General features: G+C 47.0%; 3 protein-coding genes and 1 long non-coding RNA gene across 14 annotated transcripts; 1 reads left to right on the top strand and 3 right to left on the bottom strand.

Moving 5' to 3' along the window:
• Positions 1 to 3959: 3959 nt before the first annotated feature.
• Positions 3960 to 47040, bottom strand: CHFR (checkpoint with forkhead and ring finger domains). 8 transcript variants are annotated; one of them, XM_070065701.2, is made up of 19 exons: positions 46918 to 47007; positions 46569 to 46712; positions 44594 to 44646; positions 42852 to 42951; positions 39495 to 39604; positions 38572 to 38631; positions 38212 to 38421; positions 32964 to 33131; positions 27496 to 27655; positions 19434 to 19588; positions 19140 to 19302; positions 15748 to 15890; positions 14196 to 14312; positions 11684 to 11767; positions 10847 to 10917; positions 9980 to 10067; positions 6887 to 6994; positions 6453 to 6525; positions 3960 to 5150 (listed from the first exon to the last, which is right to left on the bottom strand). In XM_070065701.2, the coding sequence occupies exons 6-19, from the start codon at positions 38588 to 38590 to the stop codon at positions 5108 to 5110; spliced, it is 1602 nt and encodes a 533-aa protein (XP_069921802.2). In that variant the 5' UTR covers positions 38591 to 38631; positions 39495 to 39604; positions 42852 to 42951; positions 44594 to 44646; positions 46569 to 46712; positions 46918 to 47007; the 3' UTR covers positions 3960 to 5107. The 8 variants fall into 8 exon arrangements, with proteins under 8 accessions (XP_069921802.2, XP_002722530.3, XP_002722531.3 ...); XM_002722484.6 differs by lacking the exon at positions 44594 to 44646 and having other exon boundaries at positions 46918 to 47040; XM_002722485.6 differs by lacking the exon at positions 44594 to 44646 and having other exon boundaries at positions 38212 to 38385; positions 46918 to 47040.
• A 22577-nt stretch (positions 47041 to 69617) lies between these two features.
• Positions 69618 to 90941, bottom strand: ZNF605 (zinc finger protein 605). The gene is made up of 5 exons (XM_070065698.2): positions 90839 to 90941; positions 81124 to 81285; positions 78124 to 78244; positions 77803 to 77895; positions 69618 to 75698 (listed from the first exon to the last, which is right to left on the bottom strand). Exons 2-5 carry the CDS (start codon positions 81136 to 81138, stop codon positions 73900 to 73902), a joined length of 2028 nt encoding a protein of 675 aa, XP_069921799.1. The 5' UTR covers positions 81139 to 81285; positions 90839 to 90941; the 3' UTR covers positions 69618 to 73899.
• An 11136-nt stretch (positions 90942 to 102077) lies between these two features.
• On the bottom strand, positions 102078 to 103309 carry LOC138847358 (uncharacterized). The gene is made up of 2 exons (XR_011385106.2): positions 103108 to 103309; positions 102078 to 102466 (listed from the first exon to the last, which is right to left on the bottom strand). It is a non-coding gene; the product is annotated as an uncharacterized LOC138847358 (long non-coding RNA).
• Positions 103310 to 103922: 613 nt separating this feature from the next.
• Positions 103923 to 122426, top strand: ZNF26 (zinc finger protein 26). Of its 4 annotated transcripts, XM_017338436.4 has the most exons (5): positions 103932 to 104338; positions 112914 to 113051; positions 113566 to 113692; positions 114656 to 114748; positions 119894 to 122426. In XM_017338436.4, the coding sequence occupies exons 2-5, from the start codon at positions 113025 to 113027 to the stop codon at positions 121243 to 121245; spliced, it is 1599 nt and encodes a 532-aa protein (XP_017193925.3). In that variant the 5' UTR covers positions 103932 to 104338; positions 112914 to 113024; the 3' UTR covers positions 121246 to 122426. The 4 variants fall into 4 exon arrangements, with proteins under 4 accessions (XP_002722529.3, XP_089179660.1, XP_017193925.3 ...); XM_002722483.6 differs by lacking the exon at positions 112914 to 113051 and having other exon boundaries at positions 103923 to 104338; XM_089323534.1 differs by lacking the exon at positions 112914 to 113051 and having other exon boundaries at positions 103927 to 104338; positions 119573 to 119921.
• Positions 122427 to 124249: the final 1823 nt, after the last annotated feature.

The raw sequence follows: 124249 nt of genomic DNA, 5'->3' as shown, positions 1-124249 counted from the left end.
GCACCGAGCTCACTTGTTTGTTCTAGTGTTTGTTTTTTTGATGCTGTATAAACTCCTTGGAATTTCCCTTTTACAAATGAGAAATTTTACACAAAATTATGAGACCGGGGCCGGCGTTGTGGCACAGCAGGTTAGGCTGCCACCTGAGACACCTGCGACCCAGCTCCTCCACTTTTGGTCCCCTTCCTGCTGGCGTGCAGCCAAGGAGGCCGATGATGGTTCCAGTGGCCCCTGCCACTCTGTGGGAGACCCAGATCGAGCTCCTGGCTGCCGGCTCCCGCCTGGCCCAGCCCTGGCCATTGCAGACATTTGGGGAGTGAACCCGATGGTGTACAGGCGGGGTTGGGGAAGGGATATCACAGGGTCTAAACTGTATGATCTAAATTCACTTACACAACTCTCAAGAAATGAAATTAAAGATAGCAGATGTCAGCCACGGATTAGAAATGACGGGAAAAGCACGAGGGAGAGCCTTATGGAGAAGGAATGCACCGTATCTGGATTGGGATGGTGGTCACCTGCGGTAAAGTGCCAGAATACAGCCTCAGTTTGTGCTACAATGTCAGCGCCATACACACGCTGACTACACATGTGATACAATGATGGAGCTATACACACTGACTACACATGTGATACAATGACGGAGCTATACACACGCTGACTACACATGTGATACAATGACGGAGTTATACACACGCTGACTACACATGTGATACAATGATGGAGCTGTATACACGCTGACTACACATGTGATACAATGACGGAGCTATACACAGACTACACATGTGATACAATGACGGAGCTATACACATGCTGACTACACACGTGATACATTGACAGCACCATACACACGCTGACTACATATAAAGACAGCACTGTACACACGCTGCCTACACATGTGATACAATGACGGAGCTATACACAGACTACACATGTGATACAATGATGGAGCTATACACATGCTGACTACACACGTGATACATTGACAGCACCATCCATACACATGCTGACTACATATAAAGACAGCACTGTACACACGCTGCCTACACATGTGATACAATGATGGAGTTATACACACACTGACTACACATGTGATACATTGACAGCACCATACACACGCTGACTACATATAAAGACAGCACTGTACACACGCTGACTACACATGTGATACAATGACAGCACCATACACACGCTGACTACACATGCGATACAATGATGGAGCTATACACAGACTACACATGTGACACAATGATGGAGCTATACACACACTGACTACACATGTGATACACTGACAGCACCATACACACGCTGACTACATATAAAGACAGCACTGTACACATGCTGCCTACACATGTGATACAATGACAGAGCTATACACATGCTGACTCTGGGTATATGCTACAATGACAGTGCCATACACACGCTGACTACATATGTGATACAATGACAGAACTAATCATGCTGACTACATGTGTGATACAGTAACAGAGCCATACACATGCCAACTACACATGTGATACAATGATGGAGCTATATACATGCTGACTAAACATAAATGACAAAACTGTACACACCCTTTGGCCCAATGTTAGTTCCTGGTTTTTTTTTTTTTTTTTTTTTTTTTTTTTTTTTTTTTGACAGGCAGAGTGGACAGTGAGAGAGAGAGACAGAGAGAGAAAGGTCTTCCTTTTGCCGTTGGTTCACCCTCCAATGGCCGCCGCTGCAGCCGGCGCACCGCGCTGATCCTGGCAGGAGCCAGGAGCCAGGTGCTTTTCCTGGTCTCCCATGGGGTGCAGGGCCCAAGCACCTGGGCCATCCTCCACTGCACTCCCTGGCCATAGCAGAGAGCTGGCCTGGAAGAGGGGCAACCGGGACAGAATCCGGCGCCCCAACCGGGACTAGAACCCGGTGTGCCGGCGCCGCAAGGTGGAGGATTAGCCTATTGAGCCACGGCGCCGGCCAGTTCCTGGTTTTGATGTGGCAGCATAGTTATATAACTTATAACCAACAGAGGAAATTGGGACAGCAATTTCTGAGCCTCTTTGCTAAGTACACTGCAGGCTGCTCCAACAGTCCTCTCGGCTGAGCTGTTGGCCCAGAGAGGGTGTGCCGTCACCAGGGTCCCCAGCAGGCAGAAGCCCATTCCAGATCTCATTTGGTTGCATCCCCTGGAAAAAAGTTCTAGAACACTGGGAGTGACTGGCTGGGTACCTGCTACTCTCAGATATGGGGCTGATCATCCCAATTCTGCTAGCATAGGGTAATTACAATGCTTTAAAACTTATTTCAGGGATGGGCACCTGGTGCAGCAGTTTGGATACAACTTGGGATGTCTGCATCCAAGCTAGAGTGCCTGGGTTCAGGTCTCAGCTGCAACTGCCAGTCCCAGCTTCCTGCTCATGTGCACTCTGGGAGACAGCAGGTGACGGCGAAAGTGCTTGGTCCCTGCCACCAGTGTGGGAGATCTGGACTGAGTTTCAGGCTCCTGATTTTGACCTGGTCCAGCCCCAGCTATTGTGGGCATTTAGGGAGTGAACCAGCAGAAAGATATCACTCTTATCTCTCTGCCAAATAAGTAAAAATAAATATTTTAAAGCTGTATTTCAAGTTGCCCTTTTCTCTGGTCTCAGAGGAAAACAAAAACAAAAACAAAACCTAATAGGCTTGGTTGCAATCAGGAGGCCTCCCTAGGCCTCACCAGGCTCCCTCAGAATCCCCATGGCCCTTTTCCCCTGGCTTGGAACTCACGACCCTTCAGGCTAGCTCATTCTGACACAACAGGGAAGGTGGCACAACTGATGGAGAGAGGGGAGGTGGGCAGGACTGAGCCTATTATGAGGGGGGTCATTAAGAGGACAGGGTGCCACGAAAGGAGACACAGGTAAGGAGACATGGGGAGAAGGAAGTGGGCACCTGCAGGCCGAGCTCTGGTCTGTTCTGGCTGGGCTTAGACAGTCAGACTTAAGCAAGGAGGAGTTTCCTTGGCTGCCAGCTGTTCTTCACAGCAAGCCTATGAGTGAGCACTCACCCCTCCCGACAGGACACAGGGCTCCAAGACAACTGGAGGTTGTTGGTTTTGTGGGGTGGGGTGGAAGGGTCCTGAGGAACAGGAAGTACAGCAAACTGGAAAAGCACCGCAAGTTCACATCCGCCCGCCAGTGTAAAGCAGCTATGATGTCCAGGGAATAAGCACCCTGGTCCCAGGCCTCCTCCTGAGATCAGAGGAAGTACAGAAAATCATAAAACACTGCCCAAGTTCACATCCCTGCCTCTATAAAACAGCTCATTTTCACATCCAGGGACTAACCACCCCGGCCCTAAGGCCTCCGGCCCTGGCCAGAGTCATGCTCTGTCCTGAAGAATGTGTGCTCACTGGAAGAGAAAAGCGGGAACTGGAGCTCACCATCCAGCAGAGTCCCTCAGCATCCCCACTGTGGGCCAGGCACCAACTTCTCCTCACTCCCGAGAAAGTCGAGTGCCCCAAGAGCTCTGAGCTGCCCTTCCCTCCCTATATAGATCCTCCTTCCTGTACAGCAAGACCTGAGGAGAGCTGCAGGTTCTGTTTGAACCCAGGCAGAAAAAGGCTGCTGTGTCCTCTACAGGGTCTGCGGTTTTTTTACTTTCTGAGGAGGAAGAGGCAGGTGGAAATGAATGGTTAGCCGAGCTCTCTAAGACAGACACCAGGAAGCCCCAGCCTGCCTAACTCTTGGGCAGCGTACCCTGGGCCCACTGGGAAAAGAGGCTGTGGCTTCCCAGGGTTGGTGGAAGGAAGACCCCTGTGCCGCTGTCACCAGGTGGGCCAGGTCACTCGTTACTGAGTGTGCTCACCTCACGAGGTTCATGTGCTGAAGGAGTCCCCAGACTGACTGGCAGTAGTAACACACCAGTAAATCTACACGGAGTCTTCCCCCAGAACATGAGAACATGTGGCAGCCTCATACACGAGCCCAACACAGAGAGGGGAGAAACAAACGCAGCTTGTTTATTAGAATCCAAAACGAGGACATTCTCCCACAAATACAGAGTGCTGCTTCTCAGTCTGTATCAAGAGCAAGACAATCGCTGAAAATCGTTATTCCTGAGAAGAAGCAAAAACGCTACCAGTTTGCAAACAAACAGAACAGGTGATTTCAATGACAGATAAAAAGATTTTCCTAACAAAACCCAAAGTTTCAAGTATTATTCCAGATGACATGGCAAACCTAATGTGGCAGCAAAGGCCCCAGCTCCCTCTCATGCTCTGTGGGGTCCCCGTGACAAGGGCATGCCCCACAGGGACAAGTGGGCACGTGGCTGTGGCCATCAGGAAGAAGGCAGCCGTGCATCCTGGCCCTCACCTCTGCTCCACAGCCGGGACCCGTGGCCAGCCCTACATGAGAGACAGCAGTGCCTCAACTCACACACTTTAGCAAGGGGCTGCTAACTCAACGTCCACAACTCATGTTAGCAGTTTTGGACATTTGAAGACTTTTTTTTTTTTTAATAAACAGTAACATATGCTTATTCTTTCAAATACCATCCACTCCTCAGCTTAGTCAATTTGTAAATTATAAATTATATTATTTGTGCTACAGTTTGTGATATTTAAATCTTATTAAAGATAAGCACCAAACCTATTAAAATAAAAAATATATAAATTGCTGTGGTCTCCCCGACAGCAGAATGATCTGTACATCCTGCAGGCTGTAAACGTAGGCTCCCTTTTCCTTTAACAGAACGGTTTCGATCAACTTTCCCCTTCCTCCCATGAAACTTTTCCTGAACAGAGATTTTGGACAAGGTACGAGGGCAAACCTGTACTACTGCACTACCACCGTCTTGAGTGAAAGAGGATGACTGTGCCCAGCACGAAGCGCCTCCATCTCTGCTGCTCGCGGCCCTGCCTGGAGCTCCCCAGAAGGACGGCTGTGGCACCAGGGCCTCTCAGTCGCTTGCAGGAGATACAGCTCAGCGAGGGAAGTGTCACACCAGAGTACCTGCCCAGAGACCCCGGCGTCGCTTCAGGGGAACTGTAAAAATGCCCTTCAAGTGTTTGTATTCAGTATTTTTTAGGACGAGCTGTCACTGCAGCTCCAATTCTGCAGCTATCTCAGCGCCTCTCCTGATGCTAGTTCTTGAACCTCGTCTGTTCACAGATATGATTGAATTTCCTGCAAGGAGAAAATGATCGAATTACACAAGGAAGCATCAGAGACGTCCAAACAAGCAAATTTTGAAACCACATTCTGGAAGAACTACGTGTTAAACAAAATGGCAAATTTGTAACAATATCAAAGAAATTAAGTCCCTTAGATAGTCATCTTTGTCTTGTCTTAAATTCTGAAACACAAATGGACGCATCTCAGGTGATTTTCTCAGAGGAGGAGAGTAAAAGCTAAGGCTCCTCTGCCCACACTGCGGGCACGGCCGTCGCCCTGACAGCTGAGACAGAGTCTGGCCCAGGGCACACCTTTGCTCCCTTCTCCACACTGCCAGAGAGAAAGCTGAACCCAGGACCCAGTTGAATCTCTGTTTTCCTAATAAAGTGGTCTCTCAGGGCAGGCATCTGGAGCACCCCCATTATCAGGATGCCTGGCTCCTGTTCCGGCTCCTCTGTTTCTGATTCCAGCTTCCTGCTCATGTGCTCCCTGGGAGGTAGCAGGTGATGACTCAAGTACTTGGGTCATTGCTATCACATGGGAACCCCAGACTGAATTCCAGGATCCTGGATTCAAGCTGGCCCAGTCCTGGCTATTGTAGGCCTAAGTCTCTCTTTGTTTCTGCCTTTCAAATAGATAAAAAGAAATATATATATATATATGTATTTTCTTTTTTTAGAAAATGGTGTCTTCCACAAGTTGTTTACGATCAAGTACAAAGTCAGGTTTCTATTCCACAAACACTCCTTAGAGGGAGGCACCTTTATCTGGGTGGTCCTGGTGTTTCTCGGACTGAGGGCACTGTCTCAATTACATGGGGCTTGAGTTACTGCTTAACAGGGTGAAGGGTTGCGCCTCATCTGTGACCCCAGGGTGACCTGGATGTTGCCATGCACATCCATTAGAGACACACAGTGGGGGTGACTGTTATCACAACCACAAACACCCAGCTGTCACAGTGCTAGGCAGACGGGGCCTGTGTCTCGGGGTGAAGTTCTTAGCAACCATAGCCACCAGCTCAGAAACTGCTAACCCTCAAATGGCAGGTATGCTCCAAAAGCTGTCAGAGAGGTAGAAACTCCAGTCACAAATACAAGGAGATGGAAGAAAACGGTGAACTCTGGCATACAAACATTTCATGAAACGAGGGAGTAGAAGAGCAGAAGTCCTAAGTCACACACCGCATGACTCTATGGAAGTACAATGACTAGACTGGTGTGTTTATGAGTAGACAGTTGGCTATTTCCATTGCCTTCCCCATTCTGGGGCCTTGAAGACCTGTGGCTGGCAAGGGTGTTCCCCAGCCTCACTCACATGGCGTGGTGAGCCTTCACCTGTGTACGGCAGTTACGGCCCCAATAGCAATCAGGACGGGATGTTACGGCCACTAGAAAAAAAAATTACAGGTATGTATGAGATACATCACACAAACCAACTCAGCTGACTGCATCAAGTGGAGACACAGTGAGGAAACACAGCTGAATTGCAGAACATCTTGTCGGCAAACTAATTTCCTGGATTGTTCTGGGATCTCAGAAAAGAAAAAAAACACATATAATTAAATACCAAATTTAGGAAATGAAATCTGATGTCTTTAATTTTCTATGTTCTAGAAATTCACATTGCCTTGATCAGTCTCTGACAGCTGTCTACCCTTTCTGTTAGACAAGACCAGCGAAGGCATCTGTTAAACAGGGAGTACAAAAGCCGATCCACACATAAGCAGAGTTGGGGAAGGGGTTCCTCACCTGGCAATTCGGAAGCAGGAATGTTCTGCCGATACTGATAGGTGAGCTCTCTGAAGCTGCGCAGGCCACAGCAGTAACACAGCACAGTGTCCCCAGTGACTCTGTCATCTGGAAAAACAGGGCCTCCTGCAGACACTTTCCAGACAGAACAGCAGGAAACCAACCCACTGACCCATAAATGACATAGAGACAATGGGCCAGACATGTGGAAAACATCAATTAATCCAGCAGGAGTACTAAGAAGAAAACTGACATGCATATTATTTTCTCTTGAATTCTTTTTAAGCAAAGGTTGACTACCTCATATCAGAGGTGTTTCAGATTTCAGATTTTTTTTTCCGATTTTAGAATGCATATATAATAATGAGTTATCTTGGGGAATAGGACCAAAGTCTGCACACTAAATTTATTTATGTTTCACATACACATCATATACAACGCTTGAAAGTAATCTGATATGATATTTTTAGTGTGCCTGAATTTTGACTGCAGCCTATCACTTGAGGTCAGGTGTAGAATTTTCTATTTGTGGCGTCAGGTCGGCAACTCAAAACTTTTGGATTTCAGAGCATTTTGGACTTTAGATTTTTGAATCAGAGATGCTTAACCTGTATGTTGTGAAAACCAAGTGGCCCCTGGGAAGAGACCTGTAAATGTGACTGCCTACAATTTAAATAACAACATGGAAATACAAACAACAATCAAAGGTGAAAAACTAATGATACAGTGAGATCATACTTGGAAGAAAAATGACGATGTATTATACACTTTTAACAAAGAAATCATACAAGTCCACACCAAAACATAATTCCCTAATAGTATCATATAAATACGGGCCAACAGGGAGTGCAGTGGAGGATGGCCCAGGTGCTTGGGCCCTGCACCCCATGGGAGACCAGGAAAAGCACCTGGCTCCTGGCTCCTGCCATCGGATCAGCGCGGTGCGCTGGCCGCAGCGCGCTGGCCGCGACGGCCATTGGAGGGTGAACCAACGGCAAAAGGAAGACCTTTCTCTCTGTCTCTCTCTCTCACTGTCCACTCTGCCTGTCAAAAAAAAAAAAAAAGTAAAAAAAAAAATAAAAAAATAAAAAAATAAATACGGGCCAAGATCAGAAACAAGCAGATGAACCATAATCACAAAAAGAGCATCAATCTTGTCAATAATCTAGTATAGACAAATAAAACAATGACCTATCATGGTCAGTGTCTCTCAAATTTAGAAGATAGAGCATGAAGCCTGGGGTATCTCCTTTTCAGGCACTGAGGTACAGCAGGAACCGGGGCAAGCTGGGAACTACACATGTGCCTGAGAAAAAGGCTCACCTGTGTGAACCACTGGGTTGAAAAATCCCATTTTTCTTACTCTGTAACAACTTTTTGAATCCAACATATTGCCTTGTAGATATTATTATTATTACAATATTGAAATAGTATTGCAATATTGAAATAGTAGGAAACTTAAAACAACTTATGCTTTATTAGTGAACTGGTTAAAAAAAACTATTAGAATATTATGTGGGCCGGCACCGCGGCTCACTAGGCTAATCCTCCACCTAGCGGTGCTGGCACACCGGGTTCTAGTCCCGGTCGGGGCGCCGGATTCTGTCCCGGTTGCCCCTCTTCTAGGCCAGCTCTCTGCTGTGGCTCGGGAAGGCAGTGGAGGATGGCCCAAATGCTTGGGCCTTGCACCCCATGGGAGACCAGGAGAAGCACCTGGCTCCTGCCATCGGATCAGCGCGGTACGCCGGCCGCAGCGCGCCAGCCGTGGCGGCCATTGGAGGGTGAACCAACGGCAAAAAGGAAGACCTTTCTCTCTGTCTCTCTCTCACTATCCACTCTGCCTGTCAAAAAAAAAAAAAAAAAAAAAAAAAAAAGAATATTATGTAATAAAAAAACCAAGGTACAGACCCTTAGTGACAGAAAGGAGTCCATAGGACATACAAGATTGTAAGCAGCACACTCAGTCGGATTTCACTGGTGAAAGGTATGCTTGTATACACACCTACACACCCAGCTGTGTGTACAGGTACCTGCAGGCACCCGCTGTGTGTGTGTGTGTGTGTGTATAGGTGCTGAGAACGCCAACGCAGCATGGGATTTCAGAGTGAGCTCTCCAGTGACTTTTACTCTACCCTCTGTACTTCCCTGGACCACTGGCATTTTCTCAGCAAACTACATCATTAGAGAAATAGGAAGCTAAAAAAACCAAAGGGAGTTCAGACCCAGAAGGCAGATCTGGGCATCCTCACAGCCGCTGTTTCAGCACCAAACACCCAACACCCAAAGGCAAGACACTCACTAGAAACTGTCCACGATACAGAAACAGTTTAAAAGAATTTTAAGTAAACCTCTCAAGTCTTTATTTCATATTAATTTCTTAGGGAAAAATCACTTGCTAGTATTTTTTTCTTTTTTTAAATTTATTTGAAAGTTAAGAGTTACAGAGAGGCAGAGGCAGAGGGAGAAAGAGAAAGATAGAAAAATCTTCCTTTCGCTGGTTCACTTCCCAGAAGGCCACAATGGTCGGAGCTGAGCAGATCTGAAGCTTCTTCCTGGTCTCCCAGGAAGGTGCTGGGGCCCAAGGACTTGGGCCACCTTCCACTGTCTTCCCAGGCCATAGCAGAAAGCTGGACTGGAAATGGAGCAGCCGGGAACTTGAACCGGCGCCCATATGGGATGCCTGCACTGCAGGCAGTGGCTTTACCCACTACGCCACAGCGCCGGCCCCTGCTTGCTAGTATTTCTATAACATCCTTCCATGACAAAAATCACACTTTACAAAGCACCATGTGCGCCCCGAGGAGAAGTAACCCCCTCCAGTGAGTGACTGACCACCCCAACAGCAGACAAATGGCGGGGGACAACCAGCTCCAGGACCCTGATGCAGGTAACTGGTGGGGTCTCTTCAAGCTGCACCCGCTCTTCCTTATGGAGAGAGGTGCTGGAACACATCACACAGGCTCAAACCCGACTTCTGAAACCAGTGCAGCAGCATCAGACTCTCTGTCTCTCTGTCAGGGTGGGTGGAGTGGTCCGCACTCCAGGAAGCAAAGGCAGCCTCGAGATGCAGGGAGACAACTAGGCAAAGCTTACCAGACAGCAGAAAGACCCCGCGCTGCAGAGCCAGGAGACTTTCTGACAACACATCTTTCCAGGTCAGACCCCTTGCTGCCAGATAATTCTGTGACAGGGAAAAAGAGCAATTAGAAGAAATCCTAGTTCAGAGGAGGAAACATTGAACTGACAAGAGAGGAAACATTTCATGAAAGGCCCCTCGCATGGTGGAAGCCAAAGCCAGCCCCACAGGTGACACTCACTCACTGCCACACAAGTTCTCTCCAGAATCTTAAAAAGGAAGGCAGACCTTTGAACCCTGAGTGTTCTCAGTTCCCACATATTCTCAAAAATTCTACAAAGACACTCAGCACAGGTACAGTCCTGTGACAAGAAGCCCTCAGGAGCATGGAACTGTTTAGCCCTTTTTGTGTAGACTTATGAAAAAGGGCCACTGTGGACTTCAAAGCAGAGTGTGGGGCTGCTGTTGCTCTTCTCGTGTCAGACAGGAAAACCCCACCATTGTGTGTGTGCTGTCAGCAGCACTGGGCGTACACAGGAGGGTGGTAAGGGTCTCAGCAAGAGGACACAGGTGTATGCCAACAACATTAAAATACTAAGAACCAAGCCAGCCACCACAAACGTGGGGACAAAGATGGTCAGAGAAGGAGGGCACCAGAGAGAAGAGCCAGCACTTCCAGGAAGCCTCTCTGGGAGCTGTGGGAGCCAAGGCACAACAGGCAAAAAGGAAACACCCATTTTGGGAAAATGAGAAAAAATATATATCCCAATGAAATGCAGACAACTAGATGTACCCATCAGAAAATGTAAAAACATCCCTGAAATAAAATTTTAAGGAAGCCCCTCCTTGGTTTCGTGCAACCCCAGAACTGTGAAAGGCTGTACCTTCAGGATGTCTGACTCATAGTTGTTGTTGCTCAGCACCCCATCCAGACACTTGTCCCCCAGGTTCAGTTCTGCCAAGATGAAGGAAGCAACGTTATCTGGCTTTTCAAAACTGTATTTATTTATTCATTTATTTAGAGAGGCAGGTAGAGAGACAGTGAGCAAGCGAGCATGTGCTCCCCGATCCACTGGTTCATTCCCCAAAGGCCCACAACAGGCAGGGCTGGACCCCAGGCAGGCCAAAGCCTAGAGCTGGGAACTCAGTTCAGGCCACGCAGGTGGCAGGGATCCAAGTATTCGGCCATCACTGCTGAATTCTGTGATTCAAATAAACAGGAAGCTGGAGTCAGACACCAGAGCTGAGTATCAAACCAAAGCACTCCAATATGGGTCCCAGACGCCTACCCCAACCACAATTTTAAATAGAGGAAAGGAAAAGTGATTTCCATTCAAATCCCTCCTTAAAGCTCTTTGTGTCTTCTCAGCACCTGATCTGTATCACAGAATCTTAAACTAGAAATAACTCTGTTTAGTGGTGGGTTTCTTTTTTTCCTCTTTTTCAGTGGTGGTGCTTTATGGGTACAAATGAACCCTCCTCTACTGGAAGTTAGTATTCCCCTTAATTTTTCTGGCAATTCTTGTTTCTGAGCCAACACAAACCTGACACTTCTAACCTGGCCAATTTCTGCAGCTCAGCAGGAAAAGTCAGTTAGTTACTCGGTAACTAACAGTGGCCTCCCCACTTTCTTTGCACACAGCAGATCATCTCCTGCCCTCAAGTTCACCAAGAGAACACACAAAAATCAAAGCAACTCAAGGCTGAAGAGCCAATATTACCACAGAATGGGGCCAAGCAGCCGAAGCAGCCAGTCCGAGCGCAGCCCCAGTACAGGTGGCAAAAGGGCTGCAGGCAGATGGCACCTACGACAGAGAACAGCTGTCAGTTGGGCTTCAGCTCTCCTGAAAAACACCACTGATTTAGTTTCTAGGGAACGTGTGATCAGGGGTCACATCTCAGCTCACATCAAACGCGACTGAGAGTTGTGACCCTAACTAAAGGCCAGACCCATACTGCCTCTTATACTCTATAAATGTTCATCCCAGGAAGACAGCAAGATCTACAGAAGAACAGAATCACACCTGTTCCACCATTTAAACATGGTATCATAATTTTCCTTCTAGCTCTGACATCTAATACACTCACAACAACCACATATCACACTCTACTTCAACCTGAGTATTTTCTCAGACTGTTACCTTCCCTGTGTGGACATTATTTCTTACCATTTAATATTCTATGTAATGGAAGTCCATGGAATAAAGCAGTAGGTGAGTCCTAACCAAAATTCTCATAGGGTTGCACATTTAAGTATTTTTAAATTTGTAATCAATTCACAACTCTGTGTATAAAGCATTCTACATGAAATGACAATCAAAAGCAAAGATCACTAGTGAAAAGCTGGCCTCCTATTTTTTTTTTAGTATTTATTATTAAGGGTTATAAAAACATCCAGAAAGATTTAAAAAATGATGTAATGATATGTGTGAAGAGCTTCCCTTCACAGTAGCTTTCCTTCACGATTCCGTGCCATTTCCCTCTTTCATTACACACTGCAAACTTCTGAATCAGTACCCCACCCTTAGTCTTCTCATTTATTTTTTATTATTATTATTTTTTTTTATTTTTGACAGACAGAGTGGACAGTGAGAGAGACAGAGAGAAAGGTCTTCCTTTTTGCCATTGGTTCACCCTCCAATGGCCGCTGCGGCCGGTGCACTGCGGCGGTGCACCACGTTGATCCGAAGCCGGGAGTCAGGTGCTTCTCCTGGTCTCCCATGCGGGTGCAGGGCCATCCTCCACTGCACTCCCGGGCGACAGCAGAGAGCTGGCCTGAAAGAGGGGCAACCGGGACAGAATCCGGTGCCACGACCAGGACTAGAACCTGGTGTGCCGGCGCCGCAGGCGGAGGATTAGCCTATTGAGCCGCAGCGCCGGCCTTAGTCTTCTCATTTATAAATCAAATTCCTTTTCAGTCCACTATTCAGAATGAGCATATTTTTTTTCTGTTCCATAAAGAGGACTTTTTTGTTCACAATTGAATCATAATGCAAAAGAGTCAGTTTCTACTGCAGTCGGCTTCTCTCGGTGTTGAAGAAGAAATCTGTCCCCACTTGGCTTATCATCCCCACCAGAATGGTTTCTGACTTGCTCTTGGCAAGAGACCTCTGAGAGGAACACGGCGACTGCCCTGCAGTCTTTAAGTGGCCTCAGTCCCTCTAGCTCTCGCCAGTGTCTTAGAGCCCTTCCCTCAGTTGCCCCATCTGCTGATTGCCTTGTGCACACTCGATCACTTCTCACTTGCCGCTTCTCAATCTGTGGCATCAGAGGGCAAAGACCACCATGCAGATGGGACAAATGACCACAGAAGCCAGTGACTATCCAGTGGCACCAGGGTATATGTCCTAGGGCTAGGATAGCTGAATGCTGCCTGAGCCAGAATCCACACCCTGGCTCTACCAGCGACCATCTCACACTTGTCTCAGGAACACAGTCTTCCTAAGACTTACTCTGTGGTTTCCTCTGAGTGCCAAGAACAACTTTATTTATTTATTTTTTAAGATTTACTTTTTTTTTTTTTTTTTTTTTGACAGGCAGAGTGGACAGTGAGAGAGAGAGAGAGAGAAAGGTCTTCCTTTCTTTGCCGTTGGATCACCCTCCAGTGGCCACCACGGCCGGCGGGCTGCGGCCGGCACACTGCGCTGATCCGATGGCAGGAGCCAGGTGCTTCTCCTGGTCTCCCATGGGGTGCAGGGCCCAAGGACCTGGGCCATCCTCCACTGCACTCCCTGGCCACAGCAGAGAGCTGGCCTGGAAGAGGGGCAACCAGGACAGAATCCGGAGCCCCGACCGGGACTAGAACCCGGTGTGCCGGTGCCGCAAGGCGGAGGATTAGCCTAGTGAGCCGCGGCGCCGGCCAAGCTGTTTTAAAAGTAAGAAGTATAAATTAAAGCAAGGTAATATATTTCACCTACTAGATTTAAGAGCAACACATCATAAATTAATTGTAGTACTGATGCAGGGGCAGAAGTAGGTACAATTCCTAGAAGAAAACCATCCATGAGTGGATACTTGGCAAGTTGAACAGGATCATGTCAGCAACTGGTGGGAAGAGATGGATTACTCATTGTGTTGAAGTGCAAGCAACTGATTATGCAGATGAAATAAAGAAAACAGGAATTGTATCCTTACTTCGCACCCTACACAAAAGTCAACAGCCTTGGCCTTGAAGGACGTCCATGTCTTTGCAGAAGGAAGGGCATCTTGGACAGACCTGGCACAGGTACTCACACTGCTGAGGGGCAACGCGGGGGTCCTGCTCACGCTCTGCTCTGCGGTCGGGCATGGGCTGGAAGCAGCAGGTACATATGGCGTGGCTTCCTTGCAGAGGGCACACATAATCTTGGGCTGTTGAAGTATATACATTTACATTCAGGTCATAGCATGTCAGGACACCAAGCAGAGACAATGGATTAAAGACTTCTTGAAGTGCAGTGAGAAAGTATTTGTGAACAGAGACAGACCCTAAGAGAAAACCACAGACAGTTCAGACCTATCCTGATAGCCACAAGATATTCTACCATTTAAACTAAGGAAGAGGGCCGGCGCTGTGGTGTAGCGGGTAAAGGCACTGCCTGCAGCGCCGGCATCCCATATGGGTGCTGGTTCAAGTCCGGGCTGTTCCACTTTTGATCCAGCTCTCTGCTATGGCCTGGGAAAGCAGTAGAAGATGGCCCAGACACTTGGGACCCTGTACCCACGTGGGAGACCCAGAAGAAAGCTCCTGGCTCCTGGCTTCAGATTGGCACAGCTCCAGCTGTTGTGGCCAACTAAGGAGTAAACCAGCAGATTAAGACCTCTCTCTCTCTCTCTCTCTCTCTTTGCCTCTCCTCTCTCTGTGTAACTCTTTTTTTAAAAAATTTTTATTTATTTATTTGAGAGGTAGAGTTACAGACAGTGAGAGGGAGAGACAGAGAGAAGGTCTTCCGTCCTTTGGTTCACTCCCCAGATGACTGCAATGGCCGGAGCTGCGCTGTGTTGTGACTGTTGTGACCCAGACAAACCTGGCGAGGGACAGGCAAACCCAGGACCAGGGCTGAGCATCTACACTGACTAAACACTGCCTTGCCTCTTCCACCCACAAGCTCTACAAAAGCCACAGAGATGCTTAGGAGTGTGGCTCTGACAGACTTTTCAGTCAGGACGCTGGGATGTGCTCAGGCTAAGCAGTGGCTAAGAGGCCAGGGCCCTTAAGGGCCATCTTTCCCTTCTGCAGGAACCATCACGTGAACAGGCTTGAGAACTACAGAGTCCACTGCCCTGCCCATCTCTCCTTTGCCTTTTTTTGCTGGCATCAGAGGCCTGTTGGAAACTGGCCACTGAAGAGAGAACATTTAGGGCAGCTCTTGAGATATGAGGTAGCTCATGGTAACATCACCACTCACTACTGCAGAGAAGTCAGTCTTTTATTTGGTGGTCAGATGTATGATCATCACATCGGGTCTAACAAACCCCACTGAGGGACCTCAGCTACCCTGAAGTCGCAGGCTAGAGAGACAGCAATGCTTAGAAATGGAACTGTTAATTCCCAGGAGTGTCCAGGAAAGGAGACCCACAAATAGTTATTTAACTTCTTGGTCCAAATTTGATTATGAAAAGAAAGCCAAGAGAGATGTGGGTGGAAACAGTGAAGCAAGAGAGAGGACAGCAAGAAGCACCAGAGAACATGTAGCCTGTTGGCTAAGCTGCTTGTGTGAGTGTAGCGAACCACAAGGACCGCGAGTAAGGGTAATAAGGAGACACCGTGGAGGAAAATGCCCGCAGGAAGGCAGAGCTGTCTCACCTGTGGTGAAGCTGGCGGACGTGGATGGTGAGTCTCCAATGGCCTGTGGGGCCCCCAGTTCAGTGCCAGGTGCTGGGCAGGGAAGGGGCTGCACCGCCTGCCTTCTGTACTCAGGACACTGTCGGCACACGATGTATGGCTGACTGCAACAAAAGCACGTGCAGAACTGGAGCTATGGAGGCACAGGGCTGAGCAGTACTCACATGCCATAAAAACAGTGATTCTCCCTGTACTGGCCTCATCCCCCTTCCGGCCTCAGCTCTGTCCTTGCTCAGTTTTATCCCTACCAGTACAGGAAGGGGTAAGGTCAGACCCAGAGGAAGCTCCTGGCTCCTGGCTTCAGATCAGCACAGCTCCAGCTGTAGCAGCCATCAGGGCAGTGAACTAGTGGATGGAAGACCTCTCTCTCTCTCTCTGCCTCTCCATATCTCTTTGTAACTCTTTAAAAAAAATAAATCTTTAAAGAAAAAAAAAGAAGCACCCACAGAAAAAATACATATAAGACTTTTGTCTCAATTAGAGAATGCCTTTCTAAGCCTGACACCAATGGCAGGAATCAATGAGGGATGAGCCAGAAACATCTCATTAGAGAATCAAAACATAGTGAAAAATTTACTCAGTCTCTCTCATGAGAAAAAAGCCAATGAAAATGACACTCCCCTTTCCTCCTACTAACTGGCAAAGCCCCTGTATGCATTTCATACAGGCAGCTCTGGTGGCCTTTCCGACAGGCAGCAGAGTGACATACCTATCAGTAGACTAGCAAGCTGTAATTCCTGGTCATACTCTTAACTTGACCCTGTGGGGCCAGTGTTGTGGCGTAGCAGGTTAAGCCTCTGCCTGTGATGCTGGCATCCCATATGGCACCAATTCAAGTGCTGGTTTCTCCACTTTCAATCTAGCTCCCTGCTAATGTGCCTGGAAAAACAGCAGAGGATAACCCAAGTGCTTGGGTTCCTGCACCCACATGGGAGAAACTCCTGGTTTCAACCTGGTGCAGCCTCAACTATTGTGGCCATCTGGGGAGTGAACCAGAAGGTGGAAGACCTCTCTAACCCTCCCTCTCTATCTGTAACTCCACCTTTCAAATAAATAAAATAAATATTAAAAAAAAAAAAAAAAAGGCCGGAGCTGTGGCATGGTGGGTATGGCCACTGCCTGCGCACGGTGCCAGTGTCCTCCTGGTTTGGGTCCCGGCTGCTCCACTTCTGATTCAGCTCTCTGCTGTGGCCTGGGAAAGCAGAACAGGATGGCTCAGGTCCTTTGGGACTCTGCGCCTGTGTGGCAGACTCAGAGGAGGCTCCTGGCTTTGGATCAGCTTGGCGTCAGCCATTGCAGCCATTTGGGGAGTGAAAGATGGAGGATCTCTCTCTTTCTCTGCCTTTCTCTAACTCTGCCTTTCAAAAAAATAATTAAAAAAAAAAAAAAAAAAAAACTTGACTACTTCACTTTGGATATGTGTACAAATATAAACTGTTAACATTATTTCCAAATTCAAAATGTTGGGAATGTCACAGAATCCTACGTGCATTATTATCCCATCTTTATAAAAGTATTGATTTATTAGTAAATGTTGTTCATTATTTAAAAATACATGTATGGGGCTGGCACTGTGGCACAGCAGGTTAATTCTCCACCTGCTGTGCCAGCATCCCATATGGGTGCTGGTTCTAGTCCCAGCTGCCCCTCTCCCAATTCAGCTCTCTGCTGTAGCCTGGGAAAGCAGTAAAAGATGGCCCAAGTGCTTGGACCCCTGCACCCATGTGGGAGACCCAGAAGAAGCTCCTGGCTCCTGGCTTCAGATCGGCACAGCTCCAGCCCTTGAGGCCATTTGGGGAGTGAACCAAAGGACAGAAGACCTTCCTCTCTGTTTTTCCCTTTCACTGTCTGTAACTCTACCTCTCAAATAAATAAATAAAATCTTTTTAAAAAAATAAAAATAAATACATGTATGAATACACATATGTATGGTGAGATGGATAGAATAAAATTTTGACATTGAAGTGATTTTTCGTTTCCTTCTTTTGGATTGTTGCTTGTTAAATTTTGTAAAATCAGTGATAATAGGCCAGCATTGGCTTAATAGGCTATTCCTCTGTCTGCGGTGCCGGCACACCGGGTTCTAGGCCTGGTCAGGGCTCTGGATTCGGTCCCGATCACTTCTCTTCCTATCCAGCTCTGGATTCGGTCCCAATCACTTCTCTTCCTATCCAGCTCTCTGCTGTGGCCCAGAAGGGCAGTGGAGGATGGCCCAAGTGCTCGGGCCCCCGCACCTGCATGGGAGACCAGGAGAAACACCTGGCTCCTGGCTTCGGATCAGCGTGGTGCGCCGGCCGAAGTGCACCAGCCGTAGCGGCCATTGGGGGGGGGGGGGTGAACCAACGGAAAAGGAAGACCTTTCTCTCTCTCTCTCTCTCTCTCACTCTCTCTCTCACTGTCCACTCCGCCTGTCAAAAAATAAAAAAACAATGATAATAAGTTTCCTTTCTTTGGGGGTCGGCGCCGTGGCTCACTTGGTTAATCCTCTGCCTGCAGCATCGGTATCCCATACGGGAGCCGGGTTCTAGTCCCGGTTGCTCCTCTTCCAGTCCAGCTCTCTGCTGTGGCCTGGGAATGCAGTGGAGGCTGGTCCAGGTCCTTGGGCCCTGTACCTGCATGGGAGACCAGGAAGAAGCACCTGGCTCCTGATCGGAGCAATGTCAGCCGTAGCGGCCATTTGGGACTGCACTGTCTCTCTCTCTCACTGTCTATAACTACCTGTCAAAAAAAAAAAAGAAAAAAAAAAAGATAAAAGTTTCCTTTTTTAAAAATACTATCTTTTTAAATATCAGGGCCTTGATTCAAAATTCAAGTCCTGGACTTGGGAGTTAGGAAACATCACCATAGCAGCAGATAAAATAAGGCCTCCTAGAGCTGTATCTTGTCAGCCAGGGAACTGTGCCTTTTCAGCAACCATATCCTGATAAATGACATATATTGCAATTTATGGTGTCAGATTTTGTGGTCACTAGATAAGCTACAAAAATTAAGTGTGCTTAGGTGAAGAAAAAATTAATTATGGCCTTACATCACAGCTAGCGCATCAAGACCCATGAGGAGGAGTCTAAGCGTTTGGGAACATGGGAGAGAATCAGACACCTGTCACACTCCCAAAGGCTTACATTGCCAGCTGCCAAACAGGGATCAGCCAGTCCTTGCCACACTGCTCTGTGAAGGTGCTCATACTACACCCAACATCAGGAGACAGGGTCCAGCCATAAAGGAGCCTGGCTGCTACGGGACAGAGCCAGGGCTCAGGCAGTATGCTGCCTACCCCACAGTGAACTGTGCATCAGGCTACTAACTACATCTCCAGTTCCCAATGCCCATTCTGGGCCTGGTGCAGGGTTTACCTAATGTCCGAGGATTCACTGTCAACATCTGACAGCTCCAGCAGGTCCTCTGAACTGCCCTCCTCATCAGAGAAGGACCTCCTGACTTTGGGCTGCAGCATGTCTTGAGTGATTTTATTCCTGGCATCCATACTTCGCACATCTTCTTCACTGCGACTCTTGTCTAGAATTCAAAGGAGACAGCACCCTTCACTAGCAGTGAGACAACCACAAGGACACAGCCTAGATGCTCAGAGCTGGGCTCATACCCCCCATGTCTCCAGCAGGCAGGGGTCCAGTGGCTACCCCACTTGCCTGGGTGCTGGATAAGGTATGCTTCCACGAGGTTGTTGAGGATGTGGTTTTTACAGATCCGCTCCACAGGACAACGGCAGGTGGGACACAGGGCTGAGCGCTCCATCCAGCCGGAGTAGCAGGCTGCGCAGAAGGTGTGCATGCAGGGCTGCAAACTGAGGGATAAGAAGGACTTGTCTCGGGACAGTGTCCTCCACAGATGCTCAGAAACAGCTACAGATTTGCCAGTGACTCTTGGATGGAGGTCTGCCCCAGGCCCAGCCTGGGTCCCCGTCAAGGAGTGTGGGACCCACCCATCATCCAGCCTAAAACCAAGTCTTGGCTAATACTGTGGTTTACTGTGTTTTCAGGAGGATTAGAGGAGTGCACTGTGACTTCAAGGACAGAGAAGCAATGGAGACATCGAGCACTTTTAGATCAAAGTTGGAGAAGCTCCAATTCTCCAATCCCCAGAGAAAAGCAAGGGCAAAGCTCTTCCTCACTCACTCCTGGGACATTCATTCAATGGTAAATATTGGGTTTCTTTAAATAGGAAATGCTTAAACCTCAGTATAGTACATCTAAACTGCTGCAAAGTAGAGGCCGGGTTCACCAGGTACCAATGACCCACGTCACTCAAAACTGCTGCTATTAAAATCTTTGGATTTGGGGCGGAGCCAAGATGGCGGAATAGTGAGGGCGCGCACCAATAGTCCGGGAAAATTTAGTTTAATAAAAGGGGAGTTACGGTAGCCGCAGAAAAAAAGAACCAGGAAAAAATTGCACGGGAATCGTGAATCGGAGGACCTACTGGGAGAACAAGGTCGCCCACCGCGTGGAAGCCAAGTCGCGGGAGCGAGCCGCAGAAGCCCCAGGGTCGGCACGCCAGTGCTCCAAGGGGAGTGCACGCCACACAGACAACAGCGGGGAGACTTGGGACGCTCAGGGCTCGGAGTCCACACATCGGCGCTGGAAGGGGAGGTGAGCTCAATAACCCCAGACATTGGTGGGGAAACGGGGGGTCAGAATCTAGAGGGGGGCCGGAAAGTGCAGCAAACTCACTACCGGAAAGAAGGAAAAAAAAGCTTCGGGGTTTCTCTTCCCCCTAACCTTGCAAAGGTTACAAGGCTGCAAGGCTTGAAGAGACAAAGAGCAGGCCTCCTCTCTGGATTTACATATCAATGGGGGAGAGCTAAGGAACTGAGTTACTACAATTCAGTAGCCTAGGCAACCTAGTGGGAGTCCAGAGGAGCCAAAGACTGGAAGCTAAATACCATCAATTCTGCACAGCCATGCCCTGTGGTGTTACTTACCCCCTGAATAAATAAAATAAATAAATAAATAAAAAGAGAGAGATTTACCACGCATAACCTGAGGGTGTCACCTTTGCACACCCTTAACCAGGAAGAACCAGGCAGAGCTCTCAGGCCGCACCCATCTCAAGCCTCCAAGGCTCCTCCAACAGGCAGGCAGTCCACTTAACACGGACACAGTATAAAAAAAAAAAAAAAAAACGCACAGTGACGCAGGAAGAATTAACTATGCCGAGTAACAAACACAGAAATAGAGGGAGCAAGATCAACGATGACACTATGATGCCTCCAAATAAGCAAAACACCCCAAGCCAAGAGTATGAAGATGATGAGATAGAAGAAATGCAAGATACGGATTTCAAAAAATTTATGATAAGAACATTTAGAAGTTTTCAAAAGCAAATCCTTGAACTACAGAAATCCTTAATGGACAAGATTGAAAATCTCTCTCGTGAAAACGAAATTTTAAGGAAGAGTCAAAATGAAACTCAGAAACTAGTAGAACAGGAAAGTGTTATAGTGAAGAGAAATCAAAATGAAATGAAGAGCTCAATAGATCAAATGACAAACACATTAGAAAGCCTTAAAAACAGAATGGGTGAAGCAGAAGAGAGAATATCGGACTTAGAAGATAGAGCACAGGAAAACATACAGTCAAACCAAAGAAAAGAAGAGGAAATTAGAAACCTAAAAAATATTGTTGGGAATCTACAGGATACTATTAAAAAAACCAACATTCGAGTTCTAGGAGTTCCTGAAGGCATGGAGAGAGAGAAAGGATTGGAAGGCCTTTTTAGTGAGATACTAGCAGAGAACTTTCCAGGTTTGGAGAAGGACAGAGATATCCTAGTACAGGAAGCTCATAGAACCCCCAATAAACATGACCAAAAGAGATCCTCACCACGACACATTGTAATTAAACTCACCACAGTGAAACATAAAGAAAAGATCCTAAAATGTGCAAGAGAGAAACGTCAGATTACTCTCAGAGGATCTCCAATCAGACTCACAGCTGACTTCTCATCAGAAACCCTACAAGCTAGGAGGGAATGGCGAGACATAGCACAGGTGCTAAGAGAGAAAAATTGCCAGCCCAGAATATTATATCCTGCCAAGCTCTCATTTGTGAATGAAGGTGAAATAAAGACCTTTCATAGCAAACAGAAATTGAAAGACTTTGTGGCCACTCGTCCGGCCCTGCAAAAGATACTTAAAGATGTGCTACACTCAGAAACACAGAAACACGGCCATCAATATGAAAGAAGGGAAAGGAAGAACACCTACCAGTAAAAGAGCATGGGAAGCTCAAAGCATATACTAGAAAATATTTCCGGGAAAATGGCAGGGCAAAGTCACTACGTATCAATAGTCACATTGAACATTAATGGTCTGAATTCTTCAGTTAAAAGACACCATTTGGCTAACTGGCTCACAGAACACAACCCAACTATTTGTTGCCTGCAAGAAACACATCTCTCTAACAAAGAGGCATGCAGACTGAAAGTGAAAGGTTGGAAAAAGATATTCCATGCCAACAGAAACCAAAAAAAAGCAGGTGTAGCCATATTAATATCAGACAAAATAAACTTTAATACAAAAACTGTTAAGAGAGACAAAGAGGGACACTATATAATGATTAAGGGTTCAATTCAACAGGAAGATGTAACTATTATAAATGTATATGCACCTAATTACAGGGCACCGGTCTATTTAAAAGATATGCTAAGGGACTTAAAGGGAGATTTAGATTCCAATACAATAGTACTGGGGGACTTCAATACTCCACTCTCAGAAATAGACAGATCATCCGGACAGAAGATCAACAAGGAAACAGCAGATTTAATTGACACTATTGCCCAAATGGATCTAACAGATATCTACAGAACTTTCAACCCTACATCTACAGACTTCACATTCTTCTCAGCAACGCATGGAACCTTCTCTAGGATTGATCACATACTAGGCCATAAAGCAAGTCTCAGCAAATTTAAAAGAATTAGAATCATACCATGCAGCTTCTCAGACCACAGCGGGATGAAGCTGGAAATTAGCAACTCAGGAAACCCCAGAAAGTATGCAAACACATGGAGACTGAACAACATGCTCCTGAATGAACACTGGGTCATTCAAGAAATCAAAAACTTTCTGGAAGTAAATGAAGACAACAACACAACATATCAAAACTTATGGGATACAGCAAAAGCAGTATTGAGAGGCAAATTTATAGCAATAGGTGCCTATACCAAGAAATTGGAAAGGTACCAAATAAATGAGCTTTCAGCGCACCTCAAGGACCTAGAAAAACTGCAGCAAACCAAACCCAAATCTAGTAGGAGAAGAGAAATAATTAAAACCAGAGAAGAAATTAACAGGATTGAATCCAAAAAAACATTACAAAAAATCAGCCAAGCGAGAAGCTGGTTTTTTGAAAAAATAAACAAAATTGACACCCCATTGGCCCAACTAACTAAAAAAAGAAGAGAAAAGACCCAAATCAATAAAATCAGAGATGAAAAAGGAAACGTAACAACAGACACCACAGAAATAAAAAGAATCATCAGAAATTACTACAAGGACCTGTATGCCAGCAAACAGGAAAACCTATCAGAAATGGATAGATTCCTGGACACATGCAATCTACCAAAATTGAACCATGAAGACATCGAAAACCTAAATAGACCCATAACTGAAACAGAAATTGAAACAGTAATAAAGGCCCTCCCAACAAAGAAAAGCCCAGGACCAGATGGATTCACTGCTGAATTCTACCAGACATTTAAAGAAGAACTAATCCCATTTCTTCTCAAACTATTCAGAACAATCGAAGAAGAGGGAATCCTCCCAAATTCTTTCTATGAAGCCAGCATCACCTTAATCCCTAAGCCAGAGAAAGATGCAGCACTGAAAGAAAATTACAGACCAATATCCCTGATGAACATAGACGCAAAAATCCTCAATAAAATTCTGGCCAATAGAATACAACAACACATCAGGAAAATCATCCACCCAGACCAAGTGGGATTCATCCCTGGTATGCAGGGATGGTTCAACATTCGCAAATCAATCAATGTGATTCACCACATTAACAGACTGCAGAAGAAAAACCATATGATTATCTCAATTGATGCAGAGAAAGCATTTGATAAAATTCAACACCCTTTCATGATGAAAACTCTAAGCAAATTGGGTATAGAAGGAACATTCCTCAATATAATCAAAGCAATTTATAAAAAACCCACAGCCAGCATCCTATTGAATGGGGAAAAGTTGGAAGCATTTCCACTGAAATCTGGCACCAGGCAGGGATGCCCACTCTCACCACTGCTATTTAACATAGTTCTGGAAGTTTTAGCCAGAGCCATCAGACAAGAAAAAGAAATCAAAGGAATACAAATCAAGAAGGAAGAAGTCAAACTATCCCTCTTTGCAGACGATATGATTCTGTACTTAGAGGATCCAAAGAACTCTACTAAGAGACTATTGGAACTCATAGAGGAGTTTGGCAAAGTGGCAGGATATAAAATCAATGCACAAAAATCAACAGCCTTTGTATACACAAGCAATGCCATGACTGAGAAAGAACTGCTAAGATCAATCCCATTCACAATAGCTACAAAAACAATCAAATACCTTGGAATACACTTAACCAAGGACGTTAAAGATCTCTACGATGAAAATTACAAAACCTTAAAGAAAGAAATAGAAGAGGATACCAAAAAATGGAAAAATCTTCCATGCTCATGGATTGGAAGAATCAACATCATCAAAATGTCCATTCTCCCAAAAGCAATTTATAGATTCAATGCAATCCCAATCAAGATACCAAAGACATTCTTCGCAGATCTAGAAAAAATGATGCTGAAATTCATATGGAGGCACAAGAGACCTCGAATAGCTAAAGCAATCTTGTACAACAAAAACAAAGCCGGAGGCATCACAATACCAGACTTCAGGACATACTACAGGGCAGTTGTAATCAAAACAGCATGGTACTGGTACAGAAACAGATGGATAGACCAATGGAACAGAATTGAAACACCAGAAATCAATCCAAACATCTACAGCCAACTTATATTTGATCAAGGATCTAAAACTAATTCCTGGAGCAAGGACAGTCTATTCAATAAATGGTGCTGGGAAAACTGGATTTCCACGTGCAGAAGCATGAAGCAAGACCCCTACCTTACACCTTACACAAAAATCCACTCAACGTGGATTAAAGACCTAAATCTACGTCCTGACACCATTAAGTTATTAGAGAACATTGGAGAAACCCTTCAAGATATTGGCACAGGCAAAGAATTTCTGGAAAAGACCCGGGAGGCACAGACAGTCAAAGCCAAAATCAACTATTGGGATTGCATCAAATTGAGAAGTTTCTGTACTGCAAAAGAAACAGTCAGGAGAGTGAAGAGACAACCGACAGAATGGGAAAAAATATTTGCAAACTATGCAACAGATAAAGGGTTAATAACCAGAATCTACAAAGAGATCAAGAAACTCCACAACAACAAAACCAACAACCCACTTAAGAGATGGGCCAAGGACTTCAATAGACATTTTTCAAAAGAGGAAATCCAAATGGCCAACAGGCACATGAAAAAATGTTCAAGGTCACTAGCAATCAGGGAAATGCAAATCAAAAGCACAATGAGGTTTCACCTCACCCCGGTTAGAATGGCTCACATACAGAAATCTACCAACAACAGATGCTGGCGAGGATGTGGGGAAAAAGGGACACTAACCCACTGTTGGTGGGAATGCAAACTGGTCAAGCCACTATGGAAATCAGTCTGGAGATTCCTCAGAAACCTGAATATAACCCTACCGTTCGACCCAGCCATCCCACTCCTTGGAATTTACCCAAAGGAGTTTAAATTGATAAACAAAAAAGCGGTCTGCACCCTAATGTTTATTGCAGCACAATTCACAATAGCCAAGACCTGGAACCAACCTAAATGCCCATCAACGGTAGACTGGATAAAGAAATTATGGGATAAGTATTCTTTAGAGTACTATACCGCAGTAAGAAACAACGAAATCCAGTCATTTGCAACAAAATGGAGGAATCTGGAACACATCATGCTGAGTGAAGTAAGCCAGTCCCAAAGGGACAAATACCATATGTCCTCCCTGATCGGTGACAACTGACTGAACACCAAAGGGGAAACCTCCTGAAGTGAAGTGGACACTATGAGAAATGGTGACTTGATCAGCATAGCCCTGACTGCTGATGGACAACTTAATACATTATCCCTCATAGTATTTTTTTTTTGTCTGTTCTACTTGATATGACTGGTTTAATTCTGTAATTATCACACAGTTATTCTTGAGTGTTGAAAATTAACTGAAATGTGATCCCTGTTGAACGTAAGAGTGGGAATAAGAGAGGGAAGAGATGTGTAATTTGGGGCATGCTCGGGCTGACTTGCCCCAATTGGTAGAGTTGGAAACATACCAGGGGATTCCAATTCAATCCCATCAAGGTGGCATGTGCCAATGCCATCTCGCTATTCCAGGTGATCAATTTCAGTTCACAATTGATCATAATGAAAGGACTGAGAGTCAAGGGGAGCACATGGGCAAGTCTAGTATCTGCTGACACCAACCGATAGAATGGATAAAGGGGAGAGTGGTCCAGCATGGGAAGTGAGATGCTCAGCAGACTCATAGAATGGCGGATGTCCTAAATAGCACTCCGGCCTCAGAATCAGCCCTGAAGGCACTTGGATCTGGCTGAAAAGCCCATGAGAGTATTTCAGGCATGGAAAGCCAAGACACTCTGGCAAAAAGATCTCTGTGAGTGAGATCCCAGTGGAAAGAACAGGTCTTCAAAGAGGGAGGTGCCTTTCTCTGAAGGGAGGAGAGAACCTCCACTTTGACTATGACCGTGTCTAAACAAGATAAGAGTCGGAGAACTCAGGGGGCTTCCACAGCCTTGGAAACTCATAACTGGTGCATAGGGAGATTACTGATGCCATAAACAGGAGTGTCAATTTGTAAAGTCAACGGCAGGAGTCACTGTGCACTTACTCCTCATGTAGGATCTCTGTCCTTAACGTGCTGTACACTGAGGCTTAATGCTATAACGAGTACTCAAACAGTATATTTCACTTTGTGTTTCTATGGGGGTGCAAACGATTGAAATCTTTACTTAATGTACACTAAACTGATCTTCTGTAAAAAAAAAAAAAAAAAAATTAATTATCAATTCCCAACTTGACTCTCACTGGGATTAAACATGACAATAGGTCTGATCTGATTTCATCATCATTTAAAAAAAATCATCTATTATTTTTCACTTTATGTTTCTGTGTGGGAGCAAACTGTTGAAATACTTACTTAAGGTATGCTAGGCTGATCTTCTGTATATTAAGATAATCGAAAATGAATCTTGACGTGAATGGAGGGGGAGAGGGAGTGGGAAGGGGGGGGGTTGTGGGTGGGAGGGACGGTATGGGGGGGGAAGCCATTGTAACACATGAGTCGTACTTTGGAAATTTATATTCATTAAATAAAAGATAAAAAAAAAATAAAAAAAAATTAAAAAAAAAAAAAATCTTTGCATTTTACAGCCTCAGTGTATAGGCTCCAGGTCTTCTCTTCGCTGAGTATGCAAATAGAGTGAATACATTAACCTCAGAGGATTCCACAACAAACAGGACCCAGACACTTGTTTCATCCATAGCCCCCTCTTCCTTCTGGATGAAGGATGCACGTGGCCCAGGCTGCTCCCTGGGAGCCAGCCTGGGGCAGGAGCTGGGACGCACCTCACGCAGTCATGCAGCAGGTCCTGGCAGATGATGCACGTGAGCGTCTCCTCCATCTTGTCTGGCTTCACGGCTGTAGCTCTGACATCCTCACAGACAGTCTGAACGTTTTTACACTGGTCTGTGGCCAACAACTGCAGGTTTAGGTCAAGCTCCTCATCTGTGGGACAAAAGACAAGCCTGACTGTTGTAAGCGAGGAAAAAATAAATGGAGACTCTCTGTCCTAGGATAATCTTAGCTGGTGGACACAGAAAGTTCTCAGAAGTGAAAACACACCATAGCACTGTTGTAAATGTGTATTATAAAGGACATTTTTAACAAGGCCCAGAGGGGCCAGTGCTGTGGCATAGCAGGTAAGGCCACCGCCTGCAGTGCCCAGAATCCCATATGGGCACCAGTTCAATTCCTGGCAGCTCCACTTCCGATCCAGCTCTCTGCTATGGAAAGCAGTAGAAGACAGACCAAGTCTTTGGGCTCCTGCACCTGCATGGGAGACCTGAAAGAAGCTCCTGGCTTTGGATCGGCACAGCTCCAGCCATTGTGGCCATCTGAGGAGTGAACCAGCAGATGGAAGACCTCTCTCTTTCTCTCTGCCTCTCTGTAACTCCACCTTTCAAATAAATAAAATAAACCCTTAAAAAAATCTTTTAAAAAATAAATGAATGAAGTAAAACTTGGGGGTATCATAAACATCTCCTGACTTGATTGAGGCAATAACGATGACCTACATTAAAAAAAAGACATTCAGGAAGTATGGTTAAGAGATAAAGACCAGCTGTCCAACAGTACTTGTGTATAAATCAATTTGGGTTTAAACCAGGGGTGGGGAATGTCTGGCCCATGGGCCATATAAATCCCACAAAACCATTTAGTCTGGTCCTGACAAGGCAACTGCAGGTGGGACATAAAACTGAGTAATTCTATATAGCAGGCTAATTTTTTTTTTTTTTTTTTTTTGACAGGCAGAGTGGACAGTGAGAGAGAGAGAGAGAGAGACAGAAAGGTCTTCCTTTTGCCGTTGGTTCACCCTCCAATGGTCGCCACACTGCGGCCGGCACACCGCGCTGATCTGATGGCAGGAGCCAGGTACTTATCCTGGTCTCCCATGGGGTGCAGGGCCCAAGCACTTGGGCCATCCTCCACTGCACTCCCTGGCCACAGCAGAGAGCTGGCCTGGAAGAGGGGCAACCGGGACAGAATCTGGAGCCCCGACCGGGACTAGAACCCGGTGTGCCGGCGCCGCGAGGCGGAGGATTAGCCTAGTGAGCCATGGCGCCGGCCTGCAGGCTAATTTTTAAATTTATAATTTTATGGCTCGAGAATGATGCCATAAATATCCAAATGGATTTTTAAACAATCACATCACACACAGAGCAAAGTGAAGGAAGGCACAGGACTCTCTAAGATGCCAGCAGAAACTTTACATGTGTTCCTTCTGGTACAGTTTTATGTTTTTATAATGCTCATGTATTGGTCATCATAGATCAATTTTTATTTTTAAATGTTTATTTATTTATTTGAAAAGCAGAGTGACAGGAGAGACAGAGAAAGCAATCTTTCATCTGCTGGTTTACTTCCCAAATGCCTGCAAAAGCCACAGCTAGGCCAGGGCAGAGCCAGGAGCCAGGAACTCCACCCAGGTCTCCTATATGGGTAGCAGGAACCTAAGTACTTGGCCCATCGTTTCTCAGGTATTAGCAGGAAGCTAGATGGGGAATGGAGGTGGGGCTTGATACTGGCACTCTAATATGGATACAGGTGTCCCAAGTGGCTTAACCTGATGTGCCACAAATCTTATCCCTCAGTTTTTATCTACATACCATTTAAAACATGAAACATTTAGAACAAAGGTAGTAGCCATCCTCTGCCCCAGTGTCTCCTCACCTCCTTTTTTGAATTTATTTTAGCTGAAAGGCAGATACACAGAGAGAAAGAGAGAGAGAAAGAGAAAATCTTCCATCTGCTGGTTCACTCTCTAAATAGCTGCAACGGCTGGGGCTAGGCAAGGCTGAGGCCAACAGCCAGGAGCTTTATCCAGGTCTCCGACGTGGGTACAGAAGCTAGAAGACTTAGGTCATCTTCTGCTGCTTTCCCAAGCACGTTAGCAAGGGGCTGGATCAGAAGTGGAACAGCCAGGACACACACCAGCACTATATGGGATGCCGGGTGAGGCAGCAGCTTCACGTGTTATGCCACGATGCCAGCCCCTCAATTTCACTTGAGTACATTACTTTTGTGCCTTTCAGTTGATTTTCCTTCCTATTATTTTGTTTTTCTGAACTACAGTGTATCTTTTATCAATTTTAGACATCATCTCCCAACATTTATTAAGGTATAGAAGTATTTTGACCCAAAACCTCTTTCCCAATATTATTAAACATAACTGTTGGCTTATTATATTGTATTTACAATATTGTGCTTATGTAAACTATGTTTTGGCTGAGCTAGGTAAAATACTAAAATTAAGTTTCCTTACATGATTTTTCATTTTTACTGACACTAACAATTGCCTCATTTTTATACCAACTTTTCCTGTGTAACAGTTGCTGACTTTTGCACACCCTCCTCAAGGTAATCCCTCAACTTCCCACTCTCTTTGCTCCTGAGGGTCCTTTCCCAGGCCCTTCCTGTACCACTGCCCACGTGCTGGCCACACTCGCCCTGCTGCACAGCCATCATTCCACTCCAATACGTTTCAGGAGCTTTGTCACTTGGGCTTTTTGTTTTCTGTTTTTTGACAGGCAGAGTTAGACAGTGAGAGAGAGAGACAGAGAGAAAGGTCTTCCTTCCGTTGGTTCACCTCCCAAATGGCCGCCACGGCCGGCGCACTGCACCGATCTGAAGCCAAGAGCCAGGTGCTTCCTCCTGATCTCCCATGCAGGTGCAGGGCCCAAGCACTTGGGCTGTCCTCCACTGCCTTCCCAGGCCACAGCAGGGAGCTGGACTGGAAGAGGAGCAACCGGGACAGAATCCAGTGCCCCAACCAGGACTAGAACCCGGGGTACCGGCGCCACAGGTGGAGGATTAGCCTAATGAGCTGCGGCGCCACCCTAACTTTGGTTTTTGAAGTGCATATTTGTCTCTAAGTCATCTTCAATGTGAAGTTCAAACTGTCACTTAAATAAAAACATATTTTGGGGTGGGCATTTGGCACAGTGGTTATGGTCGCGCAAATGCCATATGCAGGGTGCCTGGTTCAAGTCCCAGCTACTCTACTTCCAACCCAATTTCACACTAGTGAGTACCCCGGGAGGCAGCAGAGGATGGCTCAAGTTCTTAGGTCATCACCACTTCATGGAAGTCCCAGAATGAGTTCCAGGCTCCTGGAAGCAGCAACTGGAATCTTCCCAACGTCTGGCACAGCCCTGGCTGTTGCAGGCATTTGGGAAGTGAACCAGCAAATGGAAGATCTTTCTCCTTCTCTTTCAAAAGAAATGAAAATAAATACATTAAAAAAATTTTTAAAGGGTAACATTTTGGGGGCTGGCATTGTATTGCAGTAGGTTAAGCCACCACCTGCACTAGCAGCATCCCATATAGGCACCAGTTCTGAGTCCTGGTTACTGCACTTTTTTTTTTTTTTTTTTTGACAGGCAGAGTGGACAGTGAGAGAGAGAGACAGAGAGAAAGGTCTTCCTTTGCCGTTGGTTCACCCTCCAATGGCCGCCGCGGCCGGCGTGCTGCGGCCGGCGCACCGCGCTGATCCGATGGCAGGAGCCCGGAGCCAGGTGCTTTTTCCTGGTCTCCCATGGGGTGCAGGGCCCAAGCACCTGGGCCATTCTCCACTGCACTCCCTGGCCACAGCAGAGAGCTGGCCTGGAAGAGGGGCAACCGGGACAGAATCCGGCGCCCCAACCGGGACTAGAAGCCGGTGTGCCGGCGCCGCTAGGCGGAGGATTAGCCTAGTGAGCCGCGGCGCCGGCCTACTGCACTTCTAATTTAGCTCCTTGCTGATGCACCTGAGAAAGCAGTGGAAAATGGTCCAAGTTTTGGGTGCTGCACCCATATGGGAGACCCATATGGAATCCCAGGCTGGCTCCAGCCTGGCCCAGTACTGGCCATTGCAGCCATTAGATAATAAATCAGTGGATGGAAATGTTCTCTCTTCGTCTCACCCTCTCTAACTCTGACTTTCAAATAAATATGTAAATTTTTCTTAAGTTAACATTTTTAGAAACCATTGTCAAGACAGAGGATTAACATCAGCTCTGTGATTTAGAATGCAGCTTCCCAACCAAGAGCACATCAGCCGGTGGTCAATAAAGCTTTATCTGGATCATGAAAACATTAAGAAAATGCTGAGGGAGCAGATGATCGACCTAGCAGTTAGAAGGAGCATTCCCCATACTGGAATGCTTGGGTTTGAGTCCCAGCTCCACTCCTAATTTCTGCTTCCTGCCAAGGTAGAGCCTGGGAGGCAGCAGTGACGGCTCAACTGGATTCTTGCCATTTATACAGGTGACCTGGATTGAGTTCCAGGCTCCAGCTAAGAGCCCACCCTAAAGCCACTGCAGGCATTTGGGAGGTAAATGAGAGTTCTCTCCTTCTCTCTATCTGTTCCTGTCTCTTAAATAAACAAGTAAGACAGTGAAAATACCACAAAATGGTTTACCAAGTTAAATTTTTTTTGACAGGCAGAGTTAGTGAGAGAGGGAGACAGAGAGAAAGGTCTTCCTTTTTCCACTGGCTCACCCCCGAAATGGCCACCACGGCCGGCACGCTGCACTGATCCAAAGCCAGGAGCCAGGTGTCTCCTCCCGGTCTCCCATGCGGGTGCAGGGCCCAAGCACCTGGGCCATCCTCCACTGCCTTCCCGGGCCACAGCAGAGAGCTGGACTGGAAGAGGAGCAACCGGGACAGAATCCAGCGCCCCAACTGGACTAGAACCCGGTGTGCCGGCGCCGCAGGAGGAGGATTAGCCAAGTGAGCAGTGGTACCAGCCTACAAAGTTAATTTTAAAAGTTAATGGTTGGGGCTAGCACTGTGGCGTAGAAGGTAAAGCCACCGCCCGCAGTGCTGGCATCCCATATGGGTGCCGATTCAAGTCCTGGCTGCTCCATTTCCAATTCAACTCTCTGCTGTGACCTGGGAAAGCAGTAGAAGATTGCCCAAGTCCTTAGGCCCCTGCACCCACATGGGAGACCCAGAAGTCTTGCTCCTGGCTTCAGATTGGCTCAGCTCCAGCCATTGGGGCCACCTGGGGAGTAAACCAGTGGGTGGAAGACCTCTCTCTCTCTCTCTCCCCCTCTCCTCTCTCTGTTTAACTTTCAAATAAATAAATAAATCTTTAACAACAACAAAAAAGTAAATGCTCAGATATCAACATAAAGCAGGATTCACATTCTTCTGCAGGAAATGAGGCCCTTGTTGAGGGCACCAGCCAGCACAGCACAGAGCACCAGTTAGTGCTGGAAGGCTCCCCAGGAACTCACAGGAAGGTGAACACACAGAACCATAAGATCCTAACCTCCTTTCATTTTCTTTTTAATGGGCTCGAAGTCCTCCTGATCCTGGGATTCTGGCAAAGAAAAGGATGTTCCTTCTCTGTCTGAGAGGACTGAAGCCACACTGGAGACTTCATCACTTGCCACAAATGGACCACATCCTTTCAGGGAGATGCCTGCACCTCCGGACCCTGTAGAGGGGACAAACAAGACAGATTCTCATTCACGTGCTTCAGAAGGAAAGCATGTTAGGTAAAGTGTCCCTACTTTAAATCCTGTGCAGTTTGAAATCTAAGACTCCCTAGTTCAAGAGTGATGCATGGCTACTAGAATTACTCGTTCACTCAGAGCACATGCCTCCAATGCACTGTTACTACTGTGCTCGGGGAGCCAGGAGCAAGCAGCACATTCACAGGGAAAGAAGAAACACACATCTGGGACTGGGGTTAGCTCCTGAACACAGAATCCAACACGAAGCAAATCCACATGGCAGTAATCACATAACACACATTATGTCGTAATTGGTGTTAAAACAGATCGCGTGAGATAGAGACACTTCAAAACAGGGATGCACAGGCCGCTGACCGAAGAGAGGATGGTGGTAAACATGAAAAAGGAAGGAGGGAGAGCAGGAAGCTGTAGACAAAGTCCTGCCTTACATGAGCAAGAAGTATAAGAACAGTCGCCATGAGCTTGGCAGAAAGACAGGTAAACTTTCCAGTAGCCTCAATCTTAATGGAGACCTAGTATACGACCTTAGAGTATAATATGTATACAGTTTATAATACTCAACTCATCAATGTTGCTTCTTGAAAACAGAAATTGGTCTCTAGTAGCAAAATGAATTACTTTGGGAACAAGTTCACTTGTGTACAATGGGAAAAGAGCTTTCTGGGTTGGCTTTGGTCCTAGTACTTGCTTGCACTATGCTCTGGAGCGTTCTCTGTGCCCGGCCAGGCTTCCCATCTCCACAGTGAAGATGACAAGAATGGTACTTCTCTGACAGCTGTGGGGCTGAAAACCTGCTACCAACTTACAAAATCATCTGGTGCACTACCTTATGTTTATAGGTATTCAGGCAGTATTAACTATAACTATTTGGTTAGTGTGTCTACACTTGGGACACAGATTTTTAGAAAATGATATATGCAATTTATGAAGGTATCACTCTTTCAACAAATTAAACATTATCAGAAAATTAATAAAACACTTTAACTCAGGCCACACACTGTGCTATGCACATGAATGGAATAGAATAGAAAATAATTTTACTGGTGAAATAGGTTTATTTATAGGCCAGAGCTGTTCTGTGCTTAATTTCTGAAGAGCTTCTTACAAGATCCAGAAAACGCATACTATGGAGCTACAGTCATGGCATGTCTTTTCCAGGCAGGCAGTTGGAGAGGTGTCCTCAATCCAAAATACTTTTAACTTTTCTCCTTATTTGTGTTTGTTGTACTGGAAATGCTCTTAGGCTACAATGCAGTGAACTGAATGTTCGTATTACTTGTGCTTCTTTGAGTTATCATCACAAGGGGTGTGCCATCAGGTGTTGGAACTGCTGTGGACAGTCAGTAACATTTCATTTGTGCTCGTGTCTGTTTTAAGGAACCTGGACAGAAACGTGAAGGGTACACAGGTCTAGAGAACTGTAGAACTTCAATCATCCAGGTGGTCAATAAAATGGCATGGCAAGCATTTTTTTCACTTGTGAATTTGAAGTGATGTTTGTTGTTGTTGTTTTTAAGACTTATTGACTTGAAAGAGAGTTGGCCGGTGCCGCGGCTCACTGGGCTAATCCTCCACCTTGTGGCACCGGCACACCGGGTTTTAGTCCCGGTCGGGGCGCTGGATTCTGTCCTGGTTGCCCCTCTTCCAGGCCAGCTCTCTTCTATGGCCCGGGAGTGCAGTGGAGGATGGCCCAAGTCCTTGGACCCTGCACCCGCATGGGAGACCAGGAAAAAGCACCTCGCTCCTGGCTTCGGATCAGCGCGATGCGCCAGCTGCAGCATGCCGGCCACAGTGGCCATTGGTGGGTGAACCAACGGCAAAAGGAAGACCTTTCTCTCTGTCTCTCTCTCTCACTGTCCACTCTGCCTGTCAAAAAAAAAAAAAAAAAAAAGAAAGAAAGAAAGAAAGAAAGAAAGAAAGAAAGAAAGAAAGAAAGAAAGAAAGAAAGAAAGAAAGAAAGAAAGAGAGTGAGAGACCGAGAGAGAGATCTTCTACCCACTGGTTCATTCCCCAAATGGCCATAATGGACAGGGCTGGGCCAGGCAGAAGCTAGGAGCCAGGAGCTTCTTCCTGTCTCCTACATGAGTGGCAAGAGACCAAGGACTTGGGTCATCCCCCGCTGCTTTCTCAAGTGCTTCAACAGGGAGCTTAGATCAGAAGTGGACCAGCCAGGACCAGGACTCGAACTGGAGCCCATACAGGATGCTAGCACTGCAGGTGGCAGCTTAACCTGTATCCCACAGTGCCAGCCCCCGCAGTGATGTTAAAACAGAGGTGAACTCAAAGGGCCTTGGAGTAGGTAGAGTTACACTTTGGTATAAACCCTTTCAGTCGCTGGTCTGGACCAAGCTGTTCATCTTATCTCCAGGAGTGGTGGGTGAAGACTGAACAGTGCTCACTGTCCACAGGCCATTTTTCAAGTAAGCAACTCTACTGAGCATCCAACGATCTCTTTCACGGGTGCCCCCCACGGCCACATCAACACATCCAAATGATACTCTTCAGACAGCTAGAATGTCATTCATCTGAGAAGAGAGGATCTTCTGCTGAGGAGTTGAGGCTTCTCCAAAGGGACGGAGGACAGACACTATGAGGCCTCGAGGAAGGTAACAAATAAGGAGGGGTGACTGTATTACAGAGGAGTATTAGGAAGTAAAAATACCAGATTAACAAAAATGGAAATAGGTTCCGATCGTATGGAAAGACTTTCAGTTCTGAGAAGGCGCGCTGAGCCCCCATGCCTGCTGCTCTCCTCCCAAACCCCACTACAGCACTGACAGGTAGAGAGCACCAGGTGGCAGAGTCAAGGAGATGGAGGGAGGGTCTTCTGAGACAGACTTCTCTTACTGTGCTGATCACCTGACGGGGACTTGGAACAAAAGTCCTTTTCCAGAGGCTCCCCTGGCTCCTGCCATGCAGTGTGCTTGTGATGTCCAAAGCTTTGGCAACGAGCTTGGAAACTCAAGACAAAAAGGCAGCACGGAACAGAATGTGAAGTTCTACCTGGGATCTGAGAAGGCTCTTCTGTCTCAAATCTGCAGACTGCTATACAATGTGAGAATAGGAGACCAAGCATTCTAGGAATAAACAAGGATCATCCCTAAATTTGGGTGGGAAAAAACTATAAAATTTCACTAAAGAGCATCAGAGAGCTTAACAAACAGGGGAAAATACCATTTTTAGGAATCTCAATTCTTCCCAAGTTGCAAATCTTTTTTTTTTTTTTACAGGCAGCGTTAGACAGTGAGAGAGAGACAGAGAGAAAGGTCTTCCTTTTCCGTTGGTTCACCTCCCAATTGGCCACTATGGCCCGCGCACTGCACCGATCCGAAGCCAGGAGCCAGGTGCTTCCTCCTGGTCTCCTATGCGGGTGCAGGGCCCAAGCACTTGGGCCATCCTCCACTGCCCTCCTGGGCCAAAGCAGAGAACTGGACTGGAAGAGGAGCAACTGGGACAGAATCCGGTGCCCCGACCAGGACTAGAACCCGGGGTGCTGGCGCCGCAGGCGGAGGATTAGCCGAGTGAGCCGCGGTGCTGGCCGCAAATCTAATTCTAATTTTAATTTTATTTTATTTATTTTTTGACAGGCAGAGTGGACAGTGAGAGAGAGAGAGACAGAGAGAAAGTTTTCCTTTTGCCGTTGGTTCACCCTCCAATGGTCGCCGCGGCTGATCCAATGGTAGGAGCCAGGTACTTCTCCTGGTCTCCCATGGGGTGCAGGGCCCAAGCATATGGGCCATCCTCCACTGCCTTCCCTGGCCACAGCAGAGAGCTGGCCTGGAAGAGGGGCAACCAGGACAGAATCCGGTGCCCCGACCGGGACTAGAACCCGGTGTGCCGGTGCCGCAAGGCGGAGGATTAGCCTAGTGAGCCGCGACGCCGGCCTCGCAAATCTAATTCTAAAGATAATCTGAAAGAAAACTACACCCGTATAGCTAAGAAAGTAAACTAAAAAAAATTAGTATATATAGTGTGACCCAATTTCGGGAATATATATGTACACACAATCCACTCAACACCTACGAGAAACACATCATACTGCACCTAAATGGTCTGAATTTTTTCCAATGATTTTGGAGGAAGGTAAAAAAAGTTCATATGGTAAAGAACAGAATACATACAAATGGCTTTAAATAGTATATTACTCTGGGCCGGCGCCGCGGCTCACTAGGCTAATCCTCTGCCTGTGGCGCCGGCATCCCAGGTTCTAGTCCCAGTCGGGGCTCCGGATTCTGTCCCAGTTGTTCCTCCTCCTGTCCAGCTCTCTTCTGTGGCCCAGGAGTGCAGTGGAGGATGGCCCAAGTGCTCAGGCCCTACACCCGCATGGGAGACCAAGAGAAGCACCTGGCTCCTGGCTTTGGATCAGCACGGTGCACCGGCTGCAGCGCATCAGCCACAGCGGCCATTGGGGGTGAACCAACGGCAAAAGGAAGACCTTTCTCTCTATCTCTCTCTCTCACTGTCCACTGTGCCTGTCAAAAAAAAAAAAAAAATAGTATATTATTCTGGACGAACACTGAAAACATTACACCAAGAAAAAAACAAGTCAGTCACAAAAAGACCATATATGATGATTCCATATATACATAAAGTCCAAAATAGGTAAAAATCTAAAGACAGAAAGCAGAATAGTAGTTTCCAGGGGCTGGAGGGAGAAGCAAGAGAGGAATTACTGCTATTGAATATGGATTTCTTTTTGAGGTGACAAAAAAATGTTCTGCAATTAATGGTAATGATTGCATGGCCCTGTCAATGTGCTAAAAACAACCAAGTGAACTCTTCAATTGGGTGATTTTTATGGTATATGAACTCTCTCTCAATAAAATCATGACTAATACTCGGTGTGGACTTGACCTACAGCATTTCTCTTGGGGACAGAATAAGTCAGTATGTACTACAGAAATCTCACCACCAACAGCCTATGCAATTCTTTTGTGGCTCACCCGTCTCTGTAACAATACAGGTAAGTATCAATGAACAAAAAACTATGCAACTATCACTGTGACCTCATGAGAAGTGAATAGAAACTCTCCACCTCACCGGAACTGGAGGAATGCTCTCGCCCTGCAGAAGTAGGCTCCATGGAAGAGGTAGAGGCCGTGGGGAAGAGGTCCGATGTCGACGTTGATGGCTGTGGTTCCTCAAAGCACGCCTGAGTTGGGGGTGACGATGGTGGGACCTGGGCACCATCACCTCGCCCTGTACCTGAGGTATCTTTGGTCATGTGGAACACATTTTCTTTATTAGCTTCTGTAACCACAAAAGGAGCAGGAGCACACACTCAGGGCTCAGGTGGGCACCACTGCTTCAGGGAAGACATTCCAGTGGGGCGAGCGTTCTTCTCTCAAGAATTCAAAAGGCTTGCATATGCATCCACATCTTTGCTACAATCTCACTTACCAAAGGATTCCTGTGTCATGCCTTGCCTTTCATTTAAAGATTCGTACAGGTATGCCACATCTAAAAGGAAATTAATCAAATCAGAGAAGTGGTAGCCACGTATATAGAACTCATTTTTCTCGTTTCCTCCATCATTTCACAGTCTGTCTCTACTGAATATCTGGACTTAGCAGCCAGTAGCAACATATACCTATTTAAGAGATTTCAAACAATGATCCAAAATAGCTTTACCAATTAAAAAAAAAAAAAAAAAAACCCTGAAGGGACAACGCCTGGCATCCAGAGGTAGACTAAGGTAAAAGATCTATTCTCTGTTCATAATTTCAAACTTCTATTAGGAATAGACACAAGATCTTTCTGTGTGGCAAGAGGCTGGTTTTGGTTATGTTGAAGACAACCTAAAGAACAATATCCCTCTTCTTCCTCACCTTCAATAGTCTCTAAACATTTATAGGTGCCCTTCAAAGGACTCCCACAGCTCTCCCTGTCCTAATTCATTCTTCCACAAACATAGACTCCTGAAGCTGGGAAGGTCCTACTGGAACCCAGTCTAATCTTGGCTGTCTCTTGGAAAGTCTCCAAAACCAGAACCATCAGTGACCTCCAAGCTCCTGCTCCCAGGTTTTCTTCCCCACAGCTCTGATTCTTCCCACACATCGCTCCTTGCTGCCATTTTGAGACTTACTCCCATGTTCTTGAAGCCTGGCTCCAACTGTAAAGTCAGCATGCCACTCTCCAACAGACAGCATTTACACCAAATCTATATAAACAATCAGGGGAGTGCTGCCAATGGTAACATTCCCACAGGAAATACATTTCCACAGCTTCTCTTTCTGAAGATACTTCGCAGGGTCAGCTAGACTTCCCCACGGTACACTGCCTTAGGCATGTGTCTAACCCCAGTAACTGCTCCTCTCTCTTACTGTGTTCTGGTTCATTCTTCCTGTACACCAAATAGATGACATCCCCAGTCTGTAAAGGACAAGTCTGCTTCTTAACAACCTTCAGCTTATTAATTACTGTTCCATTGGTGCTGTAAAGAAAACAAAAATACAAGTTATCCTAATTCAAATACTTTGGAATTAAAAAAAAATTTCTAAACTATCAGGAAAGTAGCTCAATATCACCATTTTTAACATACACAAAAAATGGTAAAATTATTAAATGGCACACTTACAGTTCTCTTAAGAAAAACTTGCCCATTACTTCCTTACTAACAACTATATCACCATATCACCTGTCCTAACATTTTTGCTGTTCCAATGCCAGGTTCCTTCCCATTGCCTCCTGGTAGATCTGAAGCCTCATCGGCAGCACCACCCTTTCATTTCCAGCCACTCTCGGGGTGCATCCAGCACAGGTTCACTCCCTCCCTCCAACAGTCATGACCTCCATCAGTTCATTCCTCAAATAACCCCTCCTTTAAGAGATGCATTCTGGGATGAGACAAAATAAATGCTGGGCTAGCAACTGAAAGAGGACATGGTGTGCACACTCAGAACCTGTGGTCTTGCTGGGGAGTCAAGTCAACTGGAAGAGGCCAGGGCAAGAGTTCTAGGCATGAGGGGTGATGGGGACAGACAAGAGGCACTTCCCAGGGAGGGCCTTCTGAGTGGAGACCTGGTAGGAAAGCAGGAGTTAGCTGGATGACGACAATGAGGCATGGTACACTGAACAAATACACCAGGCTTTCAAATAGCCATACGCCTTTCTCTAAAGGGTCAGAGAGTAAATAGCTTTGGTTTTACCATCACATGGTCCTTACTAAAACTACTCTGCCTTGCTGTTACAGCCCAAGGGCAGTCAAGGACAGTGCAAAAATAAATGTCCATCGCGACATTCCAGTAAAATGTGTAAAACAGGCAGCAGCAGCCACAGTGTGCTGACTTCAACTTCAATTATCACGAGAGCTAGGGCTCCTGCCTCCAAGCTTTGCCTCATTATCCATTCTCACACTCTTTCTGAACAAACAAAAATGTGACTATTTCACTCTTCTGCTTATATTCCTTCAGTGTCTTCTCATTGCTGTTAGGCTAAAGTCCAAAGTCTAATTTGGCTTTGCCATTCACCATTGCTGTGACCACCTAAGATCTGCTTACACCTCTGAGCCTCCAAACACGGGGTTCCTTCTGAATGACTCTCCTCTTTCCCCTCTAGCCTTCTTCTGTCGAGGAACAAAGGCCTCTGGGAATAGAAACCGCAGGAAACGGATTTTCCCCGAGGGGCTTCCAGAAGGAACCAGGCCTGCTTAAACTTTCACTTTGGCCCGATGAGACCCATTATGGACTCTGGACTTCCACTGCTATAAGATAGTAAATTGTGCGTTTTTAAATTTTGCTTATTTTAGTTTTATTCAAAAGGTGAAGAGAGAAACTGACATAGAGACAGACAAAGAGGGGTCTTCCATCTACTGGCTCACTTCCTAAATGTCCATAATAGCCAGGGCTAAGCCAGTCAGAAGCTAAGAGCCTGGAAATCCATCTGAGCCTCTCATGTAGGTGGCAGGGACTCAAGTATATGAGCCATTACCTGCTGCCTCCCAGGGTGTGCATTAGCAGGAAGCTGGACTGGAAGTGAAGGAGCTGGGACTAGAACTAGGCACTCATATATGAGATGCAGGTGTTTCAAGCAGCATCTTAACCACTGTGCCAAAAAACCACCCATTTGTGTTGTTTAAGCACTGGGATTGTGGCACTTTGTTATAGCACCCCAGGACACTGATGGTGTCATACAGCCAGTGTGGGGAAGCCAATCCCTGATGCAAGCAAGACAGCTCTGGATCTCTACACTGTGCTGCCAGCTTGCTCTGCTACACACCGGAGCAGGGAAAGAAGGATCAGTCTTTCCTAATGAATCTATTCCCAGTTTTCCGTCCCTGCACTTGTTAGTTCCCACAGTACCTGATGCTCATAAAAATAAAAAAATCCAAGGCTGGCGCTGTGGCATAGTGGGTAAAGCCACCACCTGCAGTGCTGCATCCCATATGGGCACCAGATGGAGTCCTCACTGCTCCACTTCCAATCCAGCTCTCTGCTATGGCCTGGGAAAGCCCTTTACTTCCCTGCACCCACATGGGAGACCCAGAAGAAGCTCCTGGGTCCTGGCTTCATATCGGCTCAGCTCCAGACATTGCGGCCATCTGGAGAGTGAACCAGTGGACAGAAGATCTCTTTCTGTCTCTACCTCTCAAATAAATAAAATAATAAAAAATAAATTAAAATCCTCAAGTGGGAAAGGTACATACTGCTGCTTGTACCAAGTTGAGAATAGACACACTCCCTGTCAAGAAACCATCCCAAGAAAATACACAAATGCAAAGTGTGCAGAAAAGTCACTTCTGTGTTGTCACTTATAAAAGAACAAAATCAAAATCAGTATCTACCAGGAAGGAAAGCAACAAACACATTATCAAAAGATGGTGTTGGGGCTAGCACTGTGGCACAGCTGGTGAAGCCGCTGCCTGCAGTGCCAGCATCCCTATGGGTGCCAGTTCGAGCCCCATTGCTCCACTTCCAATCCAGCTCTCTGCTATGGCTTGGGAAAGCAGCAGAAGATGGCCCAGACACTTGGGTTCCTACACCTAAATGGGAGACCTGGAAGAAGCTCCTGGCTCCTGGCTTCAGATCAGTGCAGCTCTGGCCATTATGGCTAGTTGGGGAGTGAACCAGCAGATGGAAGACTTTCTCTCTCTCTCTCTCTCTGCCTCTCCTTCTCTCTTTGTATAACTCTGACTTTCAAATAAATAAGTAAATCTTTGGGAAAAAAAAAAAAGATAGTGCTGACATGGTACACTCTCTAAAACTTTTTAAGTGATAAAAGCAGATATGGCAATAGTAATATGTATAATCTCATTTATGCAAAATAAATATACTTACAAACCTATTTTTAATGAGTGGGACTTTTATACTAATTAGGTTATTTAAGAACTTACTAATTTTTAAAGAAAGATTTTTTTGACTTGAAGGAAAGAAGTAAAACTTGAATAGGTTTTTCAAGAACCAAAAATTTACCAATGTCTTTCAAGTCTTATTTCTGAGTTATGTCTGTTTGAATTTGAATTTGAGAGTTGTACACACCACTAAAGAATCACAGAATATCCCTCACTGGAAACCAAAACACACATCTTCTAATACTCTGAGAAACTAATTAACTAGTACATTAAGGAAAACGAGCAGAGTTCTCTCACATTTCCTCAGCCATGGCACAAAGCATACTCCCTTCAAAAGTGAAACTTTGTAAGCTTCAAGAGGAAACAGAAAAGAAGTTCAGCAAGTGCTCACCTGGTATCTTCCAGTGTCACCTGACCAGATTTTTCATCCACGACAAGTTTACAGTGGTCTCCAGAGACCAGTTTATTGCTGGGAAACGAAAGGTCACAACCTAAAACAGAGAGGGTGAGAGGACACTGCAGACAGCTATGGGTGTGATCATGTGGGAACCTCATTCTGCTTTTTGTTTTACTTAAGTATTGGCTTTGAATGTAGGGTCTCCACCATACATACTTAAGGAAACATTTGATCAAGCAAAACATGAAGAAATTTACAAAGCACCTAAGTTTAGTTAGTCCAAAGTCAGGGGCCAAGGACTATGTTCTGAGCCTTCTTGAAACCCCATTATGTAAAAGATGCCCCGTTTACTAAAACTGATCACAAAGTGCTGTCTCCACGCAGGAAGTGGGAAAACTGGAACTTTCACACTCTGCACAACGGTCTAACCACTTTAGAAACAGTTTGGCAGACTCTTACCAAGTTTAAACTCTCACTACATGACCCGGCAAATCTACTCCCAGGAAATTAGCTAAGAGAAAGAAAACTGTAAAAAGACCTGTTATAGTTGCTTTATTTCCCATGGCCAAAAACAAGAAACTATACAAATGTCCATCAGCTGGTAGCAAAGGAAGGCACATCCAAAGAATGGATACCATCCAGCAACAAAAAGGAACAAACTGCTGCACATGCAGCAGTCCAGAGCTAATCTCAAATGCACTGTGCCAAGGACAAGAAGCCAGACACAAGAGACTGTAGGAGGACACTGCTGACTCCACTCAGATGACAGTCTGAAAAAAGCAGAACTACGGAGATAGAAACAAGACCAGTGGTTTCCAGGAGCCAGGGCAGAGGGAAAATGACTGTAATGGTCGTCATATTTCTGAAAACTCATGGAACTGAAGACCAAAAGAGGTCAACTTTATCATGCTAATTACACCTCCATTAAAATGAATGATTAAAAATTGACTTGTGCAGTCTATATTATCAGAAGTACTTTATTGGGGCCGGCGCTGTGGCACAGTGGGTTAACGCCTGGCCTGAAGCGCCAGCATCCCATATAGGCACTGGTTCGAGACTCGGCTGCTCCACTTCTAATCCAGCTCTCTGCTGTGACCTAGGAAAGCAGTAGAAGATGGCCCAAGTCCTTGGGCTTCTGCACCCGTGTGAGACCGGGAAGAAGCTCCTGGCTTTGGATCAGCGCAGCTCTGGCCGTTGTGGCCAATTGGGGAGTGAACCATCAGATGGAAGACCTCTCCCTTTCTGCCTCTCCTCTCTGTAACTTTTTCAAATAAATAAATCTTTTTTTTTTTTTTTAAAGTACTTTGTTACACTTATCCCAAGTGAGTGTCACCTCAGGTAGCAATCTTCTCATCCCACTGAGCCTAACTGCCAGTATGGCCTCCCTGTAACCCGACTCAGTGCCTGTCCCTAACTGCGTCACAGCGGTGGTTAAGAGGGATCTCACCTGCTGGAGCACGAGCATTCTAATTCAGAATGGAGACACTTTATGCTACAGCCCTACTTTGGCACTGGCGCTGCATGCCGTGAAATCTCCTGCACGGGTGGTGCATTTCTGCCACTCCCTGAACATGGGGAGCTCTTTGGGCAGGTGCAGTTCTTGGATCCCTCCCTAAGTATCAGCGCACTGTTCCCCAAAATTATACCTTGCATGCGGCAGCCTTGCAGACTGCTTTAGAAAATAACTATGATCCAGTTTTACAACTATTACGGCCTGAATGTTAGTAATTCCTTACAGTTTACATGCTGCAGTCCTAATCCTCAACATGATGGTGTTTGGAAACAGGACCTGTGAACAGGTGATAAAGATTAAATGAGGTCATGGGGCGGGACTCTGACCTGACAGAACCAATGCTCTTTTAAGAGGAGTATGAGAAACGAGCTCTCTGTCTTTACCATGGAGGACACAGCGAGAGCAGCCATCTCAAGCCAGAAGATGGCCCTCACCAGGAATCCACTTGGCTGCCCTGCACTTGACCCGGGACTTTCCAGCCTCGAAAACCATAGGCAGCAAACTTTCGTTGCTTCAGCCAAGCAAAATGTGGTGTTTTATTACAGTAGTATAAACAGAATAATACAACAACCTTTATGTGCTCTATGGTAATATAATTAATACATTCACTGAAAGCATTTCTATTAATAACTCAGCAACATGTTTTTTGCTATCTTAGCTGAACAAGTAATGTAGTATCTTAGCATGTATAATAATGAGTAAGGTTAAGTGCTAACTCAAAACCAGGCTCCTTCTCAGTAGTTCATGTATGAGATCATGTAACCCTCACAGCAACTCTACCAAGTAGGTACGAAGGCACAGAAAGGTGTGTTGTTGGCCTAAAGCAAGTTATAAGTTGGTAAAGGGTTGAAAAACTAAGTAGCTTGTCTTCACGGCCTCCACTCTTCTCCCCCCTGCCTTGTGTATCAATAAAAAACAACACATTTTGGGGACTACATTGTGGCATAGCAGATAGGGCTGCAGCCTGCAATGTCAGCTTCCCATGTGGGTGCTGTTTCGAGTCCCGGCTGCTCCACTTCCAGTCCAGCTCCCTGATGATGTGCCTGGCAAAGCGGCAGAGGATGGTCCAAGTCTTTAGGCCCCTACACCCACGTGGGAGACCTGGAGAAAGTTCCGGCTCCTGGTTTTGGACCCGCCCAGCTCCAGCAGTTGCAGCCATCTGAAGAGAGAAGCAGCAGATGGAAGATCCCTCTCTCTCTTTCTGTTAGTTTCAAATATACAAATCAAAAAAAAAAAAAAGTTTTCCAAAACTTCTAATGATATGCAAATACTTTCAAAGTTGTAAAAAATAATTTACCTTGATATTAGAATTTAAGACAGCACAAAAAAATTGTCAGGGACAATAACAGTGTAAAATTAACTTTAAAAAAAATCTGTTGGGGGGTGAGAGAACTTTCTCCCATGTGATTGTTTAAATTCTTAGCTTCTCATATTTGCTGAATAAATGTTCCAGAAGTCAGGACTTGAGATCTTCTTTAATATTAGCACCACAATTATAAATTTCCCCCTGAGCACTGATTTAGCCGCATCCCATGCGTTTCGGTATACTCTTTTTTATTTAAACACCACAGTTTCAGAAAGAAGAAAAAGAGAGATCTTCCATTCACTGGTTCACTCCGCAATGGCTGCAAAGCCCAGGGCTGGGCCAGGCCAAAACTAGGAGCCAAGAGCTTCTTCCGGGTCTCCCACGTGGGTGCAGGGGCCCTCATCTTCCGCTGCTTTCCTGGGGCGTCGGCAGGGAGCTGGATCCGAAGTGGAGCAGCGGGACATCAACCGGCTTAAGCCCCTCCTCCACAGGGCTGGCCCCAGCGCATTCTATTTCGCTTTCCATTTGTCTCCAGGTGTGCTCCTATGTCCTCCGTGGTTTAACCCATAAACTCTTAACTCTACGGTGCTTAATTTCCCAAGTCCGGGGACTCCAACTTTCCTTGTTTTCTATTTCTGATTGAATTCCCTAACGGTTAGTGTAGCAACGAACGTGGCGAGACTGCATCCCGGAGCAGACATTCCTGCAGCTGCTTCACAAAGTTGGAACGAGGAGCAAAGGAAGAGCGACTGGGCAGGCAAGACCAACGGCGGCTCTCACCGAGCCCCTTTCACGGGGAAGACGCCCCGCAGCCCCGGGGGCTCTGTCCGCCCGCCCGCCCGGCCCCGGCCCGGCCCGGCCCCGGCCCGCTCCCTCCGGCCCGGCCCCGCACCTCTCCTCCGCCCGATGGTCCACTCCCGCTTCCACAGGAGGACGTGCGGCTCGCCCTCGTCCGCGCCCAGGCGGCGGAGCCTCCCCCAGGGCTGCTGCTGCGGCGGCTGCTCGCCTCGCTCGGGCCGCTCCATCGACTTCACATCTGACGAGACCCCGGAAGCGTCCGCTGAGGACCCTCCGGCCGCGGAGGCAGAGGCTCAGGGCCGCTGCTCCTCCCCCGCGGGCCTGCCTCTGGCTGCCCACGCCCACGCCGCCCCGGGCCAGGCGAGACACCCGCGGGCTCCCCGCCACGGCCGCGGCCGTGTCCTCCCGCCGGCCCTCCCGGCCCCCTCGCCCGCCCCGCTTACCCCCCGCCCCGCGCCGAACCCGGAACCGGCGGCGCCGCCGCTGCTGTCAACAGACATTGCGGAGCCCTCAGCTGATCCGCGGGCGGGGCCAGCCGGCATCCAAGGCCTGCGATTGGCTGCCGCCGGCGCCCACCGAGAACGACGGCTAGAGCGGAGCCGAGAGGGCCACCGAGAGCGGGCGTGTGTGTGGTTCGGAGCGTGCGCTGACGCGAGGCTGCGGGCGGTGACGCCATCTTTGGTGCTGGCCGGGAGGACTTCATCTCCGGGGATCACGGAAGTAGTGCTGGTCAGCGCCATGTTACATTGGGGCAAAAGGGACGGACGTCCGAGTCCCAGAGCCTCCTTTGAAATGCAGATGTCTGTTGTGTACGGAAGTCCGTCTTGCCTTTAACGTGGGGGATGTTGGAGGAAACCATTTTCGGAGGTCATTCTCACCCGCTGGGTCACAGACGGGCGCCCTGAGGGAGCCCCGGGCCAGTGCGGGAGCCGCGGGTCGGAGTTAAAATAGCAGTTACGCCTTGGAGGGCGGCTTGGCAGGGTCTTTCCATTTTAAACACCTGTTTCCCGCGACGCAGCAGCTCCAGCGTGGACTCCAGGCATTCCTGCGTGTGCTCCAGGGGTGCTCAAGGACGCGCCGCGGGGTGCACCACGCGGAGCCGCACGCCGGTGGCAGAACGCGAGTCGGTGCGGCGGGCACCCGCTTCTGTGAAACAAACTTCACGCACACGTAGAAACGTGTGTGTATGCGTGTACCGTGAAGGGACTCCAAGAACTCCGTGGAAAATGAAATTAAAAGATAAGCTTGCCTTGGCGGGCGCTAGATTCTTTAAAATCCATGTAGCGCTTTTTCTAATTTACTCACCTATTTGAAAGGCAGAGTTACAAAGAGACAGAAGGAGGTCTTCTGTGCCCTGGTTCACGCCCCAGCCGGAGCAGGAGCCAGGAGCTTCTTCCGGGTCTCCCATTCAGGGGGCAGGCCCCAAACTTCTGAGCCAACTTCTGCTTTTCAGGGAACTGGGTCAGAAGTGGGGCAGCCAGAACAGGAGCCAGCACCCGTGTGGGATGCTGACTTCACAGCTGGCTGCTTAACCCACTGCGCCACTCCGCTGGCCCGCGTGGCGTTTTTTACGATTTTTCCGCGGACTTTTGAAACCCTCCTTGTATATGTACAAATAACTTTCTATGTTTATAAAAGTATATCTGCAGCATAAGTATCTGGTGTAGCAGTTAAGATGACTGCGTCCATGGAGCGCCTGGGTTGGGGTCCCGACTGCTGACTCTGCTTCTTGGGCTCTGGCCTCCTGCTGGTGCACACCCTGGAAGGCCACAAGTGAGGGCTCAAGAAGTTGAGCCCCTGCCTTTCACTCGGAAGAACTGGTTGAGTTCAAGGCTCCTGGCTTTTACTTAGCCATGATTTGCTGAATTTGGGGAGTGAACCAGTGAAAGGGAAGTCTCTCTCTGCCTTTCAAATAAATAACATTGAATTTAAAACACATTGTAAGAAGTGTGTCTGTGTGTATACACACACATGTATATATACACAAAGAAAACGCAGTGGCTGCCGTGGGACACAGACTACAAATACACGGAGTGATAGTAACTTGCCTTTCACTATATGCTCTTGTGCAGCACTTGAGGATGGAACCTGGTCTGAGGAACGCACTATCAGGTGATTTTGTCATTGTGCGGATATCAGAGTATACTTAAATGTAAGTTGTATAGTAGGGCCGGCACTGTGGCATAGCAGGTAGGGCTGCCACCTGCAGTGCCGGCATCCTAGATGGTTGCCAGTGTGAGTCCCGGCTGCTCCACTTGCGATCCAGCTCTCTGCTATGGCCTGGGAAAGCAGTAGTTCTTTTATTTATTTGAAAGTCAGAATTACACACAGAGAGAAGGAGAGGCACAGAAAGAGAGGTCTTCCATCCAATGGTTCACTCCCCAGTTGGCCACAACGACCAGAGCTGTGCCGATCTGGAGCCAGGAGCCTCTTCAAGGTCTCCGACATGGGCACAGGGGCCCAAGGACTTGGGCCATCCTCTGCTGCTTTTCCAGGCCATAGCAGAGAGCTGGATTGGAAGTGGAGCAGCCAGGTCTCGAATCAGTGCCCATATGGGGTGCCGGTGCTTCAGGCCAGGGTGTAAACCCACTGTTTCACAGTGCTGGCCCCAATAAATAAATCTTTTTTTAAAAAAATGGTATAGCCTGTTTATGTTTGGACATTGTAGGCAACTGTAATAAAGTGGTATTTGTGTATCTAAATATGAAAATATAGAAAAGGTACAGTTGGAAATTTTCAACTGTTATAATCTGGGGGACCACTGTCTATTATTAAGTGATGCATGACTGTGCTTATCATCTTCTGAGTTCCACCACAGAAACAGAACCGGTTGGATGATGGGGAACTTCGTTGAGACCCATCAATTACACGTGCATGGGCCCATAGTGCACTTCATTTGTTAGAGACTGAGTTTCTGGATCAGAAGCAATGCTGTGTGGAATACCATGACAATGAATAAGTCGTTTGGTAAACCCACAAATGGTAGGTTTGGCAGAAGTCTTATATGTAGGGGAGCCAAATCTGCAACTAGCCTTGCGTGTCCATTACAGTAAGAACCAAATACTGCATCTTCCACACTAGAAGCAGTCCAAGGTGATCAACCAGCCGCAAGGTAGCCGGCTGCTCATCTTGGGGAGTAGCAGCTGACTGGGGACTCAGTGTTAGTCATCGCCACTGGCAGACTGGCACTCACACATGGTACGTGTTGCCAAGTTCATGCAAAACTTCCATCCCTGCCCCCATGGCCACTTTGCTCACGAATTTATCAGCAAGAACAGAATAGCTAATTGCTATCCACAGACAGGTAATCCTATCCACTTGACTATTTAATCCTCCTCTCCTAGGTTCACCGTGTGGTATATGGGACACAAATATCTTCACATATTTTTGCCAAGATCTGTCCATTCACTGTATCGTTTGGGTTTTTCACCTATATGAATTCTCTAATTAGGAATATGGCGAGATTTTCCACTAAAGAATTTTGTACATTCCTTTTTTTACACGCACAAGATTTCTCTACTGTATGATTTCTTCAGTGAATAATAAGCTGTTCCTGGAGGGCCGGGCTCCACAGCCTCTAACCTGACCCAGCTGTTCCTGGGTGTCTGGGGCCAAGAACACTACAGCCAACCTCCCCCCAGCAGGGCATGGGCCCTCTGAATGTCTCTCATGCCCAGTGGGCCTGGAAAGGACCACCAGGCCTCTACCTCCAACTCCCAAAGTGGCTGCGGGGCCCCGATCCTTGGGGCCACCTCCCATATGGTCCTTGGGGCCCACCTCCCATATGGGGGATGGGAAGAAGATGTTGCTTCTTGGAGACAAAAGCAAAAACAGAAACAACTAAAAAAAATAAGCTGTGATGTCTGAGAGAAGACTTTGTTACAGTCACTGCACTCACAGGATTTCTGTCTGTGCGTGCTCCTTTGTCTCTCCCTCTCTCTGTGTGACTCTTTCAAAATAAATCTTTAAAGAAGTTTTTTAAGAAGATTTGTCTGCTGTACAATGAGCTGAGACTTTTGCTGATGACTTTCCTATATTCACTACACGTATCTTAGTCCTGCATGAGTTTCTTCACAGTTGATAAAAAGAAATGACTTCTCACAGCCATTAAACTTACCAAGCTTCTTGCTTCCATAATTTCTACTCTGAGTAAATAAATCTAACAAATGCTTTAAATGTTTTCCGTTTGAGACACACTTACTTGGTCTTTGCTTTAACGGTGCAAGGTTGACATCGGATTGAACTATGTCCCACTTGCATCAACTTCAAGGACTTCTGATCTCTTCAGCCTACTTCGGATTCTTGGTGCCAATTAATTTTCATAACCATCAACTTCTAAGTATTCTAGAAAGGAGAATAAAGACCATGTTTTATGAATTCCTCAATAACTGTGAACTAGATGACCTAGAACTGTAGACATAATCCATACACAACTATATGCTTTTGTCTGGAAATTAAAAGTGAAACAATACTGTCATTGGAAATGAGGTAGAAAAGCAATAATAAAAAGGCTTTCATTGCCTAGGCTGTTAGAAGCCATGATATAATAATCTGTCCTGGGGAAAGGTAGGGTTTCATTTGGGAATATCATCAACATCAAAAGAAGCAAAAAGAAAAAGTTTTACTAAAAGGTAGGGAGTGATGAATTCTAGATTACTTCTTTGAGTATGGGCATACAAGGAACAGACTATCACAAGAGGAAATTGAGGGGGCCAGCACTGTAGTGTAGCAGGAAAAACCACCGACTGCAGTGCCTGCATCCCACATGGGCGCCGGTTCGAGTCCCAGCTGCTCCACTTCCAATCCAGCTCTCTGCGATGGCCTGGGAAAGCAGTAGATGGCCCAAGTCCTTGGGCCCTGAATCCATGTGGGAGACCCAGAAGAAGCTCCTGGCTCCTGGTTCCTGGCTTCAGATCGACGCAGCTCTGGCCATTGCCACCATCTGGGGAGTGAATCAGTGGATGGAAGACCTCTCTCTCACTCTCGCTCTGCCTCTGTTAGTCTGCCTTTCAAATAAATAAATAAATAAATATTAAAAAAAAAAAAAAAGGAAATTGAGGGGCAAATAGAAAAGACGGCCATAGTATAAAATAGTAATTGGGAGGCCTTTAACAAGAGAGAAAGAAAACCAGAGTCATTGAAAGAGATGCTGGACGGCGAGGGACACTGAGGCCACACCCCCATGCCCACTCCTCACAAGTAGCCCTGGGGCCAGGAGCCCTTGAAAGTCTGTTTCCCAGAGTTCTACATTTCATGTAGATAAGTCATCACAAATTCAAATGACCAAACATGCACAGATACGTAGCATTGGGAATGAGAAAATGGAGATAACGAGATTAAAGATAGAAAGAAAATTCAGTGCATAGCTTTTACCTGATTTGATACTGATAGGTTTCACATTATCACAGTGTGAATTACTTACAGGCAGTACTTAGCCATAATTAAGCTGAGATAGAAAAGTCATAGAGCAATAACTTGATTAAAAAATGAAAACTTTTTCAGATCTACCCTTTCACAATCCCCAAAATCGCATATTTTAACTCATGGATTTTTTTATTCATTTTAAAATTCCAGCTACAGACTGTTGTAGTAAACATAGAAGTCTCATATTATAAATCCACGGTATCTCAGATATTATGTATCTCCTATAAAGATTTATTTCTTTGAAAGGCAGAGAGAGAATGAATAAATATATTTTCCATCCACTAGTTCATGCCCCAAATGCCTGCAGCAGCTGGGGCTGGGCCAGGCCAAAGCCAGGGCCTTCCACCGGGGTGGCTGCAGCCCAAGCACTTGGGCCATGACCTGCTGCCTCCCAGGGTGTGCACTAGCAGGAAAGTAGATCAAAAGTAGAGGAGCCAGTACTCAAGTCAGCACTGAGATATGGGATGGTGGCTTAACCTGCTGCACCGCAGTGTTGGCCACTTGGACGTTATATCTAAGCACTTGGGCCATCTTCCACATTGTTAAAAATTATATTTGTTCATATTTGCTTTTAACTATTTTTAAAAGATTTATTTATTTATTTATTTATTTGAGGCAGATTTAGAGAGAGACAGAGAGAGGGGAAGAGACAGAAAGAGGTTTTCCATCCACTGGTGAGTTGTCTGATGTGTAACAAGGTATGAATTCCGGAAAGAGGCTTTGCTACATTCATTGCATTCAAAAGATTTCTCTGGGGGTCGGCATTGTGGGGTAGTGGGGTAAGTGCCACTTGCGATGCCCACATCCCATGTGGGTGCTGGTTTGCGTTGCAATGGCCAGAGCTGGGCTGATCTGAAGCCAGGAGCAAGGAGCTTCTTCCCGAAGAAGTGCAGGAGCCCAAGCGCTTGGGGCATCTTCTACCGCTCTCCCAGGCCATAGCAGAGAGCTGGATAGGAAGTGGAACAGCCAGAGCAGAGCAGCCTGAAGTGGTGCACCCAGGACACGAATCTGCACCCATATGGGATGCCAGCACCACAGGCAGAGGCTAAGCTTACTATACCACAGCACTGGCCCCCTGTTTTAACAAAGCAAAAAGAACATGAGGTTATCAGCTGCTCATTAGTTGTGTACATCTTTCATGCTTATCAGTCTCATTCCCTCAGCCACCCCTCCTCATCAATATTCACTGTCTCCCATTCAGTGTTACCTGAAGCTCTATTACTCTTACCCTGCAGGGAGTGATGTTTTCTGTTTTATTTTTAATTTGCATTAATGATATATAAGATGCAGTATTGTCCTAATTACTTTTAAAACTCAATATCATAGTTTGAGAATGGCCTAAATATGAGGCTTGAAAGAAAATGTTCTAGTCCTGGCTGCTCCACTTCCGATCCAGCTCTCTGCTATGGCCTGGGAAAGCAGTAGAAGATGGCCCAAGTTTTTGGGCCCCTGCACCCGCGTGGGAGACCTGGGAAGAAGCTCCTGGCTCCTGGCTTCGGAACGGCACAGCTCCAGCCGTTGTGGCCAATTGGGGAATGAACCAGCAGATGGAAGACCTCTCTGTTGCTATGTCTCTCTGTAACACTGTCTTTCAAATAAATAAAATAAATCTTACAAAAAAAAAAAAACCCGCTGCCTGCAATGCCAGCTTTCCATATGGACGCTGGTTTCTGTTCCTGTTGCTCTGCTGCCATAAAGCCCTCTATTAATGGCTTGGGAAAAGCAGCAGATGGCTCAAGTGTCTAAGTGTCTGGGCTCCTGTCACCCACTTGAGAGACCTGGATGACTCTCCTGGCGCCTGGCTCACTTCTGGACATTGGATTCAAGATTCATATTCTCTCTCTCTCTCTCTCTTTCTCTCTCTCTCTTCTCTTTCTCTCTCTCTCCCCCTCTCCCTCTCTCCCTCCCCCCTTCTCTCTCTCTCTCCCTCCTTCTCTCTCTTTCTCTCCTTCCCTCCCTCTTCCTGTGTCTTTGACTTTCAAATAAATCAATCAATCTTAAAAAAAAAAAGGTGGGGAATAAAACATGCCATGTTGGAATGTCTTGATTTGACTCCTGATTCCAGATCCAACCCATTACTCCAGATTCCTGCTAATGCAGCTCCTGGGCGGAGGTGTTGAGGGCTCAGCCGATTAGATTCCTGTTGCCCACTTCAGGGACTTGGACTGAGTTCCCAGCCACTGGTTTCAGCATTGCAGATATTTGGGGAGTGAACAACCAGTGAATGGAAACTTTAGCTCTCAAATAAAAAATTATTTTAAGTAAAAGTTGGGAATGGAGATGAGATGATTATAGACTCAATCTATTTATGTGGCAGATGCGAAACAGAAAGCAGAAACTGTAGGGGCACCTGAAGTCTGGAGTGGGAAAAATTGGCATTAGAGGGAAGACTCATTTGTAACTTTATGGCCTTTAAATCCCAGAAGTCAAGGCATTTTTTATTTATTTATTTATTTATTTATTTATTTTTTTTTTTGACAGGCAGAGTGGACAGTGAGAGAGAGAGACAGAGAGGGAAAGGTCTTCCTTTTGCCGTTGGTTCACCCTCCAATGGCCGCCGCTGCAGCCGGCGCACCGCGCTGATCCGATGGCAGGAGCCAGGATCCAGGTGCTTTTCCTGGTCTCCCATGGGGTGCAGGGCCCAAGAACCTGGGCCATCCTCCACTGCACTCCCTGGCCATAGCAGAGAGCTGGCCTGGAAGAGGGGCAACCGGGACAGAATCCGGCGCCCCGACCGGGACTAGAACCCGGTGTGCCGGCGCCGCAAAGTGGAGGATTAGCCTAGTGAGCCGCGGCGCCGGCCCAAGTTAAGCATTTTTTAAACTGTATTTTCTCTTTTTGATTTTTTTGAAGATTTTATTTATGTATTTATTTGAGAGGTAGAATTACAGACAGTGAGAGGGAGAAGCAGAGAGAAAGTGTCGCTCCCCCTCTTCGTGGAGGAACGACACAGGACCCTGCGCTGTTCTTTTGTCTGCTCGGCCCTCCCCGGGTTTGCTGCTGGTTCTTCCCGGGTTGGCTGCCGACCCTTCCACCTCCGTGGAAGGGCGGTTCCCCCTGCCACATTCCCCACTTCCGCAGGGGAGCGGCACACCACCGGCCGGCTCTCTTGGGGGCTGCACAGGTGTTCCTTCAGATAGATGTTCCCCCTAGATGTTCCTGGTGCATGTTGTCTCTCTCCTCCTTTATAGTCCTCTTCCACCAATCCCAACTCGGCTGCCCACACGCCGAGTATGCTGCTCTCCTCCAATCAGGAGCAGGTCCTGCTGTTTATTGGTTGAACTGGAGGCAGCTGCATAGAAGCTGTTCACTCCTCTCCCAGCGCCATATTGTGGGAGAGCAGATGCATAGAATAAGTCTTAATTCCAGTAACTTAGTCTAGTCCGAGTTGCTCCCCACAGATCCCCCTTTCTTTTTATTTTTGGCGTTGATACGCGCCTGTCTTCGGTGCCCCGCGGCACACACTCTGCTCTGCTTGCTAGAGTTGCCCACAGGTGCTTACAAGTCCTATCAATCAGGCAAACCAAATCCGGGTCCTCTCTTCGCCATGTTGTGAGGAGGTTTTTAGGCGCTGATGCGTGCCTGTGTTCAGTGCCCTGCAGCACATGCTCTGCTCTGCTAGAACTGCCTGCAGGTGCTTACAAGCCCCAGCAATCAGGCAAACCGAATCCAAGCCTTCTCATTGCCGTATTGTGGGGAGACTTATTGATGTTAATTCGTGCCTGTCTTCGGTGACCTGCGGCGCATAAGCTGCTAGCTGCCTGCAGGTGCTCACCACCTCCCTAATCAGGCAGACCGAATCCAAGCTCTCTCATTGCCGTGCGTGTTGTGGGGAGGCCTTGTTTTTCTCTATTTCTCTATCTCCGGGCATTCCTATTTCTCCTATTTTACTTTATCTACCAGCATTCCTATTTCTCTCATTTTACTTCTAAACTTCTGTTTCTCTTATCCCTGCGGCTTCCCGGCGCCCGCCCCGAGGCTGCTTCTCCGCCCCTCGCCCCGCGGAGGTGTCCCGGCTCCGCGGTCTCCACGCCCTTAGCGTCCGTACCACGGCCTCACGCTAGCCCCGGGTTCCCTATCTATTTGTGCCCCACGCGCTCTCTCTGCACGTGGTGGTTTCCACGAGTCACACAGCGTAGCATACGTTTCCACCACCACCGGTATTCAATCCAAGTTCCCCGGACTAACCTGGCGAATTCCAACCTGGCAACCCACGTCTCTGCCTCTGGTTCCAGATTTTCGCCTTTTGCTCCCCGGGCTGACTTGAAGAATTCCAAGCTGGCTTACGTCTCCGCCTCGGCCTGCACTCGCGGCTTCATCCTCCCTAACATTTTTCTCTACCCGGTATGTTTCCCTAAATTTTCTTCCAACAATATTCCTCCCTCATTTCTCCTGGCTTCTCCCCACAGTCCATATCCGAGTCTGTTTGTTCTAGCTTTCACTTTCGCTTTCGACCTTAGAGATTTCTCCCGGCTTCCCCCCGTAGTCCGTATCCGAGTCTATGCCTAGGCTTTCAATAGCTTCTTCCAGCACCTTTTTCGTCCGGCTTTTCCCTAGGCTCTTTGCTAGTCTCTCTCTCTCCAGTATTTTCCCACTTCTTCCCGTTTCTTCCCTCCTAAGTTTCCTATCTGAGTCACGGCACCATTATGTCGCTCCCCCTCTTCATGGAGGAACGACACTAAACCCTGCCTAGGCTTCATATCCGAGTCACGGCACCATTATGTCGCTCCCCGTCTTCGTGGAGGAACAACACAGGACCCTGCGCTGTTCTTTTGTCTGCTCGGCCCTCCCCGGGTTTGCTGCTGGTTCTTCCCGGGTTGGCTGCCGACCCTTCCACCTCCGTGGAAGGGCGGTTCCCCCTGCCACATTCCCCACTTCCGCAGGGGAGCGGCACACCACCAGCCGGCTCTCTCGGGGGCTGCACAGGTGTTCCTTCAGATAGATGTTCCCCCTAGATGTTCCTGGTGCATGTTGTCTCTCTCCTCCTTTATAGTCCTCTTCCACCAATCCCAACTCGGCTGCCCACACGCCGAGTATGCTGCTCTCCTCCAATCAGGAGCAGGTCCTGCTGTTTATTGGTTGAACTGGAGGCAGCTGCATAGAAGCTGTTCACTCCTCTCCCAGCGCCATATTGTGGGAGAGCAGATGCATAGAATAAGTCTTAATTCCAGTAACTTAGTCTAGTCCGAGTTGCTCCCCACAGAAAGGTCTTCCATCTGCTGGTTCACCCCCCAAATGGCTGCTACGGCCAGAGCTACGCCGGTCTAAAGCCAGGAGCCAGGAGCTTCTTCTGGGTCTCCCACGCGGGTGCAGGGGCCCAAGCACTTGGGCCATCTTCTACTGCTTTCCCAGGCCACAGCAGAGAGTTGGATTGGAAGAGGAGCAGCCGGGACTAGAACCGGCACCCATATGGGATGCCGGCACTGCAGGCAGAAGATTAACCAAGTGAGCCACAGCACCGGCCCCCAAAATTTCATTTTCTCATTTCTGCTCTTTTTATTTGAAAGTTACAGAGAGGGAGACACAGAGAAAAAGAGAGAGAAGTCTTCTATTGGCTGGTTCACTGCCCAAATGGCGTTAATGGCTAGGGCTGGGACAGGACAAAGCCAGAAGCCAGGAGCTTCATCTGAGTCTCCCACATTGGTGCAGGGGCCCAAGGACTTGGTCCATCCTCCATTGCTTTCCCAGGCACATTAGCAGAGACACAGATTAGAAGTAGAACATCTGGTTCTCGAACTGGCACCCATATAGGATGCTGGTACTTCAGGCAAGAGCTTTATCCATTACACCACAGCGCCAATCCTGTAGTCAAGGCATTTTATGTTCTTCATGTGTATTATTGCATTCAACCTTCCAAGCAATTATATATTCTACTATTGTCCAAGGATATTGGGAAACTGAGGTCCTAAGAAGTAGTATCTGGCTGGTGCCACTAATCCTCTGCCTGCAGCGCTGGCACTCGGGTTCTAGTCCCGGGTAGGGCACCAGTTCTGTCCCAGTTGCTCCTCTTCCAGTCCAGCTCTCTGCTATGGCCCAGGAAGGCAGTGGAGGATGGCCCAAGTCTTTGGGCCCTGCACCCACATTGGAGACCAGGAGGAAGCACCTGGCATCTGGCTTTGGATCCGCGCAGTACACCGGCCGTGGCAGCCATTTGGGGGGTGAACCAACGGAAAAGGAAGACCTTTCTCTCTGTCTCTCTCTCTCACTAACTCTGCATGTCAAAAAAAAAAGTAGTGTCTAAATTGTATGTTTAGTAGGTGGCATATTTAAGCTGTGACCCTGGGCAGTGCCCACTATCTAAACCCCTGTGTTCTATTGACCTTTTATGCCCTCTATAGCAATTGTGTAGAAGTGAATCATCGGGGGCCGGTGCTGTGGTGTAGTAGGTTAATTCTTTGCTTGTGGCACTGGCATCCCGTATGGGCACCAGTTCGAGTCCCAGCTGCTCCTTTTCTGATCCAACTCCCTGCTAATGGCCTGGGAAAGCAGCAAAAGATGGTCCAAGTACTTGGGGCCCTGCACCCATGTGGGAGATCCAGAGGAGGCTCTGGCTCCTGGCTTCGGGTCAGCCCAGCTCTGGCCATTGTAGTCATTTGGGGAGTGAAGCAGCGTTTGGAAGACCTCTCTCCTTCCTTCTCTCTGTCTTTTACTTTGCCTCTCAAATAAATAAATCTTAAAAAAATGTGAACCACTAGAGGAAGTGGTAGAGGGACTGGACATGAATTCAAATAGAGAGTATTGAAACAAGAACAGAAAATGGTTACAAACTGTACATCAGAAAATGGGTAGGAAAGATGACAGGTTTCTAGCATGAGAGACTGAAAGAATGTTGGTTCCAGTGATAAAACGGAACAGAAAGCCGAGATCAGATTGTCAGGTTGTGAAGGCAGAAGTAATGCTCAGTGGAGCCAGTTTACTTCAAAATTATACAAAGCCTGTGTATTTTTTTTTCCAAATTGGCCCATTGAAGAATCTAGGAAATAGTAGACAAGCATTATGCCTCCTTAATCAATACTCTCAATTTTGATTAAATCTTCATCCTTTCTCTTCCTCCATTTTTATTTTCTCTCTCTCTCTCCATCCTTCCTTTTCTTTGCTTTCTCTTAAAAGTTTTCACTTTCTTGTGACTTGGGACCTTTAATCCTGGCTGTCCTGCTGAATACAGGGTTTCCTTTCAAGTAGGATAGACACAAGTAGCTATACACTGTAATCTTCAATTTCAGAGGGGCTACTTTCCCCTAGCATCAATGAATACAATCTTGAGGTGATGGTTAGTGTAAATTATTTTCATTTTATTTGAAAGGCAGAGAGAAAGAAAATATTCTATCCACTGGGTAACTCCTCAAATGCCTACAACAGCTGGAAAAGTCCAAAGTCAGGAGCCTGCAACTCAACCTGAGTCTTCCATGTGGGTGGCAGGGACCAGGTACTGGAGTCACCATCTGCTGTCTCCAAGAGTGTGCATTAACAGGAAGTTAGACCTTCAGTGGGGACACTGAGACTAGAACCAGGCACTCCAGCAAGGGATGTGGGCATCCCAATGGTGTCTTAACCATAGTACCAAACACCCACCCTAATTTTATATGTCAATTTGAGTGGGCCACATGCATGGCACCCAGATTACACTCCTAGGAATATCTGAGGTTGTTTCTGGAAGAGATTACCATCTGAATTGGTTAGTAGAGTGTCCTCCCACTCCCAGGATGTGGCTGGATATCATCCAGTGAGTTGAAGGACTCAGTAGAAAGAAAGACTGGAAGGAGGAATTCACCCCTTTCGTCTGCCTCACTGAGCTGGCATAGTTGAGATTTGCTCCCCTCTTTTCTCAGGCCTTTGGATTTGCACTGAATTAGTCCACTGTTTCTCCTGGGTCTCTAGCTTACAGACAACAAACCATGGAACTTCTCCGCCTCCATAGTTACTTGAGCCAATTCCCCATAATAAATCTAAATCTCTCTCCTCATATACCTAGCTAAGCACTTAGTATACTACTCCCTTAGGCCTGAAAAGATTAAAGGAGACCCCAGTTTAGTTCATAAAAATTATAGGCCATTTCTTTCTGTGCAGTCTCACCCAGGTGAGCTAAGGGTGGGACATAGCATTATTTTTTAATTAATTAATTAATTTTTAAGGCATACAAATTTCATAAGCACAACTTTAGGAATATAGCTATTCTTCCCACCATACCCTCTCTCCCACTCAAACTCCCACCCCTTCTCTTCCCTCTCCCCTTCCCAGTGCCATTCTCCATTAAGATTCATTTTCAATTAACTTTGTATACAGAAGACCAACTCTATACTAAGTAAAAATTTCAACAATTTGCACACACACACATATACACACACACACACACAATTTGAGAACTAATTTTACAGTTAACTCTCACACACTTGATCTTAGCCAAAAGGTCGAGAAGCAATTAACTCTCATACTATAACTCATTGAGGACAGAAGTCCTGCATTGGAAGTTAGTACACAGTGAGTCTTTTTTTTTTTTTTTTGACAGGCAGAGTGGACAGTGAGAGAGAGAGAGAGAGACAGAGAGAAAGGTCTTCCTTTTGCCATTGGTTCACCCTCCAATGGCCGCCATGGCCAGCACACTGCGGCTAGTGCACCGTGCTGATCTGAAGGCAGGAGCCAGGTGCTTCTCCTGGTCTCCCATGCAGGTGCAGGGCCCAAGGACTTGGGCCATCCTCCACTGCACTCCCTGGCCACAGCAGAGAGCTGGCCTGGAAGAGGGGCAACCGGGACAGAATCCGGCGCCCCGACTGGGACTAGAACCTGGTGTGCCAGCACCGCTAGGTGGAGGATTAGCCTAGTGAGCCACAGCGCTGGCCCACAGTGACTCTTGTTGTTAATTTAACAATTAACACTTTTAGGTATGATGTCACTGATCACTTGAGGTTCTTGACATGAACTGCCTAAGCTATGGAAGCCTTTTGAGTCCACAACCTCCATCAGTATTTACACAAGGCCATAAGCAAATTGGAAGGTCCCTCTTCCCTTTAGAGATGGCTCCTTCTTTCCACCAGAGTCTCACTCACAGAGATCCTTCATGTAGAATATTTTTTGCCACAGCATCTTGGCTTTCCATGCCTGAAATGCTCTCACAGGCTTTTCAGCCAGACCAGAAAGCCTTAAGGGCTGATTCTGAGGTCAGAATGTTACTTAAAGTGATTGTCATTCTATGAGTCTGCTGTGTGGACTGCTTCCCATGTTGGAGCATTCCCTCATTTTTTTTTTTTGAAAGGTAGAGTTATAGACAGTGAGAAAGAGACAGAGACAGAGAGAAAGGTCTTCCTTCCGTTGGTTCACTCCCCAAATGGCCGCCATGACCAGTGCTGCACCAATCCGAAGCCAGGAGCCAGGTGCCTCTTCCTTTTTTTTTTTTTATTTGACAAAGTTATAGACAGTGAGAGCCCTCATTTTTAATTCTATCTATTATAGTTAACTGATGCTTGATCCTATCTATATGTTCACTTTAACACTTAATATGATCACTTTAACACTTAAGATGGCATTTTTACCACCCGGCTTAATGGGATTTGGGGTCCCATGGCAAGTTTTAAAACTGTACTCATAGAAGTAAGTCCGTAGGAATGTATGCAGAACGATATAGCTTTATAGTTACAAACTTACTCCTCCCTCTCATTCCCACTTTTTTTTTAATTGAGATCCATCTCTTGTGCACATTTTACAATCTTTTATGTTTTATTGTGGTGAGTTTGATTACAATGTGTCATGGTGAAGATCTTTTCTGGTCATGTCTATTAGGAGTTCTATGTGCTTCCTGTACTTGGATGTACCTTTCTTTCTCCAAATTAGAGAATTTTTCTGGTATTATTTCACTAAAAGGGCCTTCTAATCCTTTTTCTCTTTCCATGCCTTCAGGAACTCCTAGAACCCAGATGTTGGGTTGATAGTATCCTGTAGATTACCAATAGTTTTTTTTTTAGTTTTCTAATTTCCTCTTCTTGGTTTTGGTTTGACTGTATAATTTCCTGTGCTTTTTCTTCTGAGATATTCTTTCTTCTGCTCCACAGATTCTGTTCTTTAGGCTTTCCCCTGCATTTTTTATTCTACTGAATTCATTTCATTTTTATTTAAGATCTTGATTTTGTGGGAGAAATTTTCTTTCATGTCACATTTGGATTTCAGTAGTTTGTGCATTTGCTTCTGATGACTTCTTTGTAATCTTATTATCAATTTTTTGAATTCCATTTCTGGTATTTCTTCAATCTCATCATCTTCACCATCTAGTATTGTTGCATTCTTTTGAGGGTGTCATGTTGTCTCCTTTATTCTTGTTTCTTGAATTGGTGTGTTTATTATTTGGCATTTGTGGAGATATTCATCAATTTCTTTTTTCTTTTTCTTTTTTTTTGCTGTGGCAGCTTTTATCTCGATACTATTCCTCTGTAGTTAAGTGGAGTGTCTGCTTTCAGTGAGTATCTAGAGGCTTGTAGTGGGTGTGGCCAGGGAGCTTTTCTCAGTTCTCCAGGATGAATGTCATGTCTAAGGTGACACCATAAATCTCTTATTTTTTGAGATTTATTTTATTTATTTGAAATACAGTTATAGAGAGAGGTAGAGACACAGAGAAAGAGAGGTCTTCCACCTGCTGGTTCACTTCCCAGATGGCTGCAATGGCCGGAGCTGTGCCAATCTGAAGCCAGGAGCCAGGAGCTTCTTACAGGTCTCCCACACAGGTGCAGGGGCCCAAGTCCCACAGTGACTGCCCAAAGCCCCAGCCACTCCATGAGTCTTCCCACACAGCCTCAGCTTTTTTCAGTCTCAGCATACAAGCCTCCCACAGTCAGGAGCACCCAGCCCTCTGTTAGTTCTCCCCACCAGTCAGGGTCTCCACTCGGCTGGTTGCTGGGCATGGGCAAAAGCTGGCACAGCCATTGTACAAGTCCAAAATGGCGCCTGCTCTACCGGCTTGTTACAGGATGCTCTAGGCTCTTCCTGCAGCTTTATCACCAATGGCTTGGGCTGCTGCAGTCTGGTCTCACCTCACTCTCCAATGCTGGTGCGTAGGCCCTCAGCTGCTGGGGTCCTGAGTTGTGGGCGTCCACACCCTCCGGTAGGTCCACTGTCCCTCTAATTTGCGTAATTTCCTCTGTCATTTTCTCCCTAACTCTGCCCTGAGACTGCACGCTCTCCACTTTTTTCAGATTATCTCCTAGACTACAGCAGTGAGCTCCCTCCCTACTCCGCCATCTTGGAAGCTCTCCTCTGCATTAATTCTTAACAACAGTTGGAGTGTAAGACACATTTCTCCTTATGTCTAGGTGTATCTGGATCACATGTTGGAAACTGGAAAGAATTCAGATTTAGTTTAGAATATTTGGTTGAAAGTCCGTTTATTTTTAAGATGTCCCAATGAGCACACTCACACAAATTAATCCATTAAATGGTTTACTAAGTAAACTGTGGGTACACAGATTTTCTGCTCAAATACACACAGAAGGAAGTGTCAGCAATAGGTCTGAGCTAGCACAGCTCTCCCGCCTCCAGTCAGTGGCAACAAACGCCCGAAGTTTACATAAGGCAGCTGTTTTCAGTTAGCTGTTTGCCCCATGCTTGTATGTGAAGCCTGGCTGGTTCCAGATCTCAGACATCAACATCTTTTGACACATTCTGCTTCCTACATATTTTATACAACTGGACACAATGCGTCCAACTTGTGGATGCCCTCAGAGAGCTGCTTCACAATCACTGTGGTTTGGGGATAAACCTGCACTGCCATTCGAAAGGCACCATTGATAACACTGCGCTGTTCAAACACTCCCTTTACATAATCACTCTCTAAGGAATACTAAAAATTAATCCTTTTCCTCCCCCTCCCCTTATTGCAGTTTGGGTTTGATTTGTTGTTGTTGTTTTTTTTTTGTGTGTGTGTGTGTGTGTTTTTTTTTTTTTTTTTTTTTTGACAGGCAGAGTGGACAGTGAGAGAAAGAGACAGAGAGAAAGGTTTTCCTTTTTGCCGTTGGTTCACCCCGCAATGGCTGCCATGGCTGGCGCGCTGCGGCCGATACACTGCGCTGATCCGAAGGCAGGAGCCAGGTGCTTCTCCTGGTCTCCCATGGGGTGCAGGGCCCAAGGACTTGGCCCATCCTCCACTGCCCTCCCGGGCCACAGCAGAGAGCTGGCCTGGAAGAGGGGCAACCGGGAAAGAATCCGGCGCCCTGACCGGGACTAGAACCCGGTGTGCCGGCGTCGCTAGGTGGAGGATTAGCCTATTGAGCCGCGGCGCTGGCCTGATTTGATTTTTGTATGTATTTTAATAATATGAATGATTTAAATGAGAACCTCAAGTTAGAAATGTCCCTTTACTTACATTTTTCTCTTTCTTTCATCTTAGAAGTGAATGCTTGCTTCTACATGTAGCTACATTCTTTTGCTGCCTATCTTTAATGATTTAGGTATTATTAAGTCAGTTTTGTGTTCCCACATGTATTCAGTCTTGGCATTCTGCTAAGAGTCTGAGAGCCAAAGAATAATCAAATCTACCTAACGGGCCAGCGCTGTGGTGCAGCAGGTTAACAGCCTGGCCTGTGGCGCCAGCATCCCATGTGGGTGCTGGTTCATGACCTGGCTGCTCCATTTCTGATCCAGCTCTCTGCTGTGGCCTGGGAAAGCAGTGGAGGATGGCCCAGGTCCTTGCGCCCCTACACCTGCGTGGGAGACCCGGAGGAAGCTCCTGGCTCCTGGCTTTGGATTGGTGCGGCTCCAGCCATCGCAGCCATCTGGGGAGTGAACCATTGGATGGAAGACCTCTCTCTCTCTCTTTCTGCCTCTCCTCTCTCTGTGTAACTCTGACATTCAAATAAATAAATACCAATTTAATCCCATCAAGGTGGCATGTACCAATGCCATCTCACTAGTCCAAGTGATCAATTTCAGTTCGCAATTGATCATAATGAAAGGACTAAGAGTCAAAGGGAGCACATAAGCAAGTCTAGTACCTGCTAACACTAACCGATAGAATAAATAAAGGGGAGAGTGATCCAACATGGGAAGTGAGATACTCAGCAGACTCATAGAATGGCGGATGTCCTAAATAGCACTCTGGCCTCAGAATCAGCCCTAAAGGCACTCGGATCTGGCTGAAAAGCCCATGAGAGTATTTCAGGCATGGAAAGCCAAGACACTCTGGCAAAAGATCTCTGTGAGTGAGATCTCAGTGGAAAGAACAGGTCTTCAAAGAAGGAGGTACCTTTCTCTGAAGGGAGGAGAGAACCTCCACTTTGACTATGACCTTGTCTAAACAAGATAAGAGTCGGAGAACTCAGAGGGCTTCCATAGCCTTGGAAACTCATGACTGGAGCATAGGGAGATTACTGATGCCATAGACAGGAGTGTCAATTGGTAAAGTCAACAACAGGAGTCACTGTGCACTTACTCCTCATGTAGGATCTCTGTCCTTAATGTGCTGTGCATTGAGATTTAATGCTATAACGAGTACTCAAATAATATATTTCACTTTGTGTTTCTATGGGGGTGCAAACTGTTGAAATCTTTACTTAATGCATACTAAACTGATCCTCTGTAAAAAATAAAAAAAAAATAAAAAAAAAAAAGAAAAGAAAAGAAACTATCAACTCCCAACTTGACTCTCACTGGGATTAAACATGACAATAGGTCTGATCTGATTTCATCATCATTAAAAAAAAATCATCTATTATTTTTCACTTTATGTTTCTGTGTGGGAGCAAACTGTTGAAATCCTTACTTAATGTATGCTAAACTGATCTTCTGTATATAAAGAGAATCAAAAATGAATCTTGATGTGAATGGAAGGGGAGAGGGAGTGGGAAAGGGGAGGGTTGTGGGTGGGAGGGACGGTATGGGGGGGAAGCCATAGTAATCCATTATTCGTACTTTGGAAACGTATATTCATTAAATAAAAGTTAAAAAAAAAATTAGAAATGAAAAAAATAAATAAATAAATAAATAAATCTTTAAAAAAAAACTACCTGAATACAACAAGTAACAACTGTCTTCTAAGTTGCAAAGATCTCTCACACAAAAATTATTAGATAGTGTCACCAAATTCACAGATTTGGCCCCAGAACAAATCCACTACTTATCCAGATAGGCTAGTTGATAAGGTTATGGTGTACGTGGTGTTGGAAGGGAAACTGTAAAAGAAAACAAACTTTAAATGGAATTTAGTTGAACTGCATTCTTTTGAGCTCACATTTACCAGTGCCTGTTTCTATGTTGCAGACAGATATCTCAAGATAAATAGAAATGTCTAACATCATGACAAGAGTGTCTCACTTCACTAAGTGACAAAGGTGCCACAAGAGAATCCAGATGGCAGAAACCACTTTACTCACATACATGTACAGATCATTACAGTATTATCACATAGAAACTACAGAGAACTTGAAATACTGTATTCTAATTGTGCCCTCTCAAAATACTTATTTCATTTTAATTCCTTATAGAGGACCAGAGTGATACATAGGTTTATTAACACAGAACAAAATATGCATAGTGTCTCCTGGAGAGCCCAGGATAGGAAGCCTGCATACAGATGTCCTTCAAAATGCTGACTGGGATGCAAATCCAACTAGAAGATTAAGAACCCTGCTGTGTAGCCTGATGGCAATTACTTCTTTTCAAATGAAGTTTACATGCCAATAGGAAAAAAAATATTTGGGTGAGAGAGGATAAAGGAAGGTGAAACTCTAGGGGAGACACTTAACAAATGATAAATCTACAATGGGACTCTGTGGTAGTCTATTTCAACTTAATTATTATGTTGCATGAGATTGTGAGTGAAGCAACTATGTTTAATCTTAGAAAAGTTGATTTTCTGTTTGGCACAGTATTTCCTATGAGAACTGATAGGAAAGGTGGTGTGCAGGATTTGAAGAAATCTCTACAGTAATTTTAAAAAAGATTTTGTTTTATTTGAAATGCAGAGTGACAGTGAAGTAGGCAGGCATACAGGTTAAAATCGATTAGGTTTGTGAGCTGGAAGACTACGCCTTCGCAACGCCCCTGTGTGACCTCATGCCCTGATACCTTAGCCACACCCCTGTGTGACCTCATGCTCCTAACTGGCCACACCTAGTGCCCACTGGCCAATCAGGTTAATTAACCATTTCCCTTTAGAAGTGGGTTAAAAGCCTGGGACACTTTGTGTCTGCCTTCACTTCTGTTTCCTGGCCTCTTGCCAGGTTGGGGCTGGCTGTAGCCCTGTGCCGCTAGGGTACATGGCCTTCGGGCCACCACCCTAGGCTTCCTGGCATAGATGCTCCTCCACGTGGCTGATTCCTGGTGCTCGGTATGAACCCAGATTTACCTCTCTCTCTCTCTTAAAGCTCTCACTCTCCTATGGATCTTTCACTCTAAATAAAAGCCTAAAATGTACCATGCTGCCTTGTGTATTCATGCCAGTATTTAGAATTCTCTAAATATTAGGCAGGAACCCTCTTGGGTTTATTAATATTGGGGATTTATTAATAAGCATATGGTGATATCACATGGCACCCCAAATTCTGGTAACATATGTGGCATTCCATATGGCGCTTCTGGAGAACTTTAAGGGGCCACATTTTGATATATATTTTAGGGGATCATTACCAATATCAACAGTATTGGGGGCCAGCTCCATGGCTCACTTGGCTAATCCTCTGCCTGCAGCGCCGGCACCCTGGATTCTAATCCTGGTTGGGGCACAGGATTCTGTCCCGGCTGCTCCTCTTCCAGTCCAGCTCTCTGCTGTGGCCCGGGAAGGCAGTGGAGGATGGCCCAGGTCCTTTGGCCCTGCACCCACATGGGAGACCAGGAGGAAACACCTGGCTCCTGGCTTCGGATCGGCGTAGCGGCCACTTGGGGGGTGAACCAACAGAAAAAGGAAGACCTTTCTTTCTGTCTCTCTCTCTCTTACTGTCTAACTCTGCCTGTCAAAAAAAAAAAAAAAAAAGTATTGGGAAGGGGGACAAGGAGGACACAGAAATCTTCTATCACTGATTCACTCCTCAGATAACAATAGCCAGGCTGGACCCAGCAGTGTCAGTAACTTCACCTGAGCCTATCATGTAAGTGGCAGGAACCCAGGCACTTGGACCATCATCTCCTACTTTTCCAGGTGCAAAAGTAGGAAGCTGAGACTGAATCAAGCACTCTAATATGAGCTGCCCAATGGCTTAATGCACTGCATCTCTGTAGTAACTTTTTTTTCTTTCTTTCTATTTTTTTTTTTTTTTGACAGGTAGAGTGGACAGTGAGAGAGAGAGACAGAGAGAAACGTCTTCCTTTGCTGTTGGTTCACCCTCTAATGGCCGCTGTGGCCGGGGCACCGTGCCGATCTGATGGCAGGAGCCAGGTACTTATCCTGGTCTCCCATGGGGTGCAGGGCCCAAGCACTTGGGCCATCCTCCACTGCACTCCCTGGCCACAGCAGAGAGCTGGCCTGGAAGAGTGGCAACCGGGACAGAATCCAGCGCCCCGACCGGGACTAGAACCCAGTGTGCCGGCGCCGCAGGCGGAGGATTAGCCTAGTGAGCCGTGGTGCCAGCCTGTAGTAACTCTGACTACTTAAGTGTAAAGTCTTGTCCATAGGATACAGATTATTCGAATTATACATAATGATGAATAGCAGAATATGGAATAAAGATATCATAACTGCACAGCACAAGTTTTTTGAGTACCTGGAAGTATGGCATACTATTCTTTTTTACTCAGTAATTTGTTATCTTGTTTATTATCCATATATATTTAACCTGAATAAAAATTCTTTTTATAGGTTGCTTGGCTTTCTCTAAGGTAGCATAAATGATTATAAATGTTTTAGTTTAGTGGCCAGCACTGTGGCGCAGTAGGTTAATCCTCTGCCTGTGGCACTGGCATCTCATATGGGTGCCAGTTCTAGTCCTGGCTGCTCCTCTTCCAATCCACCTCTCTTCTGTGGCCTCGGAAAGCACCCACGTGGGAGACCGGGAAGAGGCACCTGGCTCCTGGCTTCGGATCAACACAGCTGTGGCTGTTGTGGCCATTTGAGGAGTGAACCAATGGACAGAAGACCATTCTCTCTGACTCTCCCTCTCACTGTCTGTAACTCACTCTCTCAAATAAATATAATCTTTAAAAAATGTTTCAGTTTCTCCAGAAGAGGGGTTTAGAAATAACTGCAAGTCTGTCAACATATGTAGCTAACAGCAGTATCTTCACAGCTAATTACATACACAGCAAAAAACCCAAACAAACAAACTTTGTTGTAATTTCTATTGAACTGTTAAAGACAAACAGGTGCTGGCTTGGGCATAGCAGATGAAGCCACTGCCTGCAGCACCAGCATCCCATATGGGTGCCCTTTCCAGTCGCAGCTGCTCCACGTCCAAGTCAGCTCTCTGCTAATCTGCCTGGAAGGCAACAGAAGATGGCCCAAACACCTGGCCCCTGCCACCAACATGGGAGACCCAGAGAGACTTCCTGGCTCCTGCCTCTCTGGCTGTTGCAGATATTCGGGGGGTTGAACCAACTGATGGAAGACACTTCTCTGTGTCTGTCCCTCTCTCTTTCTAACTCTGCCATTCAAATAAATAACTTTTTTTAAAAAAGACAAAGAGAAAATACTGATTTTTAGTGTGGGAAATCTTGGTAGCAGTCAGCCTATGGCTTGTGAGGCACATTTACCAGTAACAGATATCAGTTTTATTAAATGTTCATTCAACAAATGGCAAAGAAAAAAATAGTATTCAAAACATTAACAACATTTAATATAGAAACTTTACATAGAATTGTTCAGAATTAAAGAAACTCAACCATTGATAGGGAAACACCCCAAAAAAGTTGTCACCCTTAAGTCTGAAGCCTGGAGAGACAGCGCTCCTCAAAGGCAGCCGTAGCAACACTGGAGCAAAGACACTGCCCAGATTTTGGCCCTGGAGGCAGGGAGGGAGAGGCAATACACGCTCCAGCCTCTCCCCCTGCTCTTTTACTGATAACTCACATTGTTCCATCCTAAGAATAAGCCTCAGTGGCGCGGTCACTAGAAGACGATGTTGGAGGTGCACAGCAGAGAAGGGAGAACAGATCTGCAGAAGCAGCGCATAGTCAGCACACACACAGACCCATAACAGGTGCAGTTCTGGTTGTGGAGCTGCCAGAGACCCAGTCACCCTGAGCCCTGAGGACTCACGCTGGACTCGGATGGTGCCATTTATTCAGCTACTTTTAAAGACCCATACTTAAGTCCTATTATCAATTTACTTCTACATCTATAATAAACCCAGAATACACTGTCATCACTCTAGATTTATGCACTTAGATCTTGTTTTAAAACAACAGAAAAAATCTTTTCTATTTATCCACATATTCACCATTTCCAGAATTCCTCATGGCTTTCTGTAGATCCACATTTCCTCTTTGTACTATTTTTCTCTGCCCCAAGACTTTGTTTGTCCCCATAGGAACGTCTATAGGTGATAAATTCCTCTTGATCTTTTGTTTGACTGAAAGTCTTGATTTTTGCCTTCATTTCTGAATGTTTTTGATGGAAACAGAATTGGTTCCAGTGTTTGTTGTTTCTTTCTTAGCTATGCTACTCTACTTTCTTGTAGATTGCACACTTCTTACCAGAAGTATGCTGCCACTCTGTTCATGTGAGTGTACTCTGTTTTCTCTACTTGCTGTACAATTGTTTTGTCACTGTTTTTCATCAATGTGACTTTGATGTGCATTACAGAGGTTTCCTTTGTTACCGCTGCTTTGTGTTCATGGAGCTTCTTGTATATGCAGGATTATCACTTTCATCATGTTTTAAAATTTTCAGCCATTACCTAGTCATACAATTTTTGTGCATGTTATTTTTCCTCCCCTCCTGGGAATATAGTCACACATATATTATTCCATGGTCTGTTTTCCTATTATTTCTTCTAAAGTATTTTTTCTGTTTGTATACCATCTAACTAATTTTATACTTACTCATCAAGTTCATTGCGTTTTTTTCCATCTTCTATGTCTAATCTGCTCTGACTTCTACTCAGCATTTAAACATTTATTTCAGATATTGTTTTCATCCCTATTAGTTCCATTTGGGCCTTAAACATGTATCTTACACTGGATTTCATGAAATTTGCTGCTGCGGTTTGAACAGGATTTGGCTCCAAAATTCATACATTTATACCCCGAAGTCATGGGTTGCTGGTCAGTGAGGGTACAGGAATGATCCAATTATGAAGTTTAGGATGTGACCTAGTGAACGTTCCTTAGGTCACAAGGGGGTACCCTCAGAAGGTAGTTCTCAGGAGAAAGATTATAAAAGCCAAGATGGGCCTAGCCATTCACTCTGCCTCCTGGTTTGCCATGTGATTCTTCCTCCACATACACTCCTCCATCGCCACCCTCCAGAATCATCAGTGAACCAACGGGGCATGCCCAAACTTGGGAATGTGAACTCCCAAAGTCATGAGCCAAAATAAATCTCCTCCCTTTATAAGTAACTTATCTTAAGTATTTAGTTGTAGTGATGAAAAGCTGATCAATACCTTTGTATTTTCCTCTATATCGTATTTACAAAAACTATTCAAATGTACTCTACTAATTCCATCTCCTCGATCTTTTCTGGGTCTGTCTCAATTGATTTATTTGCCTCCTAGTTACAGCCCATGTTTCTTGCTTCTTTGCATTCCAGGTAAGTGTTTTATATGCCAGGAATTGGGATTCCACAGTAGCTTTTAATCTTGGAAAATCAGCCTCACTGTCACTCCCCGTCTCGTGGAGGAATGACACCGGACCCTGTGCTGTTCTTTTTCCCCGGCCCTTCCCGGTCCCCACTCCCCCCACCCCCGCCTCTGCAGAGGGGCTGCACCCCCGCCAATTCCCCCGCTTCCGCAGAGGGGTGGTATACCGCCGGCCGGCCGGCTGGCTCTCTCAGGGGTTGCTCAGATGTTCCTGGTGCATGTTGTCTCTCTCCTCCTTTATAGTCCTCTTCCACCAATCCCAACTCTCCTGGCATTCTTTCCCCGCGCTGAGCACGCTGCTCTCCTCCAATCAGGAGCAGGATCAGCTCCTGCAGCTTGTCAGTCGAATTGGTGAGGCAGCTGTGTGGAAGTTGTTTACTCTCTCTCAGCGCCATATGGTGGGAGATCAGATGCATAGAATTAGTCCTAGCAGTTCCAGTAATTTAGTCTAGTCTCAGTTGCTCCCCACACTCACTACTAAACAAAATCCTTCTGAGAATTCTACAGGGTACTCCATGTGTTATAAGCTATCTCCACTCTGGCTGGTAGCAACGTGAGCTACACCTAGTCCTTTGCGAGCTCCAGAAACTGTGTAGTCGACTGCTTTGCAGTGCTTCTTTTCCTGGTAGTTTTCTGTCACACAAACACAAATCACTACTAAGACAAAGGACTCCAGAGGCTTCTCGCAGAGGTTCAGAGTCCTATCTCTGCAAAGATCCCTCCTCTCCAGTACATTCCACTGCCAATTCCCCGAATGCCAATTCCCTCTCTTCAATTCAACATCTATTCGCATCCCTGGACTGGCATCTGGAAACTGACACTAGGCTTAGGCTAGGCAGTCATAGGGCTCACTTCACTGTCACAGTTTGCCTTCTGCCAAATCACAAACCCACACTTGTCATGTGTTTATAAACATCATTTTATATATACTGATTACTTTCAAACTGTTCAAGGTAGTCTCCTAATCTAATCCTAATCTTCTACCAATGAGGAAGGCATAAATCTTCACACTTAAGTAAACATACTATTTAAAATTGACCACTTTGGGGGCAAGTACTATGGCGCAGGTTAAGCTGCTGCCTACCATGCTGGTATCTTATATAAGTGCCAGTTCACGTCCAGCTGTTCCATCTCCAACCCAGCTTTCTGCAAATGTGCCTGGAAAGGCAACGGAAGATGGCCCGAGTGCTTGGGCCCCTGCACCCACGTGGCAGGCCTAGATGAAGCTCCTTGGTTTCAGCCTGGCCTATGCTTGGCCTTTGCAGCCATTTGGGAAGGAACCAGTGGACGGAAGATCTCTCCCTCTCTGTAACTCTCGGTCTTCTGAACAAATAAATCTTTTTGAAAACATAAAATAAAGCCGGCGCCGTGGCTCACTAGGCTAATCTTCCACCTTGCGGCGCCGGCACACTGGGTTCTAGTCCTGGTTGCCCCTCTTTCAGGCCAGCTCTCTGCTGTGGCCCAGGAGTGCAGTGGAGGATGGCCCAAGTGCTTGGGCCCTGCACCCCATGGGAGACCAGGAGAAGTACCTGGCTCCTGCCATCAGATCAGCACGGTGTGCCGGCCGCAGTATTAATCAGTGTGAAATTTCTAAAATATAATAATATCTAGCATTCCCTTTCTGTAAGCATTTTCTATTGTATGGCTTATTGTACTTTGTACTTTCTTGATAAAATTTTTGACTTGTTGTTACAATAGAATTCTACTCCTGTTTAGGTCTCTAAATGTTAAATTAGCTATACTTTTTGACTGAGAGCTTCTGTGTTAAAACAGTAAGATGTTCCCCTTGATGCGTCATCCGATGTGTAATGAATTGTGTCTTCTAGGGGAAAGGCTTTTCTACATTACCTACTTAGTAAAATTCTCTCCTTGCTGAACTCTGTTCAGTGACTCTTTACTTCCCAGTTAAAGCTGTCCTGTTTATGCTTTTTTTTTTTTTTTTTTTTTTTTTAGAGAGAGAGAGAGAGAGATCTTCCATCTGCTGGTTCTCTCCAAATAGCTGCAATGGCTGGGGCTGAGCTGATCTGAAGCCAGAATCCAGGAGCTTCCTCCAGGTCACCCACGTGGGTGCAGAGGCCCGAGTACTCGGGCCATCTTCCACTGCTCTCCCAGGCATACCAGCAGGGAGCTGGATCGGAGCCAAGTTCCCGTGTGGGATGCCGGCACTGCAGGCATCAGCTACACCCACAGCACTGGCACTTCACAGTCACTGTCTCAACAGAGATCGACTCCCGGTATTCCCAGAAGCATTAACAGGTAAGCCATCTGATAGCAAGCTTTCCATGTTTACAATATTCACATGGTTTTTGTGTGATTTCTCTGATGTATCATGAGCTGTGATTTCTTGTTGAAGGTGGTCCCACATTCACTGCATCCATAGTAGTTATCTCCTGTATGAATTCTCTGATGCCTCATAAGGTGTGGCTTCCTAGTAAAAGATTTCCCACACTCACCACATTTGTAGGGTCTCTCTCCTGTATGAATCCTCTGATGTAGAATGAGCTGTGCCTTCTCAAAGAAAGCTTTCGCACAGTCACCGCACCCATAGGGCTTCTCCCCTGTGTGATTTCTCTGATGTTTGACGAGCTGTACTTTCTGAACAAACGCTTTCCCGCAGTCACTGCATTCATAGGGCTTCTCCCCTGTGTGAATTCTCTGGTGCCTAAGGAGCTGTGGCTTCCAGGCAAAAGCCTTCCTACAGTCACTACACTCGAAGGGCTTCTCTCCAGTATGGGTTCTCTGATGATGAGTGAGACTTGACTTCTCACTGAATGTTTTCCTACACTCACGGCATTCATAGGGTTTCTCCCCTGTATGTGTTCTCAGGTGTGATATCAAACTTGACTTCTGGGCGAAGGCCTTCGCACACTCACTGCATTCGTAAGGTTTCTCCCCAGTATGAGTTCTATGATGTGTCAGGAGCTGTGACTTCCCAAAGAAGGTTTTTCCACATTGAACACATCCATAGGATTTTTCTCCTAAATGAGCTTTTTGATGTCTCATTAGCTCTGACTTTCTGAAGAAGGCTTCCTCACAATCACTGCAGCGATAGTTCTTCTCTCCTGTGTGAATTATCTGATGTTTGATAAGCTGTGGCTTTCTGACGAAGGCTTCGCCACATTCACTGCATTCATAGGGTTTCTCTCCTGTGTGAATCCTCTGATGCCTAACGAGCAGTGAGTTCCTGCTGAAGGCTTTCCCACACTCACTGCACACGTAAGGTTTCTTCCCTGTATGAATCCTCTGGTGGGTAATCAGCTGTGACTTCCAAAAGAAGGCTTTTCCACAATCAGTACATTGATGAGGTTTCTCTCCTGTATGCAGTCTTTGGTGTGCAACGAGCTTTAGTTTCTGGGAGAAAGCTTCCCCACACTCACTGCAACCATAGGGTTTTACTACTGTGTGGGCTATCTGATGCCTTTTAAGCTGTGATTTCCTGCTGAAGGCTTTCCCACACTCACTACAACCAAAGGGTTTCTCTCCGGTATGAGTTCTCTGGTGTAAAATGAGCAATGACTTTCTACTGAAAGCCTTTGGACACTCACCACAACCATATGGTTTTTCTCCTGAATGTGTCCTTTGATGAAGAGTGAGCAGTGACTTCTGTGAGAAGGCTTTCCCACATTCACTACATTGATAGGGTTTCTCTCCTGTGTGAGTTCTCTGATGAATAAAAAGCTGTGACTTCTTCTTAAAAACCTTGCCACATTCCATGCATAAATATGCTCCTGATTGTGTTACATGGTTTGTATTGAGCCATGACTCTCTCCTGCTGGACTTTCTACATTTACTGCAAACACAGTATTTTGTTCCACTGTGGATTCCATCAGTTTTGATAGAGAGTAATAATTTCTTACTGAACTCATAAAGTTTGTTTCTTCCACAGGTATTTTTTTGCACAAGAAAATCAAAAGGGTGTTTCAAACTTTTCTCACCTGTGCCACATTTCTGGAGTCTCATTCCTAAAGGAACAAAGTTTATGCTTGAATTAAATATTTTCTCCAAGACATCATATTGATGGCCTCTCTCCATACTTTTAAGCTTGTCTTGATTATCTTGATGCCATATTTTGGAATCATTATCTAGCCAGACTTCTAAAAAGAAAAAAAAAAATGAACCATACTGTATAAGTTCTTCAATGATTATGCTTACTGAATAAAACTTCTGAAATGGGACCTGGGATTCCAGTTTTCTAAAGGTTTATTTATTTATTTGAATGTCAAAGTTATAGAGAGACAGGGAGAGACAAAGGGAGAGAGTTAGAAAGATTTTCCATCCACTGGTTCACTCCCCAGATGGCTGCAAGAGCCAGGGCTGCCAGGAGCCAGGAGCTTCATCCAGGTCTCTCACCTAAGTGGTGGAGGCCCAAACAATTGGGTCATCCTCCACTGCCTTTCCCAGGCTTTCACATGGAGCTGGATTGGAAGTGGAGCAGCTGAGACAGGAACTGGTGCCCATATGGGATGCCAGCATCACAGGCAGATTTACCTGCTACACCACAATGCTGACCCCAGGGATTCTAGTTTTCTAAAACAATCCTTCCAATAGTGTCTATTTATCTTTCATTGAAAATTTTGGGGGCTGGCATTGTGGAATAACAGGTTAAGCTGACGCCTGCAGCACCAGCATCCCATGTGGGTGCTGGTTTGAGTCCTCGCTGCTCCACTTCCAATCTAGCTCCCTGCTAATGCACCTGGGAAAGCAACAAAAGATGGCTCACATCCCTGGGCCCCTGCACCTACCTACATGGGAGAACCATAAGAAACTCCTGACTCCTAGCTTTGGCCTGGCCCAGCCCCAGTTGTTGAGGCCATTTGGAGAGTGAATCAGTGGACAAAAGATCTCTTTCTCTGTCCTTCTCTCTCTCTGTAGAGATCTAAATCTAAAAAAAAAAAAAAAAAAAAAAAACTCAGAAGAAATACCCCCCCAAATATATATCAGAGATAGTGCCTAGACATCTGTAGTTTGAACTACATCCCAAGGTAAGTTGATACACCTTGCTACTAGAAGAGATACTTGACAAATAAAATCCTTTCTCACTTGGTCCCATAAAACAAATTAAAGAAATATTTATTGAATATGAACAAACCATAAATTCCATAAAGAACAGAGAAAATTAAGTTAATGGCCATATCTCTATATATATAAAAAAAAAACCCTTACAACGTAACTGGTTAAATAATTCCAGATAATTTTTGCTAAGCCCTGGGTTCCTATGACATAGATTTTAAGGGGCTAGAAATTTCAGAAAAGGTTAGAAGTCAGGGATATTTTTTTTTTTGGAGGTGAGAAAAGAGCTCAAGCTGAAGGGGCATGGTCTTAGTGGGGGAGGCATGACATAACTGAAAGCCCAGGTACAGAGAAAAGTGTACGAAAGGCAGCGAAGAAGCTGGTTCAAATGCACTTAACTATGACTTCTGGGCACAGAAAAAGAACCAGAGAGTTAAGATGCTGCCATTATCACGAGGTTCTTCATCATAACCAGAGTTAAATACCACATAGCAGGTGAAGAGGAAATCAAACCCACCAGACTATATGATGGAATGAATGAGAAGCTAATTTAGAGAAGCTAAACATCAGATGCACCTTAGGGACACTCTAGAAGCTGACTTTGAAGTCTTCAGTCTGTACAGAAGGAAAGAAATAGAATCTCCTTACTGTGTTTAAGGTATTAGGGTTTTATTCTATACCCATGGATTCACCTTCTACTTTCTCCGTAGGTTTAAAACAATTCTGCTAAGTTAGAGGAAGAAAACTAATAAAAGTTTCAAGATAAACTGAAAGGTAGTCAGTGTTATCTAAAATGATAAAAAAAAATGAATTCTTATGGAAGCAGAAGAAGCCTACTTCTACAGGTTGGTTTGGAACTGGGAAAGAATAAAAACTGAAAAGGCTGGGAAGAAATGCCTTATTCAGTAAAGCAGGGTCCCAAATGCTTAGCCATCAATTTGTGCCACTGTACAGGTAAGAGGAGTATATTCTATCAGAAACTTCATGCAAAGACGATACATCCTGATATGCTTATCAGGATATAGAGAATATTAAAAAATCATGACGAATGCATTTCACCAGTTTTGAGTCAACTCTAAAGGTTTAGGAACTTTAAATGGCTTTATAAACATTTCAAAAATGCCAACCAGTCTTCAAAACACCAAGATTTCACTTTCATTGTATTCCACACACTTGATGATGTCTAACCTGAAAAGTTCTGACTTAGGATTTCTTCATCTATTATCCGTGGCTCATCATGTTTCAGCTTGAATATGACATCTGGTGTCATCATTTGGTAACCTGTTAATTGGAAACACAGAGGACTAGTACCCAGTTGATTGGGCTGAGACTCTAAATATTAAGAAGGCTTTATTACAAAGGCTGCAAAGTGAAGCAGTAAAAATCTCTCAATATGGTGTAGAAATCATAGAGCCTGCAATATCAGAAGAATATCCCAAAGCAGTGAATATGTCAGCATCTGCACAGTTACTGGGCTCATACTAAATTCCATTAGAAGAATGTTCTTACCCAAGAACACTAGATTGCTACAGTTCTCCAACATTACATCTCTGTACAAATTCTTTTGAGTAGGATTAAGTAGGAGCCACTCTTCCAATGTGAAATCTACAGCCACATCATCAAATGATATCTGGAAAAGCAAAACCACTGTTAAATCTGAACTGATTCTCATTGGGTTTTGTACAATACAGGCTTTTTTTCTCTCTGTTGTAGGCAGCCTCTAAGACGGCCCCTGCTGGACTCACTGCTACTGCACAGAACAGGGTGTGGTGAGGGGACGTCACTCCAAGATGAGGTTGCAAGAGAACGTGACTTCCACCTTGTAAGGCCTCGCTTGCTCCTTCTGAGGAATCCTGCTGCCACATTGTGGAGAGATCCATGTGATCATCTTCCCATGGCACCTTGCAACGACTGTAGCCATTCTCAGTGCCTTCATTACTGCATGTGCAAGACCCTGAGCCAGAACCAACTGGGATAGTCAAACACTATTTGAACAGCAGTGTCAATCAGTTTGACCTGGCTTTTATAGAACACTCCACTCAACACAGCTAAATAAGCTTTATTTTCAAGTGTGCATGGAATACTCACCAACTTAAAACATCCTGTGACTGGCATTGCGGCACAATACGTTAAGCTACTCCCTGCAATGCCAGCATCCCATATGGGTTGGATTTTGTATCCCCGCTGCTCCACTTCCAGTCTACCTCCCTGCTATTGTGCCGGGAAAGCAGCAGAAGACGGCCCAAGTGCTTGAGCCCCTGCACCCACACGGGAGGTTCAGAAAAAAATCCTGACTCCTGGCTTCAGCCTGGCCTAGCCACAGCCATTGTGGCCATCTGGGGAGTGAACCAGCGGATACAGGATCTCCCTCTCTCTCTCTCTAACTCAATAAATCTTAAAAAAAATCTTGGGCCATAAAACAAACCTTAACAAGTTGAAAGGAACAAAAATCAAACAAAGCATTTTTTTTTTTAAAAAGATTTATTTATTTGAAAGAGTTACACAGAGAAAGGGAGAGGGAGAAGGAATGGGAGGGGGAGGGGAGAGACAGAGAGAGAGAAAATCTTCCTTCCACTCAAATGGCCACAACCACCAGGACTGTGCTAGGCGGAAGCCAGGAGCTTTATCTAGGTCGCCCACATGGGTGGCAGGGACCCAAACACTTGGCCATCTTCCATTGCCTTCCCTAGGCCATTAGCAGGGATCTGGAATGAAAGTGGAGCAGCCAGGACAGGAACCCGCATCCACAGGGGATGTTGCAGGTGGCAGCTTTACCCATTACGTCACAACACCAACCCCACACCCACTACAGAAGTGAAGGCTGAGTCCTAGCTACTCTGTTTCTAATTCAGCTTCCTACTAATATACCTGCAAGGCCAATAATGGCCCTAGTACTTGGGTTCCTGCCACCCATGTGGGGGACCTGGATGAAGTTCCTGGCTCTTGGCTTCAGCCTGGACCAGCCCAGGCTGTAGTAGACACTTAGGGAATAAACTAGTAGATAGATTTCCCTTTGTCTCTCTGCCTTTCAAAAAAAATGAAAATACAGGTCATTGCTGCGGCTCCATAGGCTAATCCTCTGCCTGCGGCGCCAGCACCCCGAGTTCTAGTCCCGGTCGGGGCGCTGGATTCTGTCCCAGTCACTCCTCCTCCTGTCCAGCTCTCTGCTGTGGCCCGGGAGTGCAGTGGAGGATGGCCCAAGTCCTTGGGCCCTGCACCCGCATGGGAGACCAGGATAAGCACCTGGCTCCTGGCTTCAGGTCAGTGTGGTGCGCGCCGGCCACAGTGCGCCAGCCGTAGCGGCCATTGGGGGGTGAACCAATGGAAAAGGAAGACCTTTCTCTGTCTCTCTCTCTCACTGTCCACTCTGCCTGTCAAAAAAAAAAAATACAAAATAAACTACAGAAAGAAGACCAAATTAAACCCAACATATGCAGAAGGACAAAATTAATACAAATTAGTACAGAAAGCAGTGAAATGGATAACAGTGAAATGGATAAGAAATAGAGAGAAATCAGGTATGCCAATGGGGACATCACTTCTGATTGACAGACATAAAAAGAATAATAACAAAAGAAGACTATCAACAACTCTATGCCCATTAAATCAACACTTGGGTAAAGTGGACCCATATCCTAGAAATATGCAAACTATTAAAACTTTGAGTTTGTGGTTTGAAATCTCTCAATAAAGAAAACTCCAGACCCAGATCATTCCATTAGTAAATCCTACCAAATATTTTTTTAAAGATTTATTTATTTAGTTGAAAGAGTTACACACAGAAAGAAGATGCAGAGAGAGCGAGCGAGAGCGAGGTCTTGCATCCACTGATTCACCCCCCAATTAGTTGCAACAGCTGGAGCTATACCGATCCGATGGTTCACTCCCCAATTGGCCGCAACTGCGCCGATCTGAAGCCAGGAGCCGGGGGCTTCTTCCAGGTCTCCCACGTGGGTGCAGGGGCCCAAGGATTTGGGTCATCTCCTACTGCTTTCCCAGGCCACAGCAGGGAGCTGGATCAGAAGTAGAGCAGGTCGGACTCAAAACCAGTGCCTATATGGGATGCTGGTGCCACAGGTGGAGGCTTAACCTACTCTACCACAGTGTCAGCCCCCAGCTGTAAAATTCTATAAGCCTCAATCCTCCGCCTACAGCACCAGCACCCCTGGTTCTAGTCCCGGTTAGGGCACCGGGTTCTAGTCCTGGCTAGGGCACCAGGTTCTGTCCCAGTTGCTCCTCTTCCAGTCCAGCTCTCTGCTGTGGCCCGGGAGTGCAGTGGAGGATGGCCCAAGTCCTTGGGCCCTGCACCCCATGGGAGACCAGGAGAAGCACCTGGCTCCTGGCTTCAGATCGGCGCAGTGCGCAGGCCGAGGCGGCTATTTAGGGAGTGAACCAACAGAGGGAGGACCTTTCTCTCTGTCTCTCTCTCTCACTGTCTAACTGCCTGTCAAATTCTATAAGCCTCAAAACACTAATGAAAAAAAAAAAACAGGATAATTAAGCACTCACCTGTGTCTCCGTCATTTTCTGCTGCTCTTGGAAGATCTGCTGTGCTCTGTGCCGACACTCTGGAGAGAGGTCTCTGATCAGAGGTCTGTAAGCTGAGAATGATCCTCAGCCTTGAGGCCTCTCTTATCTTACATGAATTGCCTTGGTCCTGAGAGCTACGGCCTGTAGACGCAGTGGAAAATTTTAAATGACGTAATTAATTTGGGACCTAAAACTTGGTTTTCCCCTTGCTGGGAACTCAGATCATTACAGTCTCAGACTAAATTTTTATTCAGCTCAGGCGGGGTAGTTGGTGAGAAACAGGATGAAAGGAAAGGCAGCCTTTGCCTGAAGGTAAGACCTGCACGAAGTCCAAGAAGACTGTGAACATGTCTAGGAGAATCCGCAGCTGCTGGTCTGCAGCCCCAGACACATATGTTTCTTCAGGCTGCACGACACCCAAGAATACTCCAAGAGTGAAAAGATCCTGAAACCAGCAACCACTTTCTCTGCAGACAAGGAGCTCTGCTTCAACAAATCACCAAGACCCACTTGTCCAGGCTGCACATCACAGCTCTGGATTAGCTCATACCGCACGTCAAGCACACCATGTGAGTAACGCCTGGTACAGGACACTCCTTCCCGTATGGGAACCACGTTCTGAAATCTGAATACTTCTCAGGACCAGGCAATTGCGGTACACTCCATAGCAGGCATCCCACTGGGTTATGGAGTGGCAGCAAAGTCTACACAAGACAGGCAGGAAGGGGCCGGCGCTGTGGCGCAGCGGGTTAACGCCCTGGCATGAAGCGCCGGCATCCCATGTGTGGGTGCCGGTTCGAGTCCCGGCTGCTCCACTTCCAATCCAGCTCTCTGCTATAGCCTGGAAAAGTAGCAGAAGATGGCCCAAGTCCTTGAGCCCCTGCGCCCACGTGGGAGACCTGGAAGAAGCTCCTGGCTCCTGGCTTTGGATCTGCACAGCTGCGGCCAACTGGGGATTGAACCAGCAGATGGAAGACCTCTCTCTATCTGCCTCTCCTCTCTGTGTAACTCTGACTTTTAAATAAATAAATAAATCTTTAAAAAAAAAAAAAAAGACAGGCAGGAAAACAGATACCATGGCAATCCTGGTATTTCACCAAGCAAACAGGGGGAATATATGTGGCATGGGGGAACACTGACTTTAAAGGGGCCAGTACTGTGGCTCAGCAGGTTAAGCTGTCACTCGTGTCACATTATAGGATTGCCAGTTGGAATCTTAGCTACTCTGCTTCCAATCCAGCTTGCTGATAATGTGCCTTGGAAGGCAGCAGGTGATGATCCAAGTACTTGAGTCCCTCAGGATGGTGTTAACTCCTAACTTCAGCCTGGCCCAGCCCTGACTCTTGTAGCCATTTAGGAGTGAACCAACAGATGAAGGATCACTCTCTCTGTTTCGCTTTCTCTATCACTCTGCCTTTCAAACATATAAATAAATAGATAAAAGTTTTAAAATTTATAACAGGGCCGGTGCTGTGGTGCAACGGGTTAAGCCACTGTCTGCAGCCTCATCATCCCATATGGGCATCAGTTTGAGTCCCAGCTGTTCCACTTAGGATCCAACTCCCTGCTAATGCCCCTAGGGAAGCAGCAGAAGTGGCCCAGGTGCTTGGGCTCCTGCACCCATGTGGGCGACCTGGATGAAAATCCTGGCTCCTGGCTTTGGCTGGTCCAGCCCTGGCCATTGTGGCCATTTGGGGAGTGAACTAGCAGACGGAAGATCTCTTTCTTTCCTTCTATCTCTGACTTTGAAATAAATCAATCTTTTTTAAGAGAGAGAGAGAGAGAGAGAGAAAGGGGCCTGGAACTCTATCTGGGTCTTCCACATGGACTGGAGGAGCCAAAGCACTTGAGCCATGATCTGCTGTCTCCAAGATGCATTAGCCAGAAATTGGACTGAAAGTGGGGCAGCTGGAACTCAAACCAGTAGTCCAAGCAGTAGCTTAACCCACTGCACCACAACACCTGCCTTATGTTCAATTTTGTCAACACTGTGACCTCTTCAGGGACTTCTTAGTGTAAGATTGTATCATTGACAAATGCGAACTGCAGTCTTACTGTGCACACATGGCTCAAAGGTGAGGTTTCAGATCTTTGTGTTTCTGACTAAACAGAACACCCTGTTCTATACCTGAATCAGAACAACAGGCTCCAAATCCTTGGAACTGACAACAAGAATAACCTACCACTCTTATCTGTGGTAACACTCTTTTTTATAATCTCGTATCTTAAAAGACAGTATTGCCACATCAGAGTTGTAGGCCACATCTGGGATTTACACATGGAATGTGACTAAGAGTGATTAATCCAGCTTTTCTATATAGCACAAGCTGTGTGTTACAGAAGAAAAATCTGGATTCACACCTCAGTTCTATATGGCCTTAGATGAGTCATTCAACTTTAATAAGGTTCCTTCTCTTCTTCTGTTAAAAAACACACACGAAACTAAAAAGCAGCTTTTAACCATCTATCTCAGCATGATTTTTAGAATTTGAATTCACAGAATTCATGGGGCCGGTGTTGTGGCACAACGGGTTAAGCTGTAGCCTGTAATGCTGGCGTCCCCTATGGGCAACAGTTTGTGCCCCGACTGCTCCATTTCTGATCCAGCTCCCTGCTAGTGCTCCTGGGAAAGCAGAAGAAGATGGCCCAAGCCCTTGGGCCCCTGCACTCACGTGGGAGACCTGGAAGAAGCTCCTGGCTCCTGACTTCAGCCTGGTCCTGCTCCAGCCACTGCGGCATTTGGGAAGCGAACCAGTGGATGGAAAACCTCTCTCTGTGTCTCTCCTTCTCTCCTTGTAACTCTACCTTTCCAAGAAATAAAATAAACCTTAAAAAAATGAAAAGAGTTCGTGGTTGTAAACCATCTAGCTGGTGCCTGGAAAACGGCAAGTGTTAAACAATAATTAAGAAAGATGGAAATGTGAGCTCCTGGCATGTTCCACTGAGGCTGACCTTAATCAGGGCCAGGTGTGTCCACACTGCATTTCTTAACAGCTGTGGCTCCCATTCATGAACCCTGCAGTGAAGTCACTCACCTCACTGGTTCAAGAGCACCCTCACTGGGGAGCTTTCCCAGCCTAAGCCTATCTGCAGAGACACTGAGAAATTCAGGAAGTGCAATGGCGGCTCTCTTATTCTGCAACAGTATTTCCTGGGCGCACACTGATTAAGTTATTTGCACAGGAGCTGCAGAGCAAAACACAGCTACTTTCCAGGATGGTAAACAGAAAACGGCATTTAGACTAAGATGAAAAACCATCTTTGGAAGTTGGCTCCATATGCACAAATAAGCCCTAAACAAAAGAAAACACCAATCAGCGGAACTAATAGTAAGCTCAAGAGAGGCTGCAGGCTGTGCTGAAGTTAATGTGTAGGCCTGGGGCCAAGCCGGCTCCGGCAGCAGCCAGAGGGGTAAGAGGCCTAAGGAAAACTCTCACGTTGGTCTTCCTCAGTTCACACTGAGACACATACTGCTTGTGCTTTCCTTCAGAAGTCAATGGTGAGAGACGGCCCAGGCCATAGGCTTCCAGAGTGCACCTACGGCAGATCAAAATCCCCGCTGAGTTAAGAAACCATGGAAACGGTAAGAGATGCCCAGCTGCCTTTGGGCATTTACTCATCTTCTACCCCAGGAACTGGGGGCTGGTAGACGGCTGCCGTCTACCAGCCCAACGAAACTTCATCCGCTTCTGTCAATCTTTTAAAAAGCTAAACCGGGGCTGGTGTTCTGGTGCCGCAGGTTAAGCCTCTGACTATGACACCAACTGCAACATCCCATACCGCGTTCAAGTAAGTAATCTTTTTAGTAAATAAAAAAAACAAGAAGCTATATAAATAAGCCATTGGCAAAAATTACCATCTCAAGGAACCGCAGCCATCTCCTGAATCAACAGGGAAGACAGGAATGTATCTCAGTCTCTGTGGGAGGGCAGAAGCCTAACTTCAGCAGCTCTTTGCTGGGACATGTAAAAATACCTCTATTCCAAAAACCCAAGTTTATTTCCTTTTGATAACGACAATTAAAAACACAGTTGTCAGTGCCACTGCTGTGGTGCAGTGGGTTAAAGCCGTGGCCTGCAGTGTCGGCATCCCATATGGGCACCGGCTTCTCCATTTCCAATGCAGCTCTCTACGATGGCCTGGGAAAGCAATAGAAGGTGGCCCAAGTCTTCTGGTCCCTGCACCTGTGTGGGAGACCTGGAAGAAGTTCCAGGCTCCTGGTTTCCGCACAGCTCATCTCTGGCCATTACAGTCATTTGGGGAGTGAACCAGCAGATGTAACACCTCTCTCTCTGGCTCCACCTCTCTGTAACTGTCTTTCAAATAAATAAAATAAATCTTTAAAAAAGAAACACAGTGGTCACTTGCAGTTAGCATGGACACAAGTGGAGGCCAGTGTTGTGGCACAGCTGGTTAAGACACAGCTTGTGGGGCCAGTGCAGCGGCAGAGTAGGCTGTCTCGGCTTGCAGCACAGGCATCCCATATGGGTGTCAGTTCATGTCCCGGCTACTGCTCTTCCGACACAGCTCTCTGCCATGGCCTGGGAGAGCAGTGGAAGATGACCCAAGTGCTTGGCCCCTGCACCTGCGTAGGAGCCCCAGAAGAAGCTCCTGGCTTCGAATCAGGTCAGCTCCAGCTGCTGTGGCCAAATTCTCTGTCTCTCCCTCTCTGTCTGTAACTCTACCTCAAATAAATAAAATCTTAAAAAACAAAACAAAACAGTTTGTGACACCAGCATTCCGTATTGGGGTTCTGGTCTGAGTCCACCCTGCTCTGCTTCTACTGCAGCTCCCTGCTAGTATACCTGAGAATGAAGTGAAAGATGGCTCCTACCACACTTTCGGGATACCTGGTCCTGGCTCCTAGCTGCGGCTTGACCCAGACCTGGTTATTGTGGTCACTGGGGAAGGAAACAGGTGGATGGAAGATCTGTCTCTCCCTCAATTTCTGTATCTCTGCCTTTCAAATAAAAAATAAACCTCAAAAAAAGCTCACATGTGACACATGATACTGTCAGATTCTCCTACTTGAGAACTGGTTATTTCTCTTGAGAACAGGAAGGCAGGGGGTGTACCTGCCTGCTGCGGAAACTGGTAAGAGTTTTTGTCTTCCCAATATCTTCAGCAAATTGCCCGTGATGTGCATGACAGCCTGATTTGGTTTTTATTTAACGATATAAATTATTTTCCTTTCTTTTCTATTTCAGCAAAGAGGTTTTCTGAGTTGGCAGATTTGGTTTTAATTATCTCATCAGAAGGCAAAATAGCCAGGTAATTGTGTATAGCCACTATTTTTTATTATTATTATTTTTTGACAGGCAGAGTGGACAGTGAGAGAGAGAGACAGAGATAAAGGTCTTCCTTTTTGCTGTTGGTTCACCCTCCAATGGCCACCGCGGCCGGCGCGCTGCGGCCGACGCACCGCGCTGATCCGATGGCAGGAGCCAGGTACTTATCCTGGTCTCCCATGGGGTGCAGGGCCCAATTACTTGGGCCATCCTCCACTGCACTCCCGGGCCACAGCAGAGGGCTGGCCTGGAAGAGGAGCAACCGGGACAGAATCCGGCGCCCCAACCGGGACTAGAACCCGGTGTGCCGGCGCCACAAGGCGGAGGATTAGCCTAGTGAGCCGCAGCGCCGGCCATAGCCACTATTTTTAAGTCTTTTAAAAAAGTCCATAAACTGCACAACAGATATCATATTAGGAAGAATTACTGGCAAAAACAGAACAAGGTTTAAAAAAAGCATATTAAACTCAAATTCTTATGCACACAAATATTTACTTTAAATGTTTTCACTGCTCATGGACCAAGCCATTTATGTTCAACCAGTTATGGAATTGGAGCCAAAGATTTTAAAGCACAGGGTCACACAGGATTTTATTTCCTTCACAATAAACCTGAAGGAACAGCTCCTCTCCCCCGCCTCCCACCCCCAATACCCTGTAAACTCTGGAACAAGAGGATAGAGATCAAACTTACAAAACAATTCTGCCAAATAAAATTTGCCTAACACTTGCAGTCTGCACCTGAGGTGTGGTCAGGCTGTCCAGGAGTGACTGCTGGCCGCCTCCTAAGCTCTTAGTGCTGAAGTAGGTCACACCACAGCACACAGCTCCTCTCTTTAGATCTAGCTAGGGTGACTGAACATGGTAGACGAGAACACAGATAAAGCTGAGCAAGAAGTTCTAGAACGAGAATTCTTGTCTGGTCTTTGGTCTTCAGTGTCCTAAACAATACAGAGAAAGCTGTGTCTGAGGTTTCCATTTATCTCTCTCAAATACAGCAACCGAGACCACAGCAATCAGAGAAGTCAGACACGAAGGGCTTGAGCTGCAGGTGAGCAGGGACAGAAGAGCACGGGCAGCAAAACTAGTAACAGAGGCATCACAGAAGGGGAAGACCCTACAGCCAGGAGAACTTTAGAAAAAGGAAACATTCGCCGGTGCCTCGGCTCACTAGGCTAATCCTCCACCTGCGGCGCCGGCACACTGGTCGGGGCGCCGGATTCTATCCCGGTTGCCCCTCTTCCAGGCCAGCTCTCTGCTGTGGCCCAGAAGTGCAGTGGAGGATGGCCCAAGTACTTGGGCCCTGCACCCCATGGGAGACCAGAAGCACCTGGCTCCTGCCTTCGGATCAATGCGGTGCGCTGGCCGCAGCGCGCCAGCCACGGCAGCCACTGGAGGGTGAACCAACGGCAAAGGAAGACCTTTCTCTCTGTCTCTCTCTCTCACTGTCCACTCCGCCTGTCAAAAAAAAAAAAAAAAAAAAAAAGAAAGAAAGAAAGAAAAAGAAAAGAAAAGAAAAAGGAAACACATTCACATAAAAGGAGTAGTTGGTCACTGATGAACAGTCACAAGCAATCAGCAACCACATGAAAATGCTCTAGCGCCACATCTCAACACCCAACAGGCCTCTTTCTCAAATCTCCTGACCACAAATTATTGAATCCTATAAACTCTACTACCCCTTACCCGTGTGCCCCCATCACCCCCTGCATAGACCACTCAACCTGTCCCCAACAGGCCACCCTCGATGCCTTCACCAACACAGCTGGCAAAGCCCACAGCAGCTGACTCTCAGTTGCCTTACATCACCAGCCTCCAGAAACACACAACTCCGGACTCTTATCACCTTCCCAGTATTGGCCCCAGAAGCTACGAGCACCCCAAGGGCACCAACGTCTGACTCCACAATAACTTTCACCCATGGCAACAACCACCAAACACCCCAAGCTTCCTGTTCATTGACACCCACAGGTTTCCCTTTTTTTTTTTAAGATTTATTTTATTTATTTGAAAGGCAGAGTTAGAGAAAGAGAGAGGTACCTTCCACTCACTGGTTCACTCCCCACATGGCTGCAACGGCCAGGGCTATGCCAGGCCAAAGTCAGGCATCAGCAGCTTCACCCGGATCTCCCACGTGGGTGGCAGGGGCCCAGACACTTGGGCCATCCTCCACTACTTTCCCAGGCAGATTAGCAGGGAGCTGGGTTGGAAGTAGAGCAGCCAGGGCTCGAACCAGCACCTGCATGGGATGCTGGCACTAAAGGCTGTGGCTTAACCTGCTGCACAACAATTCTGGCCCCCACAGGTTCCCCAACTTTTCACCCTCACCCCCAACAAACACACACGAATCACAGCACCCACAGGCATGCAATCACCCATCCCCACAAACCCATCATTTCTCTTTCGACTCTCCCATCTAATCATCTCTTCATTGCTAAGACAAACAAGCTCCTTATCATCTACCTCCAACCCTCTCGGATAACAAAACCAATCCACAGGGCACGAATCCATTAAACCCGAAGTTTCTCCACACCCATTCCCCCAGTCAGTGATGTGCCAGCACCTTTTACTCCTTACCTTGCACAAGGTCCTCAACCAGAGTACTGGGGTCCCCAAACACTCAGTGTTAGCCATTCCTAAGCCATATCAAGCTCTCAATTATGCAGTCCCACAGCACAGCCTGAGAGTCATCCCTACAGGCCCCTTGACCAACTACACACTCCCAGATCTCCTAACTGCCAACTCACAAGGCTTCTAAATACTGAAGCCGGGGCCTGAGCTGTGGCACAGCAGGTTAAAGCCTCGGCCTGAAGTGCCGGCATCCCACATGGACGCTGGTTCTAGTCCCAGCTGCTCCACTTCTGATCCAGCTCTCTGCTGTGGCCTGGGAAAGCAGTAGAAGATGGCCCAAGTCTTTGGGCCCCTGCACCCACGTGGGAGACCCAGAGGAAGCTCCTGGCTCCTGATCAGTTCAGCTCTGGCTGTTGTGGCCATGTGGGGAGCGAACCAGCGGATGGAGGATCTCTCTCTGTCTCTACCTGTCTCTCTGTAACTCTTTCAAATAAATAAAATAAATCTTAAAAAAAAAAATAAAGACTGATGACAAATACCCCAATCATTAGCTCTCCTAACCCGCACTTAATAATCTCCATTGTCTATTCGCTGACTATAAACCCGGTGATTGACAGCGAAACTCAAGCGAAGTCCCCAAGGACCCACAGACCTCCAGGCACTCTCCTACAGCTGCTCCCTCCCCCTCAGCACATCCTCAGGCTTGCTATCTCTTTACCACAGACTTCCTAAATTAGCCCACATTCACCAAAGGATCCCTAATCCCTTGTCCTCTAAGGGCCCAAAGCATTCACCCCCGAGACTCCCATTCTCTATTCCACGTTAGGCTCACCCACCATTCACTGGCCCCCCAGAGGCTCTCCCGCTCTGCACGACACCGACACCCCAGGCCCCTCAGTGGCCTCAATTCCACTCCCACTGTGCACTCACAACCCCAACAGGCCAGTCATCAACTTACACCTTAACGTACGGCGCCCCATCTGATGCCTTAACTGTCAAACAAAAAGCAAATCAGGAGAGCAGAGAACTGTCGCAGAAGACTGTCGGGAGAGAGGGGCAGAGCATGAGGCCAGGAGCGGTTTTTCTATTGGAGAGAGTACACCAGGCAGGAAAGAAGCGGGGTGTGTGTGGGCGGTGGCTAAGCCTCTCTCTGGCGAGGTGGGGAGGTCGTTGATACGCATCTCGTTCCAACCGCTCTGTGTGCACATCACTGGGCGGCCAAGAAGGAAACCCTGGGAGCTCTGTGCGGCGGTGGAGGGGGTGGGTCTTCGCACACCGGAGCGCGGGAAGCGTCTTAGCTCGCTGGCTTCCGGGAGCAAAATCCAACAGGCCTTGCAGAAGTCCTCTAGACAAGCCTCCGCCCTCGAAGGCTCCTCGCCCACCGGCTCCGAAGGCGAACATTCGTTCATCGAGAGCCCAAGCCACCCCCGCGGCAAACCCTCCCCAGGACCGCAAGGGCGCACGCCCAGCGCCCCTCCCGCTCTCCCCAAGGCAGGCTCGCCTCGCCCCGCAAGCGCACGAACGTACGAGGGGCTTCCCGCGGCCGCACGAGCCCATCACCCCAGTCCGTGCCCCGCTTCCTGCACGCCAGTCCCCTGGGCCTCCGGACGCCCACCGTCACCCCCGCAGGGCCCGGACAAGGCCCACAACCCGGTCCCGCCCACTCGCCGGAGCCCGAGGCCTGGAGTCGGCGCATGCGCCGCAGTGCCGCGTCGCCCGGCCTCGGAGCCGATTTGTGGGCGCGCCGGGGTCCGCACGCGACCTGGGGCGGACACAAAGTGCGTCCCGCAGCTCGCAGCCAAGCCAAGCCGCGCCCCTAGCCCCACACACCCTTACCCCTCGGACCCCTTGGTGCGGAGGTGTCCGCGGCACAACTGCAGACGCCTCTTTATAGAACTACACTTCCCAGGGCCCCCCTCGCTCCGGAACTACAGTTCCCAGGGCCCCCCTCGCTCCGGAACTACGCTTCCCAGAGGGCTCTGGGGCACGGCACTGTGGCTAACAGTTTTGGGGTGTTCGTAAAACAAAACAAAACAAAACAAAACCGCCTCCTGGGCTAAAAGAAACGGAAGTAGATGAGCAACTGCCTGGGGGAAGATTCTGCATCTTTTCTAAATTTTTAAAGATTTTTAAATTTATTTATTTATTTGAAAGAGAACAAGGGAGAGAGTGAAAGCGAGCTTCCATCGCTGCGTGGCTAGGCTTTAGATTTTTAGGGTTGGAAGAAGGCGAGGAGGCTGCCATTTAGAGTAGAAAATAGTATTTTAGCGGGGCGGGATGGGCTGGTATAGAGAGCGGACGCAGGGCAGGGGTTTGAAGCCAGGCCTGGTTCTGTTTGTGCCGCAGGCAGACCCCTTAAGCTGCTTGTTGGGGGAGGTGAGCGCCCCCCTGGACCCTGACAAGTTCGCAGTGCGTGGCCTTAGCAGTCTGGAATGTCTGGGGTGTGGGACTTTGCCCAGCAATGAACATTCCACTCGCCTTGGACTCTCTGCGCCCTTCCCCATTGGGCTCCCGGGATCGGGCCCGGTGACCTAGCGCGTTGCATCAGCCCTCGTTGGCCTAATAATTTCTAACAAGCTGACTCCCCAAATGGCCTCAACCGCCAGAGCTGGGCCAGACTGGATCTAGGAGCCGGAAAGTCTGTCCTGGCCGCCCACAAGGGTGGTGGAGGCCAAAGAACTTGGATTATCATCCCTTGCCTTGCCAGACCCATTAGCAGAAAGCTGGATCCGAAGTGGAGGAACTGGAACTTCAACCAGCACGCAGATATGGGATGTTGGAGTCGTGACAACTGTGCACAACGCCAGCACCTGCAAGTTCCTTTAAAATATTTACTCATTTACTTAAGACACTCTGAAGTCACAGAGAAAGAGAGCTCTGTCCACTGATTCACTTCCTAAAGTGCCCACAAGGGCCAGGGCTCAGCAGAGGCTGAAGCAAGGACCGGGAAACCCATCCAGGTCTCCCACATGCGAGGCTGGAACTCAATTACTTGAGCCATCACCACTACCTCCTCGTGTCTGTATCAGCAGGAAGCTGTAGCTGGCAGCCAGAGCCAGAAACTGAATTCAGGGAACCCAATGTGGAACGTGGGCATAACTGCTATTCGCAATACCTGCCCCTGACATTCATACGATAACAGGGAGCACTTCTTTAAAAATACTGGCAGGAGTTGGCAATGCTGCCTACGGGTTGTTTTAGATCTATTTATTTGAAAGAGAGGGAGAGAGAGAAAGGGAGAGACCGAAAGAGAGAGAGAGAGAGAGAGGAGTCTCACATCCACTGCCCCACTCCCCAAGTGGTTGCAACAGCCAGGGCTGAGCCAGGCCAAAGCCAGGAGCCAGGTATTCCATCTGGGTCTACTATGTGAGTGGCAGGGGCCCAAGCGCCCAGGCCATCCTCCACGGCCTTTTCCAGGCCACCAGGAGGGAGCTGGATTGGAAGTGGAGCAACCAGGACCTGCCGATGTTGGCAGGAAGTGGCTTCATACACTATGCCACAACACCAGCACCACCCACAGGTTCTTTCATGTTTGGCAAAACTTAACTTTCCAAGGGTATTGTTTTGAGAATATAGGGATTTATCTTATTAGTAATTTAATTTCTTTAGTGAGAAACAGTGCTGAGTTTTTACATCAACCAATAAAATTTAGGTTTTTTAAAAAGAAGCTTATTTGAACGCAGTTACAAGAAGCAGAGAGAGAGAGAAAGAGAGGAGAGAAAGAGGTCTTTCATCCACTGGTTCACTTCCGAGATGGCCACAACAGCTGGAGCTACACCAATCCAAAGCCAGAAGTCAGGAGCTTCCTCCGGTCTCCCATGTGGGTGCAGGGGCCCTAGGACTTGGGCCATCCTCTACTGCTTTCCCAGGCTATAATAGAGAGCTGGATTGGAAGTGAAGCAGCTGGGATTCGCACTGGCAGCCAGATGGGATGCCAGCACTGCAGGCAGTGGCTTTACCTACTACGCCACAGCGCTGGCCCCTAAAATTTAGTTTTATATGAATAATTTCACACTAACAATTTTGTTTGTGCTGTACTGAAAGCTCAGTCCCTATCTCCAGTGCCAATCACAATAACAAGACCAGGTTTTGGGGTGAAGGAAAGAGAACAGTTAATCTGTCAACAGATGAGAGAGGAGCAGCCTTCCGGGCCTCACGGACCTCCCTTCTGCAGGATGAGAGTATTTGGGGACTTATAAAGGGGCTATGAGGGGCCGGCTCCGTGGCTCACTAGGCTAATCCTCCACCTAGCGGTGCCGGCACACCGGGTTCTAGTCCCGGTCGGGGTGCCGGATTCTGTCCCGGTTGTCCCTCTTCCAGGCCAGCTCTCTGCTGTGGCCTGGGAAGGCAGTGGAGGATGGCCCAAGTCCTTGGGCCCTGCACCCCATGGGAGACCAGGAGAAGCACCTGGCTCCTGCCTTCAGATCAGCGCGGTGCGCCGGCCGCAGCACGCCAGCCGTGGCGGCCATTGGAGGGTGAACCAACGGCAAAAGGAAGACCTTTCTCTCTGTCTCTCTCTCTCACTGTCCACTCTGCCTGTCAAAAAAAAGGGGGGGCTATGAGGAAGGGGGTGCTGGTATGCCAGAATCAGGAAAGGGCGGCAGGTGTCTGGTGTCAAGTCCAGGTCTTGTCACCAGATCAGTGACCTCCTCCCTGAGGTCCACAGGTGCTGGGATCAGATCCAGCCTGATCAGGTCCTCCTGCTTGGGAAAGAAGTTGATAACAAACCTTAGGACATGAGCAAGCGGGAATCCAGCAGTCCAGCCCTGGAGAAGCAATTTAAGTAGTAAAAACTGCCTGCTTGTGTTATGCCTGGTTACAATCTGGCTAGTGTTTCAAAAGCCTTGGAAATACAACATGATAAAAGGATTTGTAAAATCTGAGAGGCAGAGAGCTCCCATCCATTGATTCACGCCGTAAATACCTGCGACAACCAGGGCTAGACTGGAGGGGGAGCTAGGAGCACCATCTGGGGGGTGGCAGGAACCCAATTTCTTGAGCCATCTACTGCCTGGAGTCTTTTCATCATTAGAAAGCTGGAGTCAGGAGCCAGGGCTGGGACCCAAACCCAGGTACTCTTTTACTGGGTTTCCCCTTGATGACGCTAACACAACCTCGTTATGTGCCCTCACCTTTTCCTGAAATTTTCTCCCTCTTTGTGCTTTTAACAGTGGATCTGGTCATACATTCTTTAAGTTCTTTTTAGGACACAACCATGCATGTGCAGAGGAAACGTGGGTAGAGAACTGCATGCCACACAACCTAGGCGTGTGCAAAAAAAGAAGGGAAATCTGAATGGCAGACCTGTAGAAGCTAGAGAAACACTGGAGCATGAGTACGCCAGCGTTGTCAGAAACGAGAAGTCCCCAAACATGGAAATCCAGACTTTCAATCCTTACCACCATTCTTCAACCCCCTCCCCGCCCCGGGAAGAAAGTCCTTCCCGCCAGCTGGTCTGATTTCAAGCCTCTCCAGTTGAGTTTTGCCTTGCTGGGCATTCTCACATACCAGCTTTCTCTTACCTAGTCTATAAAGCTTCCTCCTCCCCTCAGCTGGAGAGGCAGAGTGGACATAGTGTCCCGCCTCCTTGCATGAGTGACATACTACAGCCTTCCTCTCATAGGACCAGGCTCACAGAATGTGAGGAGCAGTGGGCAGGGACCCTACAACAGAACGTTATCTATAAATACTTCAGACCTGATAGTGACCCTTTTAAAATATTTATTTATTTATTTGAAAGGTAGAATTATAGAAAGAGAGAGAGCTTCCATCTGCTGGTTCACTCCCCAAATGCCCACGAGATCCAGGCCAAAGCTAGGAACCAGGAATTCCATCCTGGCCTCCCTCGTGGGTGTCAAGTTCCCAAATACTTGATCCATTTTCTGTTGCCTTCCCAGGCAGAGGCAGGAAGCTGGACTGGAAGTGGAGCAGCTAGGACTTGATCCAGCACCCCAGTATGGGATGCAGGCATCAGAAACAGCAGCCTAACTCACTGTGGCACAGCACCAGGTCCTTTTACTAGCTTTCTAAGAACTTAATTTAGTTGTTTTATTTTGTTCTTACTGTGATACTTAAAATTATGAAATTTTGGGGCTGGCGCTATGGCGTAGCAGGTAAAGCTGCCACCTACAGTGCTGGCATCCCATATGGGCACCGGTTTGAGTCCCAGCTGCTCCGCTTCCAATCCAGCTGTCTGCTATAGCCTGGGAAAGCAGTGGAGGATGGCCTGTGGGGAGCAACTGAGACTAGACTAAGTTACTGGAATTAAGACTTATTCTATGCATCTGCTCTCCCACAATATGGCGCTGAGAGAGAGAGACCAAACAACCTCTACGCAGCTGCCTCATCAGTTTGACAAGCTGCAGGAGCTGATCCTGCTCCTGATTGGAGGAGAGCAGCATGCTCGGCATGTGGGTAGCAGAGTTGGGATTGGTGGAAGAGGACTATAAAGGAGGAGAGAGACAACATGCACCAGGAACATCTGAAGGAACACCTGAGCAGCCCCCGAGAGAGCCGGCCGGCAGTGTGCCGCTCCTCCACAGAAGCGGGGAAAGTGGCAGGGGGTGCCGCCCCTCCACGGAGGTGGAAGGGACGGTAGCCAACCCGGGAAGGACCAGCAGCAAACCCAGGAAGGGCTGAGCAGATAAAAGAACAGCGCAGGGTCTGGTGTCGTTCCTCCATGAATGGGGGAGCGACATAATGGTGCCGTGATTCGGATATGAAACTTAGGAGGGATAATGGTGCCGTGACTCGGATATGAAGCCTAGGAGGGATAATGGTGCCGTGACTCGGATATGAAGCCTAGGAGGGATAATGGTGCCGTGACTCGGATAAGAAACCTAGGAGGGAAGAAGCGGGAAAATACCGGAGAGAGAGACTAGGGAAGTGCCTAGGGAAAAGCCAGATGGAAAAAGTGCCGGAAGAAGTTAGGATTGAAAGCGAAAGTGAAAGCTAGAAGAAACATAGACTCGGATATGGACTGAGGGGAGAAGCTAGGAGAAATCTAAGGTTGAAAGTGAAAGTGAAAGCTAGAAGAAACTTAGACTCGGATACGGGCTGTGGGGAGAAGCCAGGAGAAATGAGAGAGAAATATTGTTGGAAGAAAGCTAGGAAATGTACCGGGTAGAGAAAAATATAAGCTAGGGAAAATGAAGCCGCGGGGGTAGGCCGAGGCGGAGACGTAAGCTAGGTTGGGATTCGTCAAGTCAGCCTGGGGAGCAAAAGATGGGAAGCCAAACCGGAAGCGGAGACGTAAGCTAGGTTGGAATTCGTCAGGTTAGCCCGGGGAACTTAGACTGAAAACTAAACCAACCAATAGCGGAAACGTGAGCTAGGCTGTGATTCGCGGAAGCCACTGCGCACAGAGAAAGTGCGCAGGGCACGAGTGGAGAGAGTGCACAGGGCGCGAGTAGATAGGGAGCGCGGGGCTAGTGTGGAGGCCATGGTGCGGGCGCGAAGGGCGCGGAGACCGCAGAGCACGTGCGAAGCCGGGAAGCCGCGCAGATGAGAGAAGCACGGGCTGAAGCCGTGCAGAGCCGGGAAGCCGCTGTGAGGCGAGGCGCCGAGAAACCGCGGGGATAAGAGAAACAGAAGTATAGAAGTAAAATGAGAGAAATAGGAATGCTGGCAGATAGAAGTAAAATAGGAGAAATAGGAATGCCCGGAGATAGAGAAATAGAGAAAAATAAGGCCTCCCCACAACATGGCAATGAGAGGGCTTGGATTCGGTCTGCCTGATTAGTAAGGTGGTGAGCACCTGCGGGCGGCTAGCAGAATATCCGCTGCAGGTCACCGAAGACAGGCACATTATCAACACCAATAAGTCTCCCCACAATACGGCAATGAGAAGGCTCGGATTTGGTTTGCCTGATTGGTAGGGCTTGTAAGCACCTGCAGGCAGTTCTAGCAGAGCGTGCGCTGCAGGGCACCGAACACAGGCACGCATTAGCGCCTAAAAACCTCCTCACAACATGGCGAAGAGAGGACCCGGATTCGGTTTGCCTGATTGGTAGGCTTGTAAGCACCTGTGGGCAACTTGAGCCGAGCAGAGTGTGCGCTGCGGGGCACCGAAGACAGGCGCGTATCAACACCAAAGAATAAAAAGAAAGGGGGAACTGTGGGGAGCAACTGAGACTAAATTATTGGAATTAAGACTTAATTCTATGCATCTGCTCTCCCACAATATGGCGCTGAGAGAGAGAGACCAAACAACCTCTACGCAGCTGCCTCATCAGTTTGACAAGCTGCAGGAGCTGATCCTGCTCCTGATTGGAGGAGAGCAGCATGCTCGGCGTGTGGGTAGCAGAGTTGGGATTGGTGGAAGAGGACTATAAAGGAGGAGAGAGACAACATGCACCAGGAACATCTGAAGGAACACCTGAGCAGCCCCCGAGAGAGCTGGCCGGCAGTGTGCCGCTCCTCCACAGAAGCGGGGAAAGTGGCAGGGGGTGCCGCCCCTCCACGGAGGTGGAGGGGTTGGCAGCCAACACAGGAAGGACTAGCAGCAAACCCAGGAAGGGCTGAGCAGATAAAAAAACAGCGCAGGGTCTAGTGTCGTTCCTCCGCGAAGAGGGGGAGCGACAACGGCCCACGTCCTTTGGCCCCTGCACCCATGTGGGAGACCTGGAGGAAGCCCCTGGCTCCTGGCTTCGGATTGGAGCAGCTCCAGCTGTTGCAGCCAATTAGGGAGTGAACCAGTGGATGGAAGACCTCTCTTACTCTCTCTCTGCCTCTCTTCTGTCTGCATAACTCTTTCAAATAAATAAATTTTTTTTTTTTTTTTTTTTTTTTTTTTTTTTTTGACAGGCAGAGTGGACAGTGAGAGAGAGACAGAGAGAAAGGTCTTCCTTTTTGCCGTTGGTTCACCCTCCAATGGCCGCCGCTGCAGCCGGCGCACCGCGCTGATCCGATGGCAGGAGCCAGGATCCAGGTGCTTTTCCTGGTCTCCCATGGGGTGCAGGGCCCAAGCACCTGGGCCATCCTCCACTGCACTCCCTGGCCATAGCAGAGAGCTGGCCTGGAAGAGGGCAACCGGGACAGAATCCGGCGCCCCGACCGGGTCTAGAACCCGGTGTGCCGGCGCCGCAAGGTGGAGGATTAGCCTATTGAGCCACGGCGCCGGCCTAAATAAATAAATATTTTTTAAAAATTATGAAATTTCCTGTGACCATGCTTTGTTTTTCTGATACAATTTTTATATAAAATGTTGTCCACAGTTATCTGTATTTCCCTGTTTAATTCAATATTTGATAGAAAAAAAATCTTTTTCAGGCAGAGTGGATAGTGAGAGAGAGAGACAGAGAGAAAGGTCTTCCTTTTTGCCGTTGGTTCACCCTCCAATGGCCGCCACGGTTGGCGCGCTGCGGCTGGTGCACCGCGCTGATCGCTGATCTGAAGGCAGGAGCCAGGTGCTTCTCCTGGTCTCCCATGGGGTGCAGAGCCCAAGCACTTGGGCCATCTTCCACTGCACTCCCGGGCCACAGCAGAGAGCTGGCCTGGAAGAGGGGCAACCGGGACAGAATCCGGCGCCCTGACCAGGACTAGAACCCGGTGTGCCGGCACCGATAAGTGGAGGATTAGCCTATTGAGCTGCAGCGCCAGCCAGAAATTTTTTTTTTAAAAGTTTTCATAAGGGGCCGACGCTGTGGCATAGTGAGTAAAGCTGCTACCACTAGTGCCAGCATCCCATGTGGGCACTGGTTCGAGTCCCGGCTGCCCTACTTCCAATCCAGCTCTTTGCTATGGACAAGAAAAGCAGTAGAGGATGGACCAAGTCCTTGAATTCCTGCACCCAGGTGGGAGACCCAGAGGAAGCTCCTGGCTCCTGGCTTCAGATTGGCACAGTTCCAGCCATTGCAGCCATCTGGGGAGTGAACCAGCAAATGGAAGACTGACCTCTCTCTTCATCGCTCTCTGTCTCTCTTTCTTTCTGCCTTTGCCTCTCTGACTTTCAAGTAAATAAATTAAATCTAAAAAAAATTTGCAGGGGGCCGACATTGTGGTGTAGCAGGTTAAGTTGCTGTCTGTGATGCCTGAATCCATATGGGCACTGGTATGTGTCCCACCTGCTCTACTTATGAACCAGCTCCCTGCTAATGTGCCTAGAAAAGTAGTGGAGAATGCCCCAAGTGCTTGGGTCCCTGCACTCATGTGGAAGACCTGGATGAAGCTCCTGGCTCCTGGCTTTGGCCAGCCATTTGGGGACTGAATCAGTGCAGGGTCTTAGTCCACCCGAACGAGAATGGACTGGGTCCAAAGAAAGGTAAGTGTGCCGCTCACCTGTTCCCCAGCCTCCCATTCCCGGAGACAGTCAGACGCAGCAGGGAGTCAAGCAAGCAAGTCAAGCAAGTCAAGCAAGCAAGAACTCGGTTTATTGCGCGGGTAGCAAAGCCTTTTAAAGCACAAGACTGCAGGATTACTGGGGCAGGGCATAAGGATCAACCAATTACTTAAAAGGTCATTTTTCGGGGCCATTTTCAACAGGACCAGCCACATGTTTGTACACTCGTCATCAGTTGTCGTCACCTCCCCTGATGCTGCGCAGGCAATTAGCTTTGGTGGTAGACAACTTTGGATACCGCCCACCTTACTTCCTTTGGGCGCCATCTTTGAATTGCCACATGTGCCTAATTTCCCCACAAATCAGCAGACAGATTCTCTCCCTCTCGCTGTGACTTTGCCTTTCAAACTAAAAATAAATCTTTAAAAAAGATTTTCCGGCAGAGGGGCTTTTTAAGTTATGCTATTAATTTATAGTTGTATTGTGTCATTTTCAGTATATTTATTGTGTTGTGTTTGGTCTGTCTTGGACCAAGAGTCAATGTCTCCTATCACTGGTGTATTTTTACTTATTTCTCTGTACATCTGCTGTAGTTTCTCCTTAATGGATCTGGCTATTCTATTATTTGGTGCACTGATATTGTAACCCAGTGTATAGGGTTTAGGGAAGAGGTGAGCAGGTGTACACAGGCAGAGAATCTAAAATAATGCATTTTCTTGAGCTTGTTTTTCAGAGGATGTTACTGGAGAGCTTATCTTGCAGCAATGTACTGAGAGAGGGGCCGACCACCACAGGCAAGGACAGTGCCAGAAACCAGAGTCAGGGTTTTGAATACCCAACGCACAAAGATGTCCATTTCAGGCAGGGAGCCCTCCTGATTCCCTTTGTCTCCATATGATCCCAGCTTTGAAAACTCTGGCAAACTGCTTCTTGGAGAAGCAGCTTCTGTAGGGGGACTGCTCTCTTCCCCATCTCCTTTATTTGTCATAAGTAAATGAAACTTTTGCTCTGAGCAACTCCTGCTTGAGGCTGATGATTTGGTGTTTGCTATGAAAATTCATGACTTAGTGGGACAGTTCCTAACCTTATACTCAGGTAACAAGGAACGAGGCATGGGGCCAGTGACAGTAACAGCTCAGACAGGGCTTACTCTCTCCTGTGGAGTTGCTGCTCTGTCCTCTTGGCATAGGAGGGTTCACTTGGTGTCTGGCAACCCTGATTTGCTGAGAGATCCATGAGGTGACATGGCCACCCTTCCTATCCAGCACCTCATGGAATCAAGGAGTAATTTGAAGTCACTGCTCTAATCAGTGTCTAGAGTTTATAACAGTGAAAACCAGGACAGGCAGTGTGTTATCAGGACAGAAGTGGGGCAGGAAAGGGACAGCTCTTTCTGGAATGCCAGAATGTGAGCTTGAGGACCACAAAAAGCAGCCTGAGAAATCTCCAGACTGGGTTTCTGGGTTACTCAGCTCCTTCCTTCCCCATTTCAAAAGTGTGGTGCCACTTTATTTAGCTTTAGAAGTCTCTATATAGACAGGGAATTTCATGTTGTAGAACTGATGAAAATTGTGATGTCTTGGTCCATCTCTCTACTGCTTTCTGGCATTATGTCTGCATGGTTATTCTTCCTTGTTTGTGCATTCGCTAATGATCTGTGAACTCTGGCCATTTCCTACATTGGCTCACTTGCGTTATTCAGAATTCTCTAGAGATGTAGAATTGATGATAGGCATTTAAGTATATGAAGAATTCATTAGCGAATTTGTCTCACACAACTGCAGCAGCTGAGAAACCCAACAGGTTGTCTGCAGGCTGGGGAGCCTAGAATGCCAGTCACGGCTCAGGCCAGTCCAAGGGCTTCAGTGCACGAGAAGCCTGGGTTGTGAGTCTCAGTTCAAGGCCAAAAGCCTGAGTGCCAGTAAGGGAGCTGCAGGTATAGTCCTGGAGTCCAAAAGCCAGCAAGTGACATCCCATACAGGAGTGGAACAAGCCCCACTTCTCTCTGTGAGAACCCATAATTCCTTTCCCACCTAGCTTCTCCAGACTGGCAGCCAATTGATGATGCCTGCCCATATCAAGGCCAGATCTGCGCACATAATACATTCAGATTTGCATATTAATTTTTTGGAAACACCCTCACAGGTACACCCAACATAATGCTTGTCCAGGCTCCTAGGTAGTCCTTGATCCAGTCAATCTGACACTATAAAATTAGCTACCACATGTGTACTGGAGTACCATTACTGGGGTTTGACAAATTTCCCATGCGGGATACTATCCTCATCTCAGTGGAATGTGAAGCTGTGCCCTTATCATCCAGTTCTTTATAAGTCCTAGGATGAAGAGAAAAACTGAACAAGAAATACAGCTGGGGCCACACTGTGGCATAGCGGGTAAAGCTGCCACCTGCAGTGCCAGCGTCCTATATGGGCACCTGTTTGAGTCCCAGCTGCTCCACTTCTGATCAAGCACTATGCTATGGCCTAGGAAAGCAGTAGAGGATGGCCCAAGTCCTTGGGCCCCTGCACCCGTGTGGGGGACCCAGAGGTATCTCCTGGCTCCTGGCTTCAGATCAGCCCAGTTCCAGACATTGTGGCCATTTGGGGAGTGAATCAGTGGATGACTTCTCTCTCCCTCTGTAACTTTGCCTTTCAAATATACATATACATATATATGTATATATATATACATGTATATATACACACACACATATATATACATGTATATATATATATATACACAGACACACACACATATTTTAAAAAGTGAGTCCTTTAAAAAAATGAAGCCTAGTTCTTCTCAAAGTCCTTCAATGGAAAACAACATACAGTTGGAGGGAGGCAGCGTTGTGGTGCAGTGAGTTAAGTTGCTACCTGCAAGACCAGCATCGCATATGAGTACTGGTTCAAGTGCTGGCTGCTCCACTTCCAGTCCAGCTCCCTCATAATGCACTTGGGAAAGCAGCGGAAGACGGCCCAAGTACCCAGATGGAGTTCCACGCTTCTGGTTTCAGGCTGGCCCAGCTCCGGCTTAGTCAATGTGCACCCTGGAATCAGGAGTGACATCAGGAATGGGAGTGTCCACGCTGTTCCCTGATTCCTTTCAGCTCCTCTGGACAGAGGAAGCAGTTTGATGAGACCAAGACACTCTCCAGTTGCCTCCACCAGAGGAGCCCTGAACCACTGTAGAAACAGAAGGGGAACTTTTGTAGCATGAGTTTCACTCCTCTATCCTGCGGTGGGGGCGGTACAGGTGCCCTGTTCAACAGGAAACAGTTACAGAAGAATGGCCTTCATCTTTCAAAAACGAGGAGCAAAACGTCTAATGGAGATTTTGTAACCACAAGTGCAGGATTTAGGCGGGGGCATAGGATGATCAGCAGAGAAGCTGAGACAGTTTACTTGCCTGAACTTGCTTTCCTGGAGGGCTTACCCTACACCATGTACACAGCACGTGTACTACATACCACTACACACCCACAAACAAGCAAAGCTCCAATAAACCAGTCCGGGACTTTTCAGCTAGTGTACAGAGATGCCATGGGAAGCAGGAAGGGAACGGCCACTTGCCCTTCTTCTGCATCTAGGCACTTCCTTAGGAACCCTGGCACACCGCCTCTTGGGGACTCAGTTTCCTTGGGGACCATGTCTTCCCACTGTCCTCTAGCTGTCACAGTGAACGAAGCTTTCTTCCGGGCAACTCCCGCGCCAGGATGGGTATTTGGTGAACCCCTGGTGTCCAAGATTGTTACCCGACACCGTGATTCCCAAATTCTAGCCTTAACAAGTCGCTTTTTTTTTTTCCCCTTGTGCTGACTTTTTACCTGAATTCTGTCTCACTTGCTATAAAGAAATCAGCAGCGTTGGCACTCTGCCAAGAGCAGAGTCTCAGTCGGTTTTCTGGCGATCCTGCAGATACGCCTCGTCCCCTGCAACTCTCTTTAAGATTTTTAAAAATTTAATTGAAAGAGAACAGAGGGGCCGGCGCTGTGGCATATCGGGTAAAGCTGCGGTCTGCAGCACTGGCATCCCGTATGGGCACCGGTTCGAGTCCCAGCTGCTCCACTTCCGATCCAGCTCTCTGCTATGGCCTGGGAAAGCAATGGAAGATGGCCCAGGTCCTTGGGTCCCTGCACCCACGTGGGAGATCTGGAAGAAGCTCCTGCCTCCCTGGTTCGGATGGGCGCAGCTCCGGCCGCTGCGGCCATCTGGGGAGTGAACCAGCGGATGGAAGACCTCTCTCTTAACTCTGCCTTCCAAATAAATAAATCTTAAAAAAAAAAAAAAGTAACATAAAGAGAGGGGGAGAGACAGAGATCTTCTATCCGCTGCTTTACTGCTCAGACGGCCGGGCCTCCCGAGCCAGGAGCTCTACCCGGGTCCCCTCGTAGGTGCAGGGGCCACCCTCCCAGGCTTTCCCACGCCATCAGCACGGAGCTGGATCGGAAGCGGAGCAGCCTGGACGGGCACCGACAGGATGTCGGCGGGAGCCGAGGGCGCGGGGGCCGGGGGCGGCTTCACCGGCTAGGCCACAGCGCCAGCACGGAGCGCTCTCTCCACGGACGCGCAGCCTGTGGGCAGCGGCCTGTTGTCCAGGCTTCCGGCAGCTGGTTGCGTCCCCACCGCCCCAGCCGTGACGCACTTCCTCGTGCGCCGCGCGCCTTCCGGTCTGCGCGCGGCACCGCTTCCGGTCGGCAACAGTGAAGCGCTGGGGACCTGGCTGTCCAGTCGGTGGGGGTGGCCGCTGGCCGGCGAAGACCGAGGACTTGACCGCTGCACGCCTGGCTCGGTCGGCCCAGGGCGTGGACGCAGCCTGGCCGGCCTCGGGATCTTCTGCGTCCGTGCCAACGAACGACACCAGCTCATCGCCGGGACTCCGCGTCCGGGCCCGGAGGCCGCGTCCCTCCGGGCGGCCGGGCCTCAGGCCACACAAAGGCCGACTGGCCGCTGTTGCCTCGGGGTCGGGAGCAGCGGACAGCCCGCGGGTTCTGCAGCTACGCGGCTCGCAGGAAGCTGTAGGGGATGGCCTCCGGGTTACGGACGGCTTCGTATTGGGTAAGTGGGGGTTTCGACGCCGAGGTGGCCGGTCCCACCCAGGGCTGGCCCTGCCCGTGTCCGGGCCTCCAGCAAGGGTGCTTCGGGTGTTCGATGCCCTGGTTACGCTTCGTTCGGGAAATGATCCGCCGCCGTTTCGTCGTCGGCTTTGGCTGGCCCTTCGGCCCTCGTGAGGGAGGGTGCAGTCTTTCCTTCAGTGTATTTGGGCAGATGCTTATTCCGGGTCCGGTTGTATGGCGGGGCCTTGGGATGCTGGTTGTGCGTTCACTCTGTACGTTCTTGTTTTTAAGGAGCTCTGGTCTTGTGGGAAGGGTAATCAAATGAACAGTGTGCACAGTTCCAGGTGAGTGGGTAGGGACCCAGGACGAAGTGTTAACAGCTGCCACTCTTGGCTAGACACTCTTTTAATCACTTTCAAGTGTCAACCCTGTGAGCAAATATTTCCCCACTGTGCGAGGAAACCGGGAACCTGCCCAAAGTCCCAGACTCCTAACAGATCCTAGGAGAGGAAGCTGACAGCCCAGACAGTTCATCTGCAGGGTTCGTGCTCTCTTTTTTAATTCATTCTAAATAAATTTTACTTATATTCACTTTATTTGTAAGGCCGAGAGCGAGCTTAGATCCATGGGCTGACTCCCCCAGTGCCTGCAAAATCCAGTCTGAAGTCAGGAGCCTGGATTTCCACCCACTGTTCATTTGATTATGCTTCCCACAAGACCAGTATTCAAGCACTTAACCGTGACAGCTGCTTCCAGGTGCACATTAGCAGGTTGGGGGCGGAGTAGCTGGAATGTGAAGCAGGCATCTGGTGTGAGATGTGGGCATCCCAAGTGGCACCGAAGCACTGTGCCAATACTGGCCTCAGAGTTTATGCTCTTACTGCCTCTTAGGACCTAAAAGAATTGTAAACAGTGTTTCTTTGTTTTTTACTTTTTTTTCTTTAACATTTGTTTATTTTATTTGAAAGAGAATTACAGAGAGAGAGAGACACAGAGAGAGATGTTCCATCAGCTGGCTCACTCCCCAAATTGCCGCAACAGCTGGGACTGGGCCATGCTGGAGCCAGGAGCCAGGAGCTTCATCTGGGTGTCCCACGTGTGTTCAGAGGCCCAGGGACTTGGGCCATCTTCCGCTGCTTTCCCAGGTGCACTAGCAGGGAGCTGGATCAGAAGTGGACCAGCTGGGACTGGAAACGATGCCCATACGGGCCCCCGGCATCACAGACAGTGGCCTTACCCACTGCGGCACAACATCTGCCTTCTTTTCTTTGATTTTAAGTGCATGTACTAATTTTGTTAGCAGACACAAGGGGTCTGTTTGATTCGGATGTTGGCAAATGGGAGTCAGCCTCAAGTGGGAGTTGTTCAGCGGTAAGCTGTCCTTAATTGTGACAAGTAAAGGAGACAGTGGAATGGTACAGTTCTCTAAGTAAAGGAGACAGTGGAATGGTACAGTTCTCTAAGTAAAGGAGACAGTGGAATGGTACAGTTCTCTAAGGAAGCCACCTCTTGCAGAAAGCAGTTAGCCAGGATTTTTATATAGGGGAGCGTCTAGCATGAAGAAAAGGGTCACTGCAATGCACACTGTATGTTCTTATATTATTATGTGTTAAAAGAAATCTTAGACTAGTTTCTTGTACTTTCCTTGTTTGTGGAGGTCTGGACCCCTTAGAAAACAGTGCTGCCATGTAAGCCCTCCAGGGACATTCTCTGATAAACAGGTTTAAGCAAGCAAACTGCCCATATTCTCTACCCATATTCCTGTGCCCACCTCTTGCCTAAATCCAGAACTCTTGGTTACAATTTAACAATCATTGACTATTACGCCAGATAATTTTTTAGAGCATGCAGAGGTAAACAAGACTAGCAGAGTCTATGACCTCATGAAGGTTGTGTGCGTTAGTAGGTCCCCAACTGGATTAATTCCAAGAACTTATCTTGGTGTTAGAGAAGAATTTGAAGTAGAGATATAAAGGACAAGAATGGGAGCAGCCCTGCTAATGCTTCTGGGAAGGCAGCAGAAGATGCCCCAAGTGTTTGGGGCCCTGCCATCTGCTTGAGAGACCCAGATGGAGTTCCTGGTTCCCAGCTTCCGCCCAGCCCAAACCTGGCTGTTGCAGCCATCTGGAGGATGAACCAGCAGATGGAGGATCTCTTTCTGTCCCCATCTTGCTCTGCTTTTCAAATAAATAAATCTTAAAGAAGAAAAGGGATATTCCCAAATAATTCGAATAGCTGTAGAAACAAGGTACACAATAGGAGATAAAAATTTTTTTAATTTATTTGAAAGAGCAACAGAGAGTGAGATAGATCTTCCATCTACTCCTTCACTCCCCAGATGCCTGCAACAGCCAGAGCTGGGCCAGGCTGAAGCCAGAAGTCCAGATCTCTTGCATGGGGAGCAAGGACCCAACTACTTGAGCCTCCTAGGATGCTCATGAACAGAAAATGGGATGACAGGGGAGCACAGATGTGATCTTGGGCTTTTCCATATGGGATGTGGGAGTCCCAGGTATTGGTGCACCCCTTGTGTATAGATAGCTCTTTACGTGCGGTGAAACATTATGCTATCGTGCCCTTAGAGTTATTTTATTTTAAATAATTCGAAAACTATGCAGGGGGTGTAAGTATAGTATTAAACCTATTTTTTGGCTGGTGTCACGGCGCACTAGGATAATCCTCCGCCTGTGGCACCAGCACACCGGGTTCTAGTCCCGGTTGCGGCACTGGATTCTGTCCCGGTTGCCCCTCTTCCAGGCCAGCTCTCTGCTGTGGCTCGGGAGTGCAGTGGAGGATGGCCCAAGTGCTTGGGCCCTGCACCCCATGGGAGACCAGGGGAAGCACCTGGCTCTTGGCTTCAGATCAGCATGGTGCGCCGGCCATAGCGGCCAAAGGAAGACCTTTCTCTCTGCTTCTGTCTCTCACTGTCCACTCTGCCTGTCAACAAAATAAATAAATAAAAATAAAAAAAACTATTTTTTATGTTTTTAAGATTTATTTATTTGAAAGGCAAAGAAAGAGATTTTGCTTCTGCTGGTTTACTCCCCATATGACTGCAGCTGCCAGGGCTGGGCCAAGCCAAAGCCAGAAGCCAGAAACTCCATCTGGGTCTCCGGTGTGAGTGGCAGGGACCCAAACACTTGGGCTATCTTGTGCTTCCTTCCCAGGCACATTAGCAGGGAACTGGGTAAGAAGCAGGTCAGCTGGGGCGTTAACTGGCACTCCAATGTGGGATTTCTGCATCGCCGATAGCAGCTTGACTTGCTGCCACGACGCTGGCTCCAAAAGACTATTGTAATCCTACTTTTTTTTTTTTTTTTAAGATTTATTTACTTATGTGGAAGGCAGAGTTACAGAGAGGCGGCGGGGGGAGGATAGAAGTCTTCCATCCTCTGGTTCACTCCCCAAATAATCGCAACGGCTGGAGCTGCACTGATCCGAAGCCGGGAGCCAGGAGCCCCTTCCAGGTCTCCCAGGCCGGTGCAGGGGCCCAAGGACTTGGGCCATCCTCCACTGATTTCCCAGGCTATAGCAGAGAACTAGATCGGAAGTGGAGCAGCTGGGTCTTGAACTGGCGCCCATATGGATGCTAGCACTGAAAGCGGCGGCTTTACCTGCTACGCTGCACGCGCTATTGTATTCTTTAAAAGCCCCCAGAAGCTTTCCCAAGAATATGTCCCAAGTCCTTGGGCGTTGCACCCACGTGGGAGACCCGGAAGAAGCTCCTGGCTCCTGGCTTTGGATTGGCACAGCTCTGGCCATTGAGACCAGTTGGGGAGTGAATCAGTGGATGGAAGACACACCTCCCTCCCTCCCTCCCTCCCTCTCTCTCTCCCCTTCTCTCTATGTAACTCTGACTTTCAAATAAATAAATAAATCTTAAAAAAAAAAAAAACAACAACCTCGATACACCTCTTCATCCAGAATCCCCAAATGTTGCCATTTTGTAATATTAGCTTTATCGTTGCCTATGTAGGAATGTATGTGTACGCATACCCTCACTCACTTAGCTCCCTTTCTCCTTCTGCACGTTTCATTGTTCTCCCTGATATCCTCCATCCTGTGAAGCCTGCTCTTCCCTGTGTACCTCATCTGTTTCTCAGGCTTCTTCCCTCCCTCACTTTCTTCCTTCTGTTTTTATTTTTAATGATTTATTTATTTAAAAGGGAGAGTGATAGAGATTGATCTTCCACCCACTGGTTCACTCCCCACATGCCTGCAATAGCTGGGCTTGACCAGGAACATCATCTTGGTCTCCTACATGGCCGGCAGCAATCCCAGTACTTGAACCTGCTGTCTCCCAGGTACGTTAGCAGGAAGGAGGACTGGAAGTGCAGAGTAGTGGTGACTTGAACTGGCACTGTGGTATGGGATGAGGTATCCCAAATGGTAACTTTAATGTGCTGTACCACAGCACTCACCCCCTTCCTTCCTTCTTCCTCCTCCTTCTGCTTTTCTTAACTTTGTTTTATTTTTATTGACACAAATACCATAGGAATTAATTTATTATATGAAAGACTTCTTTACCCCAGCCCATTCTGCTTTCTAGAAAAAAATGCCATTTCCTTTTTTGTTGTGTAGTCTTCCTGTCCTGTTTTGCATAAATGATCATGTACACAGGTATTTTTTTTTTAAAGATTTATTTACTTATTTGAAAGTTAAATTACACAGAGTGAGAAGGAGACACAGAGAGAGAGAGAGAGAGAGAGAGAGAGGTCTTCCATATGCTGGTTCACTCCCCAGTTGGCCGCAATGGCTGGAGCTGTGCCATTCCAAATACAGGAGCTTCTACTGGGTTTCCCACACAGGTGCAGGGCCCAAGAACTTGGGCCATCCTCCACTGCTTTCCCAGGCCATAGCAGAGAGCTGGATAGAAAGTGGAGCAGCCGGGACTTGAACCAGTGCCCATATGGATGCCAGCATTGCAGGCAGTGGCTTTACCCACTATGCCACAGTGCCGGCCCCACAGGTATCTATTTAAATATGAAAATAAGTTTTCAGCTTTTCTTCCTTAACAGTTTTAATTGCATTTTCTTTTTTAGAAAATGCTATTGTCAGTAACACACTCTGAGGCCCATTGGCCATTTTCCATCCAGGCATCTTCCAGAAGAAACATTATGGCTGTTTCCTTCTATAAATTGTGTGTTTTTTTGTTTTTTTGTTTTTTTATTTGACAGGTAGTTATAGACAGTGAGAGAGCAAATCAGAGAGAAAGGTCTTCCTTCCATTGGTTCACTCCCCAAATTGCTGCTAAGGCCGGTACTGCGCCAATCTGAAGCCAGGAGCCAGGTGCTTCTTCCTGGTCTCCCATGCAGATGTAGGAGCCCAAACACTTGGGCCATCCTCTACTGCCCTCCAGGGCCACAGCAGAGAGCTGGACTGGAAGAGGAGCAACTGGGACTATTATCCAAGTGAGCCACGGCATTCGCCCCTAAATTGTGTATTTTGCTATCTCCTCTTTTTTTTTTTTTTTTTTGACAGGCAGAGTTAGACAGTGAGAGAGAGACAGAGAGAAAGGTCTTCCTTCCGTTGGTTCACCCCGCAAATAGCCACCACGGCTGGTGCGCTGTGCCGATCCGAAGCCAGGAGCCAGGTGCTTCCTCCTGGTCTCCCATGCATGTGCAGGGCCCATTGCCATCTCTTAAATTTATTTTAGATCTCTTATACAAATAGTTTTTACATTCCTTTTAATAATTGCATTCTAGAGCCCACAGTACAAGTAGGCTACATTTTATTGAGCTGTTTCCCTCCAGTGGGAATTTAATCTTTGTAAACTGGCCTGCCTATGTCCTGAGTATGAGAAGCCCCCAGGAAGTCCCCCCTTTGTTACTCATAGATAGAACTCTCAGCTTTTGGTTCTACTGAAAATTTCTATTTTTTTTTCTCTTTAAACATTTATTTATTTATTTATTTGAGAGACAGAATTACAAAGAGAGGTAGAGCCAGTGAGATAGAGAGGTCTTCCATCCACGGTTCACTCCCCAAATGACCACAATGGCCAGAGTTGAGCTGATTGGAAGCCAGGAGCCAGGAGCTCCTTCTGGGTCCCCCAAGCAGGTATAGGGACCCAGGGACTTGGGCCATCTTATGCTGCTTTCCCAGGCCACAGCAGAGAGCTGGATCAAAAGAGGAACAGCAGGACTTGAACTGTCACCCATATGGGATGCCGCACTGCATGCTGGGGCTTTAACCCACTGCGCCATAGCACTGGCCTGGGGACATTTTCTATTTTGAAACAGTGGAAGATGGCCCAAGTTCTTGGGCCCCTACACCCACATGGGAAACTCGGAAGAAGCTACTGGCTACTGGCTTCAGATAGGTGCAGCTGTGGCCATTGCAGCCATCTGGGGAGTGAACCAGTCGATGAAAGACTCTCTCTCCCTCTCTCTCCCTCTCGCTCCCTCTCTCTCCCTCTCTCTCCCTCTCTCTCTCCCTCTCTCTCCCTCTCTTTGCCTCTCTCTGCTTCTCCTCTCTCTGTCAGCGCCCATATGGGATGCCGACACTGCAGGTGGTGGTTTTACCTGCTACAACACAGCAACAACCCCAATTTAACATTCTTTATGGTAAAAACATTGAAACCCTCTCTTGAGTTTTTTTGAGTTTGTCATGGGTCTGCGTTGCTACATAGTAGGTAAAGCAGTATCTCTCTTTTTTTTTTTTTTTTTTTTTTTTTGACAGGCAGAGTGGACAGTGAGAGAGAGAGAGAGAGACAGAGAAAGGTCTTCCTTTGCCGTTGGTTCACCCTCCAATGGCCGGTGCACCGCGCTGATCCGATGGCAGGAGCCAGGTGCTTCCCCTGGTCTCCCATGGGGTGCAGGGCCCAAGCACTTGGGCCATCCTCCACTGCACTCCCTGGCCACAGCAGAGAGCTGGCCTGGAAGAAGGGTAACCGGGACAGAATCCGGCGCCCCGACCGGGACTAGAACCCGGTGTGCTGGCGCCGCAAGGCGGAGGATTAGCCTATTGAGCCGCGGCCCCGGCTTCTGTTTCTTATCTAACTCCCTGCTAATTCATCTTGAAAAGCAGTGGAGGGTGATCCAAGTACTTGGGTCCCTGCCACCCACATGGGAGACCTGGATGGTGCTTTGAGCTCCTGACTTTGGCTTAGCTTAGTCCTGGCCGTTGCAGTCATTTGGGGAGTGAACCAGCAGATGGAATCTCTCTCTGTGTGTGTGTGTGTGTGTGTGTGTGTGTGTGTGTGTGTCTGTGTGTCTAGAACTTATAATTCTGCCTTTCAAATAAAGTAAATCTTTATTATATTAACATTATCCATAGTCACCCTTCTGTGCAGTCGAACTGCAGAACATTTTACTCCCATCCTACTGTAACTTGCAACTCTACGTTTTTTAGTGGTCACCTTTAAGTCTATCACAGACATCTCCAACTTTTCCTTTTTAAACAAAGTCTAAAGTTGGTATCTTTTTTCAAATGAAAATGGTTCTTTTATACACTATACTTTTTATTTTCTGTTATTGTCATCTATTTGTGTTACACTGATGCCAAATAGTAGCAGATTGTAATTTTAGTTCTGGGGCATGAGGAAATATGTTTAAAATGCATTTAAATCTGTATTGAGATTTACCAGTGCATATATAATATTTGACAGGCAGAGTGGACAGTGAGAGAGAGAGACAGAGAGAAAGGTCTTCCTTTGCCTTTGGTTCACCCTCCAATGGCCGCCGCAGCTGGCGTGCTGCGGCCGGCGCACCATGCTGATCTGAAGGCAGGAGCCAGGTGCTTCTCCTGGTCTCCCATGGGGTGCAGGGCCCAAGCACTTGGGCCATCCTCCACTGCCTTCCCGGGCCACAGCAGAGAGCTGGCCTGGAAGGGGGGCAACCAGGACAGAATCCGGCGCCCCGACCGGGACTAGAACCTGGTGTGCCTGCGCCGCAAGGCGGAGGATTAGCCTAGTGAGCTGCGGCGCTGGCCATCCAATGCATATATTTTACTCACTTCATTGCTCACCATTATATATAGCTTCCCACTAATTCCTTCTGTGTTTTTTTCTTGATGTGTATCTCTGGAATATTGATTTTCCAAGTGCTTGTACAATTAAAAGTATCCTTTTCCTTATTGTTGACTTTTAGCCTGGCTAGTATAAAATTTCAGAAAAAAAAAATAACTTTTCTTTGACACTTTTCTCCTCCCACTCAGGAAATCTTCTTTTCCCTTTGTTGCTTGTCAGATGTTCTCTTTAAACTTTATTTCAGAAGTTTATCACCATCTGCTTAAGATTGGATGTTTTGTTAGAAGGTGATCTTTTCACTTGGTGGGTTTTTCTAAAAGGAACTCCTATATTTGTCTTTATTTTTGGAAACTGTCAGCCTACCTTTCTTCAAATGTTGCTGTAATGTTTCCCAATGTAAACCTACATTGGCTATTCTTTTCTACAGGAAAAGTATTCTAGGTTTGTTTTGCAGTCTGGCCCTTCCCTATTCATCCTTCACAATTACTTTCTCTATTTCTGAAATAGTTGCAGTGTCTTGAATTTACCAGGCCCTGCCACGTGTTGTACAGTGCTTGCCACTTCTCAGGGTCTGCAAGTTATCTCTCAGTAGTTTTTCTTTCTTCGTAAGGTCTTTCAGCTGAACATGTGGAGAAGCAGACTACATTTCCCAGTGTCCCTGCTGCTTCAAATCCAAATGTGGTGACTGAATCTTAGACCTGAGTTCCCCAGCAATGGAGCCATGCATGGCAGAGCAAAAAGATGGAAGGTGACTGAGTCTCTGACTGTGCATTTGTCCCTGCCCCAGACCCATTCGCCTCAGCCTCCTGCAAGTAGAAGCAGGATGACCTGTGAAATCTGCTGCTGCCGCCGCTATTTCTGTTGCTCCCGGGGAACCTCATTCTAATGACCTCCTGTCGTCCTTCCCACTCCATCTTCTTGGGGAAACATATCATGAATCTGAGACTGTTCACTTGGCTCTTAATGGGACCAAATCTGGAATCCCTTTTTAGGACTATTGTCTCCATTTCTGTGCAAAATATACCCTGTAAATATGTATCAGAGGCTCAGAACAGCTTATTTCATTTGTGTATGTGATAGCTGTTTGCTTCCCTATAAAAGATTCAGAGTATTTGGCACACAGAAGCTCACAGAATACATACTGAAGCAGGCACAGGAGATGGTGTGAAGCAAAGTGTCTACTTTCTCAGTGATTCCTCTGCATCTTTTCCACATCACTTGATAAAATTGCATCTGATTGGATTGGCTATGTCTGATTACAGGGATTATTGTCATTCAAGGATATATCTATGGAGTTTACCTGGGAAGAATGGCAGCTGCTGGATTCTACACAGAAGTACCTTTACAGGGATGTGATCCTGGAAAACTATAGCAACCTGGTATCAGTGGGTAAGCACAGCTTCTCTGTTTAACTCAGATTGTGACTTGTAAATTGTTTACCCTTTTTCTTTTCTTAAAGATTTATTTACTTAAGAGGCAGAATTACAGACAGACAGAGGGAGAGACAGAAAGTTCTTCCACCCCCTGGTTCACTCCCCAAAAGGCCACAATGCCTGGAGCTGGCCAATCCGAAACCAGGAGCCAGAAGCTTCTTCCAGATCTCCCATGTGGATGCAGGGGCCCACCTGAGCCATCTTCTGCTTTTCCAGGCCATCAGCAGGGATCTGGATCAGAAGTAGAGCAGCTGGGTCTGGAACTGGTGTGCAGAGGGATGCTGGCACCGCAGGCAAATGCTTAACCTGCTATGCCACAGTGCCAGCCCTGCCATCCCTTTTCTTTTGTTCATTGATTGAGGGACCTCCAAAGTGCTGATGCTTATGAACTGGAACTTTAGAGGTCAGATGTTCTTAGTCCTTGTTTGCCTCTCACCTGTTAGTAGTTGTTGTTTTTCTTACCTCCTAATTGTAATCTTTCCCCAACTGCTGTGTAAAAATAAGCAGTTTCATTTTTTAAAAAAGATGTATTTACTTGTTTCAAAAGGCAGAGCAATAGAGAAGGAGTGACAGAAAGAGAGGTTGGGGGAGAGACCGAAATCTTCCATCTGTTAGTTCACCCTCTAAATGGCTGTAACAGCTGGAACTGATGCAGGCCAAATCCAGGAGTCTAGAACTCCATCCTGGTCACTCACATGAGTGGTCAGGACCCAAGTATTTGAGCCATTTTCCACTACTTTCCTAGGTGTGCTACCAGGGAGCTGGATCAGAAGCAGAGAAGCCAGGACTGACACAGGGTGCTGGCTTCTCAGTCAGCAGTTTAACTCATAGTACAACAATACCAGCCCAAACCGTTTGATTTTGTAGCTCCTGATCCCTGGCAGTTTGGTCTATATCCTTTTTGATTTTCCTTTAACAGGGTACCATGGTACCAAGCCTGATTTAATTTTCAAGTTGGAGCAAGGAGAAGAGCCATGGATAATTGCCAAAATTTCCAGTCAGAGCTGTCCAGGTGAGTTGATGAGAATCAGGAAGATGGGAGATGTAGAAGTGACCTGGTTGTTCCCAGAGGAAGTCACACTGGTGCAGCGTTACGCACAGAAACTCTTAGGAGACCATGGGCTCTTCACATAAGGACTCGCCAGCATTCTTCACATATTGGGGTTTTCCTTCCTTTGGCTTTGAGAGGTAGGCGGTGCCACTTTTTGTGCTCAATATGTGTGCTCTGGGTTAGCTTCTTTCTTGCCCAAGGTCAAGCACATTATTAGGCATTAAAACATGCAGAGAATTTATTTTTCTTCTCCTTCTTTTTTTTTTTTTTTGACAGGCAGAGTGGACAGTGAGAGAGAGAGACAGAGAGAAAGGTCTTCCTTTTTCCGTTGGTTCACTCCACAATGGCTGCTGAGGCCGGTGCACTGCGCTAATCTGAAGCCAGGAGCCAGGCACCTCTCCTGGTCTCCCACGCGGGTGCAGGGCCCAAGCACTTGGGCCATCCTCCACTGCACTTCCGGGCCACAGCAGAGAGCTGGACTGGAAGAGGGGCAACCAGGACAGGATTCAGCACCCCAACCAAGACTAGAACCCGGTGTGCTGGCTCCGCAGACGGAGGATTAGCCTATTGAGCCGCGGCGCTGGCCCTATTTTTCTTCTCATTGGGAATGAGTCATACCCCTCAATATCTTTTGTTTTGTTTTGTTTTCTCTTTTGCCTTCCACAGTTAAATCCCTTAGATTGTATCATAGTCTTAAGTTTGGTCTCACCTCTATAACTAACCATCTTTACACACCTTTTTCTTTCTGAGTTGTCTGAAGGGATTGGTTTGCCAAATTCTGCTGTCATCTCCTTTGCTATAACTAATTTAAGACTTTCCCATTCTTAAGATTGAAGCTTTGGCCGGCGCCGCGGCTCAATAGGCTAATCCTCCATCTGCAGCGCGGGGGGCGCCGGATTCTGTCCCGGTTGCTCCTCTTCCAGTCCAGCTCTCGCTGTGGCCCGGGAGTGCAGTGGAGGATGGCCCAAGTGCTTGGGCCCTGCACCCGCATGGGAGACCAGGAGAGGTGCCTGGCTCCTGGCTTCAGATCAGCGCAGTGCACCGGCCTCAGCAGCCATTGTGGAGTGAACCAACGGAAAAAGGAAGACCTTTCTCTCTGTCTCTCTCTCTCACTGTCCACTCTACCTGTCAAAAAAAAAAAAAAAAAAAAAACAACAACAACAACAACAAAAAAGACTGACGCTTTCACCACCTACAATGCTGACATCCTCCTTCTCTCTTTCTTCTGCAAGTTGAGTCCTCAGGAGAGCTCCCCGTGCTTTCCTACACTTCGTTGAATGTAGTAGGGACTTCTTTCTAAAATTATGACGTTTCTCTGTTTTTATTGTTGGTGCACTTGTAGTCTGTGTGCTGGATTCTGTGGTCACACTATGTCATATCCTATCTTCTTTGTTGATCTTGCAGCTGCTTCTATTTCTATCAGTAAAAGTATTTTATCCTCTGAAAAGTATAACCCTTATCTCTTTAATTGTCACCCAGACTAGGTCAGTATTGTCTCAAACCTGCATATATCAATTTCATAACCATCTCTGAGAGCTCTCATCTCCTCCTTAGCTGTTGTTTCTTTCCATAGTGTTCTATCAGCAGCTTGAGAAAATTAACAAAAATTTTGTACAAAATAAACCCAACAAGTGTTTCTTAATCTGTGATTCTATCAGAATAAAACAATAAGGAATTTAAAATTTCAAGTGGAAAGTTATATGCCATAGGGCAACTTCACCATGATGTCAGGAGCCAAGCTTCCATCTGTCTCTCTTTTGCCCCTGTGAATTATTATACTTTCCCTATCAACCCATTTCTTCATAATGAATAAGGCTCCTCACTGCCACATGTCACACGCAGATACCACAGAAACCACCGACTCAAATTTATTTCTGAAACAACAACAACAACAACAACAACAAAAACCATTTGATGGGTGCTTAGAGTCTTTCCCAGAAGCCTACCAGCATGTTTTCATAAAATCACATGCCCGCGTCTAGTCCAGATATAGTGGGGAATGGGAGGGCTCCAGGACTTGTGCTCTATCCTCACTGACCATTACATATGAACAAGAAAAGGGTGGGTAGCCTCTCTGAGTTAGGAGGGGACATGGCCTTTGAGTAGGCGGAGTTCATTATAGTCCCATCTTTGTGCCCTCTGTTCAACTGAACATCTTCAAAAATTCTCATGTTAACATTCTCATGTTAGCTTCTTCCAGGTCTTCTCACGTAGGTGCAGGGGCCTAAGGACCTGGGCCATCTTCTACTGCTTTCCCAGGCCATAGCAGAGAGCTGGATCGGAAGTGAAGCAGCCAGGACTTATACCAGCACCCATATGGGAAGTCGGCACTGCCAGCAGTGGCTTTACCCGCTATGCCACAGCACTGGTCCCTAGACTTACACTTTATGATTGCGCCAGCTAAGCTCATATGTGTCATCTTCCCTCTGAGAGGAAGGGCAAAATGTAGGTGCAACACTCAGGACGGCGTTACTGTGGTTTGCTGTTTCTCAGACTGTCCCTGATGAGTGCTCTGGAGATCTTGACCTTCTGATGTTTTCCTTTAAACATTTGTCTGATCATTACTTTCATTGTGATAGCACTGTTTCGGCCTAATAGAGGGACCTTCACATTCTCTAACTCATGCCCAGCCTTAAACGTCGCCGCCTCTAGCTCTGGCTCTGTGTCTTGTTTTGTTTGCGTTGTTCACTGGATGGTCTCATCCATTGTGTTATTTAATGCCTTTCATTGAGCACAGAACTTACATCTGACTGCCTAGGTGCTGTCTCCATTTGGGTGATGTTTAACTGCAATCCCAGATGTAATAACTACTAAAATAAAGTCCTTTAGTTCTATACAAATATGTTTCTTGTTAGGTGACACCAGCTTGTTATTGAAGGTGTTCGTTTCTCCCTTTCAGCTCCCACATCCAGTCTCATTACATTTTCTTAGTAGTCTCTTCTGATTTGCTCACATTTCCTCAACGCCAGGGGGCATAGTCCAAACCATTGTCATTTCATCCTGGTCTGATGTGACTCTCTTCCCCTTTCTTACTCATTTTTTGCCAAATAAGCAAACTGATCTTCTTCTTCTTCTTTTTTTTTACACCAGCTCTTGAAGAATTAATTTTCATAGCTCATTCTTTCTGATTTATTTATTTCATATTAATTAACTTAGGCAGAAACAGAAAAAGGTCTGCCAAACATTGGTTCGCTTCCCACAACAGCCATGGCTAGGTCAAATAAAAATCAAATCAGAAGTTGGAATTTCAATCCAGGTCTCTGTGGGTGGCAACACAACCAGTTGAGTTATCACATACTGCCTCCCAGAGGTACGCATTAGCCTGGACTTGAACCTAGGCACTTTGGTGCAGCATGTGGGTATCCCAAGCAGAATATTAACTGCTAGGCCAAACGCCCACCTTCATTCTCATCATTAATGTCTCATTCTCACCCAAACCTAAATGTCATACTCTGGTTATTCTGTATCTTGTAATTTCATGTTTTAGTTAAAAGAAAAATCTTGGGGGTAGCATTGTAATTCAGCAGGTTAAGCTGCCTCCTGCAACACCAGCATCCCATATGGATGCCAGCTTGAGTCCTGACTGCTGTACTTCCCTCCAGCTCCCTACTAACACACCTGGGAAAGCAACAGAAGATGGCCCAGGTACTTGGGCCCCTGTCACCCATGTGGGAGACCCAGATTGAGTTCTAGGCTCCTGGCTTTGACCTGGCCTAGCCCTGCCCATTGCATCCATTTGGGGAGTGAACCAGTGGATGGACAATCTTTGTCTGTCTGCCTGTAACTCTTGCCTTTCAAAAAAAATAAAAAGAAAACTTAATGAGATAGATGCTCTTTATTTCTGCCCATCCAAGTTCACAAGCTACAAAAAAAAAAAAAAAAAAAAAAAGGAAAAAAATCTTGTAATAATAAAATACAGGTACAAAATAATTGGAAAGTGGCTCCTAAGTGCAGGCTGAAATTTTTTTTAAAGATTTTAATTTATTTATTTGAAAAGCAGAGTTTACGGGGGTGGGGTGGGGTGGGGCGGAGATTGAGAAACAGAGATCTTTCATCTGCTGGTTCTCTACCCCGATGTCCTCAGTGGGCTGACCTCGTCCAGTCTGAAGTCAGGAGTCAGGTGCTTCTTTCAGGTCTCCCATGTGGGTTGCAGGTGCCCAGAGACTTGGGTCATCCACTGCTGCTTTCCTAAGTGCATTAGTAGAGATCTGGATTGGAAGTGGAGCAGCTGGGACTCAAACTGGTGCCCATATAGGATGCTGGTGTCACAGGCGGTGGCTTTACTGGCTACACCATGATACTGGCCCCTAAATTTAAAAAAAAAAAAAATTTTTTTTATTTGAAAGGCAGAGTTACAGAGAGGAAAAGACAATGTCTTCTATTTGCTTGTTCACTCCCAGATGGCCATGGCCACAGCAGCCAGGGCTGGGCCAGTCTGAAATCAGGAGTTAGGAGCTTCATCCAGGTCTCCTGTCTGAGTGGCAGTGACCCAAACACTTGGGCCACCTTTTGCTGCTTTTCCTAGGTCATTAGCAGGGAGCTGAATCAGAAGTGGAGCAACCGGGACACAAAGCAGTGCCCATATGGATGTCAGGGTTGCAGTTAGTGGCCTTACAAACTTATACCATAATGGTGGCCCCTAAAAAGCTTTTCTTTTTTTTTTAAGGTTTATTTATTTACCTGAAAGGCAGTGTAACAAAGAGAGATAAAAGACACAGAGAGATTTCTCCATCTCTTCCCCAAATGGCCACAACTAGCAGGTCTGGTCTTTCTCTGCCTTCCCAGATGCAATAGCAAGGAGCAGGATCTGAAGCAGAGCAGCAGCACTCTGATACAGGATGCCAGCGTTGCAAAGGACAGCTTAACCTGTTGTGCCACAACACTGGCCTCAAAAGCAATTTTGATTTCTGCTGATTCACTACCAGTTTCCATGAGGGGACCTTTTCAATTCAGGCTCTCTTACTCCCTGCTCGATCAGTAATATTTCTTTTGAATCAGTGATATCAACCTATTACCAAAAGAAAAAGAATCATCACATGTTAAGCAGTTCTAAAGCTCTTTAATTCTGTATCAGAATGTTTAAAGTGTGTTTTGTTTTGTTTCTAGAAGGCTGGGAAGAATGGTACCAGAAAAATCAAGATGAGCTTGAAAGTGTTGAGAGGAGCTTTGCTTGTAATGTGTTTGGAAAACTTCATCTGAGCAAAACCTGTGTCTTTTCAAAACAAAGGCTCCATAAGTATAGCACACATGGGAAAAGCCTGACACAAAACTCAGATTCAAGCATAAGTTATGTAAAAAAGAATCTTGATAAGTGTCATGGTTATGAGGAATCATACTTCCTAAGGCATAAAAGAGGTCATGGCATAGAAAAAAACTGTGTGTGCAGTGAATGTGGGAAAGCTTTCCGTTGCAAATCACAGCTCATTGTACATCTCAGAATCCACACGGGAGAGAGACCTTACGAATGCACTAAATGTGAGAGAGCCTTCAGTGCCAAGTCAAACCTTAATGCTCATCAGCGAGTTCATACAGGAGAAAAACCCTATTCATGTGGTGAGTGTGGGAAAGTCTTCTCTTTCAGGTCACAGCTCATTGTGCATCAGGAAGTTCACACAGGAGGGAAACCTTTTGGTTGCAGTGAGTGCGGGAAAGCATACAGTTGGAAGTCACAGCTTATCTTACACCAGAGAAGTCACACAGGAGTAAAACCCTATGAATGCAGTGAGTGTGGGAAAGCCTTCAGTTTGAAATCCCCCTTCGTTGTACACCAGAGGACTCACACTGGAGTGAAACCCCATAAGTGCGATGAATGTGGGAAAGCCTTTAGGAGTAAGTCGTACCTCCTTGTCCACATCAGAATGCACACAGGAGAGAAACCTTATCAATGCAGTGAGTGTGGGAAAGCCTTCAACATGAAGACGCAGCTCATTGTACATCAGGGCGTTCACACGGGAAATAATCCGTACCAGTGCACTGAATGTGGCAAAGCCTTTGGTAGGAAGGAACAACTCAGTGCACACCTGAGAGCTCATGCAGGAGAGAAGCCCTATGGATGTGGTGAGTGTGGGAAGGCCTTCAGTAGCAAGTCCTACCTTGTTATACACAGACGGACACACACGGGAGAGAGACCCTATGAATGTAATTTGTGTGAAAGAGCCTTTTGTGGAAAATCACAGCTGATTATCCATCAGCGAACTCATTCAACAGAGAAGCCTTATGAATGCAATGAATGTGAAAAAGCCTATCCTCGGAAGGCCTCACTTCAGATACACCAGAAAACGCATTCCGGAGAGAAACCGTTTAAGTGCACCGAGTGTGGGAAAGCGTTTACTCAGAAGTCGTCTCTTAGTGAACATCAGAGGGTTCACACGGGAGAGAAACCATGGAAGTGCTCTGAGTGTGGGAAAGCTTTTTGTTGGAATTCAGGACTTCGCATACATCGGAAAACTCACAAGTGAAAAATCAGAATGAGGTGACTATTAGAAGCTTTCACACGGAAGCTGATACTCAGGAGATTCCAGACAACAGTAGGATGTATAAACATACACTGATCACACGTAAACCTTGTAAGACGAATAATACTCGGAGTGAGTTTGCAAAAGCTTTCAGAAACAAGTCATACAAATCTTTTAGACAATATTTGAAGGAATGAGGAATGATAAATATACCAAATGCAGTAGTATCATGAAGATTTGGAGAATTCGCACTTAGAACACCTTATAAATTTAGTAAATCAGAAAAGCATTTCCTCATAGCAGGTGTGTTACATGGAAAGTCACATTCCAGATTTGAAGCTGTTTTTATAAGTTAGTGATTAAAAATAGACTTTCGTGAGAAAGTGTAAGATTGTTTTTGTTTTATAATGTAAAATAATTGTCAAGAAAGGCATAAGAATATACAAGAGCTTTCAAAAAGTACATGGAAACTACATCTTTAATTATCTTTTCCATGAACTTTTTAAAGCCCTCATATTTTGAAAGTTAAAGGATATTTAGACTTTCCTGAGTTAACACTGAATATTATTTTTTTAAATGTTGGTATTTTATTCTTAAATGTAATTTATTACTATATATTTGGTGGTTTGTGTCATAACATCTCCCAGTATTCTCCATATTAAATACTAAGTATCAGCATTATCTTTCTTAGCAATATACTAAAATAATGTGACTTAAAATACCTGAAAGATTCAGGTCCCCAAGGCAGTGAGCTTTTTCAGTGGTCTGTCTCTAAGCAGGACTGGCAGTTATTACAGGGTTGCTTCTTAAGGGAACTCATCACAATGAACATTTATTGTATTTTAGCAGTTTGCTATCCGTTGCTATGAGCCCCTCTGTTTTTGCTAGAGAAATACCACCTCTGTCCTGTGCTTCTTGGCAGTAGTGCCTTCAGGTATCCTTCCCACTAGCCCGTCATCAGATAATGGTAATCTCTTTGCCGAGATGTGCAGTCTGACGTGATCAGAAGGGACATGTGGGAATTTATTTGTTCCTGTTCCAGAGTCCAATTAAGACCTTCAGTTAGTTCTGCCGAATTGATTCCCAGGATAACTGTGGATGTTATTCCATTTTGAACCTGGTTCTCTGGGCTGTGTGCTTCCTTCTATTTTCTCAATAAAAGTATGTTTTTATTTTTTGCTTAATTGAGGAATGAGTTTTATTTCTTCTTCTTCTTTTTTTTTTTTTTTTTTGACAGGCAGAGTGGACAGAGAGAGACAGAGAGAAAGGTCTTCCTTTACCATTGGTTCACCCCCCCAATGGCCGCTGCGGCTGGCGCGCTACGGCTGGCACACCACGCTGATCCAAAGCCAGGAGCCAGGTGCTTCTCCTGGTCTCCCATGGGGTGCAGGGCCCAAGTACTTGGGCCATCCTCCACTGCACTCCCTGGTCACAGCAGAGAGCTGGACTGGAAGAGGAGCAACCAGGACAGAATCCGGCGCCCCGACCGGGACTAGAACCCGGTGTGCCGGCGCTGCAGGCGGCGGATTAGCCTGTTGAGCTACGGCGGCGCCAGCCGAGTTTTATTTCTTAACAACTATGGTTGACAAATTGTTAGGCTGGAGTTGTACAGAGGCAATCCACTATTAGAGAAAAGTGGCATGTGTGCATTAGGATTTTTCTTGAAACAAAAAGAAAATCAAATTCTTGTTTATGTTCCATGACAGGAGCATTTTAGCCAGTCAAATTAAGTCATATAGGCCGGTGCTGTATTGGTGCAGCGTGCCTGCCATAGCAGCCACTTGTGGGGTGAACCAACGGAAAAAGGAAGACCTTTCTCTCTCTCTCTCTCTCACTGTCTAACTCTGCCTGTCAAAAAAAGGAAAAAAAATTAAGTCATATCATTGCTTGTGTTTACCCACAACTTTGTGGCCCTTCATAGAATTTTGGGGATACTGAGGAACTGTTTCAAAAGAATTTTAAATTTTTGCAGAAATCTGAGACAGGAAGTGAGATGGTTGCTTAGGTCATACCAGGTCTTAGACCACAGAAAAGACAGGCGTGGAGCCCTGAAATCTTATCTCAAGGCTGAGTATCAGTCTAAAATAAATGCTTGTCATATTGCTAAAATAAATACTTGTCAACTGTAGGATTGAGATGGTAGAATCAAACAGTGTATTTGGCTTGATGAATTAAGAGTCAAGTCATCTCAAATGCTCACCTAAATCCTTGATAATTTGAATAAGAATATCCAAGAGGAATGTGACTATTCAATCTAGCAGCCTTTTGGTATAGTTAGAACTGTGTATTTTTTTTTTTTTTAAGATTTATTTATTTATTTGAAAGTCAGAGTTACACAGAGAGAGGAGAGGCAGAGAGAGAGAGAGAGGTCTTCCATCTGCTGGTTCACTCCCCAACTGGCTGCAAAGGCTGGAGCTGCACCAATCAGGAGCAAGGAGCTTTCTCTAGGTCTTCTCACAGGGTGCAGGGGCCCAAAGACTTGGGCCATCTTCCACTGCTTTCCCAGGCCATAGCAGAGAGCTGGATCGGAAGTGGAGCAGTTGGGATTTGAAACGGTGCCCATATGGGATGCTGGCACTGTAGGTGGTGGCTTTACCCACTACGCCACAGCACCAGCCCAAGAACTGTGTATTCTTCATCTGTAGACTAGATATTGACAATATATGAAATTCAGATTTCAGTGTTCATAGATCCAGTTCTGTTGAACTATAGCCAAATGTATGTGGATATTGTCTGACTGCTTTTGTGTTCAGCAGAGTTGCTAGTAGCACACTTGGTCTGCCTATGAAACCTGCCAGCTCCTGGTGAAGAGCCCGTTCCTTTCCCTGAGAAAAGTGGACTGTGTCTTGCATGACGGAGCTCATTCTGCCAGGATTGCATCCATCTTTATTACCACCTTGGTAACCAAACTTACACTAAAATGTCCAGAGATGGGATAGCTGAGTTAGGATAGAATATGGAAATCAGAGCATTGCAGGGATTACTAGTGATGTTTGAAAGCTTCTGA

Source organism: Oryctolagus cuniculus, chromosome 21, assembly GCF_051225735.1.
Source record: "Oryctolagus cuniculus isolate XC-2025 breed Fujian yellow rabbit chromosome 21, ASM5122573v1, whole genome shotgun sequence".
Lineage (NCBI taxonomy): Eukaryota > Metazoa > Chordata > Mammalia > Lagomorpha > Leporidae > Oryctolagus > Oryctolagus cuniculus.
The sequence above is the reverse complement of the archived record's forward strand: the minus strand, read 5'-3'. Positions and strand labels throughout refer to the sequence as shown.

Excerpts from the sequence above, each read along its gene's own strand:
- CHFR (XM_002722484.6), bottom strand. The coding sequence starts at position 46,701 with ATGGAGCGGCCCGAGCGAGGCGAGCAGCCGCCGCAGCAGCAGCCCTGG. Across the intron at positions 33,132-38,211 it reads AGAGCATTCCTCCAGTTCCG|GGTCCGGAGGTGCAGGCATC; the intron begins GTGAGGTGGAGA and ends TCCCCTCTACAG. Across the intron at positions 10,068-10,846 it reads ATGAGTCAGACATCCTGAAG|AATTATCTGGCAGCAAGGGG; the intron begins GTACAGCCTTTC and ends TCCCTGTCACAG.
- ZNF605 (XM_070065698.2), bottom strand. Across the intron at positions 77,896-78,123 it reads TAGCAATCTAGTGTTCTTGG|GTTACCAAATGATGACACCA; the intron begins GTAAGAACATTC and ends TCCAATTAACAG. Across the intron at positions 75,699-77,802 it reads CCTAAGTCAGAACTTTTCAG|AAGTCTGGCTAGATAATGAT; the intron begins GTTAGACATCAT and ends TTTTCTTTTTAG.
- ZNF26 (XM_002722483.6), top strand. The coding sequence starts at position 104,306 with ATGGCCTCCGGGTTACGGACGGCTTCGTATTGG. Across the intron at positions 104,339-113,565 it reads TACGGACGGCTTCGTATTGG|GGATTATTGTCATTCAAGGA; the intron begins GTAAGTGGGGGT and ends GTCTGATTACAG. Across the intron at positions 113,693-114,655 it reads TAGCAACCTGGTATCAGTGG|GGTACCATGGTACCAAGCCT; the intron begins GTAAGCACAGCT and ends TTCCTTTAACAG.